This window comes from Leptopilina heterotoma, unplaced genomic scaffold (assembly GCF_015476425.1).
Source record: "Leptopilina heterotoma isolate Lh14 unplaced genomic scaffold, ASM1547642v1 Lhet_162, whole genome shotgun sequence".
NCBI classification, from domain to species: domain Eukaryota; kingdom Metazoa; phylum Arthropoda; class Insecta; order Hymenoptera; family Figitidae; genus Leptopilina; species Leptopilina heterotoma.
This window is the reverse complement of record NW_025110878.1, coordinates 218,872-340,767: the sequence shown is the minus strand read 5'-3', so window position 1 is coordinate 340,767 and position 121,896 is coordinate 218,872. Positions and strand designations below refer to the sequence as shown.

Below are 121,896 nucleotides of genomic sequence, written 5' to 3'. Positions count from 1 at the left end.
TTTCGATACATTCGACCTTTCCACTCCATGTCTTTTTTAAGAAAGGACAACACTAACACTGCACTGCACTAATACACGTATAAACATACTCTATGTATTGAAAACATGTATCACAACAAGAGAACATAACCCTTTTGCATTCACACTAATTACACAATTATTAATTATTTACATCATATCTAGTAACAATAAATCTCTTATACTGCACTCATCATATTTAGATATAAACAACAATTATAACGATAACCAATTTGATAATGTATCATAATATAATATTATTATTATATTAATACGTTACAAATATATACATAAATATATATATATATATATATTTGTATATATCCTATACCATAATATTACAACAATCAATCAGATAAAGTTTACTAATAATATCATTTTCAAATAATACATTCATGCTGCACTATTAGCAACAATATAATATTGTTGTTAATTGTTCATAACGTTCATATTATACAATTGATAATTAAGTTTCGTCGCATAATGAAAGTCTATGTGTACGTGACTTTTCGAAGTCATTTCTGTGGTCACAAGTATGGTAAACACATGTTGCATTGTCCTATGGAAAAGGACACTTGAGATATTTTTTATATTCTTTCAAGAATTTCTCGGTTTTATGACTCTAAAGAAACTAGAGATTACATTTTCTTTCGCTATTCCACTTGATTTATGACAATTCTAAGAAATGTTGATTTTCAAATACATTTTTGGAATTTGGAAACTATTAAACCGTAAAGTATTATATTTTACAATAGTCAAACTTTCTTGTTTAGTCTCGTCAATATTTGTCAAAAGTCGTAAGAAAATCCTAAAATAATTAGATTATTAACGAAATTTTATTGTTTCGCGCTTCGATAACTCGTTAATCGATATATCGAAAAGTTAACGAGCGAGATGGCAGTCGCTCGTCACAGTGTACGGTCACCTTCGGCTGCGGTTACACCTCTGCAGGCAGCCTGCCTGCCTGCAGGTTGTCATGGTAACGTACAAGAGTAAGAGAGTCAGTGACTTCAAACTTCTCCCTTACTCTCGTTGCTCCTGCCTGCGCAGGCAGGCAGCCTGCAGAGGTGTAACCGCAGCCTTCCACTCTCCCTAAAGGCGCTCTCACAGCTAGTAGGCAGCATACAAATTTGAATTTACTATCTCTTTCACTCTAATTGATTTTCTCTCTTACTCCAATTACTGCCTGCGCAGGCAGGCAGAGCTGTGAGAGCTCCATAATACTCTCTGGATCTTATTAGCGAAATGAACCGCGCATTTTTAAAACGTTTAATACCCAGTCGAGAGCGAACATATTTGATTGGGGCGCCTGTATATCCCCGTTTTTAAAAAGTCCAAAATGTAATTTGATCAAAATTACAAATTATGTCAAACGTTAAATCCATATAAATGCCATTCGACATAATGTGGCTTTACACAAACGTTTACTTAATAAAATGAGTTTATCCAAGAAATTGTTTTTCAGCAAATGGGCTAAATTATTCAAAATAATATTTTAGTAACCATCTTGTCAAAAAAGCAGCGAATCAAAGATTATCTGTTTAGACAAGTCACCCGTAGAGGAACTGTAATTTCTTTGTCAACATTTTCTATTCTTCTAAGGTTAATTTTAAATTAAAAAAAAAATTTTCAATAAAACAATGTTTCAATGAGAAGCCTACATATAGAGTTAAAAACAAGAGAAAAAAAATATACCTATTTATTAATATAAACAATAATTAAACATTTAAACTAACCTCAAAATAAAATTTCAAGACAATATTTATCCTAATTAATTTTCCGAACTGGTGTCACTCGTTTCCTTATGGTATGTGTCAAATTTATTATGACTTGCCGTATGGTTGGAATTTTTAACCTAAAAAATAAAAACAATTTCAATATACCTTTAATATTAATTTGTGTGATTATCAAGATTTATATTGATAAAAATAAATTTCAATTAATTTTTTCTTTAATATTGTTATTTATAATTAATAAATTAATTATTTGTTATTTACTATATGTTATTATATATATTTATATAATATTAAAAGTAAAACTAACCTCAATGCACAATTTAATTTTCTTCTTCTTCTTACTGTCATATATTGCACCTATAATTTAAACCTGAAAAAAAATTAATTCGCATTAAAATAGTTAAACTATTTATTTACTTATTTATTTATTCATTAAAAAACAATACTTATCTTAATTAATTATACAACACGTTTGTATATTCCATTCTGCACAGATTATCGTAAACAAAACAAAACTGCTTTACCAACAAATTCTTTATTTTGAAATTTGACACAACTATAGGTAATTTCACTTTCTGCATTATCGACTCGTGGTACGAGTTACCGACAATATGCTTGAAATAGTTTGTACATCACCACGGCGCTAGTAGTACAAGCGCGCACTGGTGGGGACGCTCGAAGTGGTGGGGACACGGGTATATAAGCAGGCGCCGAGACGAGACTGGCACTTCATGCTCAGCTGTGTTACAGGTAAGCAATAGTACCAAAGCCTTGTTAAGGCAGACGGACGTAAGCTGTATTACAGCAAAGCCTTATTAAGGCAAACGGACGTAAAGCTGTATTACAGCAAAGCCTTATTAAGGCAGACGGACGTAAGCTGTATTACAGCAAAGCCTTATTAAGGCAAACGGACGTAAAGCTGTATTACAGCAAAGCTTTTTTAAGGCAGACGGACGTAAAGCTGTATTACAGCAAAGCCTTATTAAGGCAGACGGACGTAAAGCTGTATTACAGCAAAGCCTTATTAAGGCAGACGGACGTAAAGCTGTATTACAGCAAAGCCTTATTAAGGCAGACGGACGTAAAGCTGTATTACAGCAAAGCCTTATTAAGGCAGACGGACGTAAAGCTGTATTACAGCAAAGCCTTATTAAGGCAGACGGACGTAAAGCTGTATTACGGCAAAGCCTTTTAAAGGCAGACGGACGTAAAGCTGTATTACAGCAAAGCCTTATTAAGGCAGACGGACGTAAAGCTGTATTACAGCAAAGCCTTATTAAGGCAGACGGACGTAAAGCTGTATTACGGCAAAGCCTTTTAAAGGCAGACGGACGTAAAGCTGTATTACAGCAAAGCCTTATTAAGGCAAACGGACGTTAAGCTGTATTACGGTAAAGCCTTTTTAAGGCAGACGGACGTAAAGCTGTATTACGGTAAAGCCTTTTTAAGGCAGACGGACGTAAAGCTTTATTACGGCAAAGCCTTATTAAGGCAAACCGACGTAAAGCTGTATTACGGCAAAGCCTTTTTAAGGCAAACGGACGTAAAGCTGTATTACGGCAAAGCCTTTTAAAGGCATACTGAAAAGACTAGAGCTGTTTTACGGCAACGAATACAATTTTTAACGATAGACCCATCGTTAGGGCATACGGATAACGTTAAATTTTTTGAAATTTTATGTACATACGTGTTTTCTTTTCTCTATTCATTAATAACAAGATTACGCGGGTTAATTTCGTTTTTAAAATAATGAATAATACCTCTTGTTCTGACGAGGCATTAAAAAATTGTTACACTCAAAAAGCGACTAATAAGTAATTTTTTCTCTTCAATTAATCCTGATTGTTACATAGATCGTTTAATTATCGTGTGTACATTTAATTTTTAACGTTATTCGACAGTTTATTAAATAATCGTTGATAAAATAAGTCCCCGAGTGCAGTCCTATGGCATCGTTATTTGTTTTGCTTTTTGTATCTTGACTATTAAAAGAATTCATTTTAGAAACTTTATAAATTATTTATTCTCTACATTATATTATGCAGACTTTTTTCAAATTTCTATCAAAACTATAATTATTTTAATGAAAATTTTGTTAAATAATTCATCTTTTTGAAAATGATTTTCTCAAATAATTGATTATTTTCTAATTTCAAGACAATATAATTGAATTTCAAAGATTTTTTTTAAACTACTAATTGAATTTCGTTTTAAAAAATTTTATTATCATTTTTGTAAATAGTTGCTTGATCTCTAATAATTTTGTGAATTTAATGTAATGGAAATTCTAGAAAAAAATATATATAATTATATTAACACAAGTAGTCCCTACTAAAAATAAAATCAGGAATGATCAGACAAATGGTCAGGCCGCCTGACCACTTTAATCCAGTTTTCTTACGATTCTGGATGGATCTCGTCAGAAATCTATCACAACTGATCAGGAGGAAGTTTAAAGTGGTCACAACCCGAGTAAAAAAGTAGCGTGGGCTATGTATAGCCTACATACAATTTAGATAGGTTTAAAGTCGTCCTCCTATGTAGACCATTTAATATACATACGAGGTACATACTACGTAGGCCTTTCCTACATAAGCGTTTTAGATGTAGGCTGTATGTAGATCTCAAATAGGCCAGCCTATGTAGGTCTGCTTATATAATACCTATATACCATCTACATAAACTATCCTATATACAAAGGACATAGGTCATCCAATGTAGAATCTACATAGAATTTTAATAGACCAGCCCATGTAGGCCTGCTTATGGAAAATCTATGTAGAATCTACATTGACATTCTTATATTAAAGTGATATAGGCCGTCTAACGTAGACTGTACATGGACTTTTAATAGACCAGCCTATGTAGACTTGTTTATACAAAATCTATGTAAAACCTACATAAACATTATGATATCAAAGGGACATCGGTTATCATATATAGGCTGTACATCGACTTTTAATAGCCTATTCTATGTAGGCCTGCTTATGGAAATTCTATGTAGAATCTACATTGACATTCTTACATCAAAATGACATAAGTCATTCTATATAGACGTTATATAGATTTTTAATAGGCCAGCCTATGTAGGTCTGCTTATACAAAATCTATGTAGAATCTACATTGACATTCTTACATCAAAATGACATAGATCATTCTATATAGACGCTATATAGATTTTTAATAGGCCAGTCTATGTAGGTCTGCTTTTACAAAATCTATGTAGAATCTACATTGACTTACTTATATCAAATTGATGTAGGTAATAAAATGTAGCATCTACATAGATTTTTAGCCTTCTTGGGTCCATTTTCTCTGGCAATTTAGTCAGTCTTGATTTTTCTTTCACGCGAGTGACACGTTATAAGTGGTTCCTCTCGTCCGTAAAAGTGAAATAATTAAAATTCGTTACTATTTATATCGAATTGTGTTTTAAGACATTAATTTAGAATTTAGTTCACTAATTTTAAACTTTTATTAGTTTAATATGTTTTTAAAATTATTATTAGGACACTAAGTGTTAATAAGTTACATTAGTTTGTTGGACAATTTAGTACGAACATCTATTGTTTGAATTTGGTAAGTAATATTTTTGAAATCAATTCTATATCTAGGTATTTAATATTTAAATTTATTAAAATAAAAAATTATAATTTTGCAGGCGTAGAGAGTAAACATCATAAAGGAGACAGGTGTGTTACTTTAATTTAAATTAAAAGTAATTAATAATAATAGTAGTAGTAGTAGTAGTAGGAGTAATAACAAATATATAATAATAATTAAAACTAAAATCTAGAAATATAACATAAACTTGATATTTTACTTCATTTTTATTTTCTTTATGTATGTACAAGCGAAGTGGTGCTATATCACATTGTATCGCTTCTCTCACTAAATGACTCACACAAGTCCGAGGAAACCACTTGAACGGATCTTATTTCTACACAAAAATGCATGATTCCTAAAATAATTCTCAAAGAAAAAGTTTTTTTCCTTTACATGTGCTTTGTTACTAAGTCAATCATGATGTTACTTCGAACCATATTTATCTTATGCCTCACAAACTATTCTTTTGCAATACAAATGCGTATAAGATTATCGAAGGTAATTTTTCCCTATAAATATACACTGTAAAAAAATTTTCAGCATTTTTTTGAACAAATACGGACAGCACGGAACTTCAAACGGTGGAAATTTTTCTGAATAAATAAAAGGAATTATCTTCCATGAATTTCGGAAATATTTCCTACTATTTATTCGGAAATTGTACTTAAATCATTTGAATATTTATGTAAAAAATCAAAACTGTACATATTATATTTCTACCGATTTGAACTCTCAGCCTTATAGTGCTGTTTGTGCGTAGGGGTTTTTTTTAATGAAACCTTCAACCATTGGGAGTGCGCGCCTAGACGCGCTCGTTCAAGGGAGGCTATGAGAATATGCTGCAAAAGTATCAGTTTTAAGAAACATGTGGAGTAAAATATGTTCTTTCTAACTTCTATGGAATTTCGAAAGATTCAATCTCTTTAAAACTGTTGACCAACCGATTCATTGTATTGTTAACATTTTTTTCACATTTCCGTTAAATTTAGGATATATATTTAGCTTTTTGAGGAATATTTGAGAACTATTTACTTCATACACAGACAAATTGTATAGAAAAATTATTTTTCTAATTGAACAGTTTTTAAATTTAAATCAGTAAAAATAAAATAATTATTACTCTTAAAATTTAAGTAAGTGAAAATTCGCTTATCGGATAAAATTTAGTCATTTTTTACAGTGTATAATTTATTAAAGTATTTGAATTAAAATATCAATTTCAACGTAAAAATATTCCTTGTTATCAACATTGTTTTAAATATTATTAAAATGTATATAATAATTTCATTCATTTCCAGGTACCCTTCCTTTTAAATCTGCAGTGAAGGAAGAAAAATATTTCAAGCCAGAGATCCAATCACAAATCGGGCACATTTTGAACCGATTATACGATTGAGGCTGCGACAAAAGTCAAAGAAGGAAAGATAATCAAAATGCTGCAGCCAAAAAATAAAATTTTTTTAAATTAAATTAGTGACATTTTAAAATTTGAATTTTTTAATATCTTGTATAATGCGTATGATTAAAAAAAATAAAACATTTTTTAAATGAATTATAATATATGTTTTTATTGATAAAAAATAGAAATAAAAATCCTTTATAGATCCTACGTTATTCTGCCTATATAAAGGTTATTTACGAAACTTACCTGCAGTAAAAAAGTTCTATAGCGAATTCGATGGGGAATTCTATAGAATATTCTATAGAATATTTTGTAGAATTTATCTAAAAAAATTTTTTAATTTCTGCACGAATTGTAAAGAATTTGACTAGAAATATTTAAAATAATTCGTGAAAAAAAATTAAAAAATTATTTTCAGATAAATTCTACAAAGGATTGTATAGAATATTCTATAGAATTCCCTATCGAATTCTATATAGACTACTCTATAGAATCATTCTATAGAACTTTTTTGACTGGGTACATAGTTCCTATTACAATTGGTCTACATAGAGTGGACTTAAAATTCCTATATAGAAACTATAATATCAAGTCTACATAGGAATTATGTATAACCGTAATGTAGATCATACATCATTTAACCCATGTAAATATAACGTACGAATTCTATGTAGATTCTACATAGACTGAACGACGTAGTGAGTATGTACACCTTCTACGTAGGACCAACATCTTTTACCATACATAGAACAGATGTAGATGAGCGTTACATTCTTATGTAGTAGGTAATACATCGTTTGGCCTATGTATAATCTACAGTATGAATCCTATGTAGATTCTACAAAATCGAGCCTATGTAGAATAGATGTCGAACAGCGTTACATTCTTACGTAGGCAGAATGTAGGATTTGAGTCGCAGGCCTATGTCGCCAGGTAGGCTGGCTGACATAGGCCCTATATAGAAACGACATTAAATTTTATTCGGGAAGTTTGCTACTATCCCCTCCTCTTTGTTGACCCCGCCCATAATTGGTGACTATTTGAGACCATTTGTATCTCATTTTTGACCATATTTTTAAGCCACTTCTGTTTTATTTATTTAAACAATATGCAAAAAGTTGCAACAAATTAATTTTAAAAAATATATTTTATTAATTAATATCAGTTTGTTTACATACGGAACAACTTGAAACTAATTCCCGGAATTAAATTAAAATTTGGACCCTACGGGGATCGAACCCCGACGCATGACCTAACCTAGTGCCTAAACTAACTGCCCTAACGACTGCGACTACCGAACCGACTTACATATTTCTGGATTCAACTGTCCATATAAAGAGCAACTGTAAAATAGTAAAATTCAATTACCAATATTATCAATAAATCAGAATAAACTGTTAAATAATTTTTATTAATTAATTATATTTCAATTTAGTCATAACAGGTTATGTGAATTAATAAAAGTTAACATTATTAATTGAATCAATAATAAATTAAGTCTTAACTTTACAATTTGGAATGTTTCATAAACTATAATACGAATACAGATTAATAATAATTATTATTATATCTGCATTTAAAATGAATTTAGTATTTAATATTAATTTAATTTAACATTATAATTTATAATAATAATGAATTATTAATGCAATATTGAAATTTTTATAAATTTTAAATTTAAATTATTAATAATCATTATAGTAAGAAATTATTCTATTAATGATTAATAATAATTTAAATATAACTGAATTTCAATTATAATGCAAATACTTCTCATAATAAGTACTGACTGGTATAGTAAATTACTAATATTATGAATCAAAATTTATTATTAATTAACTATATTAAATAATTACAAGTAAATATACATGTATTAAATTAATATATTATAAATATACATTAAATAAATATATTAAATAATGTTGAAAGAATGGTCCGAATGTTTTGATTTATTTACCTACTTTTGCTGTATAATTAATTCAATAATTATACCAATTTGAAAAATGAGAACTTTTGTTAAGTTAAAAGAATTATTTTTATAATAGAATAATGTATTCTGAAATGTAAAAAATAAATTTGAAAGATTTGTATATATAAATTTTCATGAGACTTTACCAAAATTAGAAAGATGTACCAAAATTTTTATAGGTTATGTGTTCACACATTTCAGAAATAGTCAAGAATTTCAGAAATGGTCAGGAATTTCAGAAATGGTCACAGCTTCGAAAATGGTGGGAGTAAAGTGGGAGGAGCTTGGAAAGTATTTGGTTAGGAATGGTGAGAAACGTTCGAAAACGTCAGAAGTGGTGAGACTGTTCAGGAATGTTGAGAAATTCTGACCATTCATGACGATTCCTGATTTTATTTTTAGTAGGGGTAGCTTGTAGTTGCTAAAATTTTTAAAAAATACCCAAATAGCCTAATTATAAAACCCAACGCAAAACGATGTCATTAGATTGCACCCTTATTATTTTGTCTTTTTAACAAATTTTTTTTTTTTTTTTACAGAAATTCATGTACCAGTATCTACTGTATTGACATAATGAAGAGAAAACGACAATTGAGTTTAAAATGTTAGTGTTTAACAGATGTATTTTAAAAATATTTTTATTTACATGTAAAATTAACAATTGTAATTTATTTGTTTATTCTCTATTTTTTCAGCAACAAATGAATCTCGTGAAGGACATTCTACCAGATTCTTCTACGGTAACTCACAGTCACAAAAATCTGACGAAAATTTGACATTTTCTTCATCGTCATCAACTCCAAAGACTGAGCAGGCTGAACCTCGAAAAGCTGAGAAGAAAACTTTTCGCTCGAGTGGAATGTTCAGATTAAAATGTAAGTTTTTTAAAATTATTTTCTTCAAGTATTTGATTTAAATTGAGGAATTTTTTAATTTTAATTCTTTTGTTTCTTTTTAATTTTCAGCACCAACTAGATCTCGCGAAGAAATGTCTACCAGTTTAATTGAAAAGACTGAAAATGTGAAATCTGGAATTCCGGAGAAACAATCTTTTACTTCCAGTGAAAGATTGAGTTTAAAATGTAAGTTTTTTAAAATTATTTTCTTCTAGTATTTGATTTAAATTGAGGAATTTTTTAATTTTAATTCTTTTGTTTCTTTTTAATTTTCAGCACCAACTAGATCTCGCGAAGAAATGTCTATCAGTTCAATTGGAAAGACTGAAAAGCAAATTTTATCTTCGAGTAAAGGACCGGAAAAAAAATTTCATTTCATAGTCAAAGATTAATTTTGAAATGTAAGTTTTTAATAATTAACCAAGGAAAAAATGATTCGTACGATGAATCATTTTCACCTGGGTACATTTTAAAAATATTTTATTAAAATAACAATTTAAAAATTTTAATTTATTTAATTCCTTTTTTTCTTTTTCAGCACCAAGTGATTCTCCTGAAAAGCTGTCACCGTGTTCAGTTTACCGTGTACCAACAGAAACATCATCATCATCATCGTCATCAACTGGACTCGATTTAAAAATCACTTCTTCAACAGTAAAAAAATCGAAAAATCAAGAAGCTAGTGGTGCTGGCCCCTTTTCAAAACGAAAGAAATACAGTGTCGAGAAATCTGCAATTGGTGTTTCTTCAAACAGAAAAAGAACGTCAATTACTTTGGATAATGAAAATATTGATAAACCGTTGCATCATAAAGTGAGAAGAAGATTGGAATTAATGAGAACAGAAAAGCATACGGTAAAAGTTTGTTTGGGAAAATTATGTAAATCAGCAAACATAAAAAATCGAATTGAAGAAGATGCAAAGGTTGTTTCACCAATGATGTATGAGGCAACAACAATGGCATTATTCGGCCTGTATGAAGAAACGAATGTTGAAAATGTTGAAAATTGCCCAGTAAGAAACGAAAAATTGAAAAGTATTAAAAAGATTCTATTCTTTTGAATGCCATTTCTGTCCAATACTTTTCTATCCAGTGAGAGCAATATGAAAAGTAACGATATCAATCCTCTTGAATACCCAGTAAGAAAGCAAAGATTAAGAAGCATTAAAAAAATTCTATCCTTTTGAATACCATTTCTGCCCTATGCTTCTGAATTCCGCGACAGTAGTATAATAATATAATACTAATATTATTGACATATAGAATGTTCAATTACTTTCAAATAACTGCACTCAAGAATTTATTTGCTATTTTAAAAAGGAATAATTATTAAATTATCAGTTAAGAGGGTTAAAAGTGTTTAAAGGTCTCTGAAATTTTTAGGTTATGATTTATTGTCTAACAGAATAACGGCCCTGACTCGTTTAAATGACGTTAAATTGGTAAACAATCAATTTTTCAGCAAGTTTTTCTTTGAACACAAACACTTTTTACAAAATCTGCCACTGTATGTATTTTATAAATTACAAAAATCCAGAAGATTGCTTGAATGCATGCAGAAACGCGGTTCCAATGAAAAATTGAAAAGTGATATAATGACAGGCTGTAATAATTTCGGATGGGATTGGAAAGCATTCAGAAAAAAATTTTGTCTTTGTTAAAAATTACAAAAAGAATTGAATAGCATTCATTTTTAGACGAAACGTGGTCCTATCATGGTATAGAAAAGTATTGGACAGAAATGGCATTCAAAAGTATTGGATAATTTCTACTACACCATACAGAGTTTGAATTATTTCAATCCTTTTCAATTTTTCGTTTCTTACTGGGTGTCCATCATTGTTGGAGAAATGGACCAACAATGGTCCCGACTTTCTGTCATTTTTAATATCATTAAAGCAGAAAGTAAATGCTCAACGTAAAGTAACTGAACAGGATGCGAAAATAAATACAATGGTCAACGAATATAAAGAATTAAGGAATGACATTCCACTTTATGACGGAGAACATAGAACGGCAATAATTCAGAAGGCAGCTTTAGTGTTGAATCGAAACTTTAAAACAAATTTCACGACGCATGCAGCATCACGATTAAGAAGATATTTGCAGCTATTAATGGAAATTGAAGACGAAGAAAAAAATCATATGGAAGTAGATGAAATTCAAGAAATTTGTTCAGTTTACCGTATCAAAAATGATAATGATGAAAAAATAAAAATTAGGAGTTTTAAAAATAGCATTAAAAATGAACAAAGAAAAGAATTTCAAAAATCTCAAAAAAAAATTCCAGATGAAATGCGAGAAAAAAATACATCAGACTATTGCGATGAAAGATATGTTCGACAGGAAAAATATCACAAACATTGCGATAAAGTCTATTATAAAAAAAGGCCAAGAAGGCGAAGAAAAAAATCGAAAAAGGAAAAAGAAGAAGAAAAAGAGAAGAATAAGGAAAAAGAAGAAGAAAAAGAGAAGAATGAGGAAAAAGAAAAAGAGAAGAATAAGGAAAAAAAGAAATTTCGAAAAAGAAGGCCTTCATTTTATAAACAATCTGTTGCTGCTTTAAATCTCCTGCTGCAAGAAAATAAATGTCAAGTGAAAGGATTCCCTATTGATTTACTGAAAAGGGATGATGTTGATGCTACCAATGAAAAAAAATTGGACTTTAGAAAATTGACAAAAGATGAAGAATGGCATAAATTTTTGCCATTTTTCATTATGATTCAACAACAATTTCATGATAAAAAGAAGAAGAATTTCACATTAATTCCACAAATTTCATTAAGCGTGAAGCATGTCGTTTATACAAATACTGCTTTAAAAGATTTGCAAGTGGCAACTGTTATTCAAGAAATTAAAGAAAAAAAGGCAATTTTACAAAAAAAGAAAAGAAAATCAGGAACGAATAAGGATCATCTTCAAAGAGCAGTTGATAAAATGGACGATGAAATGAAGCGCTTAAGAGAAATGAACAATGAAGAAAGGTGGAATTCAATGTTCAACTTTAAATCAATCCAAAGAGGTCGAAAGAAATTAAAGAATGGTGGTAAATTCTCTGGTACAATAACGACAAATGGTGTGGACGTGTCAGTAATTTTTTATTTACCCACAAAACATGATGTTGTGCAATCAAAGAAGAAAGTTGGAAGTTACAAAAAATTTTGTGGTTTTGATCCTGGTGCGAGGGCGACTCTGGCTGGTATCAGTAGAGAAAACGATCCTAATCCAACCACTAATGTAAAAATAAGGATTCAGCTATTTACATTGGTAGTTGGATAATGAGATGGCAGATGGGCGACTACAGAAGAAGAGAATTAATGAAGAAAAAAGATATAGACATGCAAAAATATTACAAGCAACTTGCTGAGGATCCATGGATGGAAAATTTTTGCATGACTAATCCTCGAGATCGCCATCGCATAACAAAATATAGAATACATCTTTTACAAAATTTCCAAGCAATTCATCAAAAAAGATCCGTAACGCGTTTACGAATTGATCGATATTCAGCACAAAAGCGACAAGTTGATCAACTTGTGAATTGGATAGTAGGTGATACAAAGAAGAAACCCTGTTTCGTTGCTATTCGTGGAGCTGAAATACCTAATTTTATCAAGGGATACACTAAAGCTCCTTTGAAACGTATTCAACAAACTCTTTTCCAAAGATCAGAAGAATTAGGAAAAGATAAATTGCAAGTCGTGAAAGTAAATGAGTTTAATACAACAAAAATGTGTAGTCGCTGTGTGAGACCACTTAAAATATCCAAGAGTTCCCATCGATACACTTATTGTGCGAAATGCAAAACAACGTGGGAAAGAGATGTAAATGCAGGGCGTAATATTCTTAATCTTGCACTTGTTCAAGAGAAAATCATACCAAAGGATTCCATAAAAAATTACCATCTATTTCGGATGAAGAATGATGACATTGAACATGAGGGTGCAGAATTGCAGAAATAATTTTTCCCATCACTTTCAACATTCATTTTTAAATGTAATTTTTTAAAATTTATAGTTTAAAAAATGGTTTTTTTATGGAAAACATTAAAAAATTAATTAATTTGTAATTATTTTCTCTTTTTCAGCACTAAGTAAATCTCTTCAAGGACATTGAAAAGGAGGAACCTCGACAACCGGGAATACAATTTTCTACGATGGACAATATACTGCTTAATTGCGGAAATAATTTAACAAAAATATTATTCGGTCCTGGTGGTGATGGCTTTTTGCCATTGTACATACCGGGGATCTCTCACGAGATCCGAACCAGCCTGTAAAAAGGCATACCAGATTACCAGGTTTTTTAAGAAATTAAAAAACATGCTACTTCTTTTATTGATTATTGTTTGAATTTTTCAAATTTTTTATAAAAACAAAAGCACATTTGTGTTTTTTTTATAAATTAAAATAATCAATAATAGGAGGGGAGGTAATTTTGTAAAAGACATTTATTTCTTTAAATTTAAATCATTTTTTTTTTTACTTATAATTTAGTTTCAGTTTAACGGTGTAATTTTTAAATTTTAATTTTTTCAAAACATTTTAACTTTATTCAACATTTCACTTTAATTTTAAACCTTTTGTTTAACAATTTCAATTTTTTCTTTTACAAAATTACCTTCTAATCAGAAGTACCCTTACCAAATGCAACTTAGCTTGCACTACAAAAATGATCTTATTGGCGAAATGAACCGCGCATTTTTAAAACGTTTTATATTTAAACATATAAAGTACTTTAGATGGACAAGTTTTATTCTACAAATAGAAGCATTTTTGTAGCGCAAGCGCAGTTGCGTTTGGTGATGGTACCTGACGTTGAGTTGGTTATCCTCTCGACATCCACACATCACCGCCGAGTTGGTTATCCTCTCGGACACACAACATCATACGTTGAGTTGGTTATCCTCTCGACATCCACACATAACAACCGAGTTGGCTATCCTCTCGGACGCACAACATCATACGTTGAGTTGGTTATCCTCTCGACATCCACACATAACAACCGAGTTGGTTATCCTCTCGGACACACAACATCATACGTTGAGTTGGTTATCCTCTCGACATCCACACATAACAACCGAGTTGGCTATCCTCTCGGACACACAACATCATACGTTGAGTTGGTTATCCTCTCGACATCCACACATAACAACCGAGTTGGCTATCCTCTCGGACACACAACATCATACGTTGAGTTGGTTATCCTCTCGACATCCACACATAACAACCGAGTTGGTTATCCTCTCGGACACACAACATCATACGTTGAGTTGGTTATCCTCTCGACATCCACACATAACAACCGAGTTGGTTATCCTCTCGGACACACAACATCATACGTTGAGTTGGTTATCCTCTCGACATCCACACATAACAACCGAGTTGGCTATCCTCTCGGACACACAACATCATACGTTGAGTTGGTTATCCTCTCAACATCCACACATACCAACCGAGTTGGTTATCCTCTCGGACACACTACATCGTACGTTGAGTTGGTTATCCTCTCAATACACCAACACCTTTCATCGAGCTGGTTATCCTCTCGATATCCACACACATCAACCAAGTTGGTTATCCTCTTGGGCTTACTACACTATGCTTCGAGTTGGATATTCTCTCAACACAACAACAATCAACGTCGAGCTGGTTATCCTCTCGACATCACTCCGTTATCAAGTAGATCAATTAAGCGCTTATTAGTAACTCTCTTTTCAACTCATCGAACCTTTGTTTACCGACAGTCTCAATTGTCCATTTCTGAGCCAGTTAATCTCCCCCCTACAATTTGACTGGTATCAACTGGCGCCCATACGTTCGCGACGATGTAACGAGCGCATAAGATTCGCGGATTCGCCGTTAAAAACAGCACTATCGAGGCGAATGAAAGCGCTGCAAAAGTTTAAATAAAGAATACAGAAACGAATAATAATAAAATGATCCTTTATATTCTGATTGGCAAACAATTACGCGTTGGACAATTTGACTATAGAAATGAATATAAAATAAAATATTATTAGATATGTTCCTTCTCTCTTTCGTTTTTTTATACAGAAACTAAAACAGAGAAAAAGGCGAGAACATGTGCAAGCAGAAATGGGGAAAACCAGTTTTTATCTCATCTCTTGAATTTGTTATTTTAGGCTAGCTAGAAGGAATAGTATGAAATCGTCGGGTTGCAAATCCTTTTTATAACTTTATAGAAATTGAAATTGAACTAGAAAGCAATAAATAGAGTAAAAACCCAAACCCTGCAGTAAAAGTAATAGAACTTAAAATAACAGCAATGGTCAATCTCGGATCGACCCTTTTTACGAACAAAGGCCTAAACATCTGGGCCATAAAATTGAACTTAGTCCTTTTCGCTAAAAGAGTCACTTAAAAGAAAAAAAAACTATAAAATGTTAAAAAAGGGAATTGCAACCTATCCAATTAACTACCGAAACTCGATGAGTATCACATCAATCTTAAATTGAACCTTTGAATCAACATTTAACATTTTCTCATTAACTTAAATTTAATATTAATTAATTACCTTTTAACATGTAACTTAACATTAATGAAACAAACTTGGCAAATTTAATCATTCTATCGAATCAAAATTTCGTAGCGATAAATTGAATTCATATAATTCCATAGATAAATCAAGATTGATTAAATATAACCCCAGTAGCACGTAATATTACAGCGATATTGGGAACATTGCCTTAACATTACCAATATTGCCTCAATGTTGTGGCATATTGCTGGAATGTTCCCAATATTACGTGCTACTTGGGAATAAACTTCTAGAAATTTTAGATTAAGAATGAGAGTTTAATTGAACGATTGTTGCAAGTGCGATGTATGATTGTTGCTAGTGAGGGATTGCTTAAAAGAAACACGAAGGCCTCCTTACATTTATTAATTCAACAAAAAACAAAGATAGAGATATAGATATAGAGAGATGCAAATTCAAAAATCTTTATAAATTTAATGTTACTATTATTAATATTAAGAACAATCTAATTTTAATCATTGTAATATGTTTAAACTTAATTTCTTTTTCAATATCCCTATTGATAAATATACTTATTATATCGGAGACGATTCCAAAAACATTGAGTCGACTCGAACCAGGTAAATTTCCAACCTGAACAGCGCGCGCATACGTAGAGTAGAAAAAGTGGAAGTGCCGGGGCCCGCGTGGACAGCCGGTACTAGGAGTTCGATTTTGGGACTTGTCGTGAACGGTCATACGAAATCTTTTGTATTTTAACGCTACACACTAAAAAAAAAGTTTTACTTTTAGCCTGTTTTCGAGGCTGAATTTAAGGTGTAAACGGAGTCAGCCCCATTAAACAAGGACAGACTTATGTGAAATACATGGGCTGAATTTAAGGTGTAAACGGAGTCAGACTTTTTTTTTCCTGTGTAGTTTAATTCCCAGCAGATAAATAAACTGTTCCATATAAGTCAAAATAATTTGATTTTAATTACATTTTATTTCTACCGACCCTTTTTACTCACTGTAAAAAAATCTGGTGTAAAATAACACGAAACTTGTAATTTCACACATCAAAATTATAGGTTGTACGTAGTAAATTTATTTCGTTCCAAAAGTAGTTTTACTATTTTTAATAATTTTACATTATACGACTATGTAATTTAATAGTTTTGTGTAAATTTACTACGTCCGACGTAGGAAAATTTGATCACTATGTCCGACGTGGTATTTTTACATTGCGTGTATTTCTACACTTTGACGTAATATTACGTCGCACGATCTGTATAATTACATGGCGAATGTAATTTTCTTATTCCTTTAAAATTTTCAAAAAATTTTCAAGTTTTTATAAATAACTCTAAAAAAGTGTATATAATGTACATTTATAGAAAGTATAATATGCTAATTTATAAGTAAATAATAATATTACAAAAAGTTTTGGGCAATATTTCATAAATACAAAAAGTTACGACTGAAAATATTATTTCAAAAAATATTTGCAGGTTATGTAGATTACAGTCGGCGTGTAAAAATACCACGTCGGACATAGTGACCAAACTTTCCAACGTCGGACATAGTAAATTTACACCAGATTTTTTTACAGTGCTCCTTTCTCATATTTTCTTCTAAATTTTAATATCAATTTGAAGATAATTTAATTTGAAAGTTTCCGCCGGATTTGCACGCGAGAGGATCTCATCGATGGGTTGGGTTTCTATACCCTTTGTTGTGTAACGAATCCAATATTTCTAAAGATTTGAAAATACTAAGAGTTTCGCGCCTAAAGACTGAGTTGCGCGTTACAACGAAGCGACTGCAACGCTTCTTGCGTCTGATATATGAACAAACACAAGCTCTCTCTCCTCACCCCGAATTCCCCGCAAGCATCTAAAAGCCATTGACTGTCCATGACATGACGCAGAAAGAGACATAATAAAAAATTTCGTGTGTTTGGACGCTTTGTGTATTCTATTTCTGTCACGTAAAAGTAAAACTAGTTTGTGGATCGCTTTATTACGCAGTTATTGTGAATAAAATCCAATTTTTCTTTATTGAATAGTGCGAAAACAGAGTTTTCATCAAGAAATTGTTTTTGAGACACTAGTTTTTCGGCGTTAGTAATTGTATGAGTGCATTTAACAATGTCAGTAACCATGGATTGTTTTCATCAGTAACGCGTTCTTGAGTAAAAGTTTTTGACAACTCTTCCTTCACCTCAATTGCCCTTCTCCAAGTTTTTTCGTTTTGATTGAGCGTTGTTTGTTAAAGAAGTTAAAAAAAAGTGAAAAACAGTGTTTTTTTTTCTCAGCCGGGGTCTTTTTTTATAGTGTCCAGATCGTTTTTGAACTCGACGAGTCTACTTTTCGCTGGCGAAACGCCCGCGAATAGTTTTAACTCTATCGTCAAGTTAATCGCACCGGGAACTTTAATAAAAAATCACCAGTGTCAATTTCAAGACGAATTAATATTTTTCTTGATTTGTGATGTACCCAAAGTTTAGCACCGAACGAAGAACCATTAAATCAACAATTAACTTCGTACACTCGAAGAGGAAAGGAATCTTCATACACAAGAAAAAAATGTTCAAAGACACAATAAGTCTCAGAAATCGTATAAGTTTTTTAAAAGCTCGTCGCTACTGAACGATTTCATTGAGAAGCTTTATTGGGATTTAAAAGTTTTTCTTTCACATCAAGATCAATGAACGTATAAAACTCTCGCTTAACGATAGATCCTGATCTATAAAATTGTCATCTTTGTTTATAGAGATCAAAAACGATAATAAAAAAAAAACAAAAAACAAAATGAAGCTGTTAGAGAGTTCACGATTTGAAGCAATTAATAGCGCTTTGTCAATTACCACTGGCGACAGTAAAATAATCGGAAGGTATTTAATATTTTACAATGAAAGTTTTTTATTCTTGTTTAATGCAAATATTTACTAAATGTTTTATTAATACCATAGGATTGAAAGTTATTCTTGTAAAATGGCTGGAAATGATAAACAGCTTTACAAACGGTTTAATTCAGAACAAGGAGTTACACCTCATGATCTTCAAGCTCTTTCACCTCCGCAAACATCTCTTGGAACATCACCAGCTCAAGGTTACTGCAGGTAATAATTATTAAGAAATATAATTTAAAAAAACAATTATTAATAATCAGTTGTTTTGAATTTCTTTTGTTTATTTAAAAACAAAAACTGTTTGTTTACTGTTATTTTTTGACCTTGATAAGATTTTGATACAGTGACGTTTAATGAACTTTATAAGATATCACTGTGTTTGATTAGCTGTCAATGAACTTGAATTTCAAATAAATTACTAAAATAAGTCAAGTAGTTGAATGACAGTGTGACCTTGGGAAATAAAAGTTTTGAACGTTCAAATGAACGAAATATTATTTTCTACTGCAATATTTTTAAAAATTACTGAACTGAAATAAAAAAAAATTTAATTAAATATTTATTTAGTTAAAAATTATTTTTTTAATTTTGTAAATAAAATTCAAATTAAAAACGGTTATAAAAATATCGTCGTTCATTTGAACGTTCAAAACTTTAGGGACATGTGACCTTTCAATATTTACTAAGAAAAGATATTTATTACGAAATTAATAGTTATGAAAAAATATTTACAGTTTAAAATTAATATTTTAGTATGGATCAATAAAATGTTTTTATATTCAATCACAAGAAAATTGACATTTTTTTGAACGATAACAATTTTTAATTTTATAATGAAATATGCATTTATATATAAAACAAGTACAGGCAAAAAATGCTGACTGCAACAGTTATTATTTAAGATAACGCCTGCTGAATAAACATATTAGAATATACCTATGCGTTATCAGAGTCTGCTTTATTAAATATATATATATATACCGAGAATGAATATGGAAGTGAGATTAAATCTGACTTTTCTTTGTTTTCATAACTAAATCAAATCAAGATGATGTAGAAATAAGAAAATCATTATGAAATTATTTAATTTTAGTCGTAGTATTTCTGGGGACGAGGAAGGCCCTCTTTGTGACACAATAAGTCGTAAAACTTTATTCTACTTGATTGCGACCTTGAATTCAGCTTTTCATCCTGACTATGATTTTTCCGATGCAAAGAGTCACGAATTCAGTAAAGAGCCGAGTTTACAATGGGTAATGAATGCAGTTGACAGTAATCTCAGCGCTACAGCAGGAGATCATTATCGTACTCTTCGCACTGCACTTTGGGCTGCTGTGGAAGATGAAATTTCAATGAAGGAGTGCGACATTTACAGGTATATACAATATTAAATATTAGTATGGTCATTTTTCAAGTTATCAAACTGAAATTCTATTTTAAATAAATTCCTTTTTCTTTACAGTTACAACCCAGATTTAGCGTCTGATCCATTTGGGGAAGATGGATGTTTGTGGTCATTTAATTACTTTTTCTACAACAAAAAACTAAAGAGAATCGTATTCTTCACTTGCAGAGCAATCAAGTAAGATTCAAAAATTAAATATTTATTTAATTTTTATCTTTCAAATTTTAAATAAAAATTACTTAAAAAAATTATTGTCTAGTCCAATCTATGCTCTGGATTCTGGCATTGGGAGTGATTTTGCAATGGATGAAGACGAGGAGGATTATTAGCTTTAAGCTACATTAAAGTTAACAAGTTTTCATTCATAATTATTATTTCAATATCGAAATCTTTATATATATATATATAAACTTTTTCTTCTTTCTCAACTGATTTCTCCATAATATTTTCAAAATTATTGACTTGTGATAGCATTCTTTTATGCATTGATATTTATATGTGTTAATTTTTACGTGATCAATTTCCTGGTGAAATATCTTTAAATAGATATTATAAATGTAAAATCTTTTCTTGCATTAAAAAAATCCTTAGGATTTCTTTTATTTCTAAAGAAGTAGACTTAAAAAAGAAAAGAGTAATATTTCACATTATCAATTTATGTGTAAAACTTGCCTATTTCTTTCTTTTTATCCTTATTGATATTTCTTTGTGTACGTAATGAATTACTATTTACGTGAAATGAGTTTGCGTGCTTCATTATGTTTGCTCATAATTGAAAAGTAGTTTAAAACAATGCGAAAAGTTAATAGAAAATGGAATTTTCAATTGCAATATACTTGAGAATTGAATTTTGTGTTAGACACAATGGATTTATATAAGTGCTGTGTTTTGTTTTAATTAAATTAACAAACAGTTTATACACACAGCTGTGCAGTGCACTGTAAAGTGTTCTTTTTTTGCGTAAATCGTAAAATGATTTAACTATGAATGGTAAATTTAAGATAAAGTATTTCAAATAAAAAATTGTCAAAGATCTCAATTCTGATCAATAACTTGATCATCTGTAAAATGTATCACAGAATTTTGCTTCAAGGTGGTTGGAAAAATTCACCAAATTGTAACTTTAGATTACGGTGCACTTATGTAATATTTAAAAAAAATTTGAAAAATACATCTTCTAATTGCTTATTGCCTAATGTCGTTTATTAGTTAATAAGCTTACTGGACTTACGAATATGTAATATCAATAAGTTATTCTTTTTATCTTGAAAAAAATTAATTCCCTTTTTATAGAATTAGTTGGGTACTACATGAATATTAAAAAAGAATCAAATTGTAAGTAGGCATATAAAATGCATATTTTAATGTAAAAAGGCTGTTCATGAGACATAAGTTTCTTTCCCCAAAAAAATGTCTCTAGGGGGCAATAAATAAATGTAAATTAGAGAATATAGAAGTAAGAAGGTGTATAACGTAAGAATATTTAACTATGAATCAGTCCACGAGTGCGAAGAGGACGCTCTTATGCGTAAAGTAAGTAAGTATTCTTGCTGTATATAGTTTAACTTTGTATGAGAACATACAAATTAAAAATTGGAATTTTATGAATTTTTTCACTAGCGATGATAAGGTAAAAGTACCAATTATGGGACGCTATTTAAGCTAAACTAAATTTCTATGATAAATTTCTTGGAATCGGGAGTGTTAATATGAATAATTAGGGTATAGATTGAAAGATTGATATGTTATGAATAATATTTAGACCCTAAAATGGTTATTTTTCATGAAATAAAAATAATATTAATTAAATTATGAAACTCTGCACTGCACTAATTATGGGACTATGATTTCTGTATGTACGGGTGTCCCATAATGAATGTTCCTATTATGAGACATTTATTTAATTCAATAAGTAATTAGAATTCTATTGACTTATCCTAATAATTTGAATATTAATTATAAAGAATAAAATACAATAAACAAATTCTGGTTTAAAAAATAATTATAAAACTAATTTTTCTGGTAGAAAATTAATGCGAAAAAACTGAAAATATTTGAGGTTATGTTTGCTGTATATTTCCTGTGTGTCTCATAATAGGGATAGCAAATAATAAGTGCACCTAATGTGGGACGGTAGTCTGACGAAAAACTTGGCTTACCTTAATTTAAAAGCTAAAATGCAAATAAACATTTCTTATTAAATTAAATGCTATACACAAATAATTATTCTTTTAACGTGTAAAATTTTTTGAAATAAGTAGAAATTTCTTATGACCAATTTTAATTGCATTTATTTTATTTTTTGTAATACTGTCTCATAATAGGGACAAAATTGTAAATTGTCCCATAATTGGGACCTTTACCTTAGCCTTTTCCTTTTTTTGACCTTTGTCGCAGTCTCAAAACTTAAGAGAAAAAAACAATTTTTTCTTTTATCACAATTGTACAATGGCTGTCAAGTATTTAAAATTCAAATCCAAATATAAACATATCTTGATTTTAATTTTAATAACTTTAAATAATAATATTGGAGAAAAATAATTTTTATTTTCTTTTAAGTGCGATATAATTGAAAATAGTTGGAACAATGCACATGAATGATGAAATTAATTTAGTCTCGAATGATGCATTAAAAGTACATAGAAAGAAAAAAGATTCGACGAGCTACCTACAGAAATAAATTTTACAATATATATACATGTAATTTCTATATTTTGAAAGAAGAAACTTTTTACTTGAGATAGTTATCATATCATACAAATTTATTGTGTTTTATTCTCTTTGTGCCCAACCTGAACATTATTAAATCGATTCAGGTGAATGTACGAATTAAAATATTAAAATAAAAAAATTAACTAGTCTAACTTACCCATTCGCTTTGTTCAATTAAGTTTATTTATACATCATAACATCTGGCGACTGGTACATACACATATACGCATCACAAAATAGCCGCTTTGCATGCTCTGGCAATTGGCGATCGTCTGTTACTTTTGATAATTTATTTGCTCCTTCTTCGCTCAACCAATGTGGAAAATCCGGACAAGGAACCATCTCGGGAATATTATAACCATTCTGTTCGCCTGAAGCAAAACAAATTTTATTACATTATTTTTGCTTTAGTGCCTGTAAACATTAGTAATCATCTTTACCATTTATTTGAAAATTATTTTAATTTTCATTTATTCTTCAGGAAGACTAATTTTAATCAGTAGAACCTCGATAAGTTAAAGTTGAAGGAAAACGAATTAGCTTCGAGATATAGTTTAAATACATGGAATAGTTCTTACAGAGGTTCCAGAAAAGGAATGGACATTTCTTTTAACTTATCGAGGTTCTACTATATTTTCATATTCTTGGTCTTAGTTTTAGATTTTGTTTGTTGGGATTAGTTTGACTGCGATTCGCAAATAGGATTATTATACCTTTTCGATCGGCCATCGAATCGAAGAAGCACCAGGGAGCCTCAGAACCAGGTCCACATTTTACAAACGAAACGTAATGCGAAGTTTCAATACAAACTACAGCAAAAAGTTCCAGAAATAATCGAGGTACGGGACAATGTTCCTGAAGAGCTGTGTAATCCATTGGAACTTTAAGTTCCTTTGGTTTGTGATTAATTCTTCTTTCATGTTTATGGGCCTAAAAAAAGGAATCAAATCAAGTCAAAAATAAAAATAATTCATAAAGAAAAGTAATATAGGGTAATTGTCAAGGTAGGTATACAGATCATTATGTTAAATTTAAAGCAAAAATTGAGGGTCCTAATAAAAGAGCCAGTTAGATTCAAAATTCTCGACCTCTTAATAAAGAGAGGATTTAAAATTTCAATTTCTTGAAAACATTTCGTATTTGTATAAAGATTACCAAAATGTTTCTCAAAAAATTGGGGTTAAAAACAGTTTAATTTTTGACTTATAGGGCAATGATTTTGAGCTTAAAAAATTATAGCCGGTTCTTTGATTGGGACCCTTAATTAAAGAGAAGTAAGTATTTTCTTCATGAATAAAATTCAATTAATTTTTTACCGTTTCTAGACATTCAATGCAAAATGCAATACTCTCGAGTCCGTCGCCACATTCACCGTAACATTGTTTGCATTCATAGACTGCTAACTTGGAACAAACTGTGCATTGTCTAGGAGCTGAAAAATAAGTAACGATTGAAAGAAAATCTCTTTCTGAGGATATTTTTTAAATGCTTTACGAGAAAACAAGGCCTTACAATCTTCTATTATATCGGTCACGTCCAGCAATAGTGTGGGTTGAATTTTCGGATACATTTTAAAAGACTTTCCAAAACGAGGCATTTGTATGATGAGACACGAAGGAACTTCCTTCAATCTAATATTACTTGTAAGAAAACTTTGTTCAAGCAAATGTTGCACAGTCGGTAAACTGAGATGTTCGTCCTTTTCAACAAATAATTGATAATGATATGCTTCTTGACCTGAACTTAATTTCAAAAATGGTTCTGCATTCAAAATTTGTGCCACTAAAGATGTTAAAAATTCTTCTGGGTCTTTTTCTTCGCTAGTAAGACCTGAAATTGATGATAATTTTTCAAGAAGAGTTCTTAATTTCATGACACGATCCGCTCGAACGTAAAAATTTTTTCTCAAGGGATTTACAATCTCCTCGCGAAGAACTCTTTGCACTTCTTCATATTGTTCACAGTCTTCAACATTTTGTGGCCTAGAATAAGTTTTTTCTAATTTAGCTATTTACATTTTTTTATAAATCTTGATCAACTATTTACTATTAATTATTACCTAAATAAAAGGTTGTCGAAAACACTGGTAAATGTGAACATACTAAATAGAGTCGCATCTAAATAACAAGAATTATGATGACCTTGAATTCCTCGATTTTTACCGCAAATTTTCTCTAAATCTCCTTTAACAGATATTGGACGCACCATTCCGGCTACTACAGAACTTTCCATATTTCCAAAATTATCAATATTTGTTTTGCCCTTGTGACTTTCAATCTTTTAAAAAGAATAAATTTTGAATAATAATCTGTAATTAAAAAGTTAAATATTTGTAAATAAGAGACTTACTGAAGTGTCAAATTTATGACACTTTTTAATGTCTGTAAAGAAGGCTCTCTGTGGTCGACACTCGAAATATCTTTCATCTTTATAAATTCCATCTGTTCCTAAATAATGATCATCGTCCTGAAAAAATGTATTCACTTACAAAAACAATTTCTTATTTTAATTTTTTAATAGTCATTTTTTTTAATTTCCAAATTTGAATTCGTTGAAATTTAAAAGAAAATTGAAAATAAGAAAATAGATATTTTTTATCTACTAGCTCAACAGCCGCCATGGTTTTTCCAGGAGGAAGACCTCGTGGCATGCCAATCCATCTGACAACACCAGAACGTGTTTCTTTATCCAAAAGCACTTTGACATTCGACCCAATACATAAATTTCCAATGTCAGAAACTAATCCATGTTTATTTTCTTCTTTTTCTGTTTCATCATCTATAAAATAAAAAGAATTGATATTTTAAAATTCTCAGTTCTATTTCTATAAGAATAAATTTCTTTATTTGGAATTAAATTCCTTTAAATGTTATTAAAAATTTATCAAATTTTTGCAAGTAGAAAAAATTACTTTTAAGGGAGGAAATATTTTTTAATTTTGATTTACACACTTTTTTCATCACTTTGTAACCAATTATCATCATCGTCATTATTCAAATTACTAAAATCAGAATCTGTATCACTATTCCAATTTCGTTGCAATAGAAAGAGGGGGATGTCTTGAACAATCGCTGCCATTTCATAACAAAATTACAATAGAGTAAAGAGTTGTTCACGATAGCAAACTCGACGAGACTAAGCACGGAATAAGCGACTGTCTAAATTTAAACGCTTTAGTTATTTTTATCTCGCTTTTATGGTATGCGGAAGGGACCGGTCAAGAACAAACAGACATAAAATCAAAATTTAAAATAAAATAAAACTCCATAAAACTTTTGTAATGATATTAATTACCAAAATGTAATAAATTATAATCATCCGAATTTCTGCTTCCTTTTCCATTATCACTTGTTGCCATTTTCTCTGAGGACACATCTTTGGCGAAAGATATAAGTTCTCGATTATTATTTGTGTTGTCGTCAAATCCATATTTATCAAAAAGGGAATCATTCGTTTCTTGTCTAACTTTTACACAATCATTACTACGACTATTGCCACTGTTGTGGCAATAATCTCGTTTTGTTTTGCCCATGTCATTATGCAAAAAATCTGTTAATAATAAAATATTTTCATTAATAGTTTATCCAAATTTAAGACAAAAAATAATTATAATGAAAGTTTCATTACTTTTTTCGACACTTATGGTCGTGTCAAGGGTTTCTTGATTACAAGGAGTAATACTGCTCACTGCGGCAAATTTCACACTAAACCCATTCAGCAAATCTCTGCTTTCCTGAAAGTCAACAAACTAAGTATTTTCCGAAAGGATCATCATTAATAAATATGTAATTAATTTACCAGTAGTTCAAGGCAAAAGTAAACTCCATTTCCTAATTCCGGTACCGGTCCAATTAAGTTGATAATTGCTAATTCGACAGATGAACTTCCATTCGAGGAATACCAAACTTTGTCATTCACATGGATATTTTCAATGTCTTTGCAAAACTTTTTGTTATTTGCAATTTTCACTCTCTCATTATTATCGGAAACTGCAGCTAAGTACTGCCATATTTTTTTCGACACAAGAATAAGATCGTGAGTATGACAGTTCCATACTGTATTGGACCAAACACTAAGCTCGTGTTGATCTTTAATTCGAATTCGAATACTAAGATCATCCGATTCTCTACACACTGATTCAATAAGCATTCCTAATTTTAAATTACTGACATTGACATCACATTTTCCTGATATTCTAGTTACAGTCGTGTCTTTTTTAACAACATAATACTGCTGTATTCTTAAATGTTCCTGGATCATTTTGCTACTACACAAATCATCCATCATCTCGATTTATTGGATAATTATTTATTTCAATTTCATCAAACTTTCTTTTCAGATAAAATTAATGGCTAAGTATATGTAATATATTTTTAAGACACATATTAAATGTAATCATGAAAACACTCTTTTTGGGAGATTTGAAATTACTTTCAAACACGTCCAAAAGGACGTGTAATTTTTAACTACAGATTCACATTATTTTTTCTTCAATGTAGAATTAAAAACAAATTTCTCGTTAACACTGTTTAAATAATAATTAAAGAACAATGACATTGAATAAATCACATTTTCATATTTGACAACATGTTTTTTTCCACAAGGAATCAGGTTGAAGTCCAACGCACAATAGGTTCGCGAATGTCGTTCGCGAACGAGACGCATGAGATAGACAAGGACACAAATATATCACTGTCCTTTTCTAACTCGTGCTTTGCATTCGCGAACGACTTTCGCGAACGAACCTATTGTGCTTAGGCCTTGAAACAGGTGATTGGTTCACATGGTTTTTGACAGAAGTGACATCTACCTTTCCCGCCTTTCCGCCACACGTTTGAAATTGACTTTTACAATATAACATTTTTTATACATAATTTAATGAAAAAAACATTATTGTTGGATAACTTTCATTTAACTGTAAGAAATTGTAAACAAAATTTCTTTTACTAATTATAATTATAAAAAATTATAAATTATAAATTTTAATTATAATTATTTCGATTATTTCTAAAAATACGTATGAAGCGCATGCGTCAACAGCCATCTTTAATTTCTCTTTCTTCCGGTTTCTGTTTTCCGGTGAGTTCAGTGTTTTAGTTGTTTCTTAATATTCATCAGTTTTCCATAAAAATCCGTAAAATCTACGGAAATCCTAGAAATTATAAATAAAATATACCCCGCAAATAACTTCTACGTAAAATTACTTAGTTAATTTATATATATTAAAGCAGTAAATATCAAAATATATTTATTTCATTTTGCATAACCTAAAAATTTAGACAATTTACAGCTTGCAGGCAAACATTGAATTTAATTTATTTGTTATTTATTTTTACAGTAATCAATAGTGCGTGAAAAATGGCCAAGTCCAAAAATCATACGAATCACAATCAAAGTAAGTATTATAAATTTTGTTGAAAATTCTAACCTTTACCAGCAAATTTTTGTTGTGTGTTTACATACTTGATTCTTCCACGTTTCTTTTAATGTTAATACATATTTAAACAAAAATAATTTATACTAGGTTATTAGAAATATAACTTGAAATTGATGGTTTGAAATACTAAAAATCTGCAACATTTAATTTAGCATTAAATTGTTTATAAAACCTAGAAATATCCATAATTTTTATATTTTAGTTTTCCTTTCTAAATTATTGCTGTTTTAGAGTATTTCAATTAGATTAATAAAAATTTTGTTGTAACTGTTTATTCTTGCTTAATAGTTTAATTGAAAATCGCATAATGTTTATTTTAAAATATTACTTTCAGACAGAAAAGCTCACCGCAATGGAATCAAGAAACCCAAACGTTATAGGCATGAATCCACCCTTGGTGTAAGTTTTTAATTTTTTTTTCATTTAGTTCGAAAATTAAAGATTTTTAACCCATTAATATTTGAGTCAATAGCATAAATTCTGATACAATTGATATTGTTTTTTGAAATTCGAGTTTCTACATTATAACTTGCAAAATGTTGAATTTATTTAGAAAACTTTTACAATGTAATTTAACGAAATTATTATTTTAAAACGACGACTATATTTAGAAAAATTAATTTCCAGATGGATTTGAAATTTTTGCGAAATCAACGATTCGCAAAGAAACACAATCTAAAGCCAAAAGCACAATTAAAAAGGGCAACAGAACGTAAAGCCTTACGTGAATCTAAGAAATGAATTTCTTTATAATTATTGTAATTTAATTTAATAAAAAAGATGAAAATCTAATTTCACTATCTAATTTATTTAATTTCTCTAAACTCAAAATCATTTCATTGTGGTACGAGTTTTTCTTTTTGAAAGAAACATCAATTTTGTCAACTTTTTTTGTAAGTTAATAAATATTGTGGATAAAATAATTAAAAGAATTTTTATTCGATAAATAAAGTGGGAGAATATTTTCATTAATATTTAAAATGTGTTAATTAACTGAATAAATTATGATAAATATTTTTAGTTGCGTAAAGTGTCACGAGCCAAGAATCGTTTCATTTTAAACAGAATTGTCTAGTCAAAATTTCTTCAGTTTGTGAAAAAAGGGAAAGCGTATTCTAATGAGAGCATAAGTGGAATTCAATATGGCAGCCACGGGAAGTGATGATAATTGTCAAGGAACGGAAAATATAAATCATTTTACAACACTTAAACACATATTAATTTTCAGTGGCAAAAGAAAATCGGGAAAAGATTATATCACGGATAAATTATTTGAAAGGTAATATTTTTATTTCAATGTAAAAGACATTTTTAAATTTTACTGAAAACTATTTATCTCTAACCTATTTTCTTTAATTTAATATAGTAAAGATGAATATATTTTTTTCTGGTCATGAATAATGTATTATAAATATTTCAAATTTAAGGACGTTTAGGGTAATGTCACCTTGAGTGGACCGCCTAAGCTTTTTTTCGAAAAAATTCTTTATGAAAGCAAATTAATCGGAGGTTTCTATTCCATGCTTTAGTTTAGATTCCTAGGTAAGTGTTTACACCATAATAGCTTTGTTTTATTTTTATTTGGAAAAAACAATTGACTTTAAAAAAATACCGTCAAATAGGGTAACTTCGGACGGTTTTCGATGTTTTTTATTAATATTTTTTATAATATAATATCTGGAAGTTTGACGTTCAGAATATATCATCCTTAGGGTCTTGTGTGTTGATATTTCTAGTTAACATTTTTTTATTTACCTCTGTTATTTTCTGTGAAGTAAAAAACAAGTGTCCGGAGTTAGCCTTCAAAGTGGGGTAACTTCGGACACCGTATAATTTTTTGTATAATTTAAAATTATTTTGGATAATTATATTATTTACGTATTTTTGTTTTAACAAGAAACTATTCTAAGGTTCTCAGACTATTTATTATAATTTTTTTAGAAAAACAAAAACTAATTAAATTCAATTAATGGTGCATTTGAAAAATGAACTTTTTTAAAATTTAGCGATTTTTAATATAATTTTTTGGACATAAGAATGTAATACAATTTGAGAATATAAACAATATATATATTTAAAGCTTTTAAACATTTAATAAAAGTAAAGTCTGACTCAATTTACTGTAATCAACACCAGAAGACGTGTATCTGACCATTACATTTTCTTAAATAAAAATAATTTACGAAATAATTTTCGAATTTAGGTTATTGAAATTAGTGTTAATTTTATGTCAAGACATAGTAGATTAAATTTTAAAAAAGAAATAGCTTTTACCTTACATATGTTCGCTTATAAAAATAAGTTTTTTCATAAAGTTCAATAACTTCCTAAAATCTCTTCTGACTAAATTAATTTTTTTCTTAAATTTTTTGATTATTTTTATTTCTCAACTGTCATATAATGTTCCTTGAATGTTTGGTAAAGCAATAGAAATTGGAAATCCTTATAAAAATTTTTAGGTAGAATGGAAATACAAAATATTTACAGAAATATACGAATGTCCGAAGTTAGCCTCCTGTCCGGAGTTAGCCTATTTGACGGTAGCTAATTTTTAAGGAATGAAAAAAGTGTAACCTTGAGTGGACCACTCCTAAAAAATTGTAAAAGTTATTCTATTTTCTTTAATTTATTTAATATTTCTGATATATTAAAACAAAATTTATGCTTATGCAGCTTCAGACCATGATTGTGTCGCAATGTTTACAAGTGAAACCACTTTTAATAATTTTGGCACATATTACATCAATATCACAAAAAATTAATAAAGAACATTAAACATAGTTTTAAACCAATTTATTTCCTTAAAAATGGTAAACTGACATTAAAAATATAAAAAACAGGCAGTCCTCTCATGGTTATAAACAGTGGTCCACTCATAGTGAAATACAACTTTTTATGGCAGCCACCACAATTTTTTTTGAGTCAAAATTATCACTTAATTAAACTAAGACAATCAATTTCAATGTCCAAAGTAGTAGGGAAAAAATAAGTTACCTTTTAAAACTTAAATTTTACACTACTTTTACACTTCTGAATCACTTTACTCATTGTAAGAGCGACTTCTTTTTTGGTTTGCATTCTTAAAAATGCGTTACATCAAACAATAACGTACATGTTTATCGCGGAACTTAATTTATTACGGTTTCTAGGTGCAGTGCTGCTATTCGTTTTATTTATTTCATAATTCCGCTGTCAGATAACTTAAAAGCTCAGGTGGTCCACTCAAAGTGGCGGTCCACTCAATGTGACATTACCCTATCCGAAGAAATCCAGACCTTTAAAAAAGAATTAATTATTATGTCTTAAATAATTAAAATATAAGTAGGGTGCTTCTGCACCAGTTTTTGCCACTAGTCAATATTTATTGTAATTATTTATATATATTTAAGTTAATTAATAATTAAATGAAAAAATGACCAAAACTGGAGCAGTGGCTACGAATGGTACAACTATCCTATTAATTGTAGTTTTTAGGAAAAGGAAAATTGTATCGCTTCTGTAGAATTTTTTAAAAATGATTCGATTTTAATATAAATATGGCTTATTTCTAGAGACACATATTTTATGCAAGTCGCATAATCGCATAATGTTCTCAAACTGAGCATAACTTCTGTATTTTGTAAATTATTAAGAATTCATACAAAATAAATGTGATTTGTGATCGCATCCAATTGCATAATTATACTTTCAGTGCATAATTTTTTTTCATTGTATAATTTAGCACTATTTGCATAATCATCGCATAATTGTTAATTTTTTGTTTAAAAATACTATAAAGTATCTTTTTTATGTTAACAAACTGAGTTTAGTTTCGTGTCGACTCGAAACTAAATTATTAATTTAGTTTCGAGTCGACACGAAACTAAACTAAAAAAATTAAATTTATTTCAGTGCAGATCGAAAACAAGTGTCTGAGAAACTCAATTATTTAGTTTTAATTAAAAAATCACAGCAAAAAACAAAATATTTAAAGTAATAATATTATTATAAATTTAATACTAGATATAAAGCAGTATAAAGAGACTTCAATAAAAGGTGGATTCCACGTCAGTTCAACATACTTTGGGATTTGGCTGTACTTTTGTAAATTCATTACATTTATAGTGATAAACAACTCCACCAAATATTTTTTCAAAATTTTGAAAATTACCAAAAATATGGCATTTTTAAAATTTTTGTCTTTTTTTGAAAATGCTATAACTTTAATTCTAATTAACCGATTTTGGATCTCAAAGGGATTCGGAGTAAAAAAATAAAACGTAACCATATTACGAACATATGGGGCAAAATTACTCAACTGCCCAGGTAAAAAAATGAATTTTCTCTAAACTTTGCTAAAATGTTACTATTATTAGTAGAAGTGTAAATATTAATTTTTTTTTGAATTTGATAAAATATTTTTTGAGTTATAGAGTTTCAAAATTTTGATTTTTTTGAAAATATCTTTTTTTCGATTTAATATATTGATAAGTAAAATTAATCAAATTTAAAGTATGAACAGTGATTTTTAAAGGGGGTTTCACGGGCTATAAGCTGGTGACCTTTTTTCAATGAGCCATGTAAAAATCAGAGTGGGACCATGAGAATTTTTGAGGAAAATAATAATTTATCATTATTTTACATATAAAATGATGATTTCTAATTAATTTCTTCAAAATGTTCCATGGTCCCACTGAAATTTTTACATGGCTCATATCACGGGGGTGACACTCTCGAGTTGAAACTAACCATACTGTTGACTGGTGACCACCGTGGCGCTGGCTGGTTAGTTGGCCGATATTGAGTAAAAATGCATTAGAAAAAAAGAAAAATTTATTTTACAATCAATAATATTAATTTAATGGTATTTATTTGTATATAATATTAATCCAGTATCTTTTTAGCATTTTTTATAATATTAAAAACTTAGAAAAAGCGTTTAATATTTTATTTATAATGAAAATTGTGCAACAATTCATGGCGGGAAATTTAAATTAATAAAATTATAATTATTTTTTATTATTTTAATTATTGCTACTGACTATTTTTAATAATATTTTACAGTATAAATAAAAATTTGCATACTTTGGAAATTGATAAATAATTAAAATGCATATATATATGCATTTATTTTTTTATTTATTTATTATTTATTTATTTTATTTATTTTATTTATTTACTTTTTTATTTATTTTTTATTAATTGCTATAGCAATTAATGATCGCACCACTGATATAAACAAAATTGTCCAAAGAACCACCCCTGTCCGTCTTTCCCAGAAAGTAGTCAGCTTAGTGGTTTGCACTTTAATGTGCAAAAAAGTTCCTCGAGATGGCGCAGTACTCACTACTCGTCAGCAATATTCGTTACCTCATTCATTATTGTATTTGTTGTGTTGAAATCGGTTAGAAATCTCAACTAAATTTTATAAAAAAATGTGAAAGTAAAAAAAGTATTAACATTAAAAACTATTTTAATGTTGTAAAAAGAGCATATTGTTTAAAAAGTGAAAATGTTTTTAATCAGTAGCCGGCAAAGCTTGCCTTAGTTTAAAAATTTTTAAAAAAGTTTAAAACTTTTAAATTTTTATTTAGGGTCAAAATAAGTGAAACCGGCCACTTGAAAAATTTTTATCTCCAATATTCAAGTTATCTATGATTTTTAGTAGATATATGAGTACACTTTTTCCCCCTAAAATATTTTTCAAAAAAAAATTTTATTTTTGAAGTAATTAGGTATTGAAGTTTTAGGTCATTTTATTTTCATTTTATTATTACTTTGAAACAAATAAAGATAATTAAGTAATTTTTTTTTAAATTAAAGCTTAAAGTCTATACTTTAAAGATGAAATAAAGCGATTGCTAAAAAATGAAAATTTATAATTGTTATTAACAATTCTTTTAAACAATTGCAAATTGAAGAATGTTCTCAATGTTTTTGAAAGATTAAATTACCATATATTGATGCGCAAAACTATAAGGATTCATTTAAAAAAAAGAAAAATGAGTAACTTCCAATATTATAGAAATTATGTAAATTTTGCTGACAAAATGCAATAGCAAAAATTGACTCAAGTTCCTGGAAAAAGATAAAATTGCAAACGAATAAATAAGATCTTCTTTTGTTTTGTTAGAAACTTCACGCTTTCAAGCGGATTTTTAAGATTAAAAATCGATTTTGGCCTGCATTTTGGCAGAAAAATCTACACAATTTCTATAATATTGGAGGTTACTCATTTTTCTTTTTTTTAAATGAATCCTTATAGTTTTGCGCATCAATATATCGTAATTTAATCTTTCAAAAACATTGAGAACATTCTTCAATTTGCAATTGTTTAAAAGAATTGTTAATAACAATTATAAATTTTCATTTTTTAGCAATCGCTTTATTTCATCTTTAAAGTATAGACTTTAAGCTTTAATTTAAAAAAAAATTACTTAATTATCTTTATTTGTTTCAAAGTAATAATAAAATGAAAATAAAATGACCTAAAACTTCAATACCTGATTACTTCAAAAATAAAAATTTTTTTTGAAAAATATTTTAGGGGGAAAAAGTGTACTCATATATCTACTAAAAATCATAGATAACTTGAAAATTGGAGATAAAAATTTTTCAAGTGGCCGGTTTCACTTATTTTGACCCTTTAATATTATATTTTTTATTCATTGTATACGTTCATGTTTGTTTTTGTCTTGAGTAAAATTTCATCTCAAATAATAAATAAAAAAATGGATTAAAGTTAACCCTCCGTCACACACCTAGGGAGGGATTCCCTCTACGGTTTCAGTATTTTTTAAATAACTTTTGTTTTCCTCATTGCAAAATAAAATCAGTTTCTATACCTTTCGACAATTTACTCCTCAACACATTTCTAAAAAAACATTTAGTTTAAACATAATTAATATTTAATTATGAAGCTTCAAAGCCAGAAGAAACTCGAAAAAGTGAGGTTATGTTAAATAAAAAATCAAGTTCTAAAAACATTTTTTGTTCCACTGTTGGTTGATGACAAAATTATATTATAAATATAATTAAAATAAATTGTTTAATGATTTTTTTGCTTATTTGTTAATGTTACATTATTTTTACATGTCGAGTGGAATTTCTTGGAAGATGTGCATTCGTGTAATTAATTTTTATTTTTGAGACCGAAAATTAATTTGATTAATTTTATAATTTAGAATAATTTACTACATATTTGTAAGTTTGTGTTAAAACTAAATTTTTGTTGATTCCTTTGTTTATGTTGTAATGTTGCTTATTTTACAATGTGGTGAGCGATTCCCTCTGAACGTGTGTAAGGTCGGAATATTTTCTCATGTGTGTGACGGAGGGTTAATGCTATTTATATTATCTAAATTTGTTTTCTTTATTTTAAATATACTATTTATCTATGACTTTCCTTTAACTTTTATTATAAATCAGTTTATCTGATAATTTAAACGATTTAAACGAAAGTCATCAGTTTATTGTACAACACATTTATGTATTTTCATACTAATTATTCAATTGTTCTATCATCTTTTATGAGTTAAAAATACAATATTATTTCTTATCGTGTATTTTTAACATCACTAACAACAAGATTTCATTATAAAAACAAATAATTTATTCGTTTCTATGATATTTTTCTATTGCTTTAGTGAATTTTGAGCGAGTGTTGAGAACAGCGCCATCACGTGTTACTTTTTGGCACATGAAAACGCAAACCACTAAGCTGACATATTTTTCCTTCAAAATACATAGGAGTCGGACTGGGGTGAAAGAACTGAACCGTGCTACACGTGCTTCTTGTAACCTAGAAATGTTGGATCCAAGAAGACTAGAGACCAGGGATGGGTACGTAACATACTTCATGTATGTTACCTGGGTTTGTTACTGTATGTTACCTAGTATGTTACGTCCTTACATTGTTACATCCATGTATTTTTCGAGAGTGGGGGGTAACATACGTATGTTACCTCATGTAACATACATGTAACATACGTAGAAAACCTCGAGTTACGCGTAACTGCGCAACCCTGCTAGAGACAGGAGGGATAACTCGGGTAGTGGGGATGGCTTGGTAGATGAGGACAATGGGGGAAGTAGTAATATAGAAATGTAGTTAGTGCAGAAACGCAAAATAGGTTACTGCGCAAGTAGTGGAAAAAGATGAGAGAGAATAGCAGACGTCAAAACATAGAAATGTCATATATTATATTATGAAGAGGTTATTTTAACGATTATTATTCTTTGACTTTGAAATTCATCGTCATAATAAGGTAGTAAACTGAAAGAAATTTGATAAATTGCAATCCCAAACTAATGTCGAAAAAATATTAGAAATTATTAATAATTGTATTGATAAAAGTTGGATGTTTATTTCATAACCTCAAAAAAACCTTGGTTTGTATTCATATTATATTGATAGAAGGTGGACGTTTATTTCATAACTTTAAAAAATAACCTTGGAAAATTAGTTGTAATACGTAGTAGGTAATTAAAAACAACTTAAATTGTTTTCATAAAAACTTTGCGGTAAACACAATATCACACAATGACAATGTGCAGCACGTGGAAAAAGATTTCTTTTAGCGCGTGTTTGAATCTGAATCGTTTGAATAATCAGCGTGCGCAGAAACCTAATTTTGGTCTATTGCACAAACTACATTTTCAACTATCCGCCTCCATTGCCCTCACATTTTCTGCCACCGCTCTCTACAGGAATACATCGAAGTTACTCCTCCTGTCTCTAGTCTTCTTGGTTGGATCACTTTGACGTCAGGTTACGGTCGCTGCGCATGACAGTAGTGACGTGATCACACACATAGGTGTGTAACAGTAGTGGCACGGATTACTACTTTTACAAGTAAAAAGTTTGTTCTGCAATAGTAAAAGTTGCTTCTTGCAGAAGCAATCTTTATTTTCCGCAGTATTAATTATTAGAATTTCTACAAGTAATATTTACAACATATCGAATGTAAAAAGTAATACAAAATTTAATAAAATTTACAATGACGATGTAAAAATTAAAATTCTTAAAGCAATTTTTAAACGTGACTACTGTAATAATTACTATTAGTAATTTTTACTACCAGAAATAGTAATTTTTACTTCATGCGAAGTACATTTTACTATGAATAGTAATTTTTAATATAAAAGTAGAATTATTACTATTCCATAGGAACTTTTACTAGAAACTCAGCACCATTTTTCTCCGTGTACTATTCTGTAGGGACCGCACTAAAGGAGCAATCAGACCTCTGCAGGCTGCCTGCCTGCGCAGGCAGAAGATCGTTCACACCTCACACTGAGAGAAAAGAGGGAACACTGCGGTACATTTGGAGGTTGTGTGTGGCAATATAACGTTGGTTCTACTGCGTACTCTAAAAGGGGCTTGTAACGCGCCCCCGAGGGCGCGCTGCTGACTCTTTTCTCGGACCCCACGAGTCAAGTCAACAGCACACTCGCGAAAAAGTCAGCAGCGCGCTCTCGGGGGCGCATTACACGCCCCTTTAGAGAACGCAGTAGAACCAACTGTATATTGCCATACACAACCTCCAAATGTACCGCAGTGTTCCCTCTTTTCTCTCAGTGCACTTTTCTCGTTGAAAAATGAGGGAAGATTTAAATATCTATTAAAATTCAAATCTTCCCTCATTTTTCAACGGGAAAAGTGAGGTGTGAACGATCTTCTGCCTGCGCAGGCAGGCAGTCTGCAGAGGTCTGAATGCTCCTTAAGAATGCGTCTGATGCGGGAAAACGTATAAGGTGGGATATAAAATGTATGTCTTTAATTGCAGGACCACTATAAATGAGCATCTTAAGCGAGAAATCGTATTAAACGGGATCATATTAACCGGGTTCTACTGTATATTGAAATTAAGAATTTGACCTTGACTTTCAAAGTCAAATTGACAGAAAACAACTTTTTTCACAACCAGCTTATAGCCCGTGAAAACCCCTTTAAAAATCACTATTGATACTTTAAATTTGATTAATTTTACTTATCAATATATTAAATCGAAAAAAAAATATTTTCAAAAAAATCAAAATTTTGAAACTCTATAACTCAAAAAATATTTTATCAAATTAAAAAAAAATTAATCTTTACACTTCTACTAACAACAGTAACATTTTAGCAAGGTTTAGAGAAAATTCATTTTTTTACCTGGGCAGTTGAGGAATTTTGCCCCATATGTTCGTAATATATGGTTACGTTTTATTTTTTTACTCCGAATCCCTTTGAGATCCCAAGATCAAACTTACAGGACATGTAAAGCACATTTGACCTAACATTTAGTAAAATTTTGAACAAAATCGAAGATGATGCTTTTTCAAAAACGGATTTTTAATTTTTCAAAATTTAAAAAAAAAAAAAATTTTGAAATTTTTTTTTATATTAATCTTAACTTAAAATATACTTAAAACCAAAAAAATCCTTTTTTTAAAATTCAAAATCGGTTAATTAGAACCAAAGTTATATCACTTTCAAAAAAAAGACAAAAATTTTAAAAATTTCCATATTTTTGGTAATTTTCAAAATTTTGAAAAAATATTTGGTGGAGTTGTTTATCACTATAAAAGTAATAAATTTACAAAATTACAGCCATATCCCAACAAGTCATGAAAATAAGTGTGTTGAACTGACGTGGAATCCACCAGAAAATAAAGTGGAAAAAGTAAATTTAACTTTCATCAATAAGGTAAAGGTCCCTATTATGGGACGCGGTTTATAGTGTTGCCGCGATAATGGCGAGAGGCGAGACGAGACGAGAGAACTTTGACTCGAGACGAGACGAGACAGTATTTTTTTAATTATCGCTAAAACGATACAAGACGAGAGAGGTGTCACGAGAGACGAGAATTCTCGACGAGAATTACGAGAATTCTCGATGAGAATTTTTTTTAAATTGCAAAGTTTTATTCTGAAAATATATAGTTACGGTTAACATATATATATAAAATATGATAGATATATGTATACTAAAATCTTTTATTGTTTACGTTGCATTTAATAGTCTTTTTAAACAAAATATAAGAAATTATAAATATTTTATATAAATTATATTTTTTTTATACATAATATTTAGTAAATAAATTCTTTCTTAACTAAAAGTTGAAATTTAATTCATTTTTCAGTGTTTTTTTTAATGAGCAATATTTAACGGAAAAATAAATTTAAAAAAATTGTGAAAAAAAAATTTGGGTTTGGATCATAAATTCAGTTTTTTTGCTTATTTTTAAATATTATTGTGAAAATGGGTTCTATATTTAGCTAAAAAAGTTAGCAACTTTTATATTTATCTTTTTAAAAATTATTTGATTTGAATCAAATAAGAAAATATAGCTAAAATTTTAAACCAGACTAATACCTGAGAGACTACCAAGTCTCACCTTAATCGTCAAGTCATTTTTTCGTAATGTGCGAACAAAATTTTACAGACATATATGTATATCTAAGATAAATATTAACATTAAAAAAAATTAACACGTCAAATTTTTTACAATACTATACTTCTATAAAGAAAGCTGAAAAAGACGAGAGAAAACTAGAATGTGTAGCATTCTCGACGCTCGAGACGAGACGAGACGATAATGTGTAGCATTCTCGACACTCGAGACGAGACGAGACGAGACGATAATATGTAATATTTTCGAAACACGAGACGAGACGATAAATTGCCCTATAATAACGAGACAAGACGAGACAGTTAAAATTATCGCCTCGTCTCGTATCGCGGCAACACTAGCGGTTTAAGCTAAACTAAATTTCTATGATAAATTTCTTGGAATCAGGAGTGTTAATATGAATAATTAGGGTATAGATTGAAAGATTTATATGTTATGAATAATATTTAGACCCTAAAATGGTTATTTTTCTTGAAATAAAAATAATATTAATTAAATTTTGAAACTCTGCACTGCACTAATTATGGGACTATGTAACGGGTATGTACGGGTGTCCCAAAATGAATGTTCCTAATATGAGACATTTATTTAACCCTTAAACCGCACACTTCCGAATCCATCCTTAAACCGCACACTGGGTGTGCGACACCAGGGGACTTTAAAGTGTGTTTTTCAATCTGGAAAAGGATATTATGGTTCAGAAAAATTCTCTTATGTAGCTCAGTACATCTATTTTGAAGGAAAATAAGTTTCATAATGATTTATTTAATCTTAATAATTAAAAAAATGTTTTTTAAAACTATTGAAATCACCTTAAACCGAAAACTGGGTATCAGCCACCCAGAAATTTTTCGCTGTTAATTTCATAAAGTTATCAAATACACAAAGACACTTGGGAGACTAATGTCCCTCACGGAACATAAAGTTAAGTACAAAATGTGTTATTCAATAGCGAAATATGTTCAATTTTTACGACTTTAAACGAAATATTAGAGTAAAAAGCTAGAATATGGGTGTCGCACACCCAGGGTGCGGTTTAAGGGTTAATTCAATAAGTAATTAGAATTCTATTGACTTATCCTAATAATTTGAATATTAATTAAAAAGAATAAAATACAATAAACGAATTCTGGTTTAATAAATAATTATAAAACTAATTTTTCTGGTAGAAAATTAATGTGAAAATACTGAAAATATTTGAGGTTATGTTTGCTGTGTGTCTCATAATAGGGACATGCAAATAATAAGTGTACCTAATGTGGGACTGTAGTCTGACGGAAAACCTGGCCTACCTTAATTTAAAAACTAAAATGCAATTAAACATTTCTTATTAAATTAAATGCTATACATAAATAATTATTCTTATAACGTGTAGAATTTTTTGAAGTAAGTAGAAATTTCTTATGACCAATTTTAATTGCATTTATTTTATTTTTTGTAATACTGTCTCATAATAGGGCCAAAATTGTAAATTGTCCCATAATTGGGACCTTTACCTTATTAAATATTGAAATCACGAACATGCCCTACTAAAAATAAAATCAGGAATGGTCAGACAAATGGTCAGGCCGCCTGACCACTTTAATCCAGTTTTCTTACGATTCTGGATGGATCTCGTCAGAAATCTATCACAACTGATCAGGAGGAAGTTTAAAGTGGTCACAAGTTTGCTACTATCCCCTCATCTTTGTTGACCCCGCCCATAATTGGTGACTATTTGAGACCATTTGTATCTCATTTTTGACCATATTTTTAAGCCACTTCTGTTTTATTTATTTAAACAATATGCAAAAAGTTGCAACAAATTAATTTTAAAAAATATATTTTATTAATTAATGTCAGTTTGTTTACATACGGAACAACTGGAAACTAATTTCCGGAATTAAATTAAAATTTGGACCCTACGGGGATCGAACCCCGACGCATGACCTAACCTAGTGCCTAAACTAACTGCCCTAACGACTGCGACTACCGAACCGACTTACATATTTCTGGATTCAATTGTCTATATAAAGAGCAACTGTAAAATAGTAAAATTCAATTACCAATATTATCAATAAATCAGAATAAACCAGTGCTGCCAGACCAGGAAAATCAAAATTCTTCAAACTTCTAAAACTTTTCTTCAAAAATCTTCAAAACCTTATGAAAAAAATCTTCAAAAAAATCTCCAAATTTTAAAAAACTTAGAATCAAGAATATTATGAAATTATATAATTATTATAACTAATATTTGATCTGAAAGGATTTGCATTAGATCATAGAATATGTTTCAACCAAACAAAATTTATTCTCTGATGGTAAATTGTATTCTGCTGCAAGAGACTGTTCTTACGTATATCAGGGTGAGATACCATGTGAGCAGAATACGTCTACCGAAAGCAGAAAATCATGAGAGTGAAAAGAACAACAATATCTACCTATCTTTTTTGCACTCATGGTTTTCTGCTTTCGTTGCAAATATAGCGAACATTTATGCATTTACGGTTTAGTCACAAAACACTACCAAATGGTAACAATTTACATTCATCTCTCACCATTCTAGTGTTATTTAAAAAAGAAATTAATAAAACTTACTTCTTAAAAAAAAATCTTCAAATTTTAAAAAAATTTCTTCAAATTCTTCAAATTTCTCAAAACTACAAATTATTCTTCAAATTTGAAGAAAAATCTCCCAATCTGGCAGCACTGGAATAAACTGTTAAATAATTTTTATTAATTAATTATATTTCAATTTAGTCATAATAGGTTATGTGAATTAATAAAAATTAACATTATTAATTGAATCAATAATAAATTAAGTCTTAACTTTACAATTTGGAATGTTTCATAAACTATAATACGAATACAGATTAATAATAATTATTATTATATCTGCATTTAAAATGAATTTAGTATTTAATATTAATTTAATTTAACATTATAATTTATAATAATAATGAATTATTAATGCAATATTGAAATTTTTATAAATTTTAAATTTAAATTATTAATAATCATTATAGTAAGAAAATTTTCTATTAATGATTAATAATAATAATTTAAATATAACTGTATTTCAATTATAATGCAAATACTTCTCATAATAAGTACTGACTGGTATAGTAAATTACTAATATTATCAAACAAAATTTATTATTAACTAACTATATTAAATAATTACAAGTAAATATATATATATATTAAATTAATATATTATAAATATACATTAAATAAATATATTAAATAATGTTAAAAGAATAGACCGAATGTTTTGATTTATTTACCTACTTTTGCTGTATAATTAATTCAATAATTATACCAATTTGAAAAATGAGAACTTTTGTTAAGTTAAAAGAACAATTTTTATAATAGAATAATGTATTCTGAAATGTAAAAAATAAATTTGAAAGATTTTATATGTATATATAAATTTTCATGAGACTTTACCAAAATTAGAAAGATGTACCAAAATTTTTATAGGTTATGTGTTCACACATTTCAGAAATAGTCAAGAATTTCAGAAATGGTCAGGAATTTCAGAAATGGTCACAGTTTCGAAAATGGTGGGAGTAAAGTGGGAGGAGCTTGGAAAGTATTTGGTTAGGAATGGTGAGAAACGTTCGAAAACGTCAGAAGTGGTGAGACTGTTCAGGAATGTTCAGAAATTCTGACCATTCATGACGATTCCTGATTTTATTTTTAGTAGGGTGGAGTAGTATAAGGAGACCGAACGCCACTCACGCAAAGTGGCCGCACTTTTCATTACCGTGTTTCCTCTGGGCTCACTTACATCGATAGAAGCGCCCCCAACGGGGAAAAATGTCACCAATAATCGTCTGCTAATTGTTATTGTACAGTGCAGTTGGTATTTTTATAGGTTAGTGTTGTTTGGAAATAGTTGACAATTATCATTAATAATTATCTTATAATTATAATATATTATTATTTATTCAATATTAATTTTGAAAGTGCTCGGTTGGAAGTGAAAAGAGATAAATAAGTAAGTATATGTGAGAATTGTTGCGATTAATATTGTTTATATACATAACTTAATTGTTACTAAAATTCCCTCTATAATTAAGAGAGAAGAATTGCAATTTTTCACTACACAGACAGCAGCAGGCATTTTCACTCACAATTTATTTTTTACATGCTTCATTGAACTAACAATCACTTTTATAAACAAAATTAGAGGTTATGTCATGTCTTATTTTGTTTTTAAATATAATGATCTTCTCCTCCGCGAGAGGCTCTTCTATCGATGTAAGTGAGCCTAGAGGAATCACTGTTATGAAAAATGCGGCCACGTTTGACGCGGATTCATCACGGGCGTTCGGTCCCCAGATAACAAAATGCGCGTTGTGTGCTACTAATATCATCTGCACGCGTGCCGATTTATCCGCACTATGCGCGTTCACTGGACCACTCAGATGCGTCATCATATGCGATCCATAACTGTCGCATATTGTGATGGGCACATGCGTGACGGTATAATGCGAATAAATTATATTTATACTTCAGCCTTATTTGAATTAAATAAAAAGAAAAGATTATTGACATTAGTAATTTTTTTTAAATTAAAATGTTATTTATAAAAACGATTTTAATTTAATATTTCAGTACAATTTTGGAATTGAAATTGTTAAAAACTTCCAAATTCTTTTTTTGAGGTTATATCTAATACAACAAAAATATATATGTACTTTAAACAAATTAAATTTAACTTTCTTATTTTGCTGCAGTACTAAAAATTAAATCCACAATAATTCCTCACAATAATATCGCAATAAAAAACAATAAAAAATGAAATCACAATAAAAACTTATTTTGATAACACACCACAAACAATGCTGTCGCCATTATAAAATGTGTGATTGCCGATACGGGTGGTTGCGCATCATTAATTGCGTGCGTATTAAGTGCAGTTCACTGCACACGCATTCACAGCATTCGCACTGTGGATGGTAAAATGCGTATGGATTGACTCTTCTAGCGAGTCGCACTTGTGAACGGAACATGCTTATCATTTTGTATCACAGGCGCTTACGAAATGCAGTTCACAACACTCGCATTATTACCAGCGTCACAGACGATAGTAAGATGCGTATATGAACCGACTCATCTGGTAAGTCGCAGTTAGTGCAAGAAACATGCGTTTAAATGCGACGCACGATTGTTATCTGGGTCTCCTTAAGTCCAACGCACAATAGGTTCGCGAAAGTCGTTCGCGAACGAGACGCATGAGATAGACAAGGACACAAATATATCTCAGTCCTTTTCTAACTCATGCTTTGCGTTCGCGAACGACTTTCGCGAACCTATTGTGCTTAGGCCTTTATACTACTCCATGCTCAGAGTAGAGCACAGCTTTTTGAGAGCAGAGTAAACTATACTCCAGGGAGTAAGACTAAGGAGACTGAACTGACTGTGTGAAGTCTCTCAAAAATGAAACCTTTTTCTGTAGGGGAACTATACTCGCAGAATGACAAAACTTATGCTCCGCGCGCATGCGCAGTACATGCGCATATTGCTCTCTCTCTTTATATCGTAAAATATAAGCAAGTGAGAGAACAAAAACTTATCAATAGGTTATGGTTATGTTTTGACATATGATTCTTAAAATAAAATTTCAAAATTATGGTTTGTTGCATACCAGGATGCAAAACATCATATTACAATGATCGACAAACGAATAAATTAACTTATTGATAACTTTTATGTGACATTTAAAGCTGTTTATTTATAAAGTATATAATTAAAGTAAATTACAAATTCGTAAATATTATTTATTTAGGAATTGTTCAATTGTTTCCACAAAGAATAAAACACTTTGTAGTTTATATACCAAAAAAATTGATTCTGAACATTTATAAATATTTTATTATATTATTAATATATTACTTATCACTGAAAAATATACACTCTTTAGTATATATTTTTGTATGCACATTTATATTTATTAAATTAATTTTTTTTCAATTTACTAATAGTTATTATTAATAATATTTCCTGAAACGCACAACATTCACAAATATTAAACATAACCTTCTCAACTTGTAGCTTATAATAATTTTCTCAGTCGCATCTGAGTTACTGAGAAAGACAGAGACAAATATACTCTCTAAATTTGAATCAGCGAAAAGTCGCTGATTCACCAGCCCAGAGTATGCAGCTGATTAAACAGCGTATATACGCTGGAAAATCAGTGCATATACGCTGTTTCATCAGTGTATATACGCTATTTCATCAGCTGCATACTCTGGGCTGGTGAATCAGCGACTTTTCGCTGATTCAAATTTAGAGAGTATTGCATGTGCGCATGCGCGAAAACCATAATTTTCAGTCTTACGTATAGTTTCAATGCGACGAATGGTTTCACTTCCATAGCATTAGTTCAGTCTCCTTAGTCTTACTCCCTGCTATACTCCTACACCGAGCAAGATCGCTCTCGGAGCAGATAACCGAATTCGCTATTCGTGTCGAATTGCGTGGACCATGTTCAAATAAGTGGGGTTTCAGTGTATTTCGTTTTTTTAGTAATTTTTTTACTGACACTAAATATTTAATTTTATCGGACTTTAGTTTTGAATTGACACTAAATTAAATTGAACGTAAATTTTGAATTTAGTTTCGTTTCAGAATCGGTCCCTGACAATAATATAAAATGCGTTAAAAAAGAATGTTACATTTTACTTAATTATAAAAATAACTTTATGCACGGGAAAAAAATTTTACTTGGAGCAACTACAATTTTCATTATATTAGTGAATTTTTTATTCATTCAGTTAAAACTTTCGCTATTCTAGAGAAACTTAAATGAAATTTTCTTAACTAAGAATGTAACAATTTTTCAAAATACACGATTGATGCCAAAGTTAAACTTCTATTATTGTTCCTTTAGTATTGTTGAATTTATCACTTGGTAAAATTATATTAGTATAAATAAGAAGTTATCAATCCTCCAAGTCAATCAATTGACTTGGAGGATTGATAACTTCTTATTTATACTAATATTGTTCATTTAATTGTTTTTAGGTTAAAAAATTATTTATTAACTATATATTAAAACCATTTAAAAATTATTATATACAAATTAAACCTAACCATGCGTCATTGCATAATTTTATTTTCATCGCATAATTATTGCATAATTTCAAAATTTTCATTGCAACAAAATGGTGTCTACTTATTTCCTTTAAAAAATGATTCTCTACAACATCAACGTTCAGATTTTCGAACAAGCACGCCGCGCCGTTTAGAAAAATATGCTTATTTGTTTACAAGAAAATTTTGACTTTTTTTAAACAAATAAGCATACATATTTTCAAAATGGCATGCTTGTTTAAAAATCAGAACGAATATTTTTTGATTGTCAATATTTTTTCAAGAAAATTGATAATTTTGTTTTCATGGGAAATGCTATCAATAATAGTTTTTATTATTTTAAATGTTAATTAATTATTTTTCTACAGGTAAATTTTTCTTGGATAAATCTTCTTAATAAATAGTGAAAATTCTGTATTTTTAGACTTGGTGGTGAAAAAAGTGTTATTGTTAAATTGTCCGGTCCGATAAAATCTCATTGGGCCAAATCATTAAATCTTGATTTAAATCAGTTACTTGGAGATGGGCCATTCAAGGAAAAATACAGACTTGAAATGGTAAAATGGGGAGAAGATACTAGAAAAAAAGATTATGGATACTTTTGTCGAGCTGCTATTGAAATGTACAATGGTAAGTTATGGAAATTAAGGAGGTTGTTGCATGAAACAACAAATGTTGATGAAAAGTATATAAAAAAAGGTTACTTTATACTGATCGCACCGTTGAATAAATAATTGGCGAGAAAGTCACAAAAATCATGCATTTTGGCAGCTAGCAGTTCTCACTCAATTTCAATAGAGTAGTAACACTGAATAACAAAAAAACGAGAAAAGCTACCATACCATGCGTTCTGCATAAGTCTGTCTCACTCCCACTCATAGCTTTTCTTAAGTTGAGTCTCCAATGTGAGAGAGGTGACGTGCGTGAAGTTGGCACAACAACCATATAATAATTAACTTTTCTGGTATGGAATCGTTTGGTCATCGTTTGGTCATGTTAGGAAACTAACTTTCAACGTTTGGATGCAATAAATAAAAAAGTTATTCAACTTTTAAATTTATAGTGCTAACTTCACATTTGCACAACAAAAGTTAATATATTTTTAAAATTTTAATGCCAATCGTTTGGTCATCGTTTGGATAAGATTGGAAACACCATTCAAGCGTTTGGACGATTCATAAAATAATTATAAAACATTTTAAAGATTTTTGTTCACAGCACACTGGAAATGTATAAAGTTGCGTAAAGGTACTGCCACAGCTCTCTGCTGCCTGCGCAGGCAGCTGAGATACAATGAGAGTAAGGGAGAAAGAAAATTCAAATTCATGCTTTTTCTCCCTCACTCTCATTGTATCTCAGCTGCCTGCGCAGGCAGCAGAGAGCTGTGGCAGTACCTTTAAAGGATCTGCGCATGGGCATTCTTAGCGCGAAATTTTGAAATCTTCTTGCATTACTCATAAAGATTATTATTGTTAGTTTTTAAATAAATTGTAGGTTATTATTATTACTATAACGATTTCATACTAGAAAAATAAAAAATAATAGTAATAATAATAACCTAAAATTTATTTAAAAACTAACAATAATAATCTTTATGAGTAATGCAAGAAGATTTCAAAATTTCGCGCTAAGAATGCCCATGCGCAGATCCTTTTACGCAACTTTATACATAAGGCTATTCAAGTTGGGTGGGGAGACATTTAAAAATGGATGCTTACTGGTGCACAAACAGTGCATTAAATTCAATTAAACTCAATAGGACTTAAGTTTTTCAACCATAACTTTTTAAAAATCATTTTTTAACCATAGTGTAATAAAAAATTATTCTATATTTAGTTGTCAGTCCCTTTTACTTATTTTTTTCATTGTTTGTGCACCAGCAAGCATCCATCTTTAAATGTTTCCCCACCCAACTTGAATAGCCTTATTTCCAGTGTGCTGTGAACAAAAATCTTTAAAATGTTTTATAATTATTTTATGAATCGTCCAAACGCTTGAATGGTGTTTCCAATCTTATCCAAACGATGACCAAACGATTGGCATTAAAATTTTAAAAATATATTAACTTTTGTTGTGCAAATGTGAAGTTAGCACTATAAATTTAAAAGTTGAATAACTTTTTTATTTATTGCATCCAAACGTAGAAAGTTAGTTTCCTAACATGACCAAACGATGACCAAACGATTCCATACCAGAAAAGTTAATTATTATATGGTTGTTGTGCCAACTTCACGCACGTAGAGAGGTGCGCATCGATGTTCATAGCTATAGATATACCACAGCATACTTTAGTTTTTAGTATACCTATAGCTATGAACATCGATGCGCACCTCTCTCACATTGGAGACTCAACTTTACGGTAGCAGTACAAAAGATCCAAAATAAAATGTCCAATAATTAGAAATTCCAAAGTACAAAAACTCCAATAATTAGAAAGTCCAAAATGTTCAAAAGGTCCAAAAAAAGTCTGAAAAAGGAAGTCTAAAATAATTTTATTTAAATAATAATTAATACATATTAATAATGATTTAATTCAAGCAGAAAACAAATATTTTATTCCGCTGAGCTGTCTTTTGTTTGACATGAAGTTGTTTCACAAAATTTTCCGTGCTGTTTACATCGTTTACATTCAAATTTTCGTGTTGTCAATTGGAATATATTTCGTTATTTTAAATTAAAAAATTTTTGTGTTATTTTTTTTCTAAAATGGATAACTTAGAAGCGGAAGTTATAATAATGGGAAAAACGCGTTATTTACATGTTGAGTGAGGAACTTACCGCGAAATTCTTTCCAAATTACAGAAGATAAAATTTTTATCATTGTTTCACGATATCAAATTTACATTGAAGAAGATCGACATTTGTCTTACATGGAAGCACTTGGACACTATCTACATTTTTGAAATTTTAATTAATTAACAAAACCTTTGTGCCTGCCCCTTACAAGTTATTTAAATATCTATTAAATTTCTGTTATTAAAAAAAACTTTAAAATCTTTCAACTCTTTTCAATATGCTTTTAAAAATATTTTTTTATTTATTGTCACAGTAAAAAGCAAACCAATTTGGATATTAAGTGATGCGAGAAGAAAAACTGATATTAAATGGTTTTTTGAAAATTATGGAAAAATTTGTAAATCCATTCGAATTAGCTGTCGTGAATCTGTTCGTGTTAAACGTGGTTGGACTTTTACACAAGGTAAAATAAATGCATCAATTTATTAAATAAAACTTATTTAAAACAAAAATATTTTCATAGGTATCGACGACATGGAGACAGAATGCGATTTAGATGATGTAGATAATTGGGATCTTCATTTACACAATGAAACTGAGGATATTGAAAGTATATTGGAACAAATTTTACAACTTATAGAGTAACTTTATTTAATCAAATTTGTGTCACACTAACAGGTATTTTAGGTCTAAAGTACATAAAATATCTATCACGTAAATATGTCAATGAGACCCCTCTATTAATTGTAGTTATTTATACAATTTCATTTCAAAGAAATGTTATAGAGCTGTGCAAAATAATTCGAACCGAACTGTTCGAATTTTTTCGCTTAGTTCGAATGTCGAAAATTCGACATTCGAGTTAGCCTAGTTCGAATGTCGAACCGAACCAAGTTTTGTTCGGTTTTTGAACGCTAAAATGTCCAATTCTAAAATTCGACATTTCAGTCGCATGTCGAATTTTCGACATTCGAGTCAGTCCAGTTCGAATGTCGAAAAACTGACATTCGAGTTAGCCTAGTTCGAATGTCGAATATTCGAGATTCGAAATTTCGGCGCTCCAAAACCGAACAAAACTCGGTTCGGTTCGAATTTTGCACAGCTCTAAAATGTAATTTTTATGTAACTAGCGCAGTCGACGGCCGCAAGCGGCCGTCTCCTTTACCGTTCTCTGCCATTTCTCAATTCAGTTCCCTGCCTAATTTTTAATTAATTACAATTTTTCTTTTTTCTTTGTGAATTTCATATACAATTAAACTTACACAAACATATAAGCGTAAGGCATATGAAACTGGCGAACGCTAAGCATTAAATAGGGAATTATCTTTAACTGTTCTACGCCATTTCTAAATTTAGTTTGCTGCCTAATTTGGAATTAATTCTAATAACTTTAATTTCATTACATTTAAATATAAGATTTAAACTCCTGCCCTATTATAATTATATTCTTTGTTACTATTATTAATAATTACTTATTATTTTCAATAATATTGATTTCAATTTATTTATTCTAATTTCTTTTTTAATAAACATAAATTGATAAATATATACCATTTGTCTAGTTTTAATTATCTGATACTGAATTAGAATGTATGTTCATTGTTATTAATAATATTAAAAAAAGTTTTTTGTTTATTTAATTTTCTTAATTACTTTTAATTAAAAAATGAATAAAAATAAATATTTATTTTTTATCAATTTCAAAAAAGGCTATCAACATTTTAAAAGTTAGCGCCAACAATTGGACAACCGCAGCTCCATCTGCAACATGCACTTTGCTTATGTAACGAGCGACGTTTATCTCGCTCTACTGATAATCGATAAATCGAATCTCGATATATCGATGAGATTTCTTTTAATTAATTTAAATATAAATTAATAATTTTAAGTAAAATGTTAATTCTAAATCGTGAGAGATGGCACAGCTTTTTAGATTTCGAATTATAAAACGAATCGTCTTTCAATTTATTAAATAGAATAAATATTGGAAAATATATACACAAAAACCTCTTTATCTGCTCCGAGAATTAACTCGTAAAATAAGCTATTATATTTCCCTAAAGTCTTCTTGGTATTTCCACTTAGGAATACTTCATATAAACAAAATCTAAATAAGTATCGAATATCTTTTCCTTTGACAAAGAAGTTTTGAAATACGCATTAATTCGGCAAAATGCGTTTCATTCCTTTATTCATAACTAATGTTAATAATTTGTTAATAATATGTGTAATCATATTCATAAATATAAGGTGCTTCTATACCTCCGGTGGATTGGTCAAGCAATCGGCTCGATGAATTTTCACGGTCGGAAAATGTACTTTCATGGCGGGTATTTTTGAATAAGTAAATGTTGAAAAGGTTTTTACTTGAAAATTTATTTAAAAAAATGATTTTATCATAGAAATTCTTTTGAAATTTATGTTAAAAAACATGTTTTATTTTAAAAGTTATCAAATTTTAATTCAAAATGTTTTAATTTTCCAAAGAAGTGTAAAAAGCCTAATGTTTTTGAAATGCTAGTACAGACGGTACAGACTGTTTGTTATGAATGTACATAACCTAGCGTTGTGTTGTCGTGCTTGTGATATTATTATTATATTCTAAATTTAATGATTTAATTATTATTATATTAAATAATAATGAACAGACAACACAACGCTAGGTTATGTACATTCATAACAAACAGTCTGTACCGTCTGTACTAGCATTTCAAAAACATTAGGCTTTTTACACTTCTTTGGAAAATTAAAACATTTTGAATTAAAATTTGATAACTTTTAAAATAAAACATGTTTTTTAACATAAATTTCAAAAGAATTTCTATGATAAAATCATTTTTTTAAATAAATTTTCAAGTAAAAACCTTTTCAACATTTACTTATTCAAAAATACCCGCCATGAAAGTACATTTTCCGACCGTGAAAATTCATCGAGCCGATTGCTTGACCAATCCACCGGAGGTATAGAAGCACCTTTAGTATTAAGACTAATCTCGAACCGAAAGGTTGCATTTTGTAAAGTTGACTTTTATAATAAACTAAAAGGGTTTCCTCACGAAGCAAGTAGAACTAATAATTGATTAATATAAATATTAATCATTAATTGGTTCCTCCTATTCGTAAGAGTTTTTCCCTCCGTTTTAACGGAATTACTTCTGTATTTATTTGAAATTTCCCGGTCCCTTTTCAGGGATATTAATAAGAATGAATCCGCGAATCAAATACGAGTGAATTTGCACAGTACCTGTGACGGCAGGCCTAAATTCACGTAATTCTCCGCTAGGGAAAAACACTACGTAACTCTTCGTACGGAAGTAACTAGGTAATAGCGCTAGGATTCAAAATTAATATCAATATAATAATTGAATTTTAATGTAAAATAAAAACGCATGCATTTATTTGCTTATTTCCGTAAAGAATTTTATCACATGCAAAAAATCTAAAGAACGAAATAGAATGGCAACCAAACATGTGCTGCTTTTTGAAAAGGAATAATTGTTAAAATTACAGATGTTGAAATAGTCTGCGAAAATGAGGCAAATGTCACGTAGGACACAAAAAATTAGAATTGAAAAGAAACAGAGTTTATTTCTATAAAAAATAGCCTTTTGAGAAATACATATTTCCGAACTTCGAAACAGTTGGGAAAACCCAAACATGTGGTAGCAATAAAAAAGGGACCGTGGGACTCGGGCCTTACTCGAGTCCCCGGTATACAAAAAAAAGGGTATTGTATCGTCAGGAAAAACCTATGACTCATCCTTCGTTTATAAGAAAAAGAAATGAGCTTTCTATTTAATTACAATATTCAAATTTGATATGAATTTCACATTCTTAATTCTATGTATGCCACTAATAATTTTATAAAACAACGATTATAAATTGATTACTGTTTACCATTTCATTACTAGTTAAATAATTTGATACTCTTAATTAATGATAAAAGTTTTAATCACATGTATAGAATTTGTTAATTAATTTATTGATTAATTAAATAATAATAATAATAATAATAATAATAATAATAATAATAATAATAATAATAATAATAATAATAATAATAATCATAATAATAATAAAATAAATAATAATAAGTTGTATTATAATACAAATTATCTACGTTATTGTAATATCTTATTAGTAATTCAAAGTTACCATGATTCTATGGTAATTAAATATACAGATGCAAAATGTAATTATCATACTCCGAATGAATTTAACTGCGAAACCGATTATTATATATTTGGTAATTGACGAAACAAATATTAATTAACTTTATATATTGTTAATGTTAAATTTAAATAATGAAAAATAGTATGAATGTGTAAATAACTTGTAAAAATAACACTCCGTCAGGGTTGTATTGGTCACAGGGAAGTTCAAAGGAAGGGGTAGTCATCCCCTCTACTCAACGCGCGCAGGGTCCTATGGGGACCCATGGACCACAGGATCTCATCTCGTCAGATATCTCCGAGCACTCTTACCCATGATCCAAGTAACAAGGTCTCGCCACGCGCAGGCAAAAAAAACGTGGAACCAAGCACCAATCAGAATGCGGACGAAGTGACGACCATATTGAAAGTCTAGCCGCGTATTTTTAAATGTGTTTCAAATCCAGAAAATAAGATTGTTATTGTTATTAATATATTTTTATTTTTAATAATAAATATTATTAATTGTTATTATTAATATTAATACGTATAAAATTATTGATAATAATAATAATAAATATTACAATAAATAGTAATTAATATTAATAAATTATTATGAATGTTATTTTATTTTTAATAATAATTATTATTTTTAATTATTGTTAATATTAATAAATATAAAGTTATTAATAATAATAATAAATATTGCAATAAATAGTAATTTGATTTTCAAGATTCCAAGCAACCAATATATGTGAATGTTATGTATCAAGTTAATAATAAGTATTTAATAAAAAATATTAATATTTAATAAAGAATTATTTTACTTTTAATTTATTATTCTTTATGTTCTTTAAATTTGTTTCTGTATTTGATTCAAAATTTAGCGCTTCAATATGGTCGTCGCTTCAGGTAATCGCTATGATTGGTCGGCTTTTTTATGGTGCGCGAACCGAGTTAAAATTGAGCCCGACTTTGGCGAGACCTTGTTACTTGGATCATGCTCTTACCGATTACTTGTAATTTCTCGGCTCGAACTTGTAACTTTTACTTATTACTGTTGATTAAAGTAACCAATTTAAAGTATTTCTTGTTGTAATCATTATAAAGTAGAATTTGAATCTCCCACCTATTTACAGGGTACACTTTAGTGTTTTAGCAGTTGAATTCCCCAACATTTTAATATTCAAAAATCCCTATTTTTGTACTTGGGACGTGACAATTTTTGGTGACAGCGGTGGGATACTGCACCTGTGAATGGATTTTGAAAATTTGTTTAATCTAACCGTCGGTACCTTTCAGGGACAATTTGATTAGTGTGGTGCCGAAAATTCAAACAGTGACATTTTAAACTTTTAGTGAAAATAATATAAATAAAAGACTTGACAATGAAATTTAAAGTGACATTAAATTGATAACATAGTAAAAACGAAAACATTATAGTGATTGTACAAATTTATTAGAAGTTGTGAAATTTATTTTATTAGCACTTGAACAATATTATGAACTTAGTGAAATCTTTTATAAGCCTCGATTTTCTTCCAAGAGTTTTTGACGTGGTTTTTTACTCTGGAAGCTAGTGGTATTTGTTTGAGTACCAAAGATCGAACACGGTTGTAGCAGGACCACGTGATATTCCCTCATAACCGTAGGCTACTAAATTTTTATAAAAAATAAACACGGTTTAGAAATAAACAGTGAACGATGTCGACTCATCAACGTATCTACATGGAACTTACCTGAGGAAACTGGCAGCAACTACGAGAATTAATTGGAACTACAGACAACTTCCTGTGACTGGTAAACCCTGTGTGAATTCGAATGTGTGTGTAAGGATATTATTAGATTTTAACTGACCGCAAATTTAAGGTTGATACATCAAAACTGTAAGTCAAAAACATATCTATAAAAAAAAAAAATTTTTTTTTTGGTTCATTTTCAAATTATGAATTTTGTTAAACGTACAATTCTTACAAAAAAAAAAATATTGGTAAATTAGACTACTCCTACGATAAATTCTAATTTTTTTTTAAAATAAAAACTTTGTAATCGAATTAAAAATTAACTTCAGCTATTAAAATATGCAAACCGTATTTTCTTTGTAATATTATATTAAATTTTTATTTTATTCAAAAAATGCCGCGATCAGAACATGGTTGTCAAGCGAGGACAAAGAAACATCTTTACAAATTATCGATAAAAAATTTTCTCATTCAATATGAGAGCATTTTATAGCTACATCTTTTTTGTGAAAATAGAGTGAAGTTTAAAATTTTATTAACGAATGTTTTCATTTAGGAGAAGAATACATCCCATTAATATCGAATTCTATAATAAATTTAAAATTTCGATCCAAAACACCTGTTAAAATTTCCATTAATAAATCAAATTTATGAAAAGGTTACATTGATAGAATCGATGCAAGTCCTGGTTCCGAATAATAAGCGTATTCTAAGGGCAATAACACAAAAAAAAATTTGCGTATGATAATTTGTTACGGGAAATTAAACGAAGAAAAAAAAAACTGTTAGCGATAGCTATAATGTAGTAATTATACATATTAGTAAATATAGTAGTATTTATTAAAATTTAACATAATATAAATTTATATAAACTATTTACCTTTTGATTCAAAATTTACTCTCTCTATAGTATTTATTCTGTTTACTCAGTAGTAAAAATAACTGACATTTTCGAACAACTTGGCGATGCTAAGTTTCTTCCACTTTCGATCTCGCCAAAGGGTTCCATCTAAATCGTTGCATGATAGATTTAAAAACTGCTGGCCTGGCATTATAAATGCTATCTCTGTGGTCGACAAATTTCTTTCACGACAAAATTTCTTATATCAGTCATGTTGTTTCTGAAGACGGCGTAAAATCTGATCCAAATAAAGTCATTGCCATAAGGGAATTTCTAAAAACAAAAAAAAAAATTAAACAATTTCTAGGTTTTGGCGAATTTTATCGCAGATTTATCCCATAATTTGCTCTAATTGCTACGTTTCTTTCTTACCTCTTGAAAAAGGTTATCTCTTTTAATGGAACGATTTACAATAATCTGATTTCGAACAGCTTCGTGACACAATTTCTTCTCTACAACAGAGAAAGAACTATTAGCAAGTGTTTTCTGTGTAAAAACTTTTCAACCCTACCTGTACGGTAGAAAGCTCACTCTTCTTACAGAACATTTATTTACTTTAATGTAGTTATATTATATATTTATATACCTTTCGTATGGTTTCATAACTTTAAAGATCCTGTTTCCCGTTTAGCACGATGGAAATTAAAAAATTGAGCGAGTACGATTACGATATTAAATATAAATCAGGTGTCATTAATACAAACGCGGATAACTCTCCTAGAAATCCGTACGATGTTGTAAAAATGTGCACAATTTTAATGTTTTGAAAGATTCTTTCTCTGATGAATTTTCATTTTTTTTTTTTGGCTGAAAAAGTTGTTGAAATTTGCTTTCTCATGAAACTTGTTTTCTACACTACGGTAGCATTCCATTGAGTGACACAAACCTTCCGGAAGTCGTCTTAAATCATGTTCTTGTTATAGACGTGGTACCCAAAGCACTGTGGCGAACACGACTGGCGTAAACCTTCATGAGGTATTTGGGCGTATTGTAAAACCTGTAGGAGTTGCCGTATACAAGGATGTTCAGGAACATATTGACACCTTAAATGAAAATTTGTGGTATTAATTATGGGAACAGACTTGTTCTTGGAGACGTGATGTTTCCACACCCCGGTGTGAAAATCATCTTGTCCGAGTTCTTTTACAATCTGGCGATTTCGTCGAGATTAAGCTCAATTATGCTCACAGTGCCGAGCTAATGGAGAAGTTAACCGTACGTGGGAGAAAGATAAGGCTCAAGTATTGAGTATTTGTACAGTAAATGGGGAAGCTACCCCTGATCAAGGTAGTGGAACCAGTGTAAAATCATGGGAAAGTCAAAGAAAAGAAATTAAAGACCTTTTGCAAAAATCTAAACCAGTAATGGTAATTACGAATGATAGTATTTCATACAGCAAGGACTTTGTGTTAATGTTAAAAGCCACGTGATCCATTTTTTTTTTTGGGCATGTGATGATAATTTAGATTAGCAAATAAGGCGTAAGTTAATCGAAAGTAAAATTTTGCAGCCTGTGGGCAACTGAAGTTTTAAATCTTGGTAAAGTAATCGTATTCGCCCAAAATAATCGATATATTTTTCATGTTATAGCGAAAAATAGTTCAACAAAAAAAAAAAAAGTGCTTGATGTGCTTTCAAAATCAATTTTGGCACTTGAAAAATGCCATGATTTCACTAAATGTGATCCATGTTACTGTGATTCTTTTAAGTCTAAGATTCTTTTCGTAATCTAAATAATTTCCAATCGTTTATATTATATACATATATATTGTATTTGTCGTAAATCAATTGTTGTCCTCATGGTTATCGTGGAACAAAATAAAGGAATTCTAATTCTAAATTTAATTCTAACTGTTGAAGTCGTTTAGAGTTTCTAGTAAAGAAAATAATTTAGGTGACGTATCTTCGACATAAGTAGAGAAACTATTTCTCGAACATTTTTCTGGTATAAAATTGAAATTAATTATCTGCTTTGGGGAGATAATTACCCCATAGATTAGTGACAGAAAGAAAAAAATAATTAAAGAATTCCATGAATCCACCACTGGCGAGGATAAAGATGTTTCTAAAACATATTGGCGAATTAGATTAATTTATTACTGACCGGAAATAAAAATCAAAATACAAGCGTTTATAAGAAAATGTAAGAATTGACAAACAACTATCACTATCCAATATAATTTTTCAAAACGAAGAAAAAGTAATACACTCGATTCTTGTTATAACGAATCTCGTTACAACGTTCTCTCGTTATAACGAACATTAAAACTCTCGATACAACGACAAAAAAAACACGAACGAATTTAAGAATTCAATTTAACCAAAATTTTGGTTAACTCAAAAAAAACGACAAATTTAATCGACTCTTAACTTTATTTAACCTAAAGAATCTAGTGATCCGATTATTATTAAAAATACTTACTTTTTCTTTAAACTGATTCTATAATTTAAAAACTTTTAATATAAATAAACATACATTACGAAAAATTTTGCACGTATTTGACGTTTGAATAGAACGTGAAGTAGGATCTTCTCCTTCTGTCGTTATATCGAGATTTTGAAGTCCCGAGATCGTCGTTATAACGAGAATCGAGTGTATAGATTTTCAAAAAGGGAATATTGTTAATCTAAAAATCAATGTCAGAAATGACAAAAAGTTCGATTCGCTTTTTGAGGGACCATACAAAGTCGGAAAATTTTAGGTTCACATAACGCAAAAATTATTAACGAAAAAACGGGTAAAATTAAGATTGTTTATTTGTAAATTTGTTCATTGTATAAATTTGTGGCATTCTCTTCCTGGCTCTATCAGTACTATTGAAAGTGCGAAAATTTTTAAGCTTAGATTATATAAATATTTATTTTATTGGATGAGAAGAATCTCGTTATTATGACTATTGATATTGATAAATTTTTTATGAATGTAATATTGAGGATTATTTATCATTGTTGAAAATATCTTAGGAATATTATTTTATGTATGTTTTTCTTTTATGCATATAATGTATATCTTGAATTTTTGCTGAATATTGTATTTTAATTATCGTTCTTGTCGCTTGTCTGGGACAAAATAAAGAAATTATGAATTAGCGCATTGAAATTATTAAATGAATCGCTTTCAGCAATAAAAAAAAAAAAAAAAAAAAAAGTCATTTAAACATTAATATGTTTAAATAACATTACATGTATTATAACAAAAAATTAGCAAACACTGCGAATAAAAATAGATAAAGTTCAATACAACATAGCCATTAAATAATATACGTATGATAAATTACTTTACCTTTGTAATTAAACAAATAACCATAGCAGGGCATACACAATTTTAATCTTCTTATCGCAATTTCAGACAACATGTAAAATCATTCAAGTTAACATTATAATTCAGCACCTGAAACATAAATATTTTAACAAAGAAAAATCTTATCTAAGAAAACCTACAAATTTTTCACAAATTATTAAAATTAATATACTTATCTGACAAGTTTCGTTACACTAATAAATTTCGATATTGGTCTTAACTAGTAGTATTTTCTTTTAAAATTACACTGCCCATTATATAGGACGCTGACTTGTAGAACCTATGTATAGAACATACACTGTCACAGCATTATTTTGAAAAAGAAATGCATTTTAAAATCAGTAACATATAATACCATGATTTAACACTTAATTGTGTCAACTTTTAAGCAATCCAATTTCAACTTGAGATAGATTTATTTAACTTGTTTAAATTCTAAAAACTGAAAACAAACGAAAAAATTGTTACTACGTAAACAATTTTTTTTTAGTAAGGCGGGAGGTGTGACGGCAGGCCTAAATTCACGTAATTCTCCGCTAGGGAAAAACACTACGTAACTCTTCGTACGGAAGTAACTAGGTAATAGCGCTAGGATTCAAAATTAATATCAATATAATAATTGAATTTTAATGTAAAATAAAAACGCATGCATTTATTTGCTTATTTCCGTAAAGAATTTTATCACATGCAAAAAATCTAAAGAACGAAATAGAATGGCAACCAAACATGTGCTGCTTTTTGAAAAGGAATAATTGTTAAAATTACAGATGTTGAAATAGTCTGCGAAAATGAGGCAAATGTCACGTAGGACACAAAAAATTAGAATTGAAAAGAAACAGAGTTTATTTCTATAAAAAATAGCCTTTTGAGAAATACATATTTCCGAACTTCGAAACAGTTGGGAAAACCCAAACATGTGGTAGCAATAAAAAAGGGACCGTGGGACTCGGGCCTTACTCGAGTCCCCGGTATACAAAAAAAAGGGTATTGTATCGTCAGGAAAAACCTATGACTCATCCTTCGTTTATAAGAAAAAGAAATGAGCTTTCTATTTAATTACAATATTCAAATTTGATATGAATTTCACATTCTTAATTCTATGTATGCCACTAATAATTTTATAAAACAACGATTATAAATTGATTACTGTTTACCATTTCATTACTAGTTAAATAATTTGATACTCTTAATTAATGATAAAAGTTTTAATCACATGTATAGAATTTGTTAATTAATTTATTGATTAATTAAATAATAATAATAATAATAATAATAATAATAATAATAATAATAATAATAATAATAATAATAATAATAATAATCATAATAATAATAAATAAATAATAATAAGTTGTATTATAATACAAATTATCTACGTTATTGTAATATCTTATTAGTAATTCAAAGTTACCATGATTCTATGGTAATTAAATATACAGATGCAAAATGTAATTATCATACTCCGAATGAATTTAACTGCGAAACCGATTATTATATATTTGGTAATTGACGAAACAAATATTAATTAACTTTATATATTGTTAATGTTAAATTTAAATAATGAAAAATAGTATGAATGTGTAAATAACTTGTAAAAATAACACTCCGTCAGGGTTGTATTGGTCACAGGGAAGTTCAAAGGAAGGGGTAGTCATCCCCTCTACTCAACGCGCGCAGGGTCCTATGGGGACCCATGGACCACAGGATCTCATCTCGTCAGATATCTCCGAGCACTCTTACCGATTACTTGTAATTTCTCGGCTCGAACTTGTAACTTTTACTTATTACTGTTGATTAAAGTAACCAATTTAAAGTATTTCTTGTTGTAATCATTATAAAGTAGAATTTGAATCTCCCACCTATTTACAGGGTACACTTTAGTGTTTTAGCAGTTGAATTCCCCAACATTTTAATATTCAAAAATCCCTATTTTTGTACTTGGGACGTGACAGTACCCATAGTACCGCTCGTAGGGTACAGTCATACGATCAATGCATCTGCATGATGCATGCATGCACAAACATTTGACTGTTCACACCTCAATTTTTCGCTCTCGAAAAATCATTTTTCTGGCGGGATATTTAAAATTGATTAAAATTTAAAAATAACGTATTACTAATTATTACAATAAAAAATAAAAAAAATTGAACGTTTATTATAAGGAATTAATTGTAAATAAATTTCTCTTAATTAGTGGCATATTTTAAATTATAAAAATTCACAATATTAAAATATGCCACAAATTAAGAGAAATTTATTTACAATTAATTCCTTATAATAAACGTTCAATTTTTTTTATTTTTTATTGTAATAATTAGTAATACGTTATTTTTAAATTTTAATCAATTTTAAATATCCCGCCAGAAAAATGATTTTCGAGAGCGAAAAATTGAGGTGTGAACAGTCAAATGTTTGTGCATGCATGCATCATGCAGATGCATTGATCGTGTGACTGTACCCTAACACTTATGAGTATGCCTTTCTCCAATTACGGAAGTACGGAAGCTTCTACGCGCCACCCTGCGGCACTCACTCGCTTTACGAGGCACAAGGCAAATGTCGTTTGAAGCACCCTGCTAGTGAATGCCTTGTACGATGCCTCGGTGTGTGCCTCGTAGGGTGCCTCGATGCGTGCTTTGTGCGACCAGTAGTAGACCAGTGTTTTGAAATTTTAAACGGCTTTAAATGTAAATCAGAATTCTCAAAAAAAAAATTTGACTAGTTCAGGTTAAATTAATAACTAATTGCTGTTAATATTTTTAAATTAAAAAGTGTAAATTTTAGAATAATTACAAATTTTGTTGAATCTTTTTTTGGATTGTAGTGAGGGTGTTGAAATGTATTTTTACTTGAGAGATAGGTTATATAACCTCTAGTTGTCTTAAAAATTTTAAGCAAATATGTACATCTTGAATAATTATTGAATTCAATCCTCATATATAAAAATATATTGAATCGTACTTGCAGCTTGTCATAAATAACTTTTTTGGTAGGTGAAAATGGTGAAAACATAACCTTGACATTTTATACTCAAGTAAAAGAAACATTTCAACACCCTCACTACAATCTAAAACAAGATTCAACAAAATTTGTAATTGAAGGGTGGCATGACAAAAATGGTCAAGCAACAATTTAACGATTTTACAGGAAACGAAAATAACACATTAAAAATTTTTTCTGATCATTAAAGAAAAATCTAAAAAAAACCGTTTGGAAATACTATTTCGCTCAATCAGTAGAAATAAAATTTATGAAGATAAACCTACAACCTACATATTAGTGAGAAAAATAAGTAAAAGTGTACTATTTTGTGGTTACGTCAAATGCGCATATTTTGTTATAAAATTATAATTGTTAAAAAATATACAGTTTAAAGAAAAACTGAAAAATTAGTTTTTTAATATTGAAATGACGAATTGAATGCAAAAAAGTTTGCTTTGAAAAAGTTGTTTGTTTTCAAGAAAATTGTTAATTTAATGTTAACTTTTGAAAGTAAAAAGTATAGAAATTATCAAATGTAAACTACAAACAGGAATATTTAAAAATTAACAGAAGAATAATATTTAAATTATTGAAAATTAGATAAAGAATAAAAATTATTTCTAAATAGACATACAGTTTTTCAGAGAAATTTAATATATATTTAATGATATAAAAAAGAAATAAATATTTTTAACGATATTAATCTATTCATAATAATATTCATTTCTTTTGTTTTTTAACTGAATTGCATTGTAAGTAAAAATATGTAGGCTATTGTCTTATTCTTATTTTTATTAAAAACGAGTTTAAAAAACAATTTACAAGAAAATCCTTTTACAGAACTGTGTAAAAGAATTTACCTGATTTTTTTCTAAAAATATCTCAATTTCGAAAAATTGTTGCTGACTCCCTTTTGTCATGCCACCCTTCAATTATTCTAAAATTTACACTTTTTAATTTAAAAATATTAACAGCAATTAGCTATTAATTTAACCTGAACTAGTCAAATTTTTTTTTTGAGAATTCTGATTTACATTTAAAGCCGTTTAAAATTTCAAAACACTGGTCTACTACTGGTCGCACAAAGCACGCATCGAGGCACCCTACGAGGCACACACCGAGGCATCGTACAAGGCATTCACTAGCAGGGTGCTTCAAACGACATTTGCCTTGTGCCTCGTAAAGCGAGTGAGTGCCGCAGGGTGGCGCGTAGAAGCTTCCGTACCAATGCTTTTTTCCTAATCGCGCTGCGAGTTCTCTTCGATATTTTCGATATTCGATCTTGCCCATGCCTTCATGCTTTTTTTTGGAGACGCCTGTTTATCCCCGTTTATGCAAATGCTCTAATAGTCATTTGATCTAATTTAAAGGTTATAAATATTCAAATGATCTAAAGAACATTGAATATAATGTGATTTTATATAAAAGTCTAATTAATAAAATGAGTTTATTCTATAATTTATTTTTAAGCCAATAATCAAAATATCCAATTCGCATTTTCTATAATCATAAGCAATTATAAAATTTTTTTACGCAAACTTTCAACTGATAAAATAGTTGTATAAGCCAAAGTTTATTTTTTATAATTTTATAATAACCTAATTTTAAAGTGTTATAATTTTTAATTTGTATAAATTGTAATTTAACAAATGTCTGTCAAATCTAAATGTAGTAAAATATAATATATTTAAATAAAATATCTTTTTTAAAAAATGCTAACAACCTCGAATCGTCAATTGATCAAATATTCAAAACATCTAATCGTCATTTCGTCCAATGCTAAAAACATCGAATCGTCAAATGGTCGAATGCTTAAAACATCGAATCGTCAATTGATCAAATATTCAAAACATCGCACTGTAAAAAATTCTGGTGTATTAAAACATACTGAATGTAATTTTACACAGCAATATTATAGGCTGGACGTAGTAAATTTACTAAGTTTCAAAGTAGTTTTACTATTTTTAATAATTTTACTTTATATGACTATGTAATTTAATAGTTTTGTGTAAATTTACTACGTCCGACGTAGGAAAATTTGATCACTATGTCCAGCATGTTGTATTACACTCGTCTGTTTTTTTACTTTATTCTGTGAATTTACAATGGTCATGTAAAGTTACCACGGATACGTAAATTTACGTTGTATTGCATGTAAGATTACATGCCGCGTGTATTTTTCCTTTAGCGCGGAGTTAAATATATTATATGGATGCTTGCACATGCTCAAAATAAAGTGAACTGCCAACACCGACATTTTGCCTTTTTTGTGTTTTTATTATTAGTATATATATTTTAGTGTTTTCAATTAGTATTATTTAACAGATTACGCATTAGTTAAATTACATGCGGCATGTTTTTGAACAGAACGCTATTTGAAGCAACCCATTTTAACATTGAGCATGTAAAATAACATGCAGGTTATGTCAAATGATCAGCCATTTGTAAAATTACACGCTTGACGTAGTGATTTTCTTTTCCTACGTCGGACGTAGTAAATTTACATGAGAATTTTTTACAGTGTCTAATCGTCATTTCGTCCAATGCTCGAAACGTCGAATCGACAAAAATTGGAAAAATTTGCTTGGTTTAAATAAATGTTAACTTACATCAAGCAAATTTTTCAACTTTTTCTCGATTCGACGTTTCGAGCATTGGACGAAATGACGATTAGATGTTTTGAATATTTGATCAATTGACGATTCGATGTTTTAAGCATTCGACCATTTGACGATTCGATGTTTTTAGCATTGGACGAAATGACGATTAGATGTTTTGAATATTTGATCAATTGACGATTCGAGGTTGTTAGCATTTTTTAAAAAAGATATTTTATTTAAATAAATTGTATTTTACTACATTTAGATTTGACAGACATTTGTTAAATTACAATTTATACAAATTAAAAATTATAACACTTTAAAATTAGGTTATTATAAAATTATAAAAAATAAACTTTGGCTTATACAACTATTTTATGAGTTGAAAGTTTGCGTGAAAAAATTTTATAATTGCTTATGATTATAGAAAATGCGAATTGGATATTTTGATTATTGGCTTAAAAATAAATTATAGAATAAACTCATTTTATTAATTAGACTTTTATATAAAATCACATTATATTCAATGTTCTTTAGATCATTTGAATATTTATAACCTTTAAATTAGATCAAATGACTATTAGAGCATTTGCATAAACGGGGATAAACAGGCGTCTCTTTTTTTGGTAGGAAAAAATGGAACTTTGATAATTTTAATGTATAAATCATGAGTTTAAAAAAGCTAATAAATCATAAATAAAAATTTTTCTAAATTATTTGATTATGCTAGTTAAATAATCTTTAACGTCCGAGATCTTTTATAAAATATATATTTTAATATATATAAATATAAATATATATTCTTATGATCACTTAGCGTTTGCTCATTGTTCGAATGTTTTCGTTTTATTTGCCTTATTAGATTATTAATTTTTCTCAAACAAAAAGAAACTCACGATTAAAAATTGTTTATAATTATAATTTTAATTTTTAAATTTATTATTTATTAAAAAATGTTAAATTTAAGCGCCAATAAAATGAAAGATGGTTGCGCGACAAGTTGCGCATGTGCAAAAATCATCAAAGCAAACGAAGCAAACAGACATGGTATCAGACAGAAAATAAGCAAAATAAGGTATATAACAAATATGTATTAAGTAAAAAGAATTGTTCATAATTTTGAAAACATTTTATTCATATTTCTTGAGGTATTTCGCTATCTCATTGTTTAATAGGAAGAAAATTATGTCTGAACATTCTATACCTTTGTACATTCTCGACGACTTGAGCAGGTTAGTTTTTATCGTTTTTATTATTTATCATAAAAAACAACTTTAAAAAAATAAATGAAAAGACTTTTTTTACTTATTGTTTAAATAAAAGTGGAAATAATATCAATAATTAGCGATAATAAAAATGAATTTCGCTCTTCTATTTTGAGGTTAGCAATATTGCTTTCGCTTCTGTTTACAATTTTTTATTTTTTTAGTCGTTTTATAATAAACGTACCCGAAGAAGAAAGAAAGGACCTAGTCCGTATTTGTTTTCAAATTGAATTGGCGCATTGGTTTTACTTGGATTTCTATTGTGTGGAAGAAAATTCAAAACTCAAATCGTGTGGCATGAAGGAATTTGTAACTCATATCTTTCAACATATTCCATTTTTAAAACCTCATTTAACTAATATTGACTCAATAATTGATCAATGGAGGGAATATAAGCAAAATGTACCAACATTTGGTGCAATCGTTTTAAATGAAGACATGACAAAAGTTCTTCTTGTTCAAAGTTATTGGGCGAAAAGTAGCTGGGGTTTTCCTAAAGGCAAAGTCAACGAGGACGAAGATCCGTCACACTGTGCTGTTCGTGAAGTATTGGAAGAAACAGGCTTTGATATTTCTAATTTAATCGATAAAAATGAATACATCGAATCTGTTATCAACGATCAACTGGTGAGACTTTACATTATAAGTGGCGTTCAAAAGGATACCAAATTTCAGCCATTGACACGTAAAGAAATTAAAAATGTCGAGTGGTTCTCACTGGCTGATTTGCCAAACAATAAAAAGGACATGACTCCGAAAGTGAAAATGGGAGTTGGACCGAATTCATTTTTCATGGTCGTTCCTTTCGTCAAGTAAGGACATACAAAAAATTTATCTGCTTTGACAATTACTAAATAAATTTTCTTTTTTCTAGGCGAATAAAACGTTGGGTTCAGGAGAAGCAGCAAAGGGAAAAAAATGTTCCAGGGCGTAGGCATCGGCACAAATCTGTTGGTGATGTTGAAAATTCAGCGAGAAGTAAACGACAACAGCAAATGATCTCTCAAGTAATGTTTCTTTATTTTTCTTGACTTATGAACAATATTTTTATTTTTAATTTACTTTTGAATTTCCATTTAAAGAATGAAGTCTCAGATTCAAGAAATACACGACAACCGAACACTTCTCCAGTTCGAAGTCGTAAGAGTACTCACGAAAATAAAAATTCCACCACAAAAAATGCATTTAAACGTAATTTATTCGGCGATTTGAATAGTGATCAATCACCGGCAGTGCTTGCTAAACAACTGATCGAGAGTCCTTTACGCCATCAAACCTTAATATTCAATGACTCGTCGATTCATTCTTCTGCCAAGAAACATCCAGGTGGAAAAGAAACGAAAGGTAATTTTTCATTCAATAATTCAATTAAAATGTCAAATCAATTTAGTTTATATTCTTAAGAAACATATGTTAAAAATTTTGACCCTGTTTTATTCATTTTTTTCTCTTTTTTTCATATTTGGACGAATGGCACAAGTTTTATATTATACTAAGACTTAATAGTTAAATATCTCATATCTATTTAAGGAATATTTCGTTTAAAACTGTTAATTATTTTCAATTTTCGTATTAGATTTATACAAATAGAAAATTGTTAAATACACTCGACTCTCGGATCTTTTGCACTTATGGGTCCAAATCCTCTCATATCTTTTACCAAAACAAATGCCATGGTAACGCAAAACAAAACAATATGTATAACCAAATATATAAATTAATGACAGTATTTATGTTTTAGTTTTAATATTTACATTTATAGTAATTAAAATTTTAATGTAATTTTAATCACATAATGGAGGAGCGCTGCTATAATTCACTTTAGATAACCTAAGTTATCGTGAAATAAATGTTTTGACACTCTGATAGTCATTTATTTATTTAATGTAAAAGGTAAAAGGTGCGAGAGAAAAATTGCAAAAGAATCGAGAGTGTAAAAGATCTGAATGCAAAAGATCCGAGAGTCGAGTGTAAATGCAATCTTGAAGTAAAAAAGGAAATTTCGATTAATAAGAAAACGTGTTTGATTGTAAAAAATTATTTACAGGCGACAAGGGAAATTTAAAAGCACACAATTGCGGAGCTGAGGCGAATCGAAAATTGAATACCGATGTAAAACGTAATCAATCACCATTTTCTACTGGTACACAAGGTTCTTTAGCGATAAAGGAATCGTCCTCAAAAGATGAATTTCGAACTAAAATATGGTCTCATTTTAAATTTGATAAGAAGATTATTCTTAATTGTCTATAAAGTTTTTTTTTCGTCGAGTTGTAAAAGAAGTTACCTGTGATCTACAAATTTGTAGTGATAATATTATTATTAATATTATAATTATTATTATTAATATTACTATTTTTTAAAAGCTTCGCTTATGTCGAGATTAATAATATTTAAATACGATTTCAAATGATTGTAAAGTACATTTTGTTGACAAGTTATGAAGAGAACGTGTATGAAAAATTATATTATTCTTCGTTAATTATTTTGAGAAAGATTTATTTTAGGTAAAAGACTTCGCTTATGTCACGACGGTACTTTTTTTCTTTTTGTTAAATCTAATTATTTATCGTAAAACTATAAGTTTTACTTGTGATTCATGACGAAAAATAATTGCTAAAATGTTATATTTACTAATTCCGTGTATACGGTGTGTATAATAACATTTACGTTAAATCCATTATTTGTACACTTTTATATTACATTTCGGGAACAAATGTCATCATTCATTTAATAAATTATTTGTCGTATTTTTAAAATTGAGCTATTATTCTTGCTGTTGCTGGCGAGAAAAAAATCGAGACCAATCGACGTATTAGTAAAAATTAAAAATAATTAATTTTTGTCTAAAAAACATTTCTTCTTTGGTGGATCAATTCATCATAAGAATATTAAAAATACCTACTATGTGTTTCAAAAATGTTTGACCCTGGAGAAAAATTGATATTACACAGTAGAAAAAAATCTCTATAAAACAAGACAAAATGCACGAAATAGATCATTTTATTCTTCATATAATTTCCATTCATAACATATGACTAAAAATTTTTTTTACAAAGATATGAATAAAAAAAGCGTGAAAAACAGGAACTTGTGAGTGATTTTTACTAAAGGACACTTTGACTCTATAAATTTCATAGACAAATTGTTTTTTAAAAAATTTTAAACAATTGTCTACATATTTATTATTAAGGAGAAGTGTAATTTTGGCTTGTAATTGTGCTAGAAACGTCAAACAAAATTAAAAATTTTTTTAATAAATTTTTTATTCTAAATTTAATAAAAAAATTATTGTACAAGTGTAAATTTCTTTTATATTAACAATTCTTTTTTAAATTTTTTTTTAAAAGTTACTCAATAAGGAAAAGTAATTGATACCCTCCGAAAACTCAGGTAGTACTGTCTCGTTTATGGCTATGTCATTTTTCCTATTTTCAGGTGCCATGCAAAAAAAGGCTACGCTGGATAGCAATCCTTCCAGAAATTCAAGGGTGTTATTGAAACTTATTGCCCTCTTTGTATGCAAAGGAAAAAAAAATTCTGAAAAAAAGAATTGTTAATATAAAAGAAATTTACACTTGTACAATAATTCTTTTATTAAATTTAGAATAAAAAATTTATTAAAAAAATTTTTAATTTTGTTTGAAGTTTCTAGCACAATTACAAGCCAAAATTGCACTTCTTCTTAATAATAAATATGTAGACAATTGTTTAAAATTTTTTAAAAAACAATTTGTAAATATGTTGAAAGTAGATATTAAGGAATGTTGATGAATTTTTTCAGATTTCTCCTACCATTTTTTCTATGAAATTTATAGAGTCAAAGTGTCCTTTAGTAAAAATCACTCAAAAGTTCCTGTTTTTCACGCTTTTTTTATTCATATCTTTGTAAAAAAAATTTTTTAGTCATATGTTATGAATGGAAATTATATGAAGAATAAAATAATCTATTTCGTGCATTTTGTCTTGTTTTATATAGAGATTTTTTTCTACTGAGTAATATCAATTTTTCTCCAGGGTCAAACATTCTTGAAACACATAGTAGGGTGTCTAACAAGTCAAGGAAATGTCATGGAATCTCCTTTATTTTCTGGAATTTTAAAACAAATGATTTTATTCGTAGCTTTTGAAAAATAGAAAACTAGTTTGTCTTATTTTCACACATTTTTTGTTACTTCTTAATTTGATACTGCGCGCCAGTACTTAGTAGCCAGTGCAAAATAATCACCCAAAGTATTTGCATAGTTAATAAATTGGTTTATATTAAAATTCGATTCTTGGAAGGTATAATAAATAACATAAAAAATATTTTTTATGTAATTCTTTAAGATTTATTGTCAAAAGTGAAAAGCGACGTTTCGATGACTTGGTTCGTCGTCATCATCATCGGGCTCGTTTTGAATAATAAATGTTAACAACACTTTAAAAACCATTGCAACACAAATTATAAATAAGTTAAAATTGATTTTACATAAATAATTTTAATTTATTTATAATTTATGTGTTGCAATGATTTTTAAAGTATTGTTAACATTTATTATTCAGAACGAGTCTGATGATGATGACGACCAACCAAGTCATCGAAACGTCGCTTTTCACTTTTGACAATAAATTTTAAAGAATGATATAAAAAATATTCCTTATGTTATTATTTATTATACCTTCTAAGGATCGAATTTGAATATAAACCAATATAAATTGGTAAGGAAATTTATACTTTTTCTTACACTAATTAATAAATGTTGGTATTCTTCTTTAATTTACTAGGTACTTAATACCTATATATTAAGTCAGGGAATCCTTTTAAGCATGTCATGGAAAAGTCAGGGATTTGATATTTCTTAATTTGTTAGACACCTTGATTAAAAATACCGAATGGCATTGATACTTAACAAACTACAATTACATCGATTGATTGAAAAGTTTGTCTCGTATGAAAAATAGCAATAATTTTATTTTTGGTGAATTAGGAAGTTGTGCAATTAAAGAAATATATGTACAATTATGAAAAAAATTATTATTTGAAGAAATAGAGGAAGACTAGAATTGAAAAAATAATAGTACCGAGGAAATAGGAGAATTTCTTTAAAATAACCGAACCAGCGCCTCTCACGCTTCTTATTAATTCGTTATTAAGTGTATAAACTATTTTACTCTCTTCGATTAATTTATTTTTCGTGTCTTCGTCTAATGTCTCTGAAATTCGATTCATTGTCGTGCGCATTTCATTTTTCAATTGAAATATATTGTACTCGCCAAAATCGGTGATGTTGTTCCCATCTTGATTTTCATTTTTAAATGGTGAAATTTTTTGTACGAGTTGCCGCTTCTGACGAATTATTATTCCACCACTCAATAATCCCATGTATAAATGATAAATATAAGCCATTAAAAGAGATGGATCAGTGTCCTCAACTTCCCTTAAACGCAGCAAATACTTCGCTACACTGTTTCTAAAGGAAGAAAAATCATGTAACTTTAATAACATGCAAATAATTGATTCTATGGTAGTACGGAAAATATTCTACCTTGGAGTGTAGTTTTTCATCCATCCTTTTCCTAGATAATAATCTAAATCCTTTTCGAAAGCCTCAGTTCTTTGGAGACCTGGAATATTTAAAAGACCAACTTTCGTATTTTTTAATCTATCCATTGCACCTTCCAGATATCGAAAAATTTCATAGAAAGCTAAAAGACCATCGGCCCATACTGTGTCATCATGAAAAGCTGCAAAAATAAAACAAAGTTAATATTATTTTTAAATTTAAAATTAAGTTTTACATTTTTGAAAATTCGAAAATTACGCGCATTTAATATTGTGCCATCTGACGATCAATTGATAAACTAATAATAATATACCAATAACAAAAGAAATGTCAATTTATTATTAAATTATTACATCTACTTTGAGAAGAATATCACTAAAAGAAAATCTATCAACTAAAAAACATTTAGGACAAGAAAAAAGCAATTGCTAGTTAAGGAAGACAGTCAATGAAATAACGTTATTTTTGTTTTAAAAAATAAGAATGTAAATATAGGTTAACAACACCCTTTTCTAGAAATTTACTGCACTTTCTAATACATAATATTGAAAGAGATAAGAAGAGAATCATAAAATTCATACCAAAAACTAATTTAGCGTTAACTAATGCATCACTGACAGCGTGAATTTCTTTAGTAGCTTTTCTCAATTTTTTGCAGAAGTTCTCATTCTCGTAGTCAGTCATTTTGTAAATTTATTTTTATCAACTACAATTTGAGACTTTTCCTTGTCATAAAATACTTATCTTTCTTTTTATTTATTATTAGAATCCCGTCATTTTATCGGTTTTTTGGTTTTGTTTTGAAGCTTTTAAATTATAGAAATGTTAAATTTTAGCAGACAAACAAACCTGCTCGCGTCGAATCGTTGATGACGTCATATGACGTTTGATGTTGGGCGATCGCTAAAGTCCAACGCACAATAGGTTCGCGAAAGTCGTTCGCGAACGAGACGCATGAGATAGACAAGGACACAAATATATCTCTGTCCTTTTCTAACTCATGCTTTGCGTTCGCGAACGACTTTAGCGAACTTATTGTGCTTAGGCCTTAATGCCATCATCACGTGCTTAAAATAGTTGAGATAAATTTTGTCAGATGACGTTAGCGCAGTTAGTTTGTGACGCGCCGAGTCTGATTCGCGCGGTAAAACTCTCAAAATTCAAATTTCTATTGTGAATTTAATATACTTTAGAGTTTAATTTTTAGAATTAAATTCAAAGCGGAATCCTCGACGATGAATGTTCGTTTTCCACAACAAAGAGCTAGGAAGCTCAACTCCCGCGGTGAAATATTTGATCTACTGTTTTATCAAATGGAAATGCAAGTTAAAATTAAGGATGATTTGTTTAAAATGAAACTTCTAAGTTCTTATAAATTTATCTTTATTATTATTATCTCAAAGTTAACGTTCTTCCAATTCCGAAGTCGAACAGTATCTGACTTCTCGTTTTCCTCCGAGACCCTACGGTCCCATCCTGGGGGCCTCCGCCCCCATCCCCGAGTGCCAGGAAGGAAGGCGAAAGTACGCCTCCTTTACTCTAATTCGTTAAAAAGAGGAAAAACCCAAAAAGGCGGAAAAAGAAGGTGTTTCAGATTTTTTCTAACTAGTCCATGCAGCAGGGATGACGAAACAAAAGCATCCCCTTTTTATTGCTCAGGCAAAAAAAGGGTCTTGGGGTTTCATGGTAACCAGATGCGCGATTTACTCGAGTTTCTTTAAGAAGCAATAAAACCATAAATGTGAATTTCAAAAACGTGACAAATAGGTAAAACATGTACTTATTTTTAGTGTTATACTCAAATAATCCTAAAATATTTATTACGGGAAGGATTAAGTTTCGTCGCCTCCACTGCGTGCTCTATTGTATTTGAGTTTATGATTTTTTCCACTTAAGATTTTACTGTGGGAAAGTATTTTGTCGATTTGCCCATGTTGCTTGCCAATATTCTAAATTATACGTAGAATTCGCAATAAATTAAATGTATAGAGATGTCTAATGTGACGTCACCTCAGTCGGTATAGTCGCAGAAAGTAGAGCGATTATCTTCCAGGCCCCAATTTAACATTGGCTTATATGGGAGATCGCAGAAAATAATTTCTTTCTCTAAAATTGAAATAAAAATCATGATAACCAAGTGTGATTTGGATAAAGTAATGATTTTCACAACACATACGTATTTAAAACTAAGTTATAAATTTCCCAAAGTTTAAAAATTACAAAATACCAGTTCTAGCAGACGAAATTCTCTTCTGCTAGTTCTGCTAGAACTGGTATTTTTTTAATTTTTAAACTTTGGGAAATTTATAACTTAGTTTTAAATACGTATGTATTGTGAAAATTTTTACTTTATCCAAATCACATTTGGTTATCATGATTTTTACTTCAATTTTAGAGAAAGAAATTATTTTCTGCAATCTCCCATATAAGCCAATGTTACATTGGGGCCTGGGAGATAATCGCTCTACTTTCTGCGACTATACCGACAGAGGTGACGTCACATTAGACATCTCTATTCATTATATTATTATATTAATTTGAATTAAACCGCGAATTTTAGTGCTGCCTCTATCGAGAGAGGAGCGTATCATACACATACGACACAAGTTTGTTACGAGCCGAGTTAAGGCGCACTCACAGCTAGTAGGCAGCAATACAAATTTGAATTTACTGTCTCTTTCACTCTAATTGACTTTCTCTCTTACTCCAATTACTGCCTGCGCAGGCAGGCAGAGCTGTGAGTGCTCCATTACCTTTTATTACGCAACTCTAACAATGGCATTTGATTGGCCGGATTCTCATTAGTTTAATCCTTTAAAAAGGAAGCGGGAAGGTTTAAAATAATAAAACGTTGAATTCCGGTACAACGGAAGGGAAACCCGTTCGAAAGAAGAATAATTATTTGTTCTCCTTTCGAAGGTAAAACCCTAAAAATTTTGTATCTCAAAAGATACAAACTGACTGAAGATCAAGCTTTCAAGCCAGAGTCAAGATTAGAACTAAAGTTGAAGTGAAGTCTAGCGAAGACGTTCTCCGCTGAAGTTCAAATTTATAGAATTGGGCATGCGTCAGTTAGACGCACACACACACACAAAATACACTGTACGTCATATAATAATGACACTCACACATTTAAGAAGTATCATCTCACAACATACAACATACTGTATTCTAAATAATAATAATTAATAACAATAATTATTAATAATATAATTAATTTTTTTTAGAAAACGGCACTTGAGATATTTTTTACATTACTTCGAAGGATTAGGTTTTATGACCTAAGAAACTCAATATCCAATTTCTATTTTAACTTTACTAGATTTACGACATTTCTAAGAAATGTTTTTCGTTCGTAATATAAACACAACAAGTTTGGAATTTATTTAAGTGTGACAATTCTTCTAACAAAGAATTTCCTGTTTTCATCTCAGAGATTTTCGCTTTAACCCGTGGGAAATATTATTTAGAACTACCAAATTGTTTATATTTATTTATTTATAAACTATTAAAATTTAGCGCTTTTATATCGCAATTCGATATATCGAAAATGTTCGAGCGAGATAATAGTCGCTCGTCACAAGTTCTGTGACGTATGTGTGTAATACCCTCCTCTCCCGATAGAGACAGTACTGAATGCGCGGTTTAATTCAAACAAATTAAAGAAATTAATTTACAAATAAAATAATTAATATCATTGGCAAGCAACCCATGTTGCTTGCCAATGATATTGGAAAATCGACTTGCAAATCGACTAAAATATTTCTCATGATAAAATCTTAAGCGAAAAAGAATTGTAAAGATGAATACAATAAGTATGTAGTAGAGAAGACGAAACTTAATCCTTAGCAATAAATATTAAGGGATTTTTATTTAGTACATAAGCCTAAAATAATATACTGGTTTCAGTTATTTGTCACGATTGGAAATTCCTATTTTTATAGTTTTATTTGCTTGTTTAGGAAACTCGAGAAATTCGCTCATCTGTTACCATAAAACCATGGAGTAGTATAAGGAGACCGAACGCCCGTGATGAATCCGCGTCAAACGTGGCCGCATTTTTCATAACAGTAAGGCTGCGGTTACACCTCTGCAGGCAGCCTGCCTGCAGGTTGTCATGGTAACGTACAAGAGTAAGAGAGTCAGTGACTTCAAACTTCTCCCTTACTCTCGTTGCTCCTGCCTGCGCAGGCAGGCAGCCTGCAGAGGTGTAACCGCAGCCTAATTCGCCCTAGCAAACGGGGATCGCTGTGCGATCACTGGAATTTTTTGTTTTTTTTTGTATTTTGTTAAAAAACCGCATTAACATAACTTAAAATGATGGTTTAACTTATGACATTTGTATAAGTAACTATTGTTAATGTTTGTATATAAAAGAAATTACCAAATTAAGTGAATTAATATTAAAAAACTAAAAAAATGAAAAATAATCACTGATATATATATACTACTGGATAGTGAATAAGCGACTTCCGGTTGAAACAAATTGAAGGTTCTGAACTGGCGGCCAGTTTCTCAGACATGCGCGTTTTACAGTTGTTTGATTCTGTTTACATGTGCGTCATTTGTTAGTGATTATGTTCTTTTTCCATGTTTGTTTTTGTAAATAATGTCTTTAAACGATAATTATATATTATTATAATATTATAATGGTGATAAAGTGTGTATATTGTGGAGAAGCGCAAGTAGCAGATTAAAAACATAGGTTATGTTGACAAGTACGAAAATTTTTTATTTTATTGAAATATGATGTAAGGTATTTAATTATTATTTAAAGAATTATATATTTAATTTTTACCAGGTTTCCATTAAATGATGTTGAATTGTTGGAAAAATGGATTAAAAATATGAAATTAGGGACACATTTCAAACCTGGCAAGTGGTCAAGATTATGTTCGGATCATTTTGAGGAAACGTGTTTCTCTAAAGATACTAATCGCAGTTTAATACCAAAAAGCGTTCCTACAAAATTTGGAAGTTATAAATCCTGTTGCATTTTTTGTCATGCAATAAAAGGAGCCACTAAAGGTAGATCTTTCCGCAAGTAAGTGTATTCGTAGTTTTCATATGTATATACTTCATATATTTTAGTATTAAAATCAGTTGAAAACAAGTAAATCAGCTGGCAAATAAAGCTGTGACAGCTGTGGGTATAAATTAAATATTTTAAAAAATACTATCCTTTTCTCCAGCGAGTATAAATGAAATAATATATTAAAAGTAAATATTCTTTTCATTTTAACAGATTTCCTTTCGATAATGCAGAATTGTTACAAAAGTGGTTATCTGCATTGGATGTAAAAGATGTTGTTGTAACAAAAAAGAGTCTTTTGTGCAGTGACCATTTCGAAGCAAAATGCTTCAGAAAAACAGGGAAAAATGCATCTGTCTTAACTCTTAAGTCTGATGCCGTACCAAGTTTAATTGCAAGAAGTGAAGGTAAAGTTTCATTAAGTTGTTATATTATAATAAATAATACTGTATATAATATTTATTTATTTCGTTACATACACGGGCATCAAACATTTTAAAATAGCTCAGATTTCTGAATTTAAGTATATGGAAAATGTTTTACAGATGTTGAAAGGCATAACATTCCTAAAAATTTAAACGAAAATGATATTTTACATAAAAAAAGAGAAGCATCGCCGGATAACTTACAAATTTCAAAGTTAGTAAGATCTGAAAATGTTGTAAACACAGTATTTCTTGTGTCTGAAAGAGATGAAACGCTAAATAAGATTCAAAAACAGCTAAGTAAGATTGTTAATTTAAAAAAAAATTTTAATTGTATTATAAAAATGACATGTTTTATGAATTTTTTTAGGTTCGAACAGCACATTACTGCCAAAAAATTCCGAAGCACTGTCAGTACCCAGTTTTTTAATTGAAGATAATGGTAACGAGTTTAACATAATCAGTGTTTACTAAGATGTTGTTAGTATTGAAAAAAGCTATATATTAATCAAACATTTCTTTCAAAGGTTGTAACATTAATTCACTACTTCCGAGTTCGGCTTCTGGAGCGAAACCACAAGAAACGGCAACACCAGGAACTCCTATCGCGGAACGATGCCGACGAATATATAAAGATCACCATTATGAGACTACTCCGAGGTCATTACGAAAAAAATTGAAGAAGAACCAAACTATTATCTCCACTCTGAGAAACGATTCCCGTATTCAAAAACAGAAAATTATACGTTTGGAGAAACGTATTACATCTTTAACTCACTTGGTACGTGAAATTCGAAAAGAAAGATTAGTTCCACAATCTGGACTGCAATGTTTGGAAACAATTGCCGAAAATGATGTGTGTGAGTTATTGCAAAGATTTTTTGCAAATTCGAAAAGTACTCGTGTAAGTAGAAAAAAATATCCTCCAGCTCTTAGAACTTTTGCACTTACTTTGCACTACTATTCTCCTAAAGCTTATCGTTTTGTTAGAGAGAAATTTTTTAAAGCTCTGCCAGATCCGTCTACCATAAGATCATGGTATTCCTCAATTGACGGCGAACCTGGCTTTACATCCGAAAGCTTTGATGCTTTAAAACGAAAAGTAGAGGAAGCGGAAAATGTAAACAAAAAAGTATTAGTTAGTTTCATGTTAGATGGAATATCTATTAAAAAAGGCTTTCAGAGAACTCGTGATGGAAAAATTAGGGGTTATGTAGATTTTGGATCGAATATTTCAATTTCTGAAACCTTACCTGCAGCAACAGATGCACATGTTATGATGGTTGTAGCTTTGAATGATTCTTGGAAAATACCAATCGGTTATTTCCTGATTAATGGTATTAATTCTGAAACAAATAGTTCTTTAATTACAGAAGCTTTGATTCGCCTTCATAACATTGGAGTTGAAGTTGTGTCTGTAACACTAGATGGTCCAGAAGAACACTTTGCTACTATGAGAGCTCTAGGTGCAACATTTTCTATGCCTAATCATAAACCTTACTTTTCTCATCCATGCGAAAACCGAAATGTATTTGTAGTTTTTGATACATGTCACATGTGTAAATTAATGCGAAATTGTTTTGGGGATAAGAAGGTTTTCAGAGATAGTTATGGACGTTATATAGAGTGGAAATTCATTGTAAAGTTGGTAAATTTGCAAGAAAAGGAAGGGTTAAGAGGTGGCAATAAACTAAGACTGATTCATATTAATTATTGGAAGATGAAAATGAAAGTAGCTATAGCCGCTCAAACTCTTAGTAGCAGTGTGGCTGACTGCATAGAGTTTTGTGACAATGTTTTGAATTTAAGACAGTTTAAAGGGTCTGAAGCTACAGTTCAATTTTTAAGATGCGTTGACAGAGTTTTCGATTTCCTAAACTCCAGAAATCCTTTGGGAAAGGGTTATAAAGCTCCTTTGAAAGTGATTAACGAAAACTTTTGGCGAACTCAAATTTTAGAAGACATTGATTATTTGAAAGATATAACAGATATTGAAGGTAAACCAATGATTTTTACTCGAAGATACGTTCCTTTCGTAGGGCTTATCACAGCAGTTGAATCTGTTATACATATATTCGATCTATATGTAAAACCAGATGACGCTGCATTGAAATATCTATTAACTTACAAATTAAGCCAAGACCATTTAGAACTTTTTTTTTTGTGCAATTAGAAGTTGTGGAGGTTGGAATCCGAATCCTACTGCTCGAGAGTTTGTTTCCGCTTATAAAAGACTGCTTATACAGCATGAAGTCCAAGCAGTAAATGGAAACTGTGAAAGCATGGATGCCACTACAATTTTGACAGTTCCTTCTACTCGAAAATTAATGTTGGATAGTTATAATTCAGAGGTTTATGACCGTTTTGTAAATCTTCAAGTTGCGAAAAAGTATGGACTACTTGAAAACAATGAAACAGATGATTGGGAAACTGACTTTTTTCAAGAATTTCAAAACTACACTTCTGTTCAACATATATCACAATTCTCGAGATCTTGTGTTGCTTATATCGCTGGTTGGGTAGTTAAGAATCTACTTGACATGAAAAAACCAAAAATTTTATGCACAGAATGTGGTTTTGCACTTTTAGAACCACTTGATGCAATCAATGAATTGGCAGATAATCTTCTCATTAAAATTAAGTCACGTGGTGGTTTAATATTTCCAAGTGAATCTGTGATTCAGATTTGTTTAAAAACAGAACAGTTATTTAGGAACACATTAATTCAATTAGAGGGTTTCGTTCCCCCAGAGAAAAATTATCCATCACTTCTTTGTTCTAAAGTTTTGTCAGATTTACTTCAACCACCTTGTTTATTATTCCCAGATCTTGACAGTCATATTTGTGAGGAAAGCAATGATGCTACAAATCATATTTATTATTTAATCAAAGCAGTTTGTAAAACATTTATTGAAATTCGAATGTATGCTGCTACTATGAATGCCACAGAACTAATTCGAGGTCCAAAAATACGAAATCATTTAACCAGGCAAATCATTTGGGCACGCCAATAAAATGAAACTCCTAACTTTGAAATAACTAATTTTATTTTAGAGAAAAATGTATAATTGTAGTCTGTGATTGTTTTCAATCTGAATCTTTTTGCACAGTTTCATTTTTTTGCTTTCATCTCTTTTTAATTTTACTAGAGATTTTATTGCATACTTTCATTTTTTTGTTTTTATCTCTTGTCGTTAATTTTACTAGAGAAAATTAGAACTAACGCGACCAAAACACAACCAAAAAACTAGTATGTAAGTCTTGGTTACTTATTTAATTTTATTTCAAACGTTTGTATATAGACTTTCTGTTTGCATTTTTATTATTATTCTAAATTTTAATAGAGGTAATTTACTGCACACAACTAAAAATCTAGTATGTAAGTCTTGGTTACTGGTTTGATTTTATTGTAAACATTTGTATATAGTCTTTCTGTTTACCTTATTAATATTTTTATTTTTTTTCTAAATTTTACTAGAGGTGATTTATAGCATGCAACCAAAAAACTAGTATTTAAGTCTTGGTTATTGGTTTCATTTCATTGTAAGCGTTGGTGTATGAGTAGACTTTCTGCCTGAATTTTAGTTACCCTACTAAAAATAAAATCAGGAATCGTCATGAATGGTCAGAATTTCTGAACATTCCTGAACAGTCTCACCACTTCTGACATTTTCGAACGTTTCTCACCATTCCTAACCAAATACTTTCCAAGCTCCTCCCACTTTACTCCCACCATTTTCGAAGCTGTGACCATTTCTGAAATTCCTGACCATTTCTGAAATTCTTGACTATTTCTGAAATGTGTGAACACATAACCTATAAAAATTTTGGTACATCTTTCTAATTTTGGTAAAGTCTCATGAAAATTTATATATACATATAAAATCTTTCAAATTTATTTTTTACATTTCAGAATACATTATTCTATTATAAAAATTGTTCTTGTAACTTAACAAAAGTTCTCATTTTTCAAATTGGTATAATTATTGAATTAATTATACAGCAAAAGTAGGTAAATAAATCAAAACATTCGGACCATTCTTTTAACATTATTTAATATATTTATTTAATGTATATTTATAATATATTAATTTAATATATGTATATTTACTTGTAATTATTTAATATAGTTAATTAATAATAAATTTTGTTTCATAATATTAGTAATTTACTATACCAGTCAGTACTTATTATGAGAAGTATTTGCATTATAATTGAAATACAGTTATATTTAAATTATTATTAATCATTAATAGAATAATTTCTTACTATAATGATTATTAATAATTTAAATTTTAAATTTATAAAAATTTCAATATTGCATTAATAATTCATTATTATTATAAATTATAATGTTAAATTAAATTAATATTAACTACTAAATTCATTTTAAATGCAGATATAATAATAATTATTATTAATCTGTATTCGTATTATAGTTTATGAAACATTCCAAATTGTAAAGTTAAGACTTAATTTATTATTGATTCAATTAATAATGTTAATTTTTATTAATTCACATAACCTATTATGACTAAATTAAAATATAATTAATTAATAAAAATTATTTAACAGTTTATTCTGATTTATTGATAATATTGGTAATTGAATTTTACTATTTTACAGTTGCTCTTTATATAGACAGTTGAATCCAGAAATATGTAAGTCGGTTCGGTAGTCGCAGTCGTTAGGGCAGTTAGTTTAGGCACTAGGTTAGGTCATGCGTCGGGGTTCGATCCCCGTAGGGTCCAAATTTTAATTTAATTCCGGGAATTAGTTTCAAGTTGTTCCGTATGTAAACAAACTGATATTAATTAATAAAATATATTTTTTTAAATTAATTTGTTGCAACTTTTTGCATATTGTTTAAATAAATAAAACAGAAGTGGCTTAAAAATATGGTCAAAAATGAGATACAAATGGTCTCAAATAGTCACCAATTATGGGCGGGGTCAACAAAGAGGAGGGGATAGTAGCAAACTTGTGACCATTTTAAACTTCCTCCTGATCAGTTGTGATAGATTTCTGACGAGATCCATCCAGAATCGTAAGAAAACTGGATTAAAGTGGTCAGGCGGCCTGACCATTTGTCTGACCATTCCTGATTTTATTTTTAGTAGGGTATTAAGATTTTAAATCTTATTGGAAATAATTTATTTACAGCGTGGGCAAATAAGGTGATAAATCGTACTGAATTAATAATTTAAAATATTTTATTGTAAGAATTTTTGTATTTTATGTTATACGTATTGTTTCTAAAACGCGACTAAAAAAGCAGCGAGGCTTGACATATTTTTTATTTTATTGCATGTGTTAATAGTTTCCTTGTTTCAATTTTATCTATTGTTCTTAATTTCAATGGAGATAATTTATGCCCCATTAAAAAGATTAATAAAGAAAGCTAAAAAGGCTAATAATTTTTATTTTATTGTAAACCATTGTCTATTCTTGTGAAATTTATTTTAGGCTTGTTATTTTGTTCTGGTCTATGTTTTACTGATTAATGTTTTGTAAGATTATTACAATAAATAATATTTCTATTTTCGGAATTAATTTAAATTTACTCTTTCATTGAAAATGAGTTTCTAAGTACCAGAAAAAATTTGTAATAAAAAAGAATGTTCAAAAAAATTTTATTTTTACGTAATTTTTCAGGAGTTAGTTAATAATGTTTTTATTTTACAGTTGCAACAATATTTACAAGAGGAGAAATTTACGGCCACTCTAATTGAGAAAAGAAACCTATTGGAAAAAAATGTTGCTTGCAATAATGGATGAAAAAATCATGTCACTGAATTCTACCTTTAAAAACTTATGGAAATTTTTATCGAATGCAAAATGATTATCTCGATGAATTTGTAATAATTTTTATATATATTTATACAAAGTAGAATATTCACCTTAGTTTAATTTTTTTACAAATTTAAAGAAATCTCATTTTGAAATTTAAATTATACAAATTTACAAATTTCCTACATGAAAAATTATTCATAGAGGAACCTGTGAAATCAATGGTCTTTAAATTGTAAAAATTCCTCATAAATTTTGTAGCAATTTTTTTAATTGTACATATTGACAATACTACAAATTATTTTAATTACTTAATTCTATACCTATATTTTATAACAAGATGTAGGTATTTATTTATGTGTAATAAATGTGAATTTTAAATAAATACAATTGAAAATTCAGTTTCTTTAGGGCTATATTACTTAAAATTTTAAATAAAATCTTTAATTTTCTTATTAATCATTTTTTTAAATAAAATTATTTTTAGAAAAACGTTTTAAAATAAACAATTTTTATACTTTCAAAAATTCTTTTAAAAAAAAGTTTTCTTAAACTTTTTCTATTGACTTCACAAAAGATTTATTGTCTTTTATATATTAAAATTATAATTAAACATTTTGATATTTTTAAATTCATCCGCCAGAAAGTGAGAAACTGACCGCCAATGGCGGTCAACTTCCGGGCTTCTATCGTCACAAGATTGAAAAGGCCGAGACAGGGGTATACACTATCCAGTAGTATATATATATCAGTGAAAATAATAGACTGGCGATGATACGGTGATGAGCAGTGATTTACAAAAAAATTACAAAATAACAAAGTTTATCGCTGAAAAACATTACGATTAAAAGTAAATGTTTTATACTTATGCTCAAGAAAAGCCAAATGACAATTTATATTATTTTCTTTGTAAAAATAATGTAAATTGTGAAATGGGTCAGGATTATGGAAATATATGTATCAAAAACATAAAGGAACTGTCAGTGGGAAAGTAGAAATCGTAGAAATAGATAGCAGCGCCAAAACGTGCAAAGATTTCATTAAAAATTTAAAGCAAGGTTATTTTTCATAAATACTTATGAAAACGTGGTAAATAAGGAAAAAATTAATTTACATTTGGAAAATAATGTAAAAATATTTATTATGTCTATTAATAAAACTAATTAAACAATAAAAATTCTAATTAAGTTAAATGCCCAACAGTAAATTATTAAAATAATATCTACTTTACCAACAACTTTTTCTATTTCAACATTAGCCAGCATTAGAAAGAAACTAGAAAAAATCAAAAGTCCCTAACGACAGATTTCCCTGCAAGACGTTTGACGCAATTTGCTATAGTGTGTGCTGCTGCTGTTTACAATCATGACAGCAAGGATAACAGAGAAATAAAATTTTTCTATTAAAGTTCCTTTTTTTAAAAATTAAATATTCTCACCTTTTTTCCAGTGCACACAACAAATAAAAAAAATGCGTTTATTAAAAAGGAAGAGTGTAAATCTTATTTTTATCAGACAATAGTCTCTTTTTTCTCTTTACAGGTTAAGACAAAATGTTATGTCTTTTAAAAATTAAATATTATCCTTTTTAAAAATTAAAAATTCTCAGTATTTTTAAAATTGACAAAAATAGGAGATTAAATCTTACTTTTATTGGATACGCAAACGAATTAAAAAATAAATGTTTTTATAAATAAAAATTTAAATCACATATTCACACATTTATTCGATAAAAGTATTTATTTTGTTTTTATTCTCATCATTTTTTTCAATTGACAGAACGTATACGGTATAAAAAAATTTGATTTGAAAATAGGAGTCTTATTTTCATTTGGACAAAAATCTTTATTTTCTTTTTAAAGATTGAAACTAAATTTAACGTATTTAAAAATTGATTATTTTCACCTTTTTTTCTAGTGTACACAACAAATAAAAAAATTTATTGGATTCTGTAAATAGGAGGAGTTTAAATCATACACTTATTTAACAGAAGTCTTCTGTTTCTCTTTAGAGGTTGACACAAAGCGTTATTTTTTTATTTGCTAAAAGTCTCCTTTTTTCTTTAGAGGTTATTATGATAAAACATAAGTTTTAAAAATTAAATATTCTCACAATTTTTCTCAACGGACACAACGAATAAAAAAATTGCTTTTTTGTAAATAGCAGGAGGTAAAAATATTTAATTTTTAAAAAATAAAAAAAATATTCTTTCAACCCTTAAAGAAAAATAGATGTTTTGGACCAACAAAACTATGATTCAAACTCCTCCTACAACACGGAGAGAGAATATATATTAAATTTTGTAAAAATATTTTCAAATTGGGGAAAAAGTGCGACAAAGCGAAATTTTGATATCAAAAAATACTAAACTTTAAAAAAACTTATATGAAATTTAGTAAAGTTATATTAGAATTTAATTAATATTCTTGATATTTGATATAATTATACTAAATTTCACATAAGTTTTTTTAAAGTTTAGTATTTTTTGATATCAAAATTTCGCTTTGTCGCACTTTTTCCCCAATTTGAAAATATTTTTACAAAATTTAATATATGAGGCATTCCATTTCAAAACGACCCCCTTCGTAAACAATTGCCAATGTGTAAGACAATTTTTAAATGAATATTTCTTCCATTCTGTAGAACCAAATTACTTTTTATATTAGTGATTTCGAAAGTAGAATTTCTGAACTTTCTGATAATAAAAAAATATATTTTTTTAATAATTTAATTTAAATAGAAAATTGAGTTTGAAAGTTAAACTTTGAAAAATCTCAAAACACGTTACCTCCGATTTTAATAAAATTCATATTAAACGAAAGCTTGAATATTCTTCTTTTTATTTATCAAACGATAATAATGGACATTTGAGTGGATTTTGAGAAAATAATTAAATTTCACAAACATTTCGAAGGTTATTATGCATAAATTGGGAAAAACAAATGCCGCCCTATACTTAATAAATGGTTTTCTCATATATAACCTTCGAAATGTTTGTGAAATTTAATTATTTTCTCAAAATCCACTGAAATGTCCATTATTATCGTTTGATAAATAAAAAGAAGAATATTCAAGCTTTCGTTTGATATGAATTTTATTAAAATCGGAGGTAACGTGTTTTGAGATTTTTCAAAGTTTAACTTTTAAACTCAATTTTCTATTTAAATTAAATTATATAAAAAATATATTTTTTTATTATCAGAAAGTTCAGAAATTCTACTTTCGAAATCACTAATATAAAAAGTAATTTGGTTCTACAGAATGGAAGAAATATTCATTTAAAAATAGTCTTACATTGGCAATTGTTTACGAAGGGGGTCGTTTTGAAATGGAATGCCTCATATATTCTCTCTCCGTGAAGAAGAAAGATTTCTATTAACCAATAAAAATAAAATTCAAGCTCCTGAAAGAAAGCAATTTTTTTATTCGTTGCTTCAGTTGAACAAAATGAAGAAAAGTTTTAATTTAAAAAAAATAAAACATATTCTCCTAACTCTAAAAAAAAATGGGTGTTATAGATAAATTAAATAAGGTTTAAACTCCTCCTAAGTAGAAAGTTCTCTGGGGCTGTTTTCGGCGATCACCCAGTGTTAACACCGAGTTAATCCTGATTGGATGGTTCCAACAGAATGTTAATAAATATTATTAATGATTGGGCTTTCGTGAACTCGGTGTTAATACCGGGTGAACGCCGAAAACAACCTGGATTTGCCCGATGTTTAATTGCGGGCCATACATGCAAACCATCCAAGTTTTGTAACCGTCAGCAGACTTTTTCCCGACTTTTAAAATTTTTATCAGATCATTTATTCATATATTTCTTTTTATCATTGCATGAACTTGTTTGTTTAAATAAACCCGAATTTTCCAAAAATTTCAATTTAATGATTCTTTGACTCGGTAGCAATTATTTTCTTTTGATAATTGTTTACGTTAATATTAGAAGCTATTTAAAAAAGATTCTAATAGGATCCAAGTCGGGAAAAACAGTGATTTTGAATTTTCGGTCACGAATATTCCCAAAACTCAGAATTTCAAATAAATTGTTAATTCCTCGATTTGGAAGCAATTTTTTTGAATAATTATTTATTTTAAGCAAAGTCCTTAAAAAAATTCCAAGAGGTTCAAGTCGACGAAAGGAGTGATTTTGATTTTTTTGTCACGGATTTTCCAAAAACCTCAAAATTTCAACTAAATTAATAATTCCTCGTATCGGAAACAATTTTTTTCTTTTTATAATTGTTTATTTTCTTATCAGAAGACGTTCGAAAAAGATTCCAAGAGGATTTAAGGCGGGGAAAGCAGTGATTTTGAAATTTTCTGTCGTAGATCTTCCAAAAATCCTGGAATTTTATTTAAAAAATCAAAATCACTGCTTTCCTCGACTTGGATCCACTTTAAATTTTTGAAAATGACTTCTGACTTAAAAATCAATCAGTAGCAAAAGAAAAAAATTTGCTTTCGAGACGAGAAATTATTAAGTTGAATTTTTTTTGATTTTTGGAAAAAATGTAACAAAAAATTCAAAATAATTACTTCCTTCCCCGCATTGGAAAAAAATTTCTTTTGTGTTAACAATTAATTTTTTAGTAGTGCAGTTGTTACAAATGGAATGTCTCAGAAACAGTTAATTATAGAGATAAAGCTCCAAAGGGGAAAATGTTTAGTTTCTATGTACGAACTTGTTGCAATATGTTTAAAAATTATATGCAAGCTTTACAAGTATAAAAGGATTCGTTTGAAATGTAAAATATTTGTCAAAAATGTAATCACGCTTAGGTCAGAATAATGTGCTAGTTGATTAAATAACTTAACTTTAAAATTATTTTTTCATTGTGGTATTACTATTATTTTAAAGATGAGCCAACTGTAGTTGGCTAACCATTTTTAATTTGCTAGTTAGCTTAATCATTGACACAAAAATAATATCTTTCGATGATTTAATAAAATGAAAAATACCTTACAGAAGTCATTTGGGAAGAATTTTATATATGGGCTATATCAGTGCCGTAACTAGAGATTTTAAGCATTGGTATATAATTTTAATATTTTCTATGTAATGAAACATTTTACAGTGAGTTCTCGCGAGTCGTTCAATTCTCGAAAATTTTCAAGATCATAAAACTCACGAGTCGTTCAACGCATAAGCCACGCCTCCAAGGCGATTTCAGGGATGTGTGAAACATATTTATCGCCCCGAAAGACACAATATTCAATGACTTTGGTCCGTTTAAATTACACAGTACTGAGCACCGACTCGTGAATCGGACACTGATCAGCTGTTGAACGACTGGCGAGTTTGAACGACTCGTGAGTTGAACGACTCGCGAGAACTCACTGTAGATGATTTTTTAATTATTTTAACTTTTTAGTAATTTAATTTGCAACGTTGACAATTAATAAACAAATTGATTACTTTAATTAAATTTTTAAATATTTTTATTAATTTATTATAAATTATTATAAATATTTATTAATTAATTTTATTATTTAATATGATTAATTGATTATTAATTAATAATAATAAATTCAATAAATTTTTAATTAATAGAAAATTATAATTAAACTAAAATGGAATTTAAAAAAATTAATTTTTAACTAATTTTATTATTTTTATATTCATTACATATAAATGATTGTAAATATTTATTAATTCATTTTATTAATTAATATTAATAATTTAATTTATTAATTATTAATATTATTAATTAATTTTATTAATTGATTAATTTTATTAATAATTATTAATATTTTTTATTATTAGTTAATTTTATTAATTAATATTATTAATTTATAATAATAAATTAATTAAATTTTTAATTAATAACAAATTAAAATGAAAAGTTTTAAAATATTGGAAAGAATAAGAACAAATTTATCTCTATAGCAAATAATCAGTCATATTGCAGTGTCATCGACACGACAAACTTAGAACTATAATTTCTAGGAGTACTTTAAAGTAACATTAAAAAAACTAGACAGAAGTTATGTCTAGCAAATATCAAATTCAACTTGAATCTTTGACGAAGAGCGTTGGTAAGTAACTTTACAGTTATTTACCAGTCCGCCTAGAATCAGCGTCCGCGACAAAAACTGTCCAGTAACTTGAACAATCGAGTGGCTCCATTCCAGGCGGAAAAGTCGGACGAATGCCGGTTGGAGAGTTCTACTAATTAAAAAGGGGAAAAGTCGTCCATGAAAACTACTAAAAATTAGTCAAATTTTACTATTTCTTAGTAGAATTCTACTAATTCAGATTTAGAGAGTACAAGATTTGATCCAACTGCCGGATCAAAATTTATACCGCATCGCAACCGGCGTTGTACTGGCATTCGTCCGTCTAACGACCTGAGCGGTACAGGATTTGATCCGACCGCCGGATCAAAATTTATACCAACTAGCAACCAGCGTTGTACTGGCATTCGTCCGTCTAACGACCCGAGCGGTACAGGCATTCTACCGACTGAGAACTATATAACTTATTTTATTATTAATATATTAATTTAATTTACTTACTTATTGATTTATTATAAATAAATTATAAGTAATATTAAATAAATTTGATTGGATTTATTTAATATTACTTATATGTTTATTTATTGATAATAAATCAATAAATAAGTGAATTTAAAATTATTAATTAATTAATTTATTAATAAGAATATGCTTAGAATATAGTAATTATTGTTACTAGTTTTCATATTAGTTTTATTTTTATATAGGATAATTTTTTTTATAAATTCGCTTTTGAAAATCTTACCACAAATATTTTTTAAAATCTGACAAGTTTTGCTATTTTTATTTTTTATAATAAAAATTAATAATAATAATAATAAATTTAATCCATCATGCTTTAAACATTTTTTGCATTATTAATTTTGAAAGAGCCTAAAGTACATTCACACTGTGATTCTATTGCAAAATGCGTCCGGCTCGGTGCAGGTTTCAGCCCGCCAAACACCCGGCGTTGTACTGGCATTCGTCCGTCTAGCAACCAGCGCGGGCCAAATTTTATTCTTTATTAAAAATTAAAATTTGCAAAATGTTTAATTAACTATGCAATGTGAATGTTAATTAATCCTTATTAATAAAATCAGACTTTTGTCTGTACATTGCATAAAATTCAAAATTTCTATTATATTCCTTCTTTTTACACTCTAAAGGCGCTCTCTCACCTCTACTGCCTGCCTGCCTGCACAGGCAGGCGCAATGAGAGTAAGGGAGAAAAAACATTTAATTTGAATTTTCTGACTCTCTTACTCTTATGTGTTACCATGACGACCTGCAGGCAGGCAGGCAGGCAGTAGAGCTGTGCGAGCGCCTTAACGAATGCGAGAATACTATAAAGAAAATTATGTGTGTATATGTGTGTGTGTGTGTGTATGTGTGTATGTATGTCCGCAAATTTTCGACCGCGTATCACGGAAAAACGGTTCGATCGTTTGAAGTGAAACTTGGCAGTCTTTTAGGCATCAGCCTAACTTAAAATCCTAGCGATAATAGATTAAAAAATATTAATATGGACGAAAGTTATGCCATTTTTTCAAAAATTCGAAAATTCGAAATTTTTAGTTTTTTCATATACTTTAGTGAATTGTACTTAAACTTGGTACATGATCCTCAAGTTTTGAACGTTCAAATGAACGAAATATTTTTTGTTGAAAATATTTTTATGAATTACTAATCACAAAAAAATTTACAAACTGAAATCTTACGTTTAGAAACTCAGTAATTAATTTTTTGGATAGAGACGCAAAATAATTGCAATAAAAATTTAATTTATTGAAGAAATAAATAAATTTCGTTCATTTGAACGTTCAGAACTTTAGGATCTTCTTGGTACAGGGTTAATTTTAGTGTTTCTTATTAAGATTTAATCGTCAAAATAATAAAATCTTGAATAACAAATAAAAAATGTTAGATTTAAATATTGAAAAATTAAAAAATTAAAAGTTTAAAAATTGAAATTTTTTTGTAATTAATTTTTATACGGTTGTATTTCTTAGGTCAACAATAAAAATTTGTTGTTGAAATCATAAGTTTACTTTCTTAAAAGAATTCTATTAGGTCAGAATATTAATAATATCCATATAATTAATATGAGACTTTTGTCAGTATATTGCACAGAATTCAAAATTGCTATTATATTATATTAATTAATGATCAAAAAATGAAAAACTCAAATTTCATTCTGATGACTAAATTCTAATAAAAAATACTAAAATTAACCCTATATCAAATTTAAGTAAAATTGATGACAATAATTATTTCAAAACATTAATTTTGAATTTTAAAAATTTTGAAAAATATATAGCACTATCTGTCGTACCCGTCTTCGACGGGTTTTAGTTTCTACCAATACATTTAACAATGTTTCTACCAATCTGGAAAATCAAAAATAGCCGGGAATTTAATTTCACCGGAAAATTAATAATTAGTAACCATTAGCTATTTCGGTAGTATAATTATACTATTTGAATAGTCTCCACCCTTTAGCAAAAAATCAAAAATTACCAAAAATTCGAGGAACCGAATTTATTAAAATTTAACATTTTTTTCTTCTCTTTTATATCATTAAGCTTCATTATTTTTGTGCTCTTCAAAAATACTTTACTTATTTAATAGTCTCCACCCTTTGGTAAAAAATCTAAAATTATGGAAAATTAGCAAAAATTCAAAAAACCGCATTTCTTAAAATTCAACATTTTTTCTTCTTTTTTATAGCTTTTGGCTTCATTATTTTTGGGCTCTTCAAAAATACTTTACCTAATTTGTTATATCCACCCTTTGGTAAAAAAAATCTAAAATTATGGAAAAATAGCAAAAATGCAAAAAACTGAATTCCTTAAAATTCAACATTTTTTCTTCTTTTTTATGTCATTTAGCTTTATTATTTTTGTGCTCTTCAAAAATACTTTACTTATTCAATAGTCTCCACCCTTCGGTAAAAAATCTAAAATTATGGAAAATTAGCAAAAATTCAAAAAACCGAATTTCTTAAAATTCAACATTTTTCCTTCTTTTTTATGGCATTTAGCTTCATTATTTTTGTTTAATGTAGCAAATTTCTTACTTTACATACTGATCTTTAAATAAAAAACTTTAATAACTTTTTCTGAAAAGCTTGCTTAAAGATTAAAAATCACTATTTTCTTAGAAAAAAGTTGATCTAAAAAAACGAAAAAAAATTTCAAAATACGTCTTTTTTAAAAATTTTATTGTAGAAATGGGTTGTATTTATCTAAAAAAGTTAGCTAAGGATAGTTTTACATTCATTTTACAAAAGATAGAAAATTTGCATTTTTTTGATTTTTCGAATTTTCTGGAAAAATGTCATAACTTTCGTTCAAGTTAATATTTTTTAATCGGATAAGGCTATGATTGTAAGTTACGTTAATACTTATAATAGACTGCCAAATTTCACTTTAATTGGTTGAACCGTTTTCAATTGATGCGCGAACAAAGTTTTGCATGCAGACAGACAGACAGAATTTTTTTTTACATTTTTAGAATTCTAATGTCTCAAAACGAAAAAATATATAAAAATTTTCAAGTTTGGAGCAATGTACAGATAGTAGTCTGATTTTATTAATACAGTGAGTTCTCGCGAGTCGTTCAACTCACGAGTCGTTCAAACTCGCCAGTCGTTCAACAGCTGATCAGTCTCCGATTCACGAGTCGTTTAATTTCTAGCATGCGCGCGCCGGTGCTCAGTGCTGTGTAATTTAAACGGACCAAAGTCATTGAAATTGTGTCTTTCGGGGCGATAAATATGTTTCACACATCCCTGAAATCGCCTTGGAGGCGTGACTTATGCGTTGAACGACTCGTGAGTTTTATGATCTTGAAAATTTTCGAGAATTGAACGACTCGCGAGAACTCACTGTATAGATAATGTTCGTTCACATTAATAACTTTTAGTTTACTATAGCTACACTGAAAGAAAGTTATATGATTCAAGTAATTATAATTATTTGAAAAATAATATCTTATTTAAAGAGTTTTTATTTCGATCTAATAAGAATTTATTTCGTTTAAATAATTTTATTTAGTTGAATCAAATAAATCTTAATTGGATTAATTAAATAAATACTTGACTCTAATAAATGAATTTATTTAACTAATGAGTTATTTTAAAACAAATTATTTATTTCACTCAGTTAATTGGATATTTGACATAAATAAAAATTATTTTAAATAAATAACTTATTTAAAAAGAGGAATTTATTTATTTCAACCAACTAATTGAATATTTGGTATAAATAAAAATTATTTGACACAATTCATTTTATGTTTTAAGTATAATAATTTATTTAATGCAAATAAAGTAGTTAATAAAAACAAATAAAATACATTTAGATAAAATAAGTCAGTGACTGGGTTTTGATCCCCGTAGGTTTCAAATTTTAATTTAATTGTAAGAATTTAATGATTATATTTCCAAGCATATGAGTCCTAAGAAGTATTTAGGCTAAATAATTATTTTATTAAATTTGACTATATAATTAGTACAGTTACTCGAGAGTAAAAAAAAATATTAATTAGAACGGGAGATATTCAATTTTTTCGAAAAATTAAAAAAATTGAAAATTTCTAAATTTTATATTTTTTCATGGATTGCTTCTAAATTTTCTATAGTTGAGTATTACATGTTATTTATTAACATTTTAGCATAATTTTGCAAAAAATACTACTTTATAACTAAAATGGAAATATAAAAATATTTTTAAAAAATCGAAAATTTCTAAATTTTACATTTTTTAATGGATAGCTTTTTAAACTTTATATAATTGAATATTACATGTTATTTAGTCACATTTTAGCATAATTTTTCAAAAATACTTTCTTATAACGAAGATGTAAGTATAAAAATGTTTTGAATATCAAAAAATTGATAAAATTATAATTGATACCAATTGCTATGAAGCTTAATTCAGTAGTATTTGTGGGCTCTCTGATTTAACTTTTAGAGATATTTTGATCAATGTAAAGACAAAAGTTAAGCACGGTGTTTATTTTGGTTTAAAACAATTTCCGGCTTTGTCCAAATTTTTCCAGGTTTATTCGACGGGATTTTTTAATAATACATTTAACAGGGTGTCTACCAACCAGGAAAGACGTAAAATATCAGGGAATTTAATGTAACCGAGAAAAACTGGATCTACTTGCTGTACAATTAGTTCAAATTAGACTGTACTATAACTCAAAAAACTGGAGGAAATTTTAGATTGATTTTAGTACATTATATTGATTGAAGTACTACAAATTGAGAAATATTGTTTTCTGCATTTGAATTAGTTAAAAATAACTAATTTGATAATAAAAAGTCGGTCACTGTTTCAAATAGTAATATTTTCCTAATGAAATAGACAATGGTAACTAATTATTATTTTTTCCCTGTCAAATCAAATTGCAGCCTATTTTCCGGTTTTCTAAGTTGGTAGTTTCACTGTTAAATGCATTATTAGAAACTACAACCCGTCGAAGACGGGTACGACAGCTAGTATTTAATATTTATTTCAAATTAATTACATTCATCTTTTTCTCTTTTTTAAAAACAGTTATAAAGTATAAATGAAACGCAGTAAGTTACAAATGTTTATTTTAGTTAATTTTGTATTGATTTCGAATATATAGTTATAAAATGAAGTGTTCAACTAATTATTTTTAAATAATAAAATAAAGATAAATATTAAAAACATTGAAGATTAAATAAAAATATAATAAAACTTTAAATTTATTTGCATAATATAAATAAAATGCAAAAATATTGAAAAATATTTAAGTAAAAATTATCATTTACTTTATATAAGTTGTTGTTTCCCGGCGGTATTGTATATTGGCGTTGTTTTGCTCTCATCCGCAAGCGAGCGAATAGCTTAGTGGTTAGCGTATTAGACTTCGGTGCGTAGATTAGGATAGGCTTGGGCTTCGTATCCCACTGCAAGCGTTTAGAATTTTAATGTGTAAAAAAAATGTAAAATGTGTAAAAAATGCTTCAAATGACCTATAAATAAATGTTAATTAACATGCACCATGCGTAGTTAATTAAATTTTTTTTTAATTTTATTTTCAATAGAGAATATAATTTGGCCCGCATCGCTTGCTAGGCGGACGAATTGTCATTCGAAACGCCAGTAGAAAGTCATGTTTCGGAACAAAATTTGGCCCGTCCTGGTTGCCAGACGGACGAATGCCGGTACAACGCCGGATGTTTGGCGGCATCAAATCTGTACCGAGCCAGGCGCGCAGCCACTACAATACATTGTCAGGTTCCAGTACAAAGTCTGCACCGCTCCGGTCGTCAGACGGACCCATGCCAGTACAGTCTTACCGACGTTTGTACTGGCGCGGTACCATGCCAGTGGGAAATTTCCGCCTGGGATGACAAATTTCTACTAGGGCTTATTGGAAATTTGATTCTGCATATTTTTTCTTCTATAAAAAAATTGATAACAGTTTAAACTATCCTTAAGACAACAAACTTTGTCAAGAAGTGAAATATTTTGTTTAAAAAAAGTTATTAATTTTTTTCATAAACAGTGTCAAAATTATTATTTATACAATGTTTATCTGAAAAATTTTTAGTAATCGAAAACTTCAAGTGAAGAAAATGTTTATTAAGGTATAATAAATATTTTTGCCAAGTAGTTTTACTCTAGGATTATCCGTTTACTAAATATTACCTATTAAGAAACTATTTTCTGACAAATGCGCGCGAGTCAGGAGTCTAGCGTATGTGTTAAGTTGTCAATGCTAAGTCTCAAGGTTGCGTAGCCGCGCGCGTTTTGACAGAAAATAGTTTTTTATATTTATTAAACGGTTAATTCTAGAGTAAAACTACTTGGCACAAGTATGTATTATACCTTAATGAACATTTTTTTCACTGGAAGTTTTTGATCACTAACAATTTTTCAGATAAACGAAGCCCTCGAACATTGTAAATAATAATTTTGCCACTGTGTATGAAACAAATTTTAAACTTTTTTTAAACAATAGTATATTGTGCAACAAGTACAGAAAGAAGCTGTTTTCCGACGAGTTTGCACGAAGTTGGAAAATCTTCTTTCGTACGTGTTGCACATAGTACTTTGTGCAAGACCTGTTTACTGAAAAAAGTAATTTTTATACTTTTCTAATCAATAAATATAGTTTTGTGTTGATTATAGTGTATATTATACTGTTTACAGAAAAGTGTGCAGGAAAGTACACTTTCCTGTACAGTGTGCGTAAAAGTAATCAAAACTGTGCAGGAAAGTACACTTTCCTGCACACTTTTGAATGTGCAGAAATTGACCACTTTGTGCTGCATTTATGTTAAAGAAAAGTATCTCTTTTCCAGCAGGTGTTGCACAAAATATTTTACTTTTGTCAAAGTTTGTTGTCTTAAGTATAGTTTAAACTATACTTCCTATAAATTTAAAAAAAAATATTCAAAACTTTATATTTTAGAGCGAGTTAAACTTAAAGTCAAAAATTCTATTAAAAATGTGTTTTCAAAACATCCAGTTTTTTTTTGCATGTTTCCCGAAAATGGTAAGAGTTACCAATTTTTTTTATAGAAGCAAAAATATGCGGAATCAAATTTCCAATAAGGAAATGATTTCAAAAATTTTTATGACCATCGATTTTTTCAACCATCAGAGGCCAACTCAAACGCCTGTGGAAATTTTATGCGTGGTTTTATTTTCGGACTGCTCAATTGTAGACGAGTGATTTTGTTGTGAAAACTGAAAAGCGGAGAGAATTCTTGGCGGCGATGGGCAGGGAGAAGGACAGGCGACGCGACGTTGAGTGTAGTATGTAGTGAGTCCTACATCGGATCAGTTCGGCAAAGCTCGGATCGTCTCGGCTGTAAAGCCTCGGCCTCGCTAGTCGCTGCGTTGACTCAGCACACGGAACGAAAAAAGGCTGGAATTAATAAAAAGGCTTTTTTATCCCACATGCACAAAAATGGCGCTTTTGGATAGCTGACGACAGGGAGTAAAAGTCACTCATTTGTTCAAACATATGAAAATGGCGTCCATTTTCTCCCAAGGGGCAAACATAACAGCTGATCCCATGCGTTATTTTTGCCCATGTACATATTTATCGCCCCGAAAGACACAATATTCAATGGCTTTGGTCCATTTAAATTACACAGTACTAAGCACCGGCGCGCGCATACTAGAAATTGAACGACTCATGAATCGGACACTGATCAGCTGTTGAACGACTAGCGAGAACTCACTGTAATAAAAAAAACTTAAAAACTAACTAACTTTAACTTTCTTGTTTCAACTCTCTATTAATAAAACAATTCGAGTACTCGAATGGATTCGAGCTTTTGACTTATACTAAAAAAACTATTAATAATTAGAAAATTTCGAATTTATTCGAATTACTGAATCAATAGAGTAAATAAATCTGTAATTTCAAAGTGTATTTCCATTTGCTAAATATAATATATGCATAAAGTGACCATATGAAAATATGTAGTGTCAATGCGGGACGCCCGCTTATTTATATCATTTAGTAAAAAAAAGGTCATTTGCCACAAGAAAAAAGGAACAGGGAATTCGTAGGAGTAAATTGGAGTGGAATTAAAACAGCTCGCGTCTTATAACATTTACATATTTATATTATGCTTATTTTGTAACATTAAATCACATATTTTTCTGACAATTGAATTTTTCTTAAAATATCACGAAGTCTATCTCTCTCACACTTTTACGCTACTGCGCTAACCTGTAGATGCAGGATATTCCCAGTAAAAAAAAGAAGTATTGACCCTATTGAAAACACCCACATGGGATCCTACATAGGATCTTACGTGGGTTCTTATACAAAAACCTGTATAAAATCCCAGGTCCCACGTAAGAATCCACATGGGATCCCATGTTAAAGCACATGTATATTTGGGACCATAGAGATAATATAAATAGAGTGGGGATGGTTTGCATGTATGCGTCCGCTTGATAGAAAGAGAAAGAAGATTTAGCACCAGTAGGTGTCTCTCTTGCGCTGGAGCTCATTGAAGGACAGATACTGGTGTTAAATCTTCTTTCTCCCTCCAACCCATTCTGTTTATGGCAGGACGCTTCCCCCACACGCTGCCGCCTATACCTTCCCCACTCTATTTATAATATCTCTATGTTTGGGACACGATTTGGAGTAGGAATTCATGTGGGAATTTAAGTTTGTGTGTCTACATAAAAATCCACATGGATTCCTATGTGAGAACACATATAGGATTCCATAAAGGATTCCATATGGGTTTTCATGTTACGTATAGAGAATTTTCAAAGCTTTCAAAATTATTTAATTAAAAATTAAATAATAAATTGTACTAGCATTTCAAATCATCAGTAAGAAAAAAAATTCGATAATTTGAAACACTTCTTCTGAGCTGTAAACTCTCAGTTATATAGTGTTCCACTGTAAAAACAAAGTCTTCCTTTAAGCCAGAAATTTGTCTTTTTTCAAGGTGTAAACGGAAGTAGACCATGTTGGCTGAATGTCAGTAATGATTAGAAGTTTAAAAAGAATACTCCCCAATTGATACAAGTAAGGTGTTAAATGAACTGAAATTCAACTGTAAGCTAGTAAGAAGGCTAAAATTCAGCCAAACCATCTAGCCAAATTTCAGCCTTCTTACAAGCTAACAGTTGAATTTCAGTTTATTTAACACCTTACTTGTATCAATTGGGGAGTCTTCCGTTTACACCTTGAAAAAAGACAAATTTCGAGCTTAAAGGCGGTGTCAAAGTCGATGCAATTTTTCCATTGAAGCTCAATGCAAAAATCCAATCGACTTTGACACCGCCTTAAAGAAAGACTTTGTTTTTACAGTGTATGTTCATATTCTTGAATTTTATTAAAATAAACATATGTCACATTTAATTTCTTATAACAAACAACAATTATTAAAACTATCAGTGGAAATTTCTCTCTTTAAGATAAAGAATTAAATGCTAATGCACATATATATTAGGTGAAATTAAGATTATAAAATGTTTATAAACTTGTTTATAATCGAATTAAAATATTAACATACTAATAAAACTAAACTTTCTGTCTAAGATTCACCAATTATAAATATAATTTATGGACTTATATATTATTAATAAAACACGAGTCAAAAGTAAATCGGCGACGCGACGCGCTATTCAGACTTTTCACGTTTGCAAATTGCGTCCCTTGTGACGTCACAATCAACTTTTTCAGCCTCGCCAGACTTACAGTCAGCTGTTAGCGTACCTTATTAGAAGTTAATTTCATCCAACTTTTTATTAATACCATTGGATCTGAAATTAAGTCCGGTGTATTACAAATAAATTACAAACTGAGTTTTATTTAAGAAAGAGTACAACTAACTTTAATTTTCAGTTAGTTTTTATGATTAAATAAAGTTGATAGCTTAAGATAAGTCAAAAATTATTTTTTGCATTGAGCTTCAATGCAAAAATCGCATCGACTTTGACACCGCCTTTAAGCTCGAAATTTGTCTTTTTTCAAGGTGTAAACGGAAGACTCCCCAATTGATACAAGTAAGGTGTTAAATAAACTGAAATTCAACTGTTAGCTTGTAAGAAGGCTGAAATTTGGCTAGATGGTTTGGCTGAATTTTAGCCTTCTTACTAGCTTACAGTTGAATTTCAGTTCATTTAACACCTTACTTGTATCAATTGGGGAGTATTCTTTTTAAACTTCTAATCATTACTGACATTCAGCCAACATGGTCTACTTCCGTTTACACCTTGAAAAAAGACAAATTTCTGGCTTAAAGGAAGACTTTGTTTTTACAGTGGAACACTATATAACTGAGAGTTTACAGCTCAGAAGAAGTGTTTCAAATTATCGAATTTTTTTTCTTACTGATGATTTGAAATGCTAGTACAATTTATTATTTAATTTTTAATTAAATAATTTTGAAAGCTTTGAAAATTCTCTATACGTAACATGAAAACCCATATGGAATCCTTTATGGAATCCTATATGTGTTCTCACATAGGAATCCATGTGGATTTTTATGTAGACACACAAACTTAAATTCCCACATGAATTCCTACTCCAAATCGTGTCCCAAACATAGAGATATTATAAATAGAGTGGGGAAGGTATAGGCGGCAGCGTGTGGGGGAAGCGTCCTGCCATAAACAGAATGGGTTGGAGGGAGAAAGAAGATTTAACACCAGTATCTGTCCTTCAATGAGCTCCAGCGCAAGAGAGACACCTACTGGTGCTAAATCTTCTTTCTCTTTCTATCAAGCGGACGCATACATGCAAACCATCCCCACTCTATTTATATTATCTCTATGGTCCCAAATATACATGTGCTTTAACATGGGATCCCATGTGGATTCTTACGTGGGACCTGGGATTTTATACAGGTTTTTGTATAAGAACCCACGTAAGATCCTATGTAGGATCCCATGTGGGTGTTTTCAATAGGGTCAATACTTCTTTTTTTTACTGGGAATATCCTGCATCTACAGGTTAGCGCAGTAGCGTAAAAGTGTGAGAGAGATAGACTTCGTGATATTTTAAGAAAAATTCAATTGTCAGAAAAATATGTGATTTAATGTTACAAAATAAGCATAATATAAATATGTAAATGTTATAAGACGCGAGCTGTTTTAATTCCACTCCAATTTACTCCTACGAATTCCCTGTTCCTTTTTTCTTGTGGCAAATGACCTTTTTTTTACTAAATGATATAAATAAGCGGGCGTCCCGCATTGACACTACATATTTTCATATGGTCACTTTATGCATATATTATATTTAGCAAATGGAAATACACTTTGAAATTACAGATTTATTTACTCTATTGATTCAGTAATTCGAATAAATTCGAAATTTTCTAATTATTAATAGTTTTTTTAGTATAAGTCAAAAGCTCGAATCCATTCGAGTACTCGAATTGTTTTATTAATAGAGAGTTGAAACAAGAAAGTTAAAGTTAGTTAGTTTTTAAGTTTTTTTTATTACAGTGAGTTCTCGCTAGTCGTTCAACAGCTGATCAGTGTCCGATTCATGAGTCGTTCAATTTCTAGTATGCGCGCGCCGGTGCTTAGTACTGTGTAATTTAAATGGACCAAAGCCATTGAATATTGTGTCTTTCGGGGCGATAAATATGTACATGGGCAAAAATAACGCATGGGATCAGCTGTTATGTTTGCCCCTTGGGAGAAAATGGACGCCATTTTCATATGTTTGAACAAATGAGTGACTTTTACTCCCTGTCGTCAGCTATCCAAAAGCGCCATTTTTGTGCATGTGGGATAAAAAAGCCTTTTTATTAATTCCAGCCTTTTTTCGTTCCGTGTGCTGAGTCAACGCAGCGACTAGCGAGGCCGAGGCTTTACAGCCGAGACGATCCGAGCTTTGCCGAACTGATCCGATGTAGGACTCACTACATACTACACTCAACGTCGCGTCGCCTGTCCTTCTCCCTGCCCATCGCCGCCAAGAATTCTCTCCGCTTTTCAGTTTTCACAACAAAATCACTCGTCTACAATTGAGCAGTCCGAAAATAAAACCACGCATAAAATTTCCACAGGCGTTTGAGTTGGCCTCTGATGGTTGAAAAAATCGATGGTCATAAAAATTTTTGAAATCATTTCCTTATTGGAAATTTGATTCCGCATATTTTTGCTTCTATAAAAAAAATTGGTAACTCTTACCATTTTCGGGAAACATGCAAAAAAAACTGGATGTTTTGAAAACACATTTTTAATAGAATTTTTGACTTTAAGTTTAACTCGCTCTAAAATATAAAGTTTTGAATATTTTTTTTTAAATTTATAGGAAGTATAGTTTAAACTATACTTAAGACAACAAACTTTGACAAAAGTAAAATATTTTGTGCAACACCTGCTGGAAAAGAGATACTTTTCTTTAACATAAATGCAGCACAAAGTGGTCAATTTCTGCACATTCAAAAGTGTGCAGGAAAGTGTACTTTCCTGCACAGTTTTGATTACTTTTACGCACACTGTACAGGAAAGTGTACTTTCCTGCACACTTTTCTGTAAACAGTATAATATACACTATAATCAACACAAAACTATATTTATTGATTAGAAAAGTATAAAAATTACTTTTTTCAGTAAACAGGTCTTGCACAAAGTACTATGTGCAACACGTACGAAAGAAGATTTTCCAACTTCGTGCAAACTCGTCGGAAAACAGCTTCTTTCTGTACTTGTTGCACAATATACTATTGTTTAAAAAAAGTTTAAAATTTGTTTCATACACAGTGGCAAAATTATTATTTACAATGTTCGAGGGCTTCGTTTATCTGAAAAATTGTTAGTGATCAAAAACTTCCAGTGAAAAAAATGTTCATTAAGGTATAATACATACTTGTGCCAAGTAGTTTTACTCTAGAATTAACCGTTTAATAAATATAAAAAACTATTTTCTGTCAAAACGCGCGCGGCTACGCAACCTTGAGACTTAGCATTGACAACTTAACACATACGCTAGACTCCTGACTCGCGCGCATTTGTCAGAAAATAGTTTCTTAATAGGTAATATTTAGTAAACGGATAATCCTAGAGTAAAACTACTTGGCAAAAATATTTATTATACCTTAATAAACATTTTCTTCACTTGAAGTTTTCGATTACTAAAAATTTTTCAGATAAACATTGTATAAATAATAATTTTGACACTGTTTATGAAAAAAATTAATAACTTTTTTTAAACAAAATATTTCACTTCTTGACAAAGTTTGTTGTCTTAAGGATAGTTTAAACTGTTATCAATTTTTTTATCTGAAATTAAGTCCGGTGTATTACAAATAAATTACAAACTGAGTTTTATTTAAGAAAGAGTACAACTAACTTTAATTTTCAGTTAGTTTTTATGATTAAATAAAGTTGATAGCTTAAGATAAGTCAAAAATTAAAACTAGCCACCATTAAATTTAAGACTTTGTTTTTACTGTGTCAAAAATCATGTTAACAGGGGGAGAAGTCGCACTCGCCACCTGGCGATAAAAGTATGTAAACTGTGGTATTCTGTACCATTAATAAAAAAAACCACGTGAGATCCTATGTAAGATCCCATGTGGAAAATTATATTGGAAATAATATACGATCTCACCTGGGAATTCATATAATTTTCATTCCTGTGTAAAATTCCACGTAAGATCCCATGTTATTTCCCGCAAATGAAACCATATATGGGATCTTACGTGGGATTTTACACAGGAATGAAAATTATATGAATTCCCAGGTGAGATCGTATATTATTTCCAATATAATTTTCCACATGGGATCTTACATAGGATCTCACGTGGTTTTTTTTTATTTATGGTACAGAATACCACAGTTTACATACTTTTATCGCCAGGTGGCGAGTGCGACTTCTCCCCCTGTTAACATGATTTTTGAACACTATATAACTGAGAGTTTACAGCTCAGAAGAAGTGTTTCAAATTATCGAATTTTTTTTCTTACTGATGATTTGAAATGCTAGTACAATTTATTATTTAATTTTTAATTAAATAATTTTGAAAGCTTTGAAAATTCTCACAATGGATCCCTAATGTAATCACATATCAAATCTTTTGTGAAATCCTATGTTAAATCTTATATACGTAACATGAAAACCCATATGAAATCCTTTATGGAATCCTATATGTGTTCTCACATAGGAATCCATGTGGATTTTTATGTAGACACACAAACTTAAATTCCCACATGAATTCCTACTCCAAATCGTGTCCCAAATATACATGTACTTTAACATGGGATCCCATGTGGATTCTTACGTGGGACCTGGGATTTTATACAGGTTTTTGTATAAGAACCCACGTAAGATCCTATGTAGGATCCCATGTGGGTGTTTTCAATAGGGGAGTGGAGCGTTTAGGAATTGAGTGAAGCTCTGAGCCAATACGGATTCGAGTAAAAACCGTATTGGGACGTTTGACTCAATCTTTTTTTCATCCGCCGAATACGGTCTTATTTTAGCATTAAAATTAAAATCACATGAGCAGAGTACACATTATAAATTGAAAGCACAATTGTCATGAAATGTAAAAATGCCGATTTAGATAAGAAACAGTGAATATTGTAATATTAAAGACACCAAAATTATATTAATTCAAATTTTATTAAATGGTGATTACAATCTGATAGCTCGTCGCATACTGACATTCGTCGTGGTTTTCTTGCCGAAATACCAGGACTATGAGTCATCTATTATATACTATTATACTTCTTACAGATCGGCCGTCCTGGAAGTTCTCCAAATCCGACAACACATATCTATCGTTCCGCAATTTTCTGGTTACCCGATAAGGACCTTTATATTGAGGAATTAATTTTCGAGGTGCTCCGATTGTGCTATCAAAATTTTTAACAACTACAAGGTCGTCAATTTCATACGAATACGATTTTTTCCGTTTTGAGTCAAAATATTTTTTATTATATTCCTGCGATTTTGTTATTTTTTCACTTGCTTCGTTTCTAATTAATTCAATATTTCTATCATCGTCACACGTACTTTTTTCCAGGCACTCCGCCACGTGATCAACTATTTTTCCTCTTTGATTGACTCCGAATAACAGTTTACTCGGAGTCGTACCCGTTACACTATGAATTAAATTATTCAGGGCGAATTCAACATCCGACAATATCCTGTACCAAATCTTCCCTTCGGATGGATCGGAAATTTTCGCTAACGCCGGCCCTAGAGCTCTATTAACACGTTGTACCTGCCCGTTAGCTTTTGGAGACGCAGTCGCGATAAGCACGTGCTTCACATTGTTTTCGTCTAAGTAAAACTTAAATTCGTCAGAGGTGAAGCAAGTGCCGCGGTCAGAAATAATCGTCTTAGGTCGGCTATAATTCCTGAAATAATCTTTCAGACAGTCAATTGTTTCTTTGGATTTTGTCGTTTTAACGGAATATAACTTGGTAAATTTGGTAAATCCGTCAATCACTAGCAACACGTGTTTTTTCGAAGCAACGTTTCTGTCAATGGGACCAAAGTGGTCAATATGACATGTTAAAAAAGGTACATTTCCCTTCGGAATTGAATTTAAATATCCTTCTTTTTTCCCTGTTGAAGGGGAAAAGGCGACACATTTTAAGCAATTTGCTATATATAATTTTACTTTATCCTTTAATTGTGGGAACCAATAGTTTCTTAAAATAATTTCCGAAGTTTTTTCCGAAGAGAAATGACCCATCTCGTCGTGATATTTCCTAATAACAATACTCTCCATATTCAATGGAACGTAAAATAAAATTAAACCGTCCCGTTTTCTATAAATCAAGCCGTTTCTCATTTCGTATAGCTTATCTTCTCCCACCTCTAGCTTTTCGCGCAGCTCAACAATATTCTTGTCCAAATTCTGACTGGCTATTAAATTTGCCTCTAGAGTGTTATCCTCTACCACCATAACCCCCACCGATCGGCTGAGGGCGTCAACATGACGCATTTTCTCCCCGCTACGATGCTCTAGAGTCTTATTATATTCTTCGAGTTCCCCTGCCCACCTGCAAATCCGCATATTAATATCTTTCTTATCAAGCGTCAATTTTACGGCATTACAATCAGTGACGACTTTGAATTTAATTCCCATCAAATAAATGCGAAATCGTCTCAATGAATAGATAATTGCGAGGGTCTCGAGCTCGAAACTGTGATATTTTGATTAGGCCTCAGAAGTGCGTTTCGAGAAAAAAAATATTGGATGAAATTCATTATCCTTTTTTTTCTGCAACAACACTGCTCCGAATCCCAGTTTGCTAGCATCACAGTGCAGCTCGGTCTCGTCGTTTCGATCATAAATTGCCAAAACCGGCGCTTGTGTTAATTTTGACTTGAGAATCTCGAAAGCTTGATATTGACTTTCTCCAAAACAGAATTTCGCGTCTTTTTTCAACAGATCATATAAGGGTTTCGCTATTAATGAAAAACCGGCCACGAATTTTCTAAAGTAAGCGCACATTCCCAAAAAACATTGCACCTCTCGAATTTGACAAGGTACCGGAAAATTGAGAATTGCGTCAATTCCGCGATCATTCGGACTAATTCCTCGTGCCGAAACCTTGTATCCCAAATATTCTATTTCGGTCTGTAAGAATCTGCATTTATCCATTCTTAATTGCAATTTATTTTCCACCATCAATGCGAATACCGATTCCAGAACCTCCAAATGACGCTTGACCGTTTCTGTTGCAATTAAAATATCATCCATGTATATCATTACTTCACCTGACTTGATTAATTCCGTGAAAATTTTATTAACAAATTTTTGAAACGTCGCTGGTCCAACTTTAAGGCCAAAAGGCATTTTCAAAAATTCAAAATGGCCCAGCGGTGTTATAAAAGCAGTATATTGTATAGATTCATCAGAAACTTTAATGTGAAAAAAACCGTCTTTCAAGTCAAGTAGAGTAAAAATACATTTGTCACGTAAATTGTCAATTAAGTCCTCGATTAGTGGAAACGGATAATTTAAACATTCGATTATTTTGTTTAGAAATCTGTAATCGACACAAAGCCTAATTTCCCCATTCTTTTTTCTCGTCAAAACAATAGGTGATGCAAATTTCGCGTCACTCTCTCGAATTATTTTCCTTGCTATGAGGTCATCGAGGATAACCTGCAATTTACCCTTTTCTTCGAACGAGAGTCTTCTCGGACCAAATGCTATTATTTTATCGCTAAGTAACTTCAAAACTAATTCAATTTTTATCCTCGGAAACTCAGGTCTTTCTTTATTTATGTATTCTTTTTCAAATATTTCTTTTAATTTTAATTGATCTTTAACGTCTATTTCCGAATTTATTTGCAAAGAATCTGAAACGTTATTAAATTCATGGTCAATTGCAAGTATCTCCCCAATGGCCTCAGCTTCAATCTTTGGTAAAGCCATCAATCCTATATTAAATTTATTTAATGCATCGCGACCCAATACTATAGATACACTCATCGTATTATTAGGTACAACAATAACTTCAATTTTATATACAACATTTTCGAATCTTACCTTTATTGACGCAAAACCTAACTTTCGTAATACGCTATTGTTTATACCGCTGTAGTCCTGAAGAGAATCTGCTGCGCATGGCTCGACACATCCCGCCGGAATTTGGCACTGCTTCACGAAACTTATCGGGCTTCCAGTGTCAAAGAGAGTGTCAAGAGATACCACGTGACTGCCCCCACCATCGTCGAACTCGTACTCAAGAAGTTTGAAACACTGCTTATCCAAGATATTCTCGATTTCACAATTGTCAACTCCTGACAGCTGATTTAAATTCACCTTTTCACACACAGACCTTTCGAAACTTGTAGCGTTCATCATCAGGTTTCCAATTTGATTCTCTTTTTCTTGTTGAAGCCTTTTGTTTGTACAGTCCTTAGACTGATGCCCAAGTTGAAAACATTTGAAACACCCACCAACTGGTCTCTTCGGAAAACGACAATTCGCTGCAAGATGACCGTTTTTGCTACAGTTGAAACAACGTAAGGGCTGCGTCTGTCTCGATGAATTTTTATCTTTCATTGTTTTTTCGTTTGTAGAATCCTTGGTGACGGAATTTGTTTTATCATAAATTGGCTTAATATCATCTTTCAAGGTGACTTTTTCAAAGGCAGACAGAAGGTCGGTTTTATTTTCAAATTGTTGAATGCGAGCTTGATTGCGCAAGGACGTATCTCGAATACCATCTATTAAATAGTCAAGCAAATCCTCCTCCAGAACAGGAACCGCATTAAAATTAGCTTCTCATGGAAATAGTCACTGAATGTTTCCGGAGTCTTCCATTCACGCTCCTCGAATCTTCGTCGCAACGTCATCCGATCCTGGCGATGATCAAACATCGATTCTATTTCGGTCATCAGCTGGTCTACCGCCATCCCAATGAATTCCGATTTGGAATGGAACCATCTCAGGGCCTTTCCCTTCAATTTTGATCCGAGTAAAAGTCGTCCGAGATCATCGTTTAGTCGGTAAGTATTCCGAAGCAAGTTGAATTGTTCTCTCCATCTCCTGAAGTCAGCACCTCCACCCTCGAACTCGCTCAGCAGATCCTTCAAAGAGCTGATATTCAAATAAGGTGGCACCTGTTGTTGCAGTAGTTGTTGTTGCTGTTGTTGTTGCAGCTGCTGTTGTTGCTGCTGTTGTTGTTGTTGCTGTTGTTGTTGCTGCTGTTGTTGCTGCTGTTGTTGTTGCTGATTAATTTGAGGAACTGAATTATTTCGTTCTAGTTCCAACTCGCGCCTTGCAACCTCCAGTTCACGTCGAATCAACTCATTTTCCCGCCTTAAAAGTTCTATTTCTTTATCTCTCAGTTCAACCGCGCCATCATTAGGTCCTTCTTTATGGATATGACTCGATGAATCGTCTTTTTGAATCAACTCCGCTTTTTGAATCCACTCATCTTCAGGATCATTTTCCTGTAATCGTCTTATTAAATCGACTTTATTTCCACTAGATGACAAACCAAGAGACTTGGCTACAGTCTTCAGTGTAGCTACCGTGAAGAAGTTGGGATCCATGAGCACAATGGGAATGAATCACTTTCCACCACTCCAGAAGTAAACGAATTATCCCGAACAAGCAATTGACGTCAGAAGAACCGAATTTCGCACGATCGGAGCGATGATGGTGCCACAACACGTTCACTATAAGGAACTAAATGAATCACCTCCTAATCGCCATTACGAAAAATGCTGACTTCGAATTTCAAACCTTCACAGCCTCTAAAATCCAGAGGTCACACACCACAAGTCCACACACGAATTTCGGGAATATTTTTTCAGAATTTTTTATAAAGGTTTCTGATTCTTCTAGATTCTTATTCACCTGAAAACTCACTTAAGGTGTCGGACCACGTGGTGAGAATTCACCTCAGACACTATTCGTTTTTATCGTTAGCACACACTGCGCCCGTATTTCACGAGTTCTTGTACCGAAACAAAAAGGAAATCACAGTTTATAGGGTAACAATTTTATTCAGAATTTGGAAAACGCGAATTTCACAAAGATACTGAATTGAAAACTACGCGTTTCCGGGACGGAAATGAGTTATATGACGAGCTAAAATGAAAAATTTTTTTACTTATTTCATTTCTTTTTCAATAAAAATTTTCCGAATAGCTTCGCGGAATTGAAGTAGGCGTTGAGATTAGTTAATCCCACTTCTGATATTGTAATATTAAAGACACCAAAATTATATTAATTCAAATTTTATTAAATGGTGATTACAATCTGATAGCTCGTCGCATACTGACATTCGTCGTGGTTTTCTTGCCGAAATACCAGGACTATGAGTCATCTATTATATACTATTATACTTCTTACAATATTTTTTATTTTTTGTTAAAAATTGGTAAAAGCAAAGTTTGACAAGCGCGACTGAATTTACCATGTGAATAAATGAAGTGGTAAGTTTAAATGGACCAAAAGAAATCTACTGTTACCGACAGAAAGTTCCTAGAGAATTGTAAAACAATGAAATTTCATTGTTTTGTTGAATTTACCACAATTCTCTAGGAACTTTTTGTCGGTAAAAGTAGATTTCTTTTGGTCCATTTCGTCCATTTAAACTTACCACTGTATTTATTCACATGGTAAATTCAGTCGCGCTTGTCAAACTTTGCTTTAACCAATTTTTAAGAAATATTCACTGTTTCTTATCGAAATCGGCATTTTTACATTCCAGGACAATTGTGCTTTCAATTTATAATGTGTACTCTGCTCATGTGATTTTAATTTTAATGCTAAAATAAGACCGTATTCGGTGGATGAAAAAAAGATTGAGTCAAACGTCCCAATACGGTTTTTACTCGAATCCGTATTGGCTCAGAGCTTCACTCAATTCCTAAACGCTCCACTCAATACTTCTTTTTTTACTGGGTTCTTAACTATTTTCCGGGATATGCAGGACATTTTATGTCAACCCTGCTGGAAGTAAAGAGATACAAAGAGATTAAAAAAAGGGGATAAAAAAAGATTAAGAGGTATAATAGTTTGGAGATGCAAAATGGATACTTAAAAGAGATACAAATTGTTTATCTCTTTCTATAACCTTATATTTATATGGGTAGTTCTACAAACGAAGGAAGAAAATGAAGAAATTTTTGGCACAACATTTTTTTTACGTTCAGGTTTTAAAAAGTAGGTTAAATTCAAGTTAAAAGTATTGTCAAAGTTACCTAAAAGTGGCCAGTCAAAAAAATAAAATTTTAAATTTTACATCTTAAGCACATGTGTATTTTGTCAGAAAGTGCCAGGAAACTGAGAACCAGGAAACTGAGAATTTGGTCATTTTTCGTCTAAGAAATTGAAAAACAAGGCTTAATAACAAAATTCGGAATACTGGTCAACAGGGAATAAGGTTCTACGACACCTAGAACAACAAAAGTATAAAAACATAAAATATTTTTTTTTTAAATGCGTGCCAGGAAACTGAGAATTTGTCTGACCAAATGCCCATTTCGATCACAAAGTACAAAATTTTAGTTAATTGAACTGCAAGTTAAGTAAAATGAAAGTGATATCATATTTAGTTAACCTTTACTAAGCGCTGTGAAAAATATTGAATTAATCGAAATAAAAATTCTGAATAATTTTAACGTTTTTTATGATGCCAGGAAACTGAGAATTAATTCGAGGGACAAAATTTAAGATAATATTTTTTTTTTTAATAAAATATCAAGTAGTGTAACAATTATTTAAATCTTTGTGAAGTAAAACTATTTGAAATTATTATCCAAGTGCACGGAAAAAAAAGTTCGAGGATTATTCGGGAACTTCGTTCTTAACTCTTGGATACGGCGGGTAGTTCACAGAGAACTAAAGGTTGCCTCGTTTAAATATGTAATTTACTATTTCTCTACAAATTATAACTATTTCACCACTTCTCGGCAAACTGTTCTTGAAAAAGTCGGGAACTGTTCAAGAAAATCGAAAAGTTAGGCGAATGCAAGAAAAAATGGATTCTGCTTCCCCCCTCCCACTTCCCCTCCTTGACACGTCCGCACACACACACACACACACACACATTTATCCTTGAAGGTCACATACAATTTTTATTTTTTATTAAGTTTCTGAAATAGAAAAAACCATATTAGAGAAAAATCGACGGCGGCTGGAACAGAACTCGCGTACCCGAGAATAGAAGTCCGGCGTCTTATCCAGCTGAGCTAAACAGGCGAGTTAAATACCTCAGCATAAAATAAATATATAAGGCACGCAAGTCTTACTGACTGTGAGACTTGTTGAGACTGGTGCGCACAGTTTCTGCGCACTAAGATTCCTTGACGAGTTCCCGAAAATTTCAGAAACAGTTGCGGCCAGCGCCATGAACTTTACATGAGAAAGTAATGAAAAAGAGACTAATGGACTATTTATAGCTTTTTCTAATACAGTTTCCGAATTTCTTTCAAACATTCATTAATTACCATTGAATGTTCGTCGCTAGTTCAGAGCTGTTACCACGTATCCAAGAGTTAGGATATAATTCCTGAACTACCCATATATCTTTTTATCCCTTCTAATCTCTTTATATACAGTTTCAGATATAGAAATATATAGAAAAAAATATATAAAAAGAGATAAAAAATTGGGGATGCAAAGTGGTGAATTAAAGAAGATAGAACTTTTCTATCTCTTTCTATTCACACATTGCTATCTTTCTCTATCCATTTTCACATCCTTTCTAATCCACAGGAAAGTAAAAACAGAGATATCCCTTATAGAAGAAATCGATTAATTTCAATTAAAAACTTTCTCTATTGACTATTGTTGTTAATTGAGTTTCTTAATCGTGTTGTTCTAATTCATTACTATTAACTATAAAAAATTTGCAAGTAAATCTTTAATATATTTTTAGAAAAGTTTCGGTGCTGTGTGAGTTTAAAACTAATTTTGGTTGTCTATTACTGATAAGCATTTATTGGTTAAATATATTTACAATAAACTACAAAAATATGAAAGTTAAACTCAAACAAAAACGTAAAATCGCACAGTGCATAACACACGCTTTCTGATCTACGGATCTACTGACCCGACGCCATGACACATAACAGCTGGGAAAATCGACGCATGCGCGTATATCTTTATGAGTATGTATATAGAAAGGGATATAATATAGTAGATTAGAAGAGATAAACTTATTATATCTCCTCAAATCCCCATATTCTTGTCTATCCCTATATATCTCTTCTAAATGAAGTAAGGAGATAGAATATGGGATTGAAAAAAGATAAAAAGAATACCATTCGGAAAAGAAGAATGATAAAAAGGAATAGAAAAAGTTTAAAGTTTTGCAGTCTCGCATTTCTATCTTAATAATGGGAATAAATAAGTGTTAATAAGGTCCTACATAAAAAGCGATGGAAGGGTATAAATATGATATCAATAGTTATTAAGAAAAGGTTATAAATGTGGACAAAGAAGATTATCAAGAACTTCTGTCATAAAAAGAGATAAAAGTTTATAGACAGGTTATTAAAAGGTATTGAGAATAGGTTATTAATAGGTATAAAGAATAGTGTCTATAAGGTCTAACATTGAAAGAGATACAAGGAAATAGACAGGATTTTAAAAGTAATAGAGAAAAGGTGATTGAAAGGGATAACAAAAAGTTGCAATAAGATTGTATATAAAAAGAGATAGAAGGGTTTAAAAAGGCTATTAAAAGTTATTCAAAAAAGGTGATTAAAAGAAATAGCGAACAAGTTGATAAAGGTAGGAATAGAAAGGCATAAAGAAGTATAGGTAAGAGATTAAAAGTTATACAATATTCATATCTCTTTCTATATTAGCAATAGAAAGGGATTAAAAGAGAAAAGGTTTAAAAACCCCTTTGCTTACTTTTGCTTACTAGACTTCAAGGCAGAGTGGTCAGAGCGTTAGGCTTTGGTGCATCAGGTTAAGGTATCGATTTCCGAGAGTGGTAAGGATTTTTTAAATGTTTGTAAGATTGCATTTAATTCAAGAGAATGAGACATATAAATATTATAAAGTAAATAGTGAATTAATTAAAAAATATTATATTTTTATTATTTTTTGCAACACTTGGGGAGTAATGGTAACCAATATTAGGCCAATAATGGCTGCCGGTTGTCGGCCGCCGACGTCTAACTGTGGTTAACACCCCAAGAGTCGGCGCAAAGTTGGACCAATATTGTTAGACAAGAATCGTTGTCAACTTTGCCAATACTGGACCAGTTTTGGCCCGCGTTGGTTTTCGCACTTGGGTTAATAAAAAAGAAAATTCAGGGTTTTTAAAAAATTTGTTGGCATAAATTTCGTTATTTTGTTTTGAAAGATTCGGAAGGCCAAAAAATTGGGATAAAATGGTTTTCGGTTCGGATAACAGAGGTTCGGATAATCGAGGTTCCATTGTATTCTCACCATTGTTTCCAATGCACGCATCGAATAAAAAATCCCAGGTGCGATTTTTTGGTCGGCCCATAGTTGGGCCAACTTTGACAAAGTCGGTCCAACTTCTCGTGCCAGAGGTTGGGCCAACCATACAGATGATAACGGCGGCCGTCTAATGGCGACGATGGTTGGCCCGACAACTCATAAGGAAGTTGGCCCAACTTACAATGCATATGTTGTGCCAACTATACATTTCAATGGTTGGTCCAAAGACTGACGCCAAAGTTGGCACAACTTTAGATGCGTAAGTTGGGCGAACCACAATTTTCAAAGTTCGGCCAACTTCAACAGCCAAAGGTAAAAAATTATTAAAAAACTAAATTATTTAAACAATTAACAGGTTATTATTAGCGGGAACATCAGATATAACCTTTACCTATTATTATTAAACACAATCTCATACATACATTTTCGAAAATATCTAACGCTCGCTGGGATCGAACCCCTAACCTAACGCACCGAAGACTTATACACTGACCACTACGCTACGCTCACATGGGAGTGCATAACGCAAAATGTATATTAAAGCTGCAACAGTCGGGCCAACCGTGGCCCAGAGTTCGGCCGACCAAGAAAGTTTGAGTCAATGAAACTGCTTTTCACAGAGTTTTGCCAACCGTCGGGCCAACCGTGGCCGAGTTTGGCCAACCTAAATTTGTAAGTCCTATGACATACGTTCCCCATAGTTGTGCCAACCTTTGTCGCCAAAGTTGGCCCGACGGTTGGTTAAACTCTGCATGTAATGGTTGGCTTGCAAAGTCAGGCCAACTGTGGGCACTAGCACTTGCCAAAGTTGGGCAAACTTTGGCAACCGAAACTTTGCATGCCAAAGTTGGGCCAACCGTGGTCCAACATTCAAACTCTGGCGGCCAACCTAAATTCGCACCTGGGATTGCGTTTTGTAAATAGAGAAGTTTAAATTATATTTTTATTTGACAAAAGTCATTATTTTGTTTTTAGGAGTTAAACCTAAAATTCGCTGTAGTAGAGGTTTGCATTTAAACGAGTCGAACCGAAAATTAATCAACTCGACAATAGAAAACTCGAATCGACCAATTCGAAAATCGAAATTTCGAATTTCGAATAGCGCAACTTGACTCGGTTCGCATACGATTCAAATCGGCCAGTTCGAAAGCTTTTTTTCGCTTTTGAATAAAGGTTCATGTCTAATTTCTTGTACGAGATCATGTACAAGAATGTGTATTTGTACAAGATCCTGTACAAGTTCTTGTGTATAGATAATCATAATATTTATTATCGTTTATAAATTTTTTTATTTATTCAAAATATAAGAAAATTTTTAACATTGTCTTTAAAGACTGTCTGCATTAAGCCATAGAAGCCGTAGAAAACTACTGCGCAGCCTTTAAAGTTATTAATTAATTTGTACATGTACAGGATCTCGTACAAAAAATTGGACATGAACCTTTATTCAAAAGCGAAAAAAGCTTACGTGTACAGGTTCTTGTTCAAGATTTTGAACACAAGATCGTGTACGGGGATTGTACGATATAATTTGGACAATTTTAGAGAAATTACAAATGATTGCAGAAATAAAATTTAATTATTTTCAAAAGTCCCGTGTAGAAATTGCCAAGGTTTGCCAATATTAATTATTGGGTCTATAATGGTCCTAGCTTGGAATGTACCTTAACCTGTCCCTAGCTTGGTAATAGCTAGAACTTCTTGTTATATTATAAGTTATAAATATATTTAAAAATTTTTTCAAGTTAAATTTTTAAAAATGTTTACGGATTTGTTAACTTCTGTTAAAATCATATTTTTTGAATGAAACTGAAGTTTCCAACGTTTACGTCAACGAAATGAGATAAAAACTTCAATTTTTAAACAACAATTGACGTTCCCTCCTCGATTGGATTAAAAATATATGTAGGATGTATAATGAAAAGAACAATTAAGTTCTTTTTATCAGAAATTATTTGCATCTTGATCTTTAAAAAATTCTTTTCTCATTTTGCGTCAACGAAAATGTTACTGACTTCAGTTTTATTATTTTGAGGCATTTATAATAGAATAGTTAATATGACTTATGATGACAAGAATAACCTGAAGTATCATGCAACGCATCGTAACGAGCGAGCGTGGTTAAGTAAAGTTGTTAGGTTATCGGTTTACGAATGTTAGGGTCGTGCGTTCAACGTGACGTTTCAACCTAGGGCCAATAAGGATAAACAAGCTAGGACCAAGTTAATAAAGGGAAAATCTAGGTATAGAACCTATAAAGGCCGCATGGTAAAAATTTCGGACTAATTCTGGATTAAATACGGACAGATTAGTACGGATTAGTCCTAAAATTGTACGAAAAAGGTCCGAAAATGATCCGTGCTAGTCTGATATCAATCTGAACGAAAACTTAAATCCGAAAACATTCCGGAGTAATTCTGAATGTCTACGAATTTAGTCCGTAATTAGTCCGCAATAATCTGAATTTATGGCTCGTGAAGAATACTTCTGAAATAAGTACGGAATTATCCGAAATCAATATGTAAAGAATACGGAATTAGTCTGCAACAATCCGAGTTTAATCTAGTTAAAAAAACTTAATCCGCAAAATGTCCGGAGCAATCCGAACTCTGTAAGCAAGAAATACGGTATTAGTCCGCAACAATTTGAAATTAAGTGTGGCAAAATCCTATTCCGAAAGAAGTACAAAACAATCCGAAATATGTATGCTAAGAATCCGGAAATAGACGGCCACCCGAATCATATTATATCCCTGGTAAAAATTTCGGACTAATCCGGATTAAATCCGGGTATATTAGTGTGGATAGTTTAATAATTGTACGAAAATGATCCGCGTTAATCTAACATCAATCCGAGTGAAATTGAAGGGCTACATAAAATAAGGGGACGAACGCGAGGCTTGGAAGCGACACTACCAGTCAGGTAGCAGTGACAAGCCTTGAGCCGCTCGCTGCTACCTGACTGATATTATCCCTTTCAACCATGCGTTCGTCCCCTTATTTTATGTAGCCCTTCAATTGTGAATCCTAAAAATCAGTCTGGAGTAATCTTAAATGTCTATGAATTAAGTCCGTAATTATTACGCAAAAATCCGAAATTATGTCCGTCAAAAAACTCATCTAAAATAAATACGAAATAATCCGAAATCAATATGTAAAGAATACGACTTCAGTCCGCGCAATAATCCGAATTTAATCCAGTTAAAAAATTAAACTTAGACTTAGACTTAGACTTTTTCTTCCATATTTTGACATTTAAATATAAATTTTGATAAAATCGATTTATTTTAATGAATTGCTTTCATCATCAAATGTAAATATCTTTCTTCTTCTCGATCTTGAATAGTGTCTATTTCTCTGTCTGGATTCAATTTTTTGGCTTAAAAGAAATAAAAACGAATAAATTGTAAATTCGTACAAAATTAAAAAATTAGGTTACTATAAATTTAAAACCGTTTCCAAATTAAAATATTATTTTTTGTGTTTATATCAGTAATTGTCTAACTACAAAAAGTCAATTATTTAAAAATTAATAATTTTTAAAATATCAAGAACATTATTTATCATGACAACAAAATATAAAATAATACGAAAAAATAGTATCTTATTTACTTCTAAAAAATTTAAATATTATATCAAAAAACATTATTTAAAAAATTTTAATACGTGAAAAAATGCACCTGATAGATCACTTTTAATTTGAGACAAATGTCGTCCTCTTAAAAATTTCTGAAAATCTTTTATGTATTTTTCCTTATAGAAACCATAAGTTCCAAATATTAGTTTCTTTAACATAGTTTTGTTACAAAACCCCTCTTTTAATAGAACATTTTCTTCTCCTTCCTTTATGATTTCATTTAACAATTTATTATACAAATTTTTATGTGCTTCTAACCCAGAGATCATTTTGGAAGGCAGATTTAACCAGATTTAACCTTTAATCTGTCTAACCTACTCTTGTTCTTAAATTAATTTTTTTATAATAAATTATCAATTGTTATTTTATAGGAGGTTACTGAATTTAATTAACATTTTTTTTATTTAAAAGAAATACAATCTAATAAGATTACAATTTAGAAAAATATAATTCTGCAGAATTTAAGTGAGTTAGAACTTTTAAATATTAGAAATTCTATTACATCAAATCTTATTTTGTTTCAAATTTAATCTGCACAAATTATTACTTAGTAGAAATATTGAAATGCCGTAATATTAAATGAGAGAAATAGCAGAGAAAAAAATTCAAATAACTATACAAAACATGGAATATTTCTTCAAAATTTATTAAATTCTTGTTGATTGAGATTACAAATGCAAAAAAGAAGTAATATTTCTTATCATTACACGGAGAGAAAAATCAAGCGTTTGTAGTATGGACAGTTAAGCTTATTTCGTAAAAGAATGCACATGCGCAATATGCGTAAAACTTCTGCTGTATTTGTATAAATTTCTACGTTATCAGCATAAAAGTTCTACCTGTAACGTATGGGACGTCAGTATACTACGATTGCAAGAGATCCATGCTTTTTTAGTATATGTTTCATGCAACTGAGGTATAAAAACATGCCTCTTTAGCAGGACGTTCATACAAAATTAGCATAGGAAGTCTCCATACTACAAACGCTTGATTTTTCTCTCCGTGTATGAAAAAAAACAAGTAAGGGGAATTGCTGTAACACCGTATGGAACACTGAAAAATGATATTGTCGATTTTGTGATACGAGTATGGTTAGGACATATAGCTGAAACAGCAATACTGTATTTCTGTTCTTAAAATACAGTATTGGTGTTCTTTACATACATATTACTGTCTCTCACATACATATGGCTGTTCTACACTGCGTATGGCATATCCACCAATATAATATGTGAGAATTGGCCATAATTGAAGTTTATTTATAAATTAAATAAGTTTCTTTATGAATGACGAGTAAAATTTATTAATGTTTTTTTCACTTCACTTCCAATTTGCTCATTTTTTCCTTAAACTGGACCTTTTTTATTAAAGAAAAGTTTTTTTTGAAACACGGAGGTACGCAGAACTTTTTTTAGAATTCATTTACGATTCAGAACAAATTTGTCTCTTAAAAAACGACGCTTGTCTACTATTGACAATTTTTTTTTAATTTTCGGAGTCAAATAAAAAATTTGTGCTTTATTTAACAAATTAGAGTTTTTATATAAAAGAAGATCTTTTCAGAACACGGAAGTGTAATTAGAACTTTCTTAGAATTTATTTAGGATTAAAAAAATGTGTATCTTCAAAAATGAATCTGGTCCCAACGTTGTAAATTAAAACAAACTTAATATTACACTTTAATTATAATAAAAATGTCATAAAAGTATTCAAATAAAAAAGCTGTAGAAGTTCCATACAACATCTACAGAAATTGCATGGAGAAATTACATGGAATTTCCAAGGGGTATTACTATGAAATTTTTCGACGTGACGATTTAGTGTAGGAAACTTGTATCACAAGTGACTTACATTAAATTAGATATTTTTATTCTAATCCTAGAATTAGATTGATGAGAAATCTTGACATAAGGATTTTTTTGTAAAAGCAAATATCATAAAATTAACAAATATTCCATTCAAACTCTTATGATATTTTACGTTCAATGATATAAAGTTAAAAATATTAATAAATTATTTAAAAATTTTAATAATCGACAAATTAAGAAAAAAAAATAAAACTTTTTTTGACATTCTTTTAAACTTCTTAATATTTTTTTAACATTGCAGTCAAAATTTAAAACTTATAAATAAACGTCACCATTCTAGTCTTATCTTTAATTTAAAAGCAAAAAACATAAATAAAATTTCATACGGTTCCGGAATTAATTAATAATCTGAATTATTAACAACAGTTATTTTGAACTTGAAGAAATCTTTACAATATAGGGTGGGAATATACTAAACCGATTTTTTGTAGTGAAATCTTGCAGGAAGTAGACTTATCCTACTAAAAATTTGATTGTTTTTATTCAGGCTTTACAAAGAATTCGTTATTTTTATTATGTTCTCGGTTTTCAATTTTTTTCAATATTTTACACCAAATTTAAAAATCTAGAAAAATTATATGTTAAAGTAGACACTTTTAGAGATATTTTTGTCACATTTCATACATAGTACCTATGCAATAACCCTGTTAAAAAGATTTTCAAAATTTCAAAAAAAAATTTTATTGGTTTTTTTTGGGCAAAAATTTTTCAAGTATTTTTTTTATAATTCGTCTTTCGATTCTACAAATAATCATATTTTGGAAATTAAAATCGGTTGAGTGGTTTTCGAGAGAAATCAATCTTTTTATTTTGCTTTCCCCCTCCATAACTCCTGTAAAAATGCATTTTTTCAAAAAATATTTGGTGAAAATTTTCATCTCATTAGTGCCAACTTTTAGTAATAATTTAAACTTTTTTGGAGCAAATGCAGATCTTTCATTCTTATTTCGCTATACCCTTTCATTGTTTCAAACTATAGATATCATTTTGCATAATGGCGGCCTCTCATTGGCTCAATTTATTTAATTTTCAATTTCATCCCATTTTAATAAAACTACACCAAATTAAAAACTACAAAAAAGGCTCTCTCAAAATAATTTCCTAATTCCATACTTTTAATAACCTACCCTTATTTTGAATCTCGTAAGCTACAATTACGAGGGATACTACTAGTCGGGTAGCAGTAACAAGCCTTGAACCGATCACTGCTACCTGACTGGTATTATCCCTTTCAACCACGCGTTCGTCCCCTTATTGCAGCCAGCCCTTCAATTGTTGAACTATTAATCGAAATGACGAAGGGTTATTAGTGAGAAGAATGACTACCATCATTATTTGTTAATTTGTACAACTGATTGAAATTATCACTGAATGTGACTAAATACCATTGTTATTATAGTCCTCTTTGTCTTTGTTACTAAATTCTTTTTTTTCTGTTTTCTATTTTATCAAATTAATAAAAATCCTCTAAAATCTTAAGATCTTATATATCTTATGTAAGCTTGTTTCAAGATTGCTGAAAAATTGGTGCAATTTAGGTATAAAAAATTTAAAACAAAATTTAATCTTTTTAAGATAAAATGTTTTTAATAAATATGTGTTCATCTTTAGAATAATGTTAGAAGCTTTTCAATGTTAAAATATTTCTATTTTGAATTGCAGAAAGAATGGGGGCGCGCTACAGTATCAGTGACTGGTACACTGCAAAAAGAGGTGTCTTGTTTGGAGACATTTTTGGTGTCTTAGACACCAAAAGCGTCTTGGTTTAAGACATTTTTGGTGTCTAAGACACCAAAAACGTCTCCACCCAAGACACCTCTTTTTGCAGTGTATTGATAAGAAAAATTAATCAAATTTAAAGTTTGAATAGTGATTTTTGAAGGGGGTTTCACGATCTATAAGCTGGTGATGAAAACAGTTGTTTTCTTTTAATTTAACATTGAAATTCAAGGTTAAATTTTTAATTTCAATATATCTCAAAATCGATGTTTTTTATTTTGTTCTAACCTATCCCAATCGAAAGTTTACCTTTTTTCCTATGGGATATGTAAAAATCAGCGTAAGACCATGGAACTTTTTGAAGAAATTAATTATAATAATCATCATTTTCTATGTAAAATAATGATAAATTATTATTTTTCTCAAAAATTTTCATGGTTTCACTCTGATTTTTACATGGCTCATAGGAAAAAAGGTCACCAGCTTAAAGCTCCTGAAAGCCCCTTTTAAAATCACTATACGTACTTTAAATTTGATTAATTTTATTATCAATATGTGACGCGCTCCTAAGAAAGGTACCTAAGAAGCAAACAATTTGAGGTTGTTTTAAAATTTTTTAGTAAAAGTACAGATTATATTCATTTATATTCAATGAATATTGGTTTTAAAAAAATCAAAATTTAGAAACTCCATAACTCAAAAAGTATTTCATAAAATTCAAAAAAATTCATATTCACACTTCTACTAATAGGTACGTTTTCGTTGCCTGCACTA

At 29.8% G+C, this 121,896-nt stretch overlaps 8 protein-coding genes and 2 long non-coding RNA genes across 15 annotated transcripts; 7 read left to right on the top strand and 3 right to left on the bottom strand.

Annotated features, from left to right (window-relative positions):
• The first annotated feature begins 5,040 nt into the window (after positions 1-5,040).
• On the top strand, positions 5,041-6,872 carry LOC122498953. The gene is made up of 3 exons (XR_006301281.1): positions 5,041-5,333; positions 5,416-5,446; positions 6,659-6,872. It is a non-coding gene; the product is annotated as an uncharacterized LOC122498953 (long non-coding RNA).
• A 2,346-nt stretch (positions 6,873-9,218) lies between these two features.
• On the top strand, positions 9,219-10,628 carry LOC122498954. Of its 2 annotated transcripts, XM_043606965.1 has the most exons (5): positions 9,219-9,335; positions 9,427-9,606; positions 9,697-9,813; positions 9,904-10,028; positions 10,166-10,628. In XM_043606965.1, the coding sequence occupies exons 1-4, from the start codon at positions 9,305-9,307 to the stop codon at positions 10,017-10,019; spliced, it is 444 nt and encodes a 147-aa protein (XP_043462900.1). In that variant the 5' UTR covers positions 9,219-9,304; the 3' UTR covers positions 10,020-10,028; positions 10,166-10,628. The 2 variants fall into 2 exon arrangements, with proteins under 2 accessions (XP_043462900.1, XP_043462899.1); XM_043606964.1 differs by having other exon boundaries at positions 9,904-10,628.
• A 7,365-nt stretch (positions 10,629-17,993) lies between these two features.
• LOC122498962 (repressor of RNA polymerase III transcription MAF1 homolog) lies at positions 17,994-21,615 on the top strand. Its single transcript, XM_043606976.1, has 5 exons — positions 17,994-19,004; positions 19,083-19,232; positions 20,116-20,397; positions 20,485-20,604; positions 20,687-21,615. Exons 1-5 carry the CDS (start codon positions 18,922-18,924, stop codon positions 20,754-20,756), a joined length of 705 nt encoding a protein of 234 aa, XP_043462911.1. The 5' UTR covers positions 17,994-18,921; the 3' UTR covers positions 20,757-21,615.
• A 1,505-nt stretch (positions 21,616-23,120) lies between these two features.
• On the bottom strand, positions 23,121-27,799 carry LOC122498959 (ubiquitin carboxyl-terminal hydrolase CYLD). 2 transcript variants are annotated; one of them, XM_043606972.1, is made up of 11 exons: positions 26,938-27,799; positions 26,767-26,872; positions 26,434-26,688; positions 25,742-25,917; positions 25,489-25,605; positions 25,199-25,416; positions 24,652-25,121; positions 24,456-24,571; positions 23,853-24,069; positions 23,297-23,510; positions 23,121-23,219 (listed from the first exon to the last, which is right to left on the bottom strand). In XM_043606972.1, exons 1-10 carry the CDS (start codon positions 27,424-27,426, stop codon positions 23,320-23,322), a joined length of 2,355 nt encoding a protein of 784 aa, XP_043462907.1. In that variant the 5' UTR covers positions 27,427-27,799; the 3' UTR covers positions 23,121-23,219; positions 23,297-23,319. The 2 variants fall into 2 exon arrangements, with proteins under 2 accessions (XP_043462907.1, XP_043462906.1); XM_043606971.1 differs by having other exon boundaries at positions 23,121-23,510.
• A 425-nt stretch (positions 27,800-28,224) lies between these two features.
• LOC122498964 (60S ribosomal protein L29) lies at positions 28,225-29,368 on the top strand. The gene is made up of 4 exons (XM_043606978.1): positions 28,225-28,369; positions 28,478-28,534; positions 28,911-28,975; positions 29,204-29,368. The coding sequence occupies exons 2-4, from the start codon at positions 28,498-28,500 to the stop codon at positions 29,315-29,317; spliced, it is 216 nt and encodes a 71-aa protein (XP_043462913.1). The 5' UTR covers positions 28,225-28,369; positions 28,478-28,497; the 3' UTR covers positions 29,318-29,368.
• On the top strand, positions 29,335-51,262 carry LOC122498963 (probable phosphomevalonate kinase). The gene is made up of 5 exons (XM_043606977.1): positions 29,335-29,469; positions 29,598-29,855; positions 47,463-47,668; positions 50,088-50,237; positions 50,298-51,262. Exons 2-5 carry the CDS (start codon positions 29,719-29,721, stop codon positions 50,417-50,419), a joined length of 615 nt encoding a protein of 204 aa, XP_043462912.1. The 5' UTR covers positions 29,335-29,469; positions 29,598-29,718; the 3' UTR covers positions 50,420-51,262.
• A 3,314-nt stretch (positions 51,263-54,576) lies between these two features.
• On the bottom strand, positions 54,577-61,074 carry LOC122498965. Of its 2 annotated transcripts, none has more exons than XR_006301284.1 (3): positions 56,941-61,074; positions 56,548-56,841; positions 54,577-55,809 (listed from the first exon to the last, which is right to left on the bottom strand). It is a non-coding gene; the product is annotated as an uncharacterized LOC122498965 (long non-coding RNA). The 2 variants fall into 2 exon arrangements; XR_006301285.1 differs by having other exon boundaries at positions 54,577-56,841; positions 56,941-57,020; positions 57,155-61,074.
• A 5,380-nt stretch (positions 61,075-66,454) lies between these two features.
• LOC122498960 (m7GpppN-mRNA hydrolase) lies at positions 66,455-69,475 on the top strand. Its single transcript, XM_043606974.1, has 5 exons — positions 66,455-66,683; positions 66,881-67,528; positions 67,591-67,723; positions 67,799-68,060; positions 68,764-69,475. The coding sequence occupies exons 1-5, from the start codon at positions 66,637-66,639 to the stop codon at positions 68,967-68,969; spliced, it is 1,296 nt and encodes a 431-aa protein (XP_043462909.1). The 5' UTR covers positions 66,455-66,636; the 3' UTR covers positions 68,970-69,475.
• Positions 69,476-71,713: 2,238 nt separating this feature from the next.
• On the bottom strand, positions 71,714-73,155 carry LOC122498961 (heme oxygenase 1). Its single transcript, XM_043606975.1, has 3 exons — positions 72,844-73,155; positions 72,245-72,443; positions 71,714-72,169 (listed from the first exon to the last, which is right to left on the bottom strand). The coding sequence occupies exons 1-3, from the start codon at positions 72,944-72,946 to the stop codon at positions 71,734-71,736; spliced, it is 738 nt and encodes a 245-aa protein (XP_043462910.1). The 5' UTR covers positions 72,947-73,155; the 3' UTR covers positions 71,714-71,733.
• A 3,347-nt stretch (positions 73,156-76,502) lies between these two features.
• On the top strand, positions 76,503-83,824 carry LOC122498955. 3 transcript variants are annotated; one of them, XM_043606968.1, is made up of 7 exons: positions 76,503-76,980; positions 77,064-77,306; positions 77,508-77,701; positions 77,840-78,019; positions 78,090-78,161; positions 78,247-78,579; positions 83,405-83,824. In XM_043606968.1, exons 2-7 carry the CDS (start codon positions 77,110-77,112, stop codon positions 83,449-83,451), a joined length of 1,023 nt encoding a protein of 340 aa, XP_043462903.1. In that variant the 5' UTR covers positions 76,503-76,980; positions 77,064-77,109; the 3' UTR covers positions 83,452-83,824. The 3 variants fall into 3 exon arrangements, with proteins under 3 accessions (XP_043462903.1, XP_043462904.1, XP_043462902.1); XM_043606969.1 differs by having other exon boundaries at positions 76,505-76,980; positions 78,247-78,500; positions 83,405-83,823; XM_043606967.1 differs by having other exon boundaries at positions 76,506-76,980; positions 78,247-78,623; positions 83,405-83,822.
• Positions 83,825-121,896: the final 38,072 nt, after the last annotated feature.

What these genes read in the sequence shown, in the direction of transcription:
- LOC122498962 (XM_043606976.1), top strand. Translation starts at nt 18,922, where the DNA reads ATGAAGCTGTTAGAGAGTTCACGATTTGAAGCAATTAATAGCGCTTTG. An exon ending in GACAGTAAAATAATCGGAAG is followed by an intron (nt 19,005 to 19,082) that starts GTATTTAATATT and finishes TTAATACCATAG; the next exon opens with GATTGAAAGTTATTCTTGTA. An exon ending in TTCACTTGCAGAGCAATCAA is followed by an intron (nt 20,605 to 20,686) that starts GTAAGATTCAAA and finishes ATTATTGTCTAG; the next exon opens with TCCAATCTATGCTCTGGATT.
- LOC122498955 (XM_043606967.1), top strand. Translation starts at nt 77,110, where the DNA reads ATGAAATTAGGGACACATTTCAAACCTGGCAAGTGGTCAAGATTATGT. An exon ending in TTTTTTAATTGAAGATAATG is followed by an intron (nt 78,162 to 78,246) that starts GTAACGAGTTTA and finishes TTTCTTTCAAAG; the next exon opens with GTTGTAACATTAATTCACTA. An exon ending in CAAATTCGAAAAGTACTCGT is followed by an intron (nt 78,624 to 83,404) that starts GTAAGTAGAAAA and finishes TTTATTTTACAG; the next exon opens with TTGCAACAATATTTACAAGA.
- LOC122498961 (XM_043606975.1), bottom strand. Translation starts at nt 72,946, where the DNA reads ATGACTGACTACGAGAATGAGAACTTCTGCAAAAAATTGAGAAAAGCT. An exon ending in TAACGCTAAATTAGTTTTTG is followed by an intron (nt 72,444 to 72,843) that starts GTATGAATTTTA and finishes TTATTTTTGCAG; the next exon opens with CTTTTCATGATGACACAGTA. An exon ending in ATGAAAAACTACACTCCAAG is followed by an intron (nt 72,170 to 72,244) that starts GTAGAATATTTT and finishes TTCTTCCTTTAG; the next exon opens with AAACAGTGTAGCGAAGTATT.
- LOC122498963 (XM_043606977.1), top strand. Translation starts at nt 29,719, where the DNA reads ATGGCAGCCACGGGAAGTGATGATAATTGTCAAGGAACGGAAAATATA. An exon ending in ACGGATAAATTATTTGAAAG is followed by an intron (nt 29,856 to 47,462) that starts GTAATATTTTTA and finishes CTGTATTTTTAG; the next exon opens with ACTTGGTGGTGAAAAAAGTG. An exon ending in TGGTTGGACTTTTACACAAG is followed by an intron (nt 50,238 to 50,297) that starts GTAAAATAAATG and finishes ATATTTTCATAG; the next exon opens with GTATCGACGACATGGAGACA.
- LOC122498960 (XM_043606974.1), top strand. Translation starts at nt 66,637, where the DNA reads ATGTCTGAACATTCTATACCTTTGTACATTCTCGACGACTTGAGCAG. An exon ending in ATTCTCGACGACTTGAGCAG is followed by an intron (nt 66,684 to 66,880) that starts GTTAGTTTTTAT and finishes TTATTTTTTTAG; the next exon opens with TCGTTTTATAATAAACGTAC. An exon ending in AACAGCAAATGATCTCTCAA is followed by an intron (nt 67,724 to 67,798) that starts GTAATGTTTCTT and finishes TTCCATTTAAAG; the next exon opens with AATGAAGTCTCAGATTCAAG.
- LOC122498964 (XM_043606978.1), top strand. Translation starts at nt 28,498, where the DNA reads ATGGCCAAGTCCAAAAATCATACGAATCACAATCAAA. An exon ending in TCATACGAATCACAATCAAA is followed by an intron (nt 28,535 to 28,910) that starts GTAAGTATTATA and finishes TATTACTTTCAG; the next exon opens with ACAGAAAAGCTCACCGCAAT. An exon ending in GGCATGAATCCACCCTTGGT is followed by an intron (nt 28,976 to 29,203) that starts GTAAGTTTTTAA and finishes ATTAATTTCCAG; the next exon opens with ATGGATTTGAAATTTTTGCG.
- LOC122498954 (XM_043606965.1), top strand. Translation starts at nt 9,305, where the DNA reads ATGAAGAGAAAACGACAATTGAGTTTAAAAT. An exon ending in TGGAATGTTCAGATTAAAAT is followed by an intron (nt 9,607 to 9,696) that starts GTAAGTTTTTTA and finishes TTTAATTTTCAG; the next exon opens with CACCAACTAGATCTCGCGAA. An exon ending in TGAAAGATTGAGTTTAAAAT is followed by an intron (nt 9,814 to 9,903) that starts GTAAGTTTTTTA and finishes TTTAATTTTCAG; the next exon opens with CACCAACTAGATCTCGCGAA.
- LOC122498959 (XM_043606971.1), bottom strand. Translation starts at nt 27,426, where the DNA reads ATGATGGATGATTTGTGTAGTAGCAAAATGATCCAGGAACATTTAAGA. An exon ending in CCATGGCGGCTGTTGAGCTA is followed by an intron (nt 25,606 to 25,741) that starts GTAGATAAAAAA and finishes ACATTTTTTCAG; the next exon opens with GACGATGATCATTATTTAGG. An exon ending in TTCGACAACCTTTTATTTAG is followed by an intron (nt 25,122 to 25,198) that starts GTAATAATTAAT and finishes AACTTATTCTAG; the next exon opens with GCCACAAAATGTTGAAGACT.